The sequence below is a fragment of the Alnus glutinosa genome, chromosome 6 (genome assembly GCF_958979055.1).
Source record: "Alnus glutinosa chromosome 6, dhAlnGlut1.1, whole genome shotgun sequence".
Classification (NCBI taxonomy): domain Eukaryota; kingdom Viridiplantae; phylum Streptophyta; class Magnoliopsida; order Fagales; family Betulaceae; genus Alnus; species Alnus glutinosa.
Genome location: NC_084891.1, coordinates 19,748,740 through 19,870,635, shown reverse-complemented (window position 1 = coordinate 19,870,635; position 121,896 = coordinate 19,748,740). Strand labels below are relative to the sequence as shown.

At 35.3% G+C, this 121,896-nt stretch overlaps 3 protein-coding genes and 1 long non-coding RNA gene across 13 annotated transcripts; 2 read left to right on the top strand and 2 right to left on the bottom strand.

Annotated features, from left to right (window-relative positions):
- Positions 1-1,035: 1,035 nt before the first annotated feature.
- Positions 1,036-6,667, top strand: LOC133870957 (choline monooxygenase, chloroplastic). Of its 2 annotated transcripts, none has more exons than XM_062308266.1 (10): positions 1,036-1,383; positions 2,342-2,387; positions 2,640-2,775; positions 3,253-3,321; positions 3,428-3,640; positions 3,957-4,052; positions 4,253-4,362; positions 4,473-4,566; positions 5,936-5,986; positions 6,074-6,667. In XM_062308266.1, the coding sequence occupies exons 1-10, from the start codon at positions 1,071-1,073 to the stop codon at positions 6,224-6,226; spliced, it is 1,281 nt and encodes a 426-aa protein (XP_062164250.1). In that variant the 5' UTR covers positions 1,036-1,070; the 3' UTR covers positions 6,227-6,667. The 2 variants fall into 2 exon arrangements, with proteins under 2 accessions (XP_062164250.1, XP_062164249.1); XM_062308265.1 differs by having other exon boundaries at positions 3,253-3,327.
- Positions 6,569-61,240, bottom strand: LOC133870956 (calcium-transporting ATPase 10, plasma membrane-type-like). Of its 9 annotated transcripts, none has more exons than XM_062308261.1 (41): positions 61,090-61,240; positions 60,726-60,854; positions 59,124-59,340; positions 54,470-54,543; positions 51,151-51,227; positions 46,434-46,483; positions 40,938-41,054; positions 40,225-40,394; positions 37,067-37,183; positions 36,919-36,982; positions 31,249-31,358; positions 31,018-31,149; positions 30,786-30,875; positions 29,678-29,747; positions 28,341-28,411; positions 28,152-28,235; positions 27,986-28,063; positions 27,775-27,846; positions 24,989-25,072; positions 24,828-24,910; positions 24,633-24,741; positions 24,441-24,496; positions 22,281-22,323; positions 21,836-21,919; positions 19,106-19,243; positions 18,952-19,017; positions 18,764-18,862; positions 17,206-17,316; positions 12,447-12,617; positions 11,739-11,798; positions 10,476-10,640; positions 10,120-10,236; positions 9,482-9,580; positions 8,807-8,944; positions 8,611-8,711; positions 8,149-8,194; positions 7,915-8,049; positions 7,504-7,611; positions 7,328-7,419; positions 6,924-7,054; positions 6,569-6,824 (listed from the first exon to the last, which is right to left on the bottom strand). In XM_062308261.1, the coding sequence occupies exons 8-41, from the start codon at positions 40,390-40,392 to the stop codon at positions 6,820-6,822; spliced, it is 3,297 nt and encodes a 1,098-aa protein (XP_062164245.1). In that variant the 5' UTR covers positions 40,393-40,394; positions 40,938-41,054; positions 46,434-46,483; positions 51,151-51,227; positions 54,470-54,543; positions 59,124-59,340; positions 60,726-60,854; positions 61,090-61,240; the 3' UTR covers positions 6,569-6,819. The 9 variants fall into 9 exon arrangements, with proteins under 9 accessions (XP_062164245.1, XP_062164242.1, XP_062164243.1 ...); XM_062308258.1 differs by having other exon boundaries at positions 61,059-61,214; XM_062308259.1 differs by lacking the exon at positions 59,124-59,340.
- Positions 61,241-77,116: 15,876 nt separating this feature from the next.
- Positions 77,117-77,944, top strand: LOC133870174 (uncharacterized). Its single transcript, XM_062307235.1, has 2 exons — positions 77,117-77,569; positions 77,678-77,944. The coding sequence occupies exons 1-2, from the start codon at positions 77,125-77,127 to the stop codon at positions 77,848-77,850; spliced, it is 618 nt and encodes a 205-aa protein (XP_062163219.1). The 5' UTR covers positions 77,117-77,124; the 3' UTR covers positions 77,851-77,944.
- Positions 77,945-98,576: 20,632 nt separating this feature from the next.
- On the bottom strand, positions 98,577-100,543 carry LOC133870442 (uncharacterized). The gene is made up of 3 exons (XR_009900734.1): positions 100,166-100,543; positions 99,976-100,037; positions 98,577-98,629 (listed from the first exon to the last, which is right to left on the bottom strand). It is a non-coding gene; the product is annotated as an uncharacterized LOC133870442 (long non-coding RNA).
- Between the last annotated feature and the right edge of the window lie 21,353 nt (positions 100,544-121,896).

The window sequence follows — 121,896 nt, the reverse complement described above, 5'->3', positions numbered from 1 at the left end:
ACCTAAAAACACCAACTAAACACATCAAGTTCTGCAGAAATAGAACACATAAATTGTTACAAGTAGCAAAACAAAATGCCAAATACAGATGGAGAAAATCCACGACCACAATACAGTAGAGAATAATCTGAATATAGTTTGAAAAGGAGCCATTTTTGAGAGAGAGAGAGAGAGAGAGAGAGAGAGATTGAACTACCTAAACTAGCGGCCGGCGGTGGAAGTTGAAGAGTGAATGTGGAAGATGAGTGATGGCTGACAGTCAAAGCTATAAATAGTGAAGCACCCATTAGATTTCAAACCCTAAACCGTAAAAGAAATCAAATTATTGGCTAGAATTGGAAAGAATCAGTAAATCTTAGAGTTTTTTTGGGGGAAAATTTGGTTTGAGGATCAGAGGATGGATGGGGAGGCGCCGCGCGAGTCGCAGACTCTGGTTTGAGGGAAAATATGTTTCACGAGAATCACTGATTCACAGAATTAGGGCTTTGTTTTGGGAGAAATCTAAAATTTCATACCATGTATGAAATGTACGCGGTGCGGGGCGGGTCTGCGGATGGGGAAAAAAAGAATACCGCAACCCACCCCAAAACACACGGATCATCAATTCATGAATCCGTGTTTTCAAATATTTGCCTTATATCCATTCTTTACGGGTCAGCTCGGTGCGGGGCAGGTTGGTTTCACGGGTTCAAGTGAATTTTGCCCAGCCCTAGACGTGGCTGGACGTTAGTTTTGGACGAGAAATTGGACGGAGGTACCATTTCTGTCTTTTCATATACCACAGGTACCAAATTTGATAAAAACTAAAACTGATGGGGCAAAAAATAAAGGTAGTATAGCACAGGGGCAAATATGTATTTAACCCTTAGAAAAAATAAAAAACCATTTTTTTAGAAGAATAAAAAATGAAAAAGTAAGCCCTCCTTGGTTTTTTTTTTTTTTTTTTTTTTTTAAATTTTTTCGTTGTTTTTAAATTTTTTTTTTCCCGAATTTCTATAAATATTTATTAATATGTTTATTTTGATGAATAACGAAAGGAAGTCCACTCTTTGCCAGTGACAACGACGACGATGATACTCAGACCCATTGCTACCCATCTCCATCTCCAACGACCTCAATACCCAAACGAGAAAACCCAGTCCAATAGACACCAAGAGCACCATCGTCGACCTCTCGCTGCAGCCTTCTGCTCTCTCCGCAGACCAATCCCTCCCCCCTTCTACTCTACTTGCGACGATGTGTCACTCCAACAACTGGTCCATCAGTTCAACCCTAAAGTTCCCATAGAAGAGGCCGTCACTCCGCCCAGCTCATGGTACACCGACCCTTCCTTTTTCGACCTTGAACTTCACCGCGTCTTCTACCGGGGCTGGCAGGCCGTAGGTTCGCCTCTACTTTCACTTTTTGCTTTTATATTTCGTTTCTAAATTTCCCTTTTTTCTTTTGTTTCCTCTGACTTCTCTTTAACGCCCGTTTGGTTGCTGAGAAAACCCACGGAAGAGGAACAGAGGGTGTGGAGCTTGACTCTCTAGTTTAGTTTGTAATGGGTTTTGAGTGACTAGTTTGACTGTTGTTTCATAATGCAACAGCGGATTGTTATGTTGCCTTAGCCAAAGGATTATTTATTTATTTTTTTTTTAGGCTCATTTTTTCCCCTATATTTTCTGGTAAACCAAACGAGACATTGAGATTTTCTGGGAGATAAAAGATTGGATACAGTAAAAAGAAAGCAAGAAAAAACAACAACAAATTTGAAAGTATAATTTATTAGTTGTTTTTCTTGCCAATAAAAACTAATATAAAAAAAAATAGGCCAAAAAAAGTTTTGGGCTTGTGCTTCAGTTAATTTGATTGAGTAAAGATCCGTGCTTATGGTATTCAAAGGAAACTTGCATAAATTATAATAATCATACTTCTTTCCCATTCATTTTGTATGTTTTCTAGTGTGCAATGAGGGCCTTATGATCTTTTTGATTAATGAGAAAATGTAGGAGTAAGAAAACGTGTTCTTTTGGGTTTAGGTTTTCTACTGTTGGAACCCTACAGACCAGAGAATTTTAAGTTGTTGAGCTACAATCACATAACTTTCATTGAAAACAAACTAAAAGCACTGAGAACATACATACTTTTGAAATACTTTGTCTTCTCTCACTTAGCAAACAAAAAATTGTTTTGTTTCATTTTGCTTCCCAACAATTAAATTGAGGATAAGTAAATCTTGGGGTATGCAACTTGTCTCGCCAATATTATAAAAATTGGATTACCATTTCCAAGTTTAGTTATGTTTTCAGTATTGGTTGTCACCAAGATTTATCAGCTTTCCTTTGGATCTTGTTTTTAGGATATATTCAACAGATAAAAGATCCTCGTGACTTTTTCACTGGCAGGTATGGATAATTATATGTCAAAATTTCATCATGTATACTCTCATATATGGTTTGGATAAAGTTTTCCATTTTTCATCTCCCTGTTTCCTGAATATGTTGCTATTAGAATGGTGCTGATTACTCAGTCCACATTTGATTCTTGGGAGAGGAAAGGAACATGCTTAAGAGTAGCTTGTTTGTAAACATTTTAGTCATTTTTCTTTCCTTTTCTTCATCCTGCCTGAGAACCAAATGGGGCATTAATTGTATCAGATTGGGGAATGTAGAGTTTGTGGTTTGTCGAGATGATGATGGGAAGATTCATGCTTTTCATAATGTCTGTCGCCATCATGCCTCTCTGCTTGCATCAGGAAGCGGGCAGAAGTCTTGCTTTGTGTGCCCTTATCATGTGAGTTTGCGCATTTCTTCATGTATATTCAAGGGAAATATATATATATTGGTGGATTCTCTATTAGAGGAATGTTAGTGAATGTTGCTCATTGGTCAGCAAACTACCAACCATGGGGTGCCCACAGCTGATTGCTGAGTTGGTTCTGGTATAAATGATTGTCACTAGCTTTCTCTTAATATTCATGACTTTTTTCTTGAACCCAGAAACTCATTCTCTTGAGTTTATAACTTCAATATTTTTGCATTCTTTCGTTATTTCCTGTTACTTTATCAGGAACTCTTTTATCATGTCTATTGTTACATCTATCAGCCAGAAAGGCACACAGCAGACGTAATCTCTCTTTTTTTTCCCTCTCCTCTGTCAAGAATCTTTAGAGTTAAGGTTTATGTGCTCCTTCTGAAGAGATACATACTAAGAATAGATGAGAAGGTTTTTTCGGCTAATTATAACACGCAGGTCCAATATTTTCTACAGGCATGGACATATGGATTGGATGGACAGCTTGTTAAGGCAACTAGGATAACAGGAATACAGAATTTCAATGTAAATGTATGCTGTGAAATTCCTATTGTAGCAATCACATTCTAGTTGTAAATAATCTTTCAAATTGAGGGATAATTCAGTTCATTTCTCTGATCATGGAGGGTAGGAGTTTGGGCTTATACCAATAAAAGTAGCTACTTGGGGGCCATTCGTTCTTCTCAACTTGGACAACGAGATATTTCCTCCAGGGGAAGCTGATAGTCATATAGTGGCCAGTGAATGGCTTGGTAGCTGCTCAAATATACTGAGTACCAACGGAGTTGATTCTTCCCTAAGTTATGTTTGTAGACGTGAATACACTATTGAATGCAACTGGAAGGTATGGTCCTATACCTATTGTACTTTGAAATTATAGTCCTACTTCATAAGTTTCTTTTGAAAATTTGGCCTCTTATAATGTCTCCAATTTTAATGCCTCTTAGTGTTAAGAAACTGTTGTCCCTTTTAATCCTCTATTTCTCCTTTGATGTGATTGTAAGTTTATCTTCTTGACTTTTGACAAAGGTTTAGTCTCTCCTATATTAAGAGTTTGAAATTAAGCTGTTTAGAAAATTAGGAGGGATATATTTTACTCGGTTTAGTTTGATGAAGTTTCTTACAGACCTATGACTATTTCAATTTGTTCATTCTTGTAGGTGTTTTGTGACAACTATTTAGATGGTGGATATCATGTACCATATGCACATAAAGGCCTAGCATTTGGTCTTCAGCTTCAATCCTACTCCACCACAGTATGATTCAGTGCTTACTACCTTTCTGGAAATTGTATTTTAGTGTTACAAGTTGTGGTAGTATGACTCCCAGAGTCATGAAGACCTTCATGACGAGTTATCTGAATTACTTTCATTTGATACTTCTAGCATTGGTTGTTTAAGTAATCAGGTTTATTATGATTGACTTTGTATCTAATGGTTTGCTTTTGATGAGATAGATTTTTGAAAAGGTTAGCATCCAAAGTTGTGAAGGTGGCTCAATGAAGAGTGATAGACTTGGATCAAAGGCTCTATATGCTTTCATTTATCCAAACTTCATGATCAATAGGTACTTGCTTGATCATTAGAAATAATGGTTGATCTGTTTGTAACTTACATGAATTGGTTAAGCTAATCCACATTCTCTTATTAGTCAAAACTCTGTGAGTGATCTTCTAGGTATGGACCTTGGATGGACACCAATCTAGTTCTCCCACTTGGACCCAAGAAATGTCAAGTGGTATTCGATTACTTTATTGAAGCTTCTCTTAAGGTAACTCTATCTTATCAACTAATTCATTGTAGCTTTTCCAAAATTCTAGCTAAACTAAATACGATGGGAGAAAGCTATATCTAAAAGAGAGCCCCTTCTATTCGGACTATCCGTAAAACACCCTATTTATAGCCTCCAATAAAACTTTGACACATCAGTTACACACACCAAATAGAATAGGAATGAAAGTAGCCAATCCCACTACCACCAGTTCACCATCTCCATCCTCCCACTACCACAGTCCGGCGGCCCGTCAAATCTTGCTGACCAGGACTTCAGCCGGCAGATCTCGCTTCAACCGAGACGGATCAGGATCCCGTCAGATCTCGCTGACTAGGACTTTAGCCGGTGAGACTCGACCAACGGCGATGGATTGCGAGCCTCGAATCGTCCTCTCTCGGGACCCCTGCTACGACGTTGAAGGTGATTGCGACTGCGAGGTGGTCGGGGTTGGGTCGGCCACGTGGTGGCGCGGTTTCCGACCGAACCAACCAAACCCAGGCTCGTGTGCGTGGGTTTCCGACCGAATCTCTCACTCTCTCTCTCTCGCTAGACGGGTTGGTTGTCTCCAGTTGGTGTTCAACCGGAGATAGTGAAGGGCGAGGTGGTCGGGGTCTGGGTCGGGTCACCCACCCTATTAGCTCTTTATTTATTTATTGAGTAATGTTTATTGTACAACTTTTGCACAACTCTAACAACTTTTTTTTAAGATCAACCATTGAATATTTATGGCCCGCATGTAGGAAAACAAATCCAATGGTTGATCATAAAAAATAAATTTAAAAAGAAAAAAAAGAAAAAAAGAAAAGTAAAAGTTGTGCAAGAAACATTACTCTTATTTATTAGTACAGGCTAGCTCCATTGTACTCTGTGCTTCACAGGGGCTGCATACTGTGTTTCACGGGCTCCACATCAGGTCGGATTTATTGTGGTCAAGGTCCCCAACTAAAACACAATTTAGAAAAATTGTTCAGGCTGAGGCTGATCACCAAATATAGTGTCATTAGATTGCTTCTGCTATGTTTCTTGAAATTATGATGGTTACACATGTATGTCTATCTTCAGGTAATAATGTATTTGCATGATTTGCCTGTAAATCTTATTATTCTGCTCATTTTTCTATTTAATCTGTTATCTTGATGTTATCGAAAAGTTAAGATAGGTGAATCTGCAGTAATGTCAGGTTGACTTTGTAAAATCCAACTATTTGCTTTCTGTTTTTTTTTTCTTTTTCTTTTTTTGGGCATAGAGATTTTAGAAATTTTGACAAAAAAGCAAATGTTTTATAATGTTGGTCCATTAATATGTGAAAAATATTGCAACGTACCACTCTAATGAGCTTTACTTTTCTATTTTTCTCTCACCTCAGGATGATAAAGATTTTATAGAGAGCAGTTTAGAAGACAGTGAAAGAGTTCAGGTAGGAACTATTTGTTTTAGTCCAACATGGAAATGATTGGAAATGTTGCAGTATTTAAGCCTAATGCAGTGGTTGAAATAATTGCAGATGGAAGATATTGTGCTATGCGAAGGTGTTCAAAAGGGCCTTGAATCACCTGCCTATTCTATTGGCAGATATGCTCCTACTGTTGAGAAGGCCATGCACCATTTCCACATTCTGCTTCATCAAAACCTAACAAATGATTGTGTTGTTGATTAATGCTACGTACCACAAACATATCCCACAAAATTAACGGGGCAAGGTGAAGTAACCATTAGAATTTTTATTCAAAGGCTATTAGATCCTAACATTTTGTGAGATATTTGTAAAATGTAGCATTACTCGTAAGCTTCTAGTTACACGCAAGAGTCCGGACCTTTTGGGGCAAAATGTCCGGGTTTATATTCTAGTTCCTCCAAGAAACCGCCATTTTAAAATAAATGAAAAACTTTTTTTCTTTAATGGTACTACATGGACCTGAATTCTCTGTACACAAATAGAAAAGGAAATGGGAGGGGAGCAATAATGGTAAAGATTTTCGAGAGAGGGAGGGACATGTCATTTACAACCAAAACAATTCAACACCATCACCACATTCCAAAACAAGTCGTGAGAAGTATAACATCATTCTAAAACAAAACATTAGGGAAAAAAGAAGAAGAGTTGATTGCCTCATTTTCTTAACTATTGTTTTTACTTTGATTTGCTGGAGTATGCTTCATCTAATGTAAACTACAGTGATCCTCATTTTCTTAATTTGTAGGATAGGTTGATGCCCAGCTCCAACTCCCTCAAACCTTCTATCAACAACACTAGGCTGTAAAGACAAGAAATAGACAGTTAGCCAAGTTGAAAAAGCCCCAAGAGTTTGAATACACCGTGAAGAAGATAAAGAAAAATAATTGTGTTTTCTAACTTCGAGCAGTTCTTCCTCGATGACAACATGATGAAGTTCTTCCTCGATGACAACATGCTGATCCTTTGATAATTGAAAGGAGGGGAGTTTCTGGAACAGGTATCAGCTTCCCAATTGCAGCAAGGGGCCAACTGTATTGAAAGAGAGAGAGAGAGAGAGAGAGTTCCATTAGTTGAAGGGGAAAAATTAAGATAAGCTCTTTAACCTATAATATAGTACGTGCATATGGTCTGCCCAACTATTATTTCTTAATAAGTAAAAAATATTAGTTGGGCAGACCTTCCATGTTTGCTATCCACAGAAAAAAAAATAGGGTTCCCAAACAAAGAGGGATGGTTAAGATGCAAGATGCACATCTCGGAAGTATCACCCATTAAACCACTTCATATCATTTACAAACTAACCTTACGAAAGCAATAATGACGGAGATCAGCCACATTGACCAATTCAACTTTACTGTCGAGGTAAACTTCCCAAGAAACTCGATGATCATAACCTAAACAGCAGCAAGAAATGTTTGGTCGAAGTAAGATCATAAAGCCAAAAAAGCAAGCAAACTAGAAGGCTATACAAGTCTCACCTGAAGCACAACAGTTATTCCCACTATCCCGATGAAAAGAGTGTTTTTAGTAATTCCTTTGAATACATTGATTTCATCTGGCTTCCGAGCATTAAATTCATTGAAAACCTGCAGTTGGACCAATTGGATTGTTCACATGCTTATGCCAACATACAACAGGCATGATACAGCAATTTACTTATCCAATGGGAGGGAGGGAGATCAGCTTAGCCGGTCAAAATTGCCCATGTATATACTATACCTATCGGAGATTTCTAAAAACCTAGCTATAGGACCTTTGGGTAATGGTAATATAGCTTTAAAGGAATAAATATGCCTCAAAAAATATTTAAGCAAATATTCATATTCAAAGAAAGAGAAGCTTAAATAATAAAAATTATTTTCATTTTAATTTCGCAAGTTAAAATTTACCTGACAAAGGACAAAGGAATTGAATATCAAAGTATTCTTCACTTTGTTGGCATGTTCGCTCGTATCACCCTCCAAATGCAGTAAAGTCCTACCTTGGAAATTAAGTACAAGCAGAACGATAACTTGATATAGAGCCTGCAATTTCCCAACCAACATTAGTGCTGAAACACACTGCTTATGACATGAAGATTCCTCAACAGTAACATAAGTACTGGCCACAAAAGAAGCACATACCTGTATCAGCAAGTTCCTCCACATGATATTTGTTATAAGAGGTTCCCTGGGAAACATACAATAAATCATCATTATATTTCACAAAACCCTCAAGGAAGCAACTATACAGTAACCAAGTTGATCATTTTCATAAAAGAGCTCAAAACACAAGTGACATGTCAGCCAACAAAAATTAAAAAGCTTCAAATAACCTTATCAGAAAAGAGGAAATAAAAAAAGGAAAACAATTCCCGGTTGGTCCTGAAGAAGTAATTGTCCATACAGCCACAAAAAATATAAATTGATTTACCATTCGAAGGTAATTAGTGAACTTCCTATGAACATGAGACAAGAATATAAATTAAATAACAGCATTTCAAATTGACATAGCATGACACTAAATTGAATATAAAATAATAAGTAAATTTTATTTTCAAGACAACCAGGAAAAAATTAAAGCTCCCATGATTCAAAAATTGTTACCTTCGACCAACTGGTTTCCTGTGCATCAGGTGATCAGTTGGTGGTTCAGTAGCCAATGCTAGAGCTCCAAGAGTATCCATGATAAGATTAACCCAGAGAAGCTATACACAGAGCAAGGAACATCCAGCCATCAGTATAGTGTACACAGACCCATGCAGAGAGAGAGAGAGAGAGAGAGAGAGAGAGAGAGGCACACCTGCACTGCATTTAGTGGGACATCACCGGAGGAAATAGCTGACACAACATTTATAATCAGAGCTGCTACATTCACTGTAAGTTGGAACTGGATAAATTTTTGAATATTTGCATATACAGAGCGGCCCCATCTCACAACCTACATTCAGTAGACAAAACTAAAGCATTCTTAACCATTTGCCTTTTCAAATTAAACAAAATTGAAATTAGGCCTGGATAGTCTAAAAGACAATCTCATGAATTAGTGAGTCCCAATTCTACTCAATTGTGTCGTTTAACAGGGAATATCTGAGAATCTGAAAAGTTCACGAAAAGAACCTTCAAGCACAAGAAGTCAATGATCATGAACATAAACTAATGTGACATTAAAAGGCTGCAATGACCTAGGACAACTCTTTTTTGCAATGGTATCCATTTGCAAATTTTTAAATAAATCAAAACACTATATGTTCACCCCAGTTCATGTAGCAATGGTCCATAATGCCTAATTCTCCCTTGCTCATTTACCTTTCCCTATAATCAACTCTAAACATAACAAAAAGTCATAATTGCTTACAACAAAAAGAAAGTGTTAGACATTTGCTCTTGAAGTGGACAAACGGCATTAAAATTTTCTACACATCATTCATCCGAAAAGGAAAATAGAAAGAAAAGGCACTTATAAGACAAGACTGACCTTCACAACGGAAGAAAAATTGTCATCCAAGATAATGATATCGGAGCTCTCTTTAGCAACCTCTGTCCCTGCAATACCCATTGCAAGACCAATGTCCGCCTAAACTCCAAAATAATAGAATACCGATCAAGACCAAGAAATAGAAAACTATGTTTTAGAAATTAAAAAAAAAAAAAAGAAAGAAAGAAAAAAAAAAGAGACAATTCAATGTCCAATAAATTATCCAAAAAAATAAAGTTCAAACTTCACAGGCAAGACAACAAGTAGCCAGTACAAGTTCCACAGCCAAACCACCAATGGAAACAGTCACCCAGATCCACATTTACTTTGTTCTATCCCAAAGCCAAAATGGTCAAAGTTCCTGAGAACCCCTTTTATTGCTCATCGCAGAAAACACACGTTTAAACAGGGCATTTTGAGGATCAGGAACCAATTTATTAGATTGTATTAAATGGTCTATGCCAATACATCCAGATTGTATCAAACAGATTCATTTACAGACTTCACCATTCCTAATGTTAACTCTATAGACAGCACTACTAGGGGTAGGAACAACAACAATTATAGAAAAAGACATTGCCAAACTTAAAAATCCATAAAACAACAAGAAGAACAGGAAACAGAATATGTTGTCAAACCTCATGCAGAGCAGGAGCATCATTAGTGCCATCCCCAGTTACAGCAACAACATGTCCCCCCTTTCTCAATGCTTGCACAAGCAAAAGCTTGTCATTGGGAGAAGACCGCCCCATTACCTATACATTGGACAAGATGTTTAATCTTTCTAGAAAATTCACCACAATAATTTAATTAACCATTTGATCTGTATGATCCACATATAGGTCCTCCAGATTCAATGGTTGATTTAAAAAATAGATGTACAGGAGATGTATAAAAGATGAAAAAAGATCATTTCTTTAAATTAATTAGAGAACATATACACATTAAAAAAAAAAAAAAAAATCAACAATGACATGAATGTAGCAGATCATACAGATATCCGATCCGCAATTTTTTCTCTTTCCATGTCTGGTAAGGCACGAAATGTCTTTCCTTCAATGAGATTTGGCTCAGTAGCATCTTCATCAGAACCCAGTATTCCACATTCCAATGCTATTGCTTTTGCAGTTTGAAGATTGTCACCAGTGACCATGCGAACCTGTGGGTCAGAGAAAAAGGTATACTCCTTTCAATAAGTTGTATCACATTTACGAGAATATAATTACACGTGGCATACCACCATTATCAACATAGTCCTCTCAGGAAAATGACAACCCAAAACAGCACCAAACAAGGAAGAAACAGCTTTTGATGAACCTCTTTAAAAGTACACAACAAAATTAAGTATTCATTTAATTGATAAATCTAGCAGTAGTTTCACATATTTTCTCCTAACCAAAATCTCAACCTATGATTACAGAACATTACTGATATGAGATTAAAAAAAAAAAAAAAAAAACACTAGATGACACAACAGTGAAAAACCTCAAATATGATGCCATACATGTGCATTATGTTTTCATAAGTAATCAAATTTCATTAAATACCAGAGGGCGCACCTAAGTACACATAAGATATGCCTAACCAAAAAAGGATAAAAAGATAAAAAGAGTCCTAGAAATTAGAAGAAATACGAAAAACAATCACATGCAGCCGTCCATTGGAAAATGAAGTTGAAGAAGGATTTTAACTCCAACATCATCCCCTCTGTTTTCAAAGCTTCGGTCATTTCTTTTTCTCCAAATACACCACATCAAGCATAGCGGAACCATCTTCCAGACATCTTCACCTTGAAGGCTACCAAACTACCCTCTCCAACAAGCAAAGACATCTCTCACTTGATGAGGTTGACCCACGCTCAGCCAAACAAGTTGAAGACAGAGTTCCATAATGCACTAGCTAACTCGCAATGGAGTAAAAGATGGTCAACGGTTTTCCCAGTCTTCTTACACAATTAGCACCGATCAACCACAATGATATGCCCCGCTTTCTTATATTATCCAAAGTGAGGATCTTACCTAAAACGGCCGACCAAGCGAAGAAAGCCACCCTCGAAAGGGACTTACTCTGCCAAATACACCTCCAAGGGAAACGAGTGCTATGTCATTCTTATCCATTGAAGAATGCATACAAAACAAATCTTTACCTCACTAGAACTCATAAGATTAGCAATCATAGCAGAAACCATATGATCAACAACAAAAACAAGTTTTCCACATCACAAGCAAGTAAAAAATAAAATTCACACTAAAAATACCTTAACACCGGCATTTTGGCATAGTCGCACAGCATCTTTGACACCAGGTCGACAAGGATCCTGCATTGCAATATCTACATAAGCTATAGCACTAACACAGGAATTATCTTTCAAAAGATGATGCTGAAATAACACGCTTTGAGTAAAATCTTCTGGAGAAATTTTTCATGATGCCCAAAGATGAACCCTCTTAATGGAAAAACTCTAGAGTTAAAGAGTATCGTTGGACTTTCTGAAACATTAAGAGTGCTACAATAAAACAATGTAGCCAAATTATACAAGCATATTAAAGACATGGGAAAGAGGTGAAATAGATGTAGCTAAGCATTTTCTGAAGATATCTTAACACAACATCTCACAAGGCAGAGTGCAAAGGGGCATTACAGCCCAATGTCATTTCAGTATCTCATCAGATATTTACACACCCAGTGGGTCCCAAAACAACAAATTCACCGTCCATCCCATTTTCACAGAGGGAGGTCTGAGTTGAACAAGAACTCATTGGCTGACAAGGATGTAAAACAATAAACAGAAACATCAGGATGTGGTAAAATTTTGAAAAGGCTTTATCCAAGTCAATTACATGAATGATGCACACAAAGTAAAATGATGCGACGATCTCGAAACCACCAACACCACGAATACAGATGATGCAACTCTTGCACTATACGTGTATATCTTGATTAAGTTTCCGTGGAAAATGAATACCTTTATACCAACAATAGCCAGCAATACAAGGTCATCCGCAGGTAATGCCCACTGATCTAGTTCCTCTTCATTAGTTGGAACCCTTTCCGTTTCACATGATCTATATGCAATCGCAACACAACGCAAACTAGTAGCCGCCATGTTTTCAATAGCTTCCTTAAAAAATTTCATCTGCAAACCAATTTAAACTTCACCAGAGGAACAAAATTATAACAATAACAAGTAAAATACTTATACTAACAGCTCACATACAGGTTTTATACACTATTTATTATTTAGCAGTGTGTACTTCTAGAAATTTTAAGATCTAAAAATTTTAACACATACCTAAATGATATCCAAGCCGGAAAAAGAGATAATGACATCTCGGAAACAACCCATTTAACATTTTTTATAATAAGTAATCGAAATATCATTAAAAAGCGAAAAGGGGTACTTAGGTACACATTGAGTATATAGGAGAAACACCTAGCTAGGAGGGGGAAAAAAATCCTGAAAACCTTCCCAGGGTGCTACAAACGCAGCTGTCAAAGTATAAAGGGTAAAAAAGAAAAGGAAGAATGAGGCAAGGACCTCCACCTCCAAATCACGAGCCGCTCCCAAGTGAGCCACTATTAAAGGCTTACTTTAGGGCCTTGTCCCCAAATCACAGATCATGCTAGAATCTAACCTACCCTCCTGATGTTCTTCCATACACCCACACCATATGTCCCACGATGCTTATTAGTACAACACCCACCCCATGAGCTACCAAATTTAGAGTCCAACACAAATCTCCACCACGCCTCTCGTTCATGCACATAGCGCCAAAGCCACTTTCCCAAATTTCGAACACCCAAACCTCCCTCAGAGATCAGATAACAGATCTTGGACTAGCTTACCAAGTGATATTTGAACTCTTCACCTAGCTTGCCCCCATAAGAAATCACGATGAAACCTCTCTATGTGGTTTGCACCACAGGGAGAGGGAATAGGGACAAGAAATAAGTAGGCAAGTTAGAAAGTGTACTCTTTATATGGGTAACTCTACCACCCTTAGACAAGTGCATCATTTTCCACTAGTCAATCAACGTTCTATCTTGTCAATAACGTCGTACCAAATAGACTTGGCCTTAAAGGAAGCCCCCAAAAGAAGACCAACATACTTCAAAGGCAAGGAAGAAACCCCACAACCCAAAATCACACTTCCTCAATATCTAGTTTGCAAATCAACCCTAGCTCACCAAATCTGATTCTACCATCATAACAGAGAATAGAGTCAAGGATTTGCCTTCCTTGAACAAATTGATTTTGTGGCTTCGAAATAATCTTCTCCGCAACCCTTCTCAATCTGTTGGCAAGGACTTTGGAATGAGAGCAAGGAAGGTGGCATTGAGACTTTCTTCAAATTTATCATGAGTGTGAAAATCATGGAACACCCCCATAATGCCTTGTCATTGTTCATACCTTTCACCACCTCAAATCCTCAAACGAGCACTCTAGCCTAAAGGCTTCCACCAAATCTATAGAGTCGAAAGCAAGGCCATCCAGGTTAGGCTGCCAATTGAACTATTAAAAAATAGATTACCCAGCATTTCACAATGTGATCCTGGATAGCAAAAGGATCAAAGGAGACTGAGCCATTAATAGACAAAGCTTCAATGGAGTTGTTTCTCCTACTCGAGTAGACCACCCAACGGAAGAACTTTGCGCATTTATCACCCTCTTTAAGCTTTGAGGCTTTTTGCCTCCAACTGATCTCCTTCACTTTTTCCAAATCACTAATGACCAAGGATTTCCTCAACTTCTCTTTCACCACTAAACTCACTTCCTCCAATTCATTGGGAACACAACTCCTACACACGGATTTTTTGCTGGGACTACAGGTTGCCAAATACCTGCTCAAACCAGGTTTTTAAATCAGCTTTCAAGGCCTTAAGTTTACTAGCCAAAATGAAGCTTGGGGAGCCTTGAAACAGGTAAGAAGACTACCACGGCCTTACCTTGTCCACAAAGCCTTCCGACTTAAGCCACATGCTCTCAAACTTAAACGGCTTTTTGCCTCCTTGGAAACTACCACAATCAAGGAGAATGAGAAAGTGTTCTATGCACAATATTTGCATCCTCTTTTGTTAAAAAAAATAACTTGGGAAACTTAGCGGGCAACAGGTTGCTTCCCAACACACTCTTTAATCTTCTCTACCACCCTCCTATGCCACATAACCAAAATACCACTGGACGCCCCTTTCGAAGGAGAGTAACAACAATCCATATGTCGACACCCCCATGGACTTCGCAATACACTGCTTAAAATGAACTCTAATTTGGACTACTGCAAGCAAAGAAAGGAGCCCCTAAGTACACAGGAACTACCAAAGCAACCTACAACAGGAAAAGAAAACCCAACCACCCTCAAAAACCCAAGCCCTTAATCCCAAAACCTCCAAGAGACCCCAACCCTACACCACGTGCACCTTACCTTTCCTAAGCCGGTAGGACGCGCTAGAATCATTGTGGTTGATAGAGCTTACCAGATTCAATACTTCCCTCCTACCTTTGGTCTTAGGACACGATGCCTTAACTCCCCGATGGAAGTCCTCTTCAATGGCTTCCAAAATCGCCAAGGACGGATCCATATCTTCATCATTATCCAACTCCCAATCCAAGGCCAATCCGGGAGGTAAAACACCCAAAGGGTAAAGGGAGTCACCATCCTCCCCATCCCATACCTTGGCTCCCTGCTCCCACGCAACCACCTCCCTAGACGGACCAAAACCTACTGGCCACTTTTTAGATTGGTTCAAACCATTCACCCTGAAATCCTCTCCCTTAATGGCAGTAGAACCAGAGTCGATGCACCTTCCTTAACAACTGGAGTCAACGCAGACACGACCGACACTTTATGCGAGAGATTAACTTGCACAACCGGGCTTGGATAAAGAAACCCTGCCGAAGAATACCCCTCACCAGAGAAGGAGAATTAACCATATCCTTCACGGAAACCGCCACACCAGCGGAATCATGCACTAGAAGCACAACTACTACTTTTCGACTGGATCACTAATAGGCAGAAGCAAAGAAAGAAACCCTGGCACTTGAGCAACTAGCCTCAAAGCTTCCATAGAATCGGCACAAAAAAATCTCGTCCAAATGAACTTTTTTGGCTTCTCTAGCCTTCCAATAATACTTCTAGAAAGGCTTAGAGTCCGACAACACAAGATGAGGAACGCAACCTCTTTCCCAACTCACCCGCCCCTGAAAAAGACTGTGAGGAGCTGATGAAAGACTGAGAAGAAGGAGAAACTTGCAAAAGCAGCACGTCGGAGATGGATTGAAGAACCAAACAAGCAATACCCAAAGAAAATGGACCCAACAACATTACTTACCAATGCAAAAAGGTCCCCTCGAATGCCAAAGACAACACCTCTTGTGAGCATGCGAAGGGTGGGGGGGAGAGAGAGAGAGAGAGAGAGAGAGAGAGAACCTAGAATCAATAGGGCTCATTAACTTTTGAAAAGACCCCAACTGCCACTTGAACTTGGAAGCTGAAACTCGGTCCAAAGCAACTAAAAGACATTCTAGAAACTTCTTCCATGAACGAGAAAGCCCTAGCTGTTGCTTCTTCCTAGCCTCGCCACCACCATGAAAGCAGACTTGATTCCTCTTCTTACCCGTCGACCCGAGCGGTTGCTCCTCCAAAGCATAGCAATTCACCGCCATTCTCCCGTCTTCGACCACCCTACAACGCAACTCCAGAAGCAGATCCAACCCATGCAGCCTCCGAAACCCGCAGCCCATGATGCTTGACAGGAAAAACAGCTTCCCAACGAACTACTTCCACAAAAGATGGAGAAACCCCACCCAGACGACTGGACGAAACACCCTCATGTATCCCCCCTGATGTAGGCGCCTCAGAAACCAACAACCAAGCCTTTGATCGGAGAAAAGTAAGCATCTGCCCATGCCCTTCTCACATTCCAAGATAGACTTTGGCATCATAAAAAAACAATGGCAACCTTCCCTTTGACACTACTGCACCTAGCACTACCATTATTCGCATCATAGTTTATGGAGCAAACTAAACTTCTTAGTTCTCTATTTCCCAAACTGGAGCAAGATGCCAAGGCTTGCTCCGAGTGGCTTGCTTCAATGGTTGTAAAAAAGGCCAATAGCTCCTTCTTCAAAACCCTTGTACAAAAGCCCCACAACATGACAGAGTTCCTTCAGTGTTTGCAAAACTCAATCTAGAAACAAAACTCTCAGGGAAGTGTTACGTACCAACCCAAGATAACAATTCCACTTCCAGAAAAAACCTCTAGGTTACGCACCAACTCAATCTGAAGGCAGGACTATAAAAGCCTTGGATCCCTCTCTAAACAATTTGATAAACTCTATCGCCTCTGGGTTACGCACCACCACCTCCACTGTGGATTTCAACCAAGCAGCACACAACTTCCCCAAAAACACAACACAAGAAAATCCAAGACTCATTTCCACAAAATGGAGAACAAAAGCCCCTCCAGCCACCAAAACCTTGAAAGATTTAGCCTTAACATAAAACCAACTCACAAAACCCATCTTCACTAATCAACCTAGAGATCTGATGGTGATCTCTACTGAGCACTCTTTATTTATTTTTTTTACAAAACTATTCAGCAAAAGATTAGTTCTCAAGATACTTTGAGACCGGTCATGCGCAAAAGTAGGACTTAATCTTAACAACCCATTTAACTACCATAATAAAAGCACTAAATATTGAAAAGCAATTACACTCTCAAACCTTATCTTCATCCATTGCTACCAACTTATCAGTTGCGTCAATATACTGCGTGCATGATTCTAAAACTATTTCAGCAGCCCCTTTCCAATGAATATGAACGTTACCATCAGGCTGTAAATATAGCAAACAAATAATAATTCATTAGTAATGATGATTCATCATATGCAATAAAAATAGTATCTACAAAATTATTTTTGAACTTCCACATAACAATTCCCAAACTCACGAAAATTTCTTTTGGACCAAGAACACATTTTTACAAGTCGAGTTGTGGACATTCCATCACAAAGCATGACAAAGAGTTGTATGAGGACAGAGACTTTTATAATTTTCCAGGATACGTTTCTAAATCCAGCGTATGTAAAACTATGAAATCATCTCTATTGAAACTACTTGCATATCCCAATTGCTTACTGTAATCCTCTCAGTTTTGATAACGAAGCATGTATCAACAATATTGTGTTACTAAGTCGTGTATACACTACCTTTTCTATTGACACTAGTTTCATATCCCACAATCAACATTAAGTACAGTTAGGGTGTTTTATCTTTAATCTAGTCATTGTAATAGTTTATCTTTATATCAGTGTTTGGTGTTTATTTTATCTAGGTTTGTTGTGGTTATCTTTAGATATGGTTATCTACTGTTGACCTTGCTGTGGTTATCTAATTTTCTATAATTTTTAGATTTATGTTCTTCTCCCTAGTTGGGGTCTATCCTGTTTACTTCCTTTGTATACTTGAGTAGCGCCACTTTGCGCACTCTAATAAGATTGAACTACTTATTTAAAACAAAAACAAAAGATACGGTATCTAATGTTGATCTTGTATCCTATTTCTTCTATAAAAAGTAAGCAAATTATGGTTCTCAATGTAATATCAAAGCAAGGATCTATGGTTGAACAATTTCCTTTTCTTTTGCTCCTTACTGTCTAATTCCTGCAGTTTTTTTTTTTTTTTTTCCCTTTCTCCCCATGTGCTGGTGTTGTGGGCCTAGGAGCAATAGTTGTTTGTGGTTGGAGGTTGATGGTAGCATCATTAATATAACAGTCGAGATGTCATCGCCATCGACCTCATTGGTGTGGTTGTCGTCTTCGATTGTCATGGCTACTGTGGTCACTGTTATGGCGTCTTTCAGTTGTTTCTAATTGGTTTTTTGACCGGGTTCAGCTATTTTTGACCTGTTCAGATTCAGTTGCTCCAGAGTACGTATTTTTCAGCCTGTGCAGTTCAGTTCAGGAATATTTCAGCCAATTTACAGTTGATTTCAGCAAAGACCAGCATTGCTTCTTGTTGCCGGATTGTTGATTGTTCTTCAGTGCTGATTGGGTTTGGTGTTTCATATGAAGTCCAAGTCCATTTCAGTAAAGTGGATTATTGTTGGATTCGCAATAAGTTTATTAATTAAGAGATTGTGACTCCCTATGCAATATCAGAAAATCAATTGGCAGATTTGTACACCAAAGCTTTTGGTCAAGGATGAGTTGCATTTGCTCGCTTTGAGTACATGCAATACTGACATGATAACAGAACACAAAGGACTATGCTTTAGAATTACCAGTCGCACTGCAGCGCCACCTCGTTTTTTCTCTGAGTTGAAAGGGAAGACATTAAGAACTGAAGATTCGGATCTGATGGCATCAAATTTCATCCCCAGCTATGAAGAAAAATACCCATCACTTTCATTAGTCTTAAAAAATAAATTCACCTCAGAAGTGGCAAATGGAATATAGTTAATGAACTAACCTTAACTCCCCAAGAAAGAATGGCCTTTTCTGTTGGTGATCCAGAAACCTCCAGATTTCCACCACCCTGAAGGGGACCAGTTACAGCATTATCATACTGCGGATAGGTTAGCTAATTCAGTTTCTGCAGAATTATTTACTAAGAAAAAGCATACCTCAGACTCATACACACCACCATTTGTGTTTTGTGCAATGCCTTCAATAAGTAGAGAATATTGCATGGGAGACAACTCCGACTTATTCTCAGGATGATCAATTTTTTTCTCACCAACATAAGCCTCAACCACAGCCATCTATCAACAAAACATTATGTCACAATTAATAAACACAAATACATGGAACTATTAAAAAGACTTATAAAGGACCAAAAAAGTAAAAGTCTAAAACCTAACAGAATCTGGTCAGCTGTATTTTTCCCCAAAAAGGAAAGTTTTCTATTTAAAACAAACCCTAATCAGCGTCCATATTTTAACCAAGTTGAAACCTAATCAGCCTCAAGATCTTAACCTAATTAAAACCCTAATTTCATCCCAAACAGCTGCCTATTTTTAGTCTCCAAATAACCCTACATTATTTTCTTGCAACCGAAGCTCAAAAACATTGTTTAACCCATCAAGATTTTGGCAAGTATTTTCAATGATTCTTTCAAGTTTTTGAGAATTCCTATTCAAAAAATCTGATAAAAATTTCTCCTTTGTGTTTTTCCTAATTTCTTTCTCCTAAATCTCGCAAAAACAGTTGCTAATTCCAATGTTCTTGCACAAAGAACTGTTGCTGCCTAAAGAACAGCTTCCGTCTCTTGGTTTTATCCTAAATTCACGGCCGGATTTTGCTAGGTATGAGCTTCAATAAGCCTTATAATTGATATTTAGTTATGTTATTACGAAAACCATGAGAGAAGCCTACTAAAGTATGAGTAACGGCATTAAAGTTTGATACCTTAGTATCCCATACATGCTGCCAGCACAAAGGAAAAGCTGTTGGATCTGATTGCTTCTTTTAGACCGCATAGATATGGTTTAAACAGTATGATTACACAATTTCCTGAATGTTTGACATTAGAATAACATGTTTTATGACTAATTGAGTGGGTTGCATTGCACTGTAGGGCACAAACAACAAGCTTAGGTTTCTGCAGAAAATTATGCAGCAACGCAGTCACCAAGAATTGTGGTTTTAGGGTCTTTCTAACAGTCCAAACTAAGCAATCATTGAACATTGCTGGAATTACAGCGCGCGCACAAACACATTAGTTGAACCTTAAGGCCTTAAAGCCTATCTTTTTGGCCCTAACCAGATCTGTCTAAGGGACCTTAAGATGACTTTAAAACACTATGAAGACTTCGTGTAAGTGGTGTTGAGACCTACACTCTAAAGAGCATGAGAATAAGCTCATGTTGCATGATCCATGTGTAGTAAATTGAATATACATGCATTGTGTGATCATTCAAGAAAAGAATCAAACTTGAAATATGTTGTAAGTGTCTTAAAGATGAGAAATCAGATCTACCACTTAGCGTAGGAAGCAATGTTAGGAAGATCAAACAAAAGAAAAGAATACATGATCTACAAAAGCGTTAATAGACAATAATTGTTCGAAAATGTTTGCTTAAGTTTCTAAGTAAAGTGTGTTGAATTCTTGAAGTGAAGGAACAGGGTAAGTAGATATGATCACACCTTTACTTTCTTTAAAATGTCAATGCAATGATTTTCTTAAAATTGTTTCCAAGGTATATGATATAATGTTAGCCTTTATTTGGTAGCCCTTTTATGCATCCTAAACTATATGTTTGAAAAAGAGTTTAATGTAAATGATTTTATGTTCATAAATATATTATAAATACTTTATGACGTTTGATGAAAAAAAAAGGGGGGGGGGGGGGGAGTGATTGTATGAATGCATGAAATGTTTTCTTGGCCATATGAAATGATGAGCAATGGTACCGGAGCAAATGGGCAGGGGTAGCCGGGAATGGCTCACTCAAGTGCACCAATGTGCATTGAGTGATTATCCTAGACGCAGCTCCAACTGTGACCACGGGAGCGGAGCCGGGATCCTCATGATTGCCAACTCTCACACAAGTCGTAATTGTGTGTCGGTCATTCAAGAGATTAAGGGAAAAATTTATGTTTACGATATGCGAATGTCTTGTACTTTTTGGATGTTTTGAAATGAAAATTGTTTCGAACTTCATTTATTGTATGATGTATCTATTTATTGAGTTTTCCACTCAGCCTTTGTTTTTATGTTTAAAACAGTCAAGATGATGTTGTCGATGGTTCTACAGGCCACGAAAACTAGAGTTGGAAGGCTTCATCAAAGAAGGGCTTGAATAAGTTCACGTAGCACATTAGTTTGTTTTGTTCTGGCATGATTTCTATATTAAGGACTAAGGGTTTAAAGGGATGAGTTGTAATAATAGTAACACAATGATTTTCAGTTTATGGAATTCTAATATCCTTATGTTTCTAATTAGAGCAACGCGAAATCACGTCTTCCTATGGGTAGGGGGTGTTACAATCACTTATTTCTCGACATGTTTGTTTGATATTTCTACATGAAGTGGTCCACAGAACAAGGGATGGGCTTGCAAAATGATCTCTGTTGAATAGAGATGTAACATCTGAATTCCTTCCTCTGTCATGATGGATTCGCCAATCGAAATTCTATTTAGTCTTTGAGTCAAGGATGAATATAGAGCTTCAGCCAAGGACAAAAGTTTTTATAGAAGCCAAGGGCGCAAGGCATAGCCCGTTCGTAAATCCATACCAGCAGTTGAATGCACTCCGAAAATCTACAATTACTCATCAACCAAAAAACCCTACCACCAAAAGGCACTTCCAAACAACAAAAAATTAAATCAATCAACGGCTTCATAATTCACCTGATTCAAAGTTAATGTTCCAGTCTTATCACTGCATATGGTTGTGGCAGAGCCCATAGTCTCACATGCAGAAAGCCTTCGAACCTACAACGTAAAATTTGTTATAAAGATATACTTGCATGGCAGGTGTGTGTGTGTGTGTGTGTGTGTGTGTGTGTGTGTGAGATTAGTAAGAAAAGTTTTATTAGAAAAAGTGTAAGGCGTCCCTTCCCTAATTACACAGGGAGTATACATAGGAACAACCAAAGCCAACCCACCAAAAGCACCCAACAAAACTCTAGAGCCCAAAAGGATCACCCAAGAACAGCCCACAAAAGAACCCAACAAAACCCACAAGGAGGTAAGCCCTAAAACCCGAAAACCTCTAAACCCACGAGGGCACAAAAGTGTGTGTTATTTAAGATCTAAAGCAAGCACAGGGTTGGAAAATTTCATCATTACATACCAAGGCTTTATCTGCCATCATTTTTCTCATAGAGTAGGCAAGGCTGTATCATAGTTAAAAAAAAAAAAAATTAATAATAAGGAAATGAAAAAATATGAGACAAACAGAGAAATAAACCAACTAAATTTCATATAATTTTAGATATGCATATTCTTAATGTCTGAGTTAATAAGAAACAAAAAAAAAAAATTTAAAAAAAAAATAGCCAAGGCTATGCTATATACAAAGAAAACAACTATAAGAAACAATTGAGAAATGAGAGGAACATAAAAACATAATCATATATAAAAATTACAATTCCTCTTTCCCAAAATAGATTGGGTAACTTTATTTTTAGGCTGTCCCAAAGCATATAGAAGATTCAAAAAACGAAAGCATTTATTGCGACATCCAAGAAAATTAAGTAACATGATGGGTGAGTAGATTTTTTTTTTATAAGCAAGCAAAGAAGTTTATAACAAGCGTAAAAGCGTCCCTAAGCATACAGGAAGTACACAAAAAGGACACCAAAACAGGGAAAAAGAGGGAAGAGAGGAAAAACACTCGCAAAACCCACTCGCAAAACCCAAAAACATGAGGAAACCCAAACACTCCAACATAACCAGCCCACAAAACCCAGAGACTATTACATCTCATTAGTGGCCCTCTTGCCTTGCCTCGACTAGCACCCTAAGTTCTTCACTTCACAACTCCCTTTAAACTTAGAAGTGGAGACTGGAGCTTCTTGACATTGCTCCGCATCAATTTTAGCCATAAAGTGTAAAAATCCCTTCACATTCCCCTAGTGGGAGACCCCCAATGTTTGAAACAGAAGCTAATGTCAATTGCTGCCCCAGGAGGACCACCAATCTCTTCAAAACCACCTCCCCTCGAAGATTCAGCCACCTCTAAAAAAGACAGCAAAGGAGGACATCCAAGTACAGATTGGACCGAAGAGAGAGGAGACCCACCCATTTCTAACAGGGGAAGGGCCGCGCCACTTTGAAGAAAGATGCCCCCCCCCCCCCCCCCCCCCCCCCCAAAGAAGGGGCTGACAAACCTCGTCTCAAAAAGGCCCAGACATAGACACTACCCCATCCCTCGCTGGTGCTGACAACGGCTGGTTGCTGAAATAACGGCATAGAAGGAGCCAAGGGAGCACTAAAAGCCTCTAGAGCCTCTGCAAGCAGATGCTCATCCAATCTGCCAACCTTATGCTTCCGGGAGTATCTAAGCACCGACTTGGATTCTGACGGATAAATAGGCGCTCCAGACTCCAACATCACAGGGAGAGAATAACGCAACCTTTCACCTAACGCATCCGCACCTTAAGAGCAGTTGCCGGGAACTTCCAGGAACACTAGGCCCAACCCAACTAGAGCCGGAGGCGGACCCAGCTCCGGGAAGGCAAAGGAGTTGGCCTCAGATGAAGACAGCAAAGGAGGATCCCCAGCGGCAAGCTTCACCAAAGCAGAGGCTGTCGGGTGAAAAGATTTTGAAAGTGTTTCATGGGTGCTAAGCCCTACATTAATTCCTTACTAGGTGAGACTCAACGATACAAGTAATTCTACGGAGCCACAACTTTGTTTTAGGGTATAGCGCACATGCGGCTAGTACTCTTCTTGAATCGTCACATTCATCCATTTAATTTCCCACATTACCCTTATATTTAAACTTATCTTTTTTCAAAATTGAACTCACCTTTCATGACCCACCTAAGGATATATTAAGGAGATTGTTATATTTATTTTATTTCGTTAAAGTGTGTCATTTAAAAGCTCCCATCGATTATGGGGAGGAAGCATATCCTTCTAAATAGGCGCACTATTACTAGTTCCACTAACTAGAACTTAGAAGTGGCACCCATATGCAAGATGAGGGGAACATATGTTGAGACTATCTTGGCATCATGTGCCAAAATAAAAAATGGCACAATATCAGCACCACTAAGGTGTCATATATCTAGAACAAATACATCAAAAGGACAATGGAAAAAAAGAAAAATAAAATAAATAACACAAGTCAACATGGTGAAGTGATTAATTAAAAGTAAGTCCAATAATTATAGAAAAGATGTTGCCCTAAAAATATGGACACAACCTCTTTTTGACATCAAGTTACACACAAACGAAGAAAGCTATGAAACTTAAAGAAATCGCAAATAAAGCTAGGAAAACTTACGTCAAAGTAACGGCTAGAGGAAGCCCTTCAGGCACTGCAACTACAACGATTGTGACCTAAAATGATTGAAGATGGGTCATAAACCAAAATACTCAACAGACCAACAAACTTATTAGTGTAAGCTATGACTACATCTACACATACACAAGCATAAAAAATAAAAAATATAATAAATAAATAAACCATACATACCGCAACAGTAACGATTTTAATGGCATCATCTACAGCATCACTAACTTTAGTTTTGCCTGCTAGAAACTTCACACTTCCATCTGGGTTTGTAGTATGGCCCGTAAAATATCTACATACATCCAACTTAGCAGGTCATCCACAACACTTCATTACTAGAGAGAGAGAGAGAGAGATCAATCCCAATATTTGAGTTACCTTGTTAAAAGGACAACCAAGACAACGATAGCTACTGAAAGTCCAACCATTCCAATGAAAGTCGCAACCCCATTTAGGCGAACCTATAACAATACATTTACAAGTAAACACAGCATACAAAGCATGTAAATCCATGAAAGAATGAAGATAAAATGGCTGACCTGCAACGGCGTCTCTTCACCAGTGTCTTCTGAAATACTAGCCATGAGCAATCCCCACTCAGTATTGGTCCCAACACTAGTTACCTAGAAAAAAAAAATAATAATACTAAACAAAACGGAAGATAAGTGTGTAAGGAAGCAAAGCAAGTTATGAAATAAAAACAATGATAGGCAAGACATGGAGAAATTGAAAGAGATTGATCTACGTGTCAGCATGATATATGTATGCCGTCAGAAAAGAGAAATGCATACGTAAATAAAAAATTTCAAATTTCAAATTTAATATAAAAATAAATAAAAAGTCTTTTTTAAAGGCAGTTCAATCTACTTATCCAAAAAAAAAAAAGGTAGTTCAATCTGGGAAAGTGCATCAATATTAGATATTAAACTATGTTTTTGATGGTACTCATAGAAATTCAAATATACAACATAATCTAGCCAACAAGCTCACAGTGACTTCATATATTGTTTATGAAGATTAACACCACACACAGAGTTAAGAAAATTGTTAAGAGAATAATATGCTATGTACATGTTCAAGAAGGTGTGTGATGTGTCCCTATTTTAGAAACATGGTGAGGTGTACTTAGTGAGCTGTCTATTATCCAGAACATTTTATAAAGCTCCTATATATGTGGAATGAAAGTAGAGAATAAGATTCACCCCATATCTCTTACATTTGCCTATTCTCATCATAGCTAGCAAGGTATCAGAGCAAGGACATAGGGTTTAATTCTTGGTTAGGCTCTATTGTTTATAGTTTTTTGTCTTGGTTGGTCTCCATGGTCCGACCCAACCCCAATTCGTTTAAAAAACCGAGCCAACCTTGTTTATAACAAGGTTGAGCCATATCCAGTTGACCTAGTGGTTTCTGGCACCACTCCAGAGGTTACTGGCGTCGATATGTCGTTTCCGGCTCCGATGAAACTATTCTGGTCATCAAAAAACATTTCCGGTGACTTCCAGCGCTTTGTACAGCCTATTCTCGGTGTTCACCCCCCATATTTCGTCGGATTAGTGTTTCTCCAACCCATTCTCGGTGTTTCTCTGGCCCATTCCCAATGTTTACTGGCAATATTTTGCCGTATCTGAGTTATTTCAGCCAATTCTCGGAGTTTTCCAGTGAGATCCGACCTGCCTAGATGTTTTGCGGCAAGATCCGACCAGCACATGGTGTTTTTCGATGAGTTCCGACCAGCCTTGGTGTTTTCCCGCGAGATCCAACAACCAATTTAAGTTTTCAATCGAGGTTTCAACTACAGTTAAAGTTTTCAGCAAATGTTTTATTGAATTTCAACATATTTATGCTCGGTTTAGTGCATTTTCTTGTTAATGTCTTTTTATAAAGTCTGTCGTCGTGTTTATATGTTCCAAGTTGTTCCAGCTTGCGGGGAAGTATTAGAGTTTGTTTGTATTCTTCGTTTGTTTGTTTTATTTGTATCTTCCAAGCTGAGCATATATTATATTTGCTTCAGCTTGAGGGGAAGTTTTAGAGAATAATAAGCGATGTGATGACTCCTTATTCTAGACACGTGGTGAGGTGTCCCTAGTGAGCTGTCCTAGTATGAGCTATGTCTGTGAGTTGTCCATTATCCAGAACATTGTATAAAGCTCATATCTATGTGGAATGAATGCAGAGAATAAGCTTCACCCCATTATACCAAGTTGATCCATAAAAGATCAAAAAACACTCTCTCTCCCCAAAAACTCTCTCCTCTCCCTCTCATAAAAAAATAAAAAATACTCTAGATCTCCTTTGTGAGGAGTGAGGAGGGAGGAGGGAGGAGGTCCCCTCCCTCCCCTCCCCTCCTCTTCCGGTTCCTTTCTAGGTTCTTCTTCATTTTGGTCTTTTTTCTTGGGTTCCTCTTCTTGGGTTTCTCTTTTTCTTTGGTGGATGGTCTTCTCCGGCGTACACGCGCTCCGCCTGAGGCATTGCCGGCTTCTTCCGGTCTTGTCCATCGTCGACGATTCTGTGGACGGTCGCCACACCGTTGTGCATGGATGAAGGTGTTTTTCTTAAGCTTGGGTGTTAGATCTACAGAGTATGGGGCCTCTTCTCCACGCACACGCCTCTCCGGTAGTTTCTCCGTCAATTTCCGCGCTGGCCTGATGGTTTTTCAAGCTGGATCTGTGCCGCGCCGCCGTCTGCCTTTTTTTTTTCTTGTATTTCTGGCATTTCCTATGTATTTTGGGTTGTTTTGGTTCGGGTTCTGGGTGTTTCTTTTGGGTTTCATGTTAGTTCGGGTGTTTTTTTGGGAGGGTTTGGGTGTTTGATTGGGGTATTTACTGTATTTTGGGGGTTATTTACTGTTTTTTTGAGTGTGATGGGGTTAACTGTATTTTGGGTTTCAAGTTAGTTGGGGTGTTTTTTTGAGAGGGGTTGGGTGCTTGATTGGGGGTATTTTCTGTTTTTTTTTTTGGTGTGATGGGGTTGTACTATATTTTGGGATTCAAGTTAGTTGGGGTGTTTTTTTGGGGGGGTTTGGGTGTTTGATTGGGGGTATTTACTGTATTTTGAGGGTTAGTTTCTGTTTTTTGGGGTGTGTGATGGGGTTCTACTGTATTTTGGGTTATTTGTAGCTTTTGGGAGTTGGGTTTTGATGGGGGTTCGGTTGTATTTTGGGTTTCTTGTGAGTTTTCTTGGGTTATCTTTGGTGGGCTAGCTTGGTTGTTCTTTATATACTTCCTATGTACTTATGGACGCCTTACGCTTTTTTAATAAAATTTTCTTATCAACAAAAAAAGTAGGCAAAGAATAGAGAAGATCTAAGAATATCTTATTTTACCATCATGGTGCCACTACCATCAGCGATTTTGCAGCCAGACATTAGAAATGGATCTTTCGAACCCTTGTGACACTGAAAAGGAAAAAAAAATTAAAAACAGAAAACCTAATGTTTCATAAATTAATTCGCTTGCTTATAAAAAATAAAAAAATAAAAAAATAAAAAAATAAAAAAAACAAATTAAGGCCACAAGATAGGTAGAAATGCTCACAATCTTACTCTCTCCCGTCATACTCGATTCATCAACGGCAAGAGAGTGAGCAGATATTATTACACCATCGGTAGGGACCTACGGAAAGATATAGAATGTTGAGTCAATAAAAAATTTGTAGCACAACTGTAATACACAACAATAAGAACAAGAGAGAAACATTTACCTGATCTCCAATGTTGAGAGGCACAACATCACCAACTACAACGTCATATATAGATATCTCAATTCTTCTGCCACCTCTAATGACCTATTAATGTGTATCTTTATATATAAATCCAAACAAGAAAAGAGCCGGGGGGAAGGGGGGTAATGAAAACATAATCATAGAGCACATAAATCCATAAAAACAAACCTCCATATGGATATTTTGCTTCTCCTCATTTAAATTCTGGAACTGAAGAGATTGTCTATAATCACTTACAGCTGTGTAGGAATGAATTAAAAAGAAAATGGGCCAAAGAAAAAAAAACTATTAAGTGGAAATATCTTTTCATATAGAGGCAACCAATTTGACATAATTCTTAACCCCCTCCAGCTTGTAACAACCAAAGTAATGACATAACAAATGGGTTGACAATTTCAAATGTTCATAGAGATTCAAAACATAAGAGTAAAACAGATTAAGATCTAAAAACTAAATTACAACAGATACCAGCCGTCCACATTAAACTTGTACCTGAGCAATTAAAAATGGAGCAAGAGTAATACTAACCGGGGTATTTATAAATTACCATAGAAAACAAAGCTCTTAAATACATTCATCTACAAGGAAGTAGATGAGGATATGAAAATATCAACAAGTATTACTTAAGTATTTACCAGTTCTTTTTATAAAATTTTATAAATATTCATAGAAAATTTCTCTCTCCAACACGTGTAGACGCTTCCCGTCATTTCCTTTCTCGCTGGTTGATTTCACGGCTTTGGTGTTAGGATTCTTCTTTGCTTTTCTGGCCTCATTGGTTCTAGGTTGGTCAAGATGGTTCTTTGTCGAATCCAAGTCCTTCGAATTAGTCTGTGAGGAGGGGGTCTCGGTTTTACGAGTATATGAAAGAAGTAGACGTTTTGTTCGTTTAGTCTCTCTGGGTAAGGTCAATGTGTCGTGGTTGCCAGACACCATGACAACTTTGCTATGAGTAGATAGTGCATACGAAGGGATTTGTGAAGTCTTTAAGGGTGGGGATTAAAGCCTTCATTGCCCAACATAGTTTGAATCGTTTTGGTCATTTCTTGGCAATAGTGGAATGCGAGGGTGATGGTAGGAGAGGCTTTGTGATCATCTTGGAAGGTCAAGGAGGAAGCGGCTAGTCGGGCTTCACTCTCAAGTTGTGCATAGATTCCTTGATGCTTTCCAGTTGCCCCACGATGGTGGTCAAAGGAAACAATGATCAAAGGTTGTATTATATGGGATGGGAGCGTCTAGCTCCGCAGAGCATCCTTCGGCGCGAGTAACGCATGAACAGACTATGGTCATTGACAGGCCGTCATATATGGAGGTCTTGATCGAGTCATGCCAAAGTAGAGGCAACTCTGCCTATCTTAACAGTGTCTATCAGTCCTAGAATTTTTTCCTTACAACAATGACTGATCTAATAATTGATGGACACTACCATATCAACCAAATTATATGGGAGTGGAATAGGGGAGTAGTATGTAGCATTACTCTTAATGAGATATTCAATTCAATACCTGTAACAACAATGACAAGAATAACAGCAAAAGCAATGCTCCCTCCATCATACCATCCTTCCTTAATACCCTATAACAGAAAAATGACGAATAAGACATAACATCTTGAGATAAATAAAGGAATAAATTTCAGGTATTTGATAAGAGAAAACCAGTGAAAGAACACAAGGCTAAAACAAAAAGGAAGAGCAAACCTGAAAGAAAAACCAAAACCAGAAAGTGGATCTCACAAACAAACAATGATCAAAAGCACAACAGAGATAGCTGTCTAGGAGCTCTTAAAATGAATCTTGAACTATTTATACTTTCAACTAAACAATCTATTCAAAATAGAGAAATGGTGTACACCATGTGTACAGGAGGAAATATAGAACAACATCAGGCAAGCAAGGCCACTTTCCGGCCTCCAAAGCTCTCAAGGGTCACAAGATTCTTTCAGATAGAAGAATGAAACAAAAACTCAACCCAAGGAGATGTGGAGCAGTCTTAACGAGTTCTTTTTCTTCTTTCTCAGAACCTGATAAATAAAACTCTTGGCTCTTGGTAAGCCTTCACCCACTTTATCATTGCCAGTTTTCATAGCAAGACTACAACCTAATTATAAATCATCAAGCATAAAATGCAAACTGACCTCAACATAAAGAAGTATCTCTATGCCATGTTATAACTCATTAGGTTGGACTAGTGCCTCCAATTTATACATAGTTACGATCTAATACTTTGAAAAGCACCAACTTTATAATATTGCAAAAACACAAGGGTAACATATCTACATAGTCATGATGAAAGACAACATTCACTTCTATTTTAATATGTCAGCCCAAAATGTATTTACGGAGCACAAACATGTCTTTTGTTTACCAAGTCAACCAAGCATAGCCAACTCTTCGCTTTTATCAAAAGCACTTGATTTCTTTAAAAAGAAAAAAGAATGTGGCTCACATAATTCTTAGATACAACATAAAAAAGACTATTGCCTTGCAGGGAAAGAAGAGCACCAACAAGTTACAGAAATTAATGCCCAAGACCCTTCCTGAGACTACTCATCACATTCTACTGCAATACAAAAACCAAATAGCAGTCTACTATGCCCCCCACCAAAGCTTACCTCAGTCTTTATACCTAGTGCCAAAGAGGCCACTGCAGCTATCATCAATATGATTAATGTGAGGTCTTGCCAAGCTTCCCAAAGAAACATCTAAGAGAAACAACAAAACAAATTAGTAAATAAATAAAAGAATAAATGTAATAGCGCATTCTCTTCTTTAACAAAGCAAAAGGTAATAGTAATAATAAAAACAAAGTGAGTGTTAAAAGATCAAATTTGTAATGAAATTTACCCAAAAAGTCCTCCCTTTTTTCCGAGGATATATATTCGATCCAAATGCATTCCTCCTCTTCACTAAATCAGTATCATCTCCTTCAATCCCCTTCTCTAAATTTGTTTTTAACAAATTCGATAGCCCATTAACCTGATGTAACGGTAGAGAAGCCAACATGTGAAATTACAGTAAGAAATACAAATAATACAGAAATAAGATCAAGAAAAGATAATTGAGTGGAAAACTTGCCCCTCCGTATAACTCTAGAGCTGAAACATTGTGTTCCCTTGACATTGAAGTAAGTTGTTCTTGTCCAATTCCAAAATCACCACCGGGAGGTGGACGTAGTTCCAACGTTCCTAAAAGTTGAATGCAGCAAGTAAATAATCATGTCTACAAACAGTATATGTTTACAGGATATTTGGCAACACTGTTTTTCAAAAACAAATTCTATTAATACACTTTTTTTTCGAAAACAAATTAGATTTTATCTAATTTTTTCTAATTTTGTCTCAGGAAGTCAAACCTCGGAATTCACGCAGTAAATTATAGTTAAATTAGTTTTTGAAAAAAATCGAACACCCAAACATCCCATAATTACAATTTACATTTTTTTTTTAAACATTGATCCATACCACAACAATGCAATTAAAAAGCCGTGTTGCACCACGAATAACAGTACACAAACAGGTAATTTAGATCAAGATAAAACAGCACGATGGCTAAAAACACATGCATCAAAGTTCATAGAACAAGTCCAACACAAATGATAGTTACACATAAACTTGAACCCTACTACAGCATACCATCTGGCAGCCAAAAAAAAATATCAAACCAGTATAGAAATGAGGAAGATTTGGGCTAGAGTGCCATACAACTAGACCAACAAAATCGTATTGTTCATAGTAGAACACATGTAACTTGGCCAATATCATAAAAGGGCCAAAAACAAGGTTTTTTGTTTATAAGTAATCAATTTTATTTTTTATTTTGATAAGTGTAGTATCACTAAATGCGGAAAGCGCAACCAAGTACACAGGGAGTATGCAAAAGAAGCGCCTAAAAAAGAGAAGAAAAAATAACAAGAAAATCATTAAAGCTAATCACTAAGGGAGCTAAGAGCACAACATTCCAAGAAAAAAGAGAATAAAAGAAGAAGGTTTAGAGCTCCTCTATCATCTTTTCTTAGTCCTCGAAATTTATATCATTTTGTTCCCTCCACAAGCACCACAAAAGGCAAGAATGAACCATCTTCCACACAACAGCACTCCAAGAGCGACCACCCATCCACAACAACCGAATAAATCAACCCGAAGAGGCATAACCCAAGACAACCCAAAGCGACTGAAAATAGCACTCCATAAGGCGCAGGAAACCTCACAATTGAGAAGATAGTCCACATACTCCCCATTCCTTTTGCACATACAACACCTATCAATCACGATGACTTGCCACTTTCTAAGATTATCCATGAAAAGAATCTACCCTAAAGCCGCCGACCAAGCGAAATTAAAAAAAAAAAAAATTTAAAATAAAAAAGCCACTTTCAAAGGAACCTTGGGCTGCCAAATACTCTTCCAAGGGAAATGAGCTTCATCTTTACAACCAAGTACCTTATATAAGGATCTAACATAAAAATTCTCTATGTGAGAAGGGGTCCACCAAAGCTTGTCTTTCCCTTCCCTTCTCACTCTAATGGAATAAAACAAAGTAAAGAAGGAAGTCAAAACATTAACCTCCCAGTCGCGAGCCGCTCGAAAAAAGCTAACATCCCACTGAAGGGAGAACCACTATCAAAGTCCATGTGAGTTGCAACAAGCGCATCCTTATCTCAATTCACGAGCAATGCCATATAAAACTAGGAAGGCTTCCTCAAGGTTAATCTCTCCGCACCACACATCATCCCAGAATCTGATCTTGGACCCGTCTACCAACTCAAATCCGGTATGGCTACAATACAACCACCACCCCCTCCTTATATTCTTCCATAGCCCCACTCCATGAGACCCAAAGGGATCAATAGAGCACTACCCACCCCACGCACTACCAAATTTAGCATCCACAATAATTTTCGCCTCCCTCTCGTGCACATAACACCATAACCGCTTCCCTAAAAGGGCCCTATTGAAGATCCTCAAATTCAAAAATAAGGGAGCAAACCTTGGACCAACTAACCAGGTGATATTTGAAATCTTCACCTAACCTTCCCCATAAAATCTAGATAGAGCTTCTCTATACGATTTGCCACACTAGCAAGAATGGAGAAAAGAGACAAGAAGTACGTAGGAAGATTGGAAAGAGTACTCTTTAAAAGAGTAACCCTACCACCCTTAGATATACATCCACTTCCAACTAGCCAGCCACAGCTAAATCTTTTCAATAACACCATCCTAAATACACTTGGCCTTATAACAACCCCCAGCGGAAGACCAAGGTACTTTAAGGGCAAAGAGAAAACCTCACAACCGAAGACGCCAGTCAGTCTATCCACATTATCCACACAATCCACTCGATCCAAAACAGACTTAGCCAAATTACCTTTAAACTTGAGACAGCTGCAGAGCACAAGAATAACACACGCAGATGGCAGAGATGGTCAGGATTAGCCCCATAAAACACCAAAATATCATCCGCAAACAACAGGTGCCAAGCTTGATAGAAAACCCCTGTCAACAATAGCAGTTAGCATATTACTTAGAGCTCCCATAACAATAACATACAAAAGAGGAGACAGACGATCCCCTTGCCTCGGCCTGCGAGAGCTACTAAAGAAACTAGACGGAGTGCCAGCATTTCTCCCCAAAACCATACCTTCTCAACATATACAATAAGAAGGATTCAGATTGTATGTCTAAAACAGCACCATTTTAGACAGAAGAGAAACTGCGCCTCATCACCTTTTTCTTGGGATACAGAATTATTCATTCAATGCACAACTCCCTTCACTTTCCCACCCTTTCAAGCTTCTTTTTCTTTATTTTTCTTTCTATCTGATGGGTTTTATAATGCCCAAATTTGTTTTTTCGCTTTATTTTCTCTCTTTCTTATGGTTGCTCTACTTCTAATCCAAAGATGCAGTTTTTTCATTTCGTTTTCCTTCTTTTATTTCTCATGGGTGGCTGCTGCTCCAGCCTCCAAGCATATATATGTCATTGTTTTAATCTTTCCATGTTTCTGATTTCCTTTCTCCACTTAGCCTCCGTTTGACTGCTGAGAAAATTTAGAGATAAGATTATACGTAGGAAAACAAAACTCTTGATCTGCTCAAGGCCGATAGCAATGTCACCTACCATCTTTGAGAAACGAAAGCACCCAGCGAAGAAGAAGAAAGAAAAGTGTACATTGGTGTATCGAGGAGCACTAGAAATGGATCATGAAGTTGTGCATTGTATGAAGAATTCTGTATCCTAAGAAAAAAGTGATGAGGCGCAGCTTCTCTCGTCTAAAACGGTGTTGTTTTAGACAACAGCATGTATACGGTAGTGTACACTACCGCATACAAGCCGAATCCCAATAAGAAGTCCCGGTTGACATGATCATATGCCTTCTCAATATCCAACTTGCAAAGGACCCCTGGTTCACCATATTTGATTCGACTAGCCAAACACTCCTTTGCTATAAGAACTGAATCAAGGATTTGCCTACCTTTCAAAAAAAAGTATTGTGAGGTTTCGAGATAACCTTCTCCACAACCCTTCTCAATCTATTCTCAAGAACTTTAACAATGATCTTGTAAACTCCCCTTGCAAGACTAATAGGCCGAAAACCTTCAAGATCCATCGTCCCAGACTTCTTCGGGATTAGAGCAATGAAAGTGGCATTAAAGCTTTTAACAAACTTACTATGAGCATGAGTCTTGGAAAACCCCCATGATATCAATCTTGATCACATCCCAGCAGTATTGGAAGAAAGCCATGGAGAAACCATCAGGACTTCTTATCTCTGTTCATGCCTTTAACCACCTCTAAAACCACCCTCTCCTCAAAAGGAAGTTCTAACGAAGAGGCCTCCACCGCATCCAGAGAGTCAAACACAAGGTCATCTAGTCTAAGCCGCCAACTATACGGTTTCGCAAATAAGGTCTCATAGAATTGAGCAGCATAATCCCTAATAACCGATTGATCGGAAGAAATTGAGCCGTTTTACAGAGAGCGACTCTATGGAATTGAACCTCCTATTCGAGTTGGCAACCCGAAGAAAATATTTAGTGCATTTGTCACCCTCTTTAAGCCAAAGGACCCTTGACTTTTGTCTCCAACTAATCTCCTCTCGAAGAATAGTTCTTTCCAGGTCACTAATGACCAAACATTTCATCACCTTCTCTTCAAGAGCTAACCCATGCTCTTCCTCCAATCTATCAAAAGCACTCAATTCTTCCAAGCGAGCTTTTTTAAAGAAGTCCACATTACCAAACACCTGCTCATTCCACCTCTTTAGATCAACCTTTAAAGCCCTAAGCTTTTGAGCGTAAATGAAGCTAGGAGAGCCTTATAAGCGATAAGACAACCACCAAAGCCCCACCCTATCCACAAACCCATCAGCCTTTAATTATCATCAAAAGCGTAAAGGCACCCCTAAATATACATGAAGTATACAATAAGATGCACCTAGCTAAAAGGAGCAAAAAGAACAAGGAAATCACTATAATCAAGTGACAAAGGAGAAACAAAACAACTATTTTTTTTTATAAGTAATTGTAATTCAGTTCATTAAAAGAGCAGCGAAGCGCAACCCTTGTACACGGAAAGTATACAAGAGAGCCTCTAAATGGGACGAGAAGATAATAAATTTAAAAAGTCAACAAAAGTAAAATCATTCAAGCAATAATGGGGCGCTATCCAAATATATAAGATATTAAGCAAACACTTCCGTAGCTCCACCATCGATGTCTCTAATTCTTCAAAGAGCCGCGCATTCTGTTCCCACCACATACACCATAGTAAACACAATGGAGCTAACCGCCAAGCTTCTTTAGCACGACCATACACAATCGACGCGCCCCAACTAGTCAACAACTCCAACACCGTTCGTGGCATCACCCACTCTACCCCAAATAACTATTCAAAGATACAAAGTTTAAACGAAAAAGGACTTGATCAAAAACAAGGTCGAAGCCCTCAAGAAATAAATGCTGATCAGCAATACTACTAAAAAGGCCCTCAATATTACAAATGACCCGGGGGGGGCAAAAAACAAGAAAAGGGAAGAAAAATGGGGAAAAGTATCATAAAGGAGTAGTGAAGCCAAATCCAAGCAATTGACAAAAGGCTTTGTCAACTTGAATCCATTTTTAATTTTAATAATTGCATAATACCGACTGCCTAACATCATATGAACCAGACTATACTTGTTACTCGTCATGGCATTGTTGGCAGTCTATTTTCATAACTTTGTCAAGAAGCAATTATGTGCTATAGAAGAAAAATATGCTTATATATTAAGAATAATACGAAACAAACAAGAGAGAGAGAGAGAGAGAGAGAGAGAGAGAGAGAGAGAGAGAGAGAGAGAGAGAGAGAGAGAGAGATTTAATAATAGATTATGAGTCTGTGAATATTTGGGTATACATATATATAAACTGCTGACAGAATCCAAAAAAGGGCATCATACAATAAGAAATAAAAATATAAAATTTTGCCTGAAAGCAGAGCTCAAAACAAAACAATATAACAAAGATTCAAGTATTTAGGAGAATAAATCTGGTAAACATGATTGTTCTTAAATTTCTGGAGCAAAAAAAGTCATGAAAATGATCTTCAAAATAACAGAGCACTATTCACAAAGGACTCATAACAAATTAAAAACAACCCACAGCTTAAGAAGGGCAGGGGTGGACTGTGTAAAACAATATCTTCTTGTTCTTAGATATCAATATAAAGTACAAAAATATAGCACATGAAAGTACAGAAATAGAAGCACCATTTTCTCGATTCCCAGAATCCTTCCCAGCACCCTTCCCAGCATCCGTGAAAAGATATGCAGCCTAGTATAGCCAATTGAATTAATTCAAAGATATATTCCATCTATAAACAGTGTACAAGAAAATAGGTTTGCGGAATTATATTACTCGTATGGCTTGGACATGTGCTCTAATAGTCCCTATCCTTCGCTTCCTCTCTTCTTCCCTTTTCAAGTCCAAGGTGTAACGAAATCGACGTGAAGCGTTTAGCACAAGCGCCGCTTGCTACAGATGACAAACTTGAGTTAGCTCAAACACTATAAGCAACATTGCTTTCAAATGACAACCGAATGAAGTGAGTAAACCATGACAAAAAATTTCACTTGGCAACTATTGAACATTAGGAAATATGAGAAACACATAGTTAGACTCGCCATTACTGCCAAATACAGTAAGATTACAGAAATCTATAGATATAGCTTCTAGTGCATGATGATCAGCTGCAATTAGGAAATGACAATGCCCAAAACTTTTACAGTACAAAGTAAAAATAAAAATAAAAATAAATGCTTTTCCTCTGCAGGAAACAAAAGCCCCTCTCATCTGTAGGACATAACCACAAACACGAAGTGGAAAAAGTTCAATAGAGAACTAGTGCTTTAGGAGGAGAAAGCCAAAGAAGATGAAAGGCAGACATGTGTTTCATTGAAGGGCGAGGTAACAATTAGATGTTCCTCCGCTGTTATGTAACTTTCTTATATTTCACAATTCATAGTAAATTTCTGGCCCTTCTTCATCAACATCAAGTCCTACTAACCTCCATCATTTGGCGAAAGTAGAAAAGTTTTATAGCACTTAAAATAATCTCTTTTTTCTTTTTTTTTGCATAACACTTCGTGTTTTTCTGTTATCACAAACCTTAATTATATTTCTTTATCTTCTCTTTTTTTTTTGATAAGTATATTTCTTTATCTTCTCAACTCAAGGATCCTTATGAAATGAACATAAAAATTAGAGTACTAGCCTAACACTGAGACTTGATTTTAAATGGAGTGCAACAGCCCGCAACAACAGATTGCAAAAGTAAAGAAATAACTGCAGCATCTAAAAAGTACAAATCACACAACAGAAATCGTTCCAAGATAGATGGTGGCAAGGTAGTGTCAAGAGGCAGATTAGTACATATGATTTTGAACATGATGCTCCACAAATGCATTGATCTATAATTCTTTAAACATGCAGAAGTAATGATCAAGCAAATACTAAACTGTCGCACACCCTCGGCAAGGTAAAACATATTCCTCAGAATGGTCAAAAATACAGCAGGGATTCTAATCCCAATGCATTTCACTGTCAAACTGTAGCCATAATTTCTAATCTTGTACACCAAAATGACCGCAAAAGGTTACACAACCAATTATAATTTAGCCAAAATAAGACCCATATTATGTTGCAGCAAAAATACAAGCATCTATCACCTATATCCTACACGTCCAACTAACATCAATGAAATGACAATCTTTCCTTACATTTTAAAAAAAAAATCTAGTTAATATCCAGTTTTCTACTTTTGTTTTCTGACCAAATAGTACTATCTTCCATTTTTGCCTGAAGAAGCGCCATAAAAAACTATGTTAATGACATTATAAACACGGTGCGTGTGAATCAGAAAAAATACCCTCATAACAATCTCATGTTTAAGCCTGATGGTGTGAGAGTCAAGTGGGTTGACAATACGTCATGATGGTCCTCAAGTAGCTACAGTGTGTCCAATCTTGTTGGGTATTGGGGAAGCTCTTCAAGATGATGTTTTTGGAGGTAGCGAGAGGTAATTGTAGAACGGGTTGGCATGTTTACTTGGTCTAATGGAGTATTGTGGCAGTGTCCTTCGCCGGCGCCAGCCAGAGCACCTCAGCGGATATTTCATTGGGCATCTTGGTCTGTTCCCCTAGGATTTCTGCCATATCTTGACCTTGGGGGTGAGCTATGCATTGGGGCAGAGGTTACTCTGTTCCCCCTTTCCCTGTGTCTCCGGTTTGGTTATTGCACCATTCCCTCAGTGTTTTTGGTATTTTATTTAGTCGTCGTGGTTTTCACACTCTACATTGCTCAGTCAGTTGCCCTAGATTTTTGTGGTCCAGTTGGTATTTCAAATAATGCTTAGAGTCTCATTATCTAGAATATTTTAACGTTTGAACCATTTCAGATCTGATGAGCACTGATGGTTAAGATAGATTGTTAAGTGAAGGTTGTTTTTATTGGCAATTACGTGGGAAAAGTATTCAAACTGTCATCTAAATTATGGTCTTGCTGCTCTTTACAAAAAACATTATAGAAAAAAAAAAAAAAAAGGAACATAGTAAATCAGCCTTGCATGCTAAGAGCATTCACAGCAACTTCCTTAAAGGGTGTCTACTCCCTAAGTTTTAGGAAAAATTTCAAGAAAGTTACAAAAACCTCTCCACAGCAGCTTCCCTAAAATTTTCGTTTTCCTGGGAAATACTATTCACTTCCCATTTAATTGTTTATTCACAAAATATATTATCTCTCTCTTATTTTATCTTCTTTTTCCTAATTTTAGTTAAAGTAAAAGTAAAAAAATAGTATTTTAATGATATAGGAAAAAATAAAGGAAAGCTGCTATAGAGTGTTTTTTTTTAAGGGCAAAAAAAGTAGTTATATTCCCTACATATAGGAAAAATGGTTGGGAAGCTGTTGTGAATGCTCTGCTGGTAGTAAAACTTTTATCCCAATCATTCCAGTTTAATGGTAGTAATTAAAAAAAACTAACCTTATTCCAAAAAAAAAAAAAAAAAAAGACAAAACATTATAAACACACAGACGATTGAAAACACATTTTTTCAATATTTCCATCATTCCCTCACCAAGTAAACACTGCTTCACTGCAATAAATTCCTAACCACTTCATACCTTCAATTTATGGGAGCACCAAGACCCCCTCCATTTTGGATAAACCTAAAGTTCCTTACCAGAAGTTACATATGTATAAGTTGGAACTGGAAAAACCGTTCCCATTCCTCTATTGCTAGTACCACAGAAACAGAAGCGCAATCTCTAATTCAAAAACAACTATCTCTTCAAAAAAATCAACGAGAAAACATCAAAGTCTACCTTTCCCAATTACAAAACACAATATATCACTTACAGTTCATCAGGCATCCCAGTTCCAAAAAAAAATAGAAACCCAAAACAAAAGAATCAAGAACCCATCAAAGCACAAAAACCTTAGGGACAAACACAGCAACAAGCACTCAAATCTTAGAGAGAGAGAGAGAGAGAGAGAGAGAGAGAGAGAGAAGACGTACCCTCCACCTACGGAGACGCTCGATAGAGGCATTCTTAGTCCTGGTAATATCGAAAGGGCCCGATGACCCCTCGTCGTCGTCGGCGGCCGAAGCTCCGTTGGAGTTGCTTCCCCCGGCCTCCAAATCGTTGTTGCACCGGCGGTGCGGCGAGCTCTTCGAGAAGCTCATTACTGTCGCAGGAGAGATGGCACCGTCAGACTCTAATTCCGTCTCTTCTCAATACGCATCAGATCCACAAAACAAAATCCCTCACAATCTCAAATTCTCGATTCAGATTTTCGCTCTCAAAACCAGTTTTTCTTTAGCGTTACGTTAGCTTTCGTCTCTCACACTTTTATTGTTTTCGTCTCAGATTTACTTGACTAGCCCTAGAACTTCCAATAAGATCCAAATCCAATGGTCAGATTTTAAAGTTTCAGCTCTTTTAAAAAAAAAAAAAAAAAAAAAATTGTATGTAAAATTACTAAACCTGAGCCTGAAATACACCAATTTTAAATCTCTACATTAAACAAAATATTATTCATATTTTAAGACTGTACGTCAGTAGTCAGTTCCCTATAAACGAGGCCCAATTCTCGTAATAGACCCAAACAAGCCTCGGGCTGGGCTAATAATATCCAGGTAGTGTTTGGAATGATTTAAACTGAACAATAAAATAAAATAAAATATAGAGAGAGAGAGAGAGAGAGAGTTTCAGGGTTGTGTAGTTTTACCGGAGCTTCAGAAAAACGGGGTAACCAAACCCGCTTTATCAGTTACTCTTCCCTAGGTTCGTCTTCTTCCTTGACTACTTCTTTTGTCTTTTTCCTTTTTTCTCTCCGCGAAACTTCCTGGAAATTTCCAATTAAAATAAAATATCCGAGCACTGGAAAGTTATAAAAAAAAAAAAGGTGGACAAAGAATATATTTCAAAAAGGAATAAGATCTTAATTATACGGTTTATTGATATAATTTTGGAATGTTTTGGCAAAACAGAAGATAGAAATTAAATTGAAACGCATTTTCTTTTGGTGCTTCGCACGTCTAAAAGATAAGGCCGGTTGGATTCGAATCGTGTGCCGTGATCTCTTCGGAAGGTGGATGGGTGGCTGGATGCCTTTAGCTTGGTCGGCCGGCAACCTTGTCAGTCGTGAAGTCTCGATGTTTTTGCTTTATCTTGTTAGTAAGCATATATCCTTATAGAAAGAGGAAGAGATCATGCAGTCTCTTGAGTTCAGATCTTTTCACAAAAAATAGTAAGTAAAGATAAAGAGTACTGTAAAGACGCGTTGCCATTTTCTGCTAGTCTATGAGTGCACTTTAGAAGGCCAAAGAAAAGAATAGTCTTTAATTAATTACGTCAATCAACTTTGTCGTGAGGTTACTGTAAGGAAAGAGGTAGAAGATCCACCGAGGAAGCTAGAAGCTAGTTAATTTGGGAACACGAGAAAATGAGTATCTTCTTTTTATCTTTAGTTGTAGTCTAGCTGCCTAAGTCAATAGTAATTGAGCATTAATCCGGCCGCCTTACTTTACGTACATCATCTTCGATTCTAAAATGCCATGCCCTTTAGCTTTCCCATCCAAATTCCGTAGAAGACAAGATCACAATAAAAATATATATGTATAAGATAACAAACTTACAAAAATACCCTTTCATTGAATTATTTATCTTAAATCTAAAATAGAGTTTTGGTAGATTTGTGAATAGTTCAACTCTACACGCCAATCTATCCATTATTTAATTGTTTTCTACATACAAAAAAGTGAAAAAAATAAAATAACAAAAAGTAAAAAAAAGATAAAAAGAATAAAATAAGAGTAAAAAAAGAATATAGAGTTAAGAATAGATAATCGGATGTATAATGTCTTTTAAAATTCATTAACTAAACTAGCAAAAATAAATTTTCGTTAGCTATTATAAATGAAATTTTACACGATTCAATGTGAACGCTCTTACACGTGTTTTTGGTAAAGAGAATGGGCAACAAGCAGTACGGTAAAGGAGAATTTGTTCGAAAGGTGGTAGAGAAAACGGTCAAAGCTAGAATTGATATATATATATCCTAAGAGCACATGCTAGATGAATGGTTTTGTATTATCTACATACTAGCTAGATGAATGGTTTTGTATGAGTAGTTAATGCTTATTTGAATAAAAAATAAAATTACGTGTCCCAATTCCCAAAGGGGTTGTTGTTGTACTTTTTGTGGTACTTCGAATCGAATTTTATATTCAATTTTGTGACATATAATAAAATAATATCAGCTTACTTAAAGGTTTGAAACTTTAATGGAGGAAAAGATGAGTCTAGAATGAGCAAGTGATCCCACAAGCAACACGTACATTTTCTGAAATAATTTATCGAGGATTCGAGGGAGGGCACGTGGAGTACAAGGCCGTGATCAACAACATGAACAGTGTATTATTTTAACATCGTGGGACGGTGGGAGGCTGGGAGCTGTTTGAACGACGGTCAAAGATCATTTCATTGTGTTGACTATTTTAATACACTTAAAAAGAACGTTCGCAGTAGTCTCACTAAATTTTATTCACTAAAGTAATTAAAATTTATTTTTTCTATTATGATTAGCCATCTTTTTAAAAAAAATTTTAAAATAACTACAAAATTTATGTCAGGGACAAATAAATCTTCATGTCCATGAAATAAGGACATTATCATGTGAGAGAGATAGGAGATGAGAGAAGAAAATGGAAAAAAAAAAAAAAAGTAGGTTGATCATGTGAGAGAGAAAGGAGAAACGAAATAGTGAGAGCGATGGTAAGTGAATATTACTCATCAAAATAGTGAGTATTTTCACTCACCAAAAATTTTTGGTTAAAGTGGTAAGGCTGTACGTTGTAAGTAATTTTTTAGTATTTTCATCGAATTGGCTCACCAAAATAACTAAAAGGCTATTTTAGTGAGGCTACTAAAAATGCTCTAAGAGACCGTTCTAATTGTATTGTCGAGGACTAATACATGCAAGGTGAGTAAACTAACGTGAAACCGTAAGGTGTTGATTTTTTAGCATGTCAATTTTAATATGAAATGTGCATCTTTGTATTGCCATTCAATGTCACGAGCCCTGATTTTCTAAACAAGTTAAATGATTTGCGAAATAAATGACTTTGGGACTCTCACATCGGCTATTTTAACTTTTACTTGCATGAAAAATAGAAATAATAATGTGCTTGAATGGCATGGCCACATTTGTTAAATAATATGAAACTTATTGTGAAAAAAATCTATGGCATGTACATACTAAATCATATAGACTTCGCCCTAACTATGGCCAAGTACTTGAGAGTTATGACTTATAATATAATTATATATCATGTATATTTGTGCTTGAGCATTTTTTTTGTTTTTTCATATTGAGAAATAGTGTGTCATGCGTGATTTACTTACTAAGTCGAAAATTTACCGTTTCAATATTTTCCACCTATAAAACAAATCGGTTTTATAAAGAATGTTAGCCCTAGGACTTGCACAGGAGGACCCAAATCCGGACACATCTACTAAGAAAATGTTGTATGCTCTATTACCATTCTAGGACTCACCAACGAATTTGGTGGTATAGAATTGGTACCTAATATCCTTTTAAAGAGTAGCAAGTTTATTTAATATGTGATAACCATATACATTCAAGGGTATAGTTTAGACTTGACTGTATCAAGGGCCAATAAGGTGTAAAAATTTGAATGTATGTCATGATGACGTTATTATATGTTTTGGTTGTAACGGCGTTGGATGACAATAGTTAAAAAAAAAAAATACAATATACCCAAATTATGCTACTTTAATTGATTAAGGTTTAGTGGTAACAGTACTCTAAGTTACTTATTAGTTAATCAAGTTCGATCGGGAGCGATACAAGTAGTATCAGAGCAATCGACTTTGCAGACCTTAGAAAGCTAATTTACAAAAAGTGTGAAGTATTAATCAAACAGTGCGTAGGTTAGAATAAGTATAAAGAAGTAATAGTCATGTTAGGAATGAATTTTCTAAAGTATTAGATGGACTTGAGAGTTTTATAATGGGATATGGTATTATAAGTCAGAACTATTATGACATTGGAGGAAATGCCACCAAAGGGATTATAAATAATTTGAATTAGAATAGTTACATATTGGTCTTAGGTATGGATTTATTAGGGGAGAGACAATGAATTACTTAGACACTATCCAAGCATTAGAAGTAGTGGCAAATAAGCTAGTGGAGGCATTGGCCAACACCCGATAAGAGGAAGTTAGAATGTAAAGAAGGGTTGCTCCTTTAAGGAATTTAACGAGTATCAATTCCTTAAGTTTGAGGGGAATGTACTTGAACCCTAGGAGAGTAGAGAGTTGGCTTACGGACGTAAAAAGTTGCTAAGAGCTATGGGCCGTATAGAAGAGCAAAAAGTCAAGTACACATGCAGTCTACAAATTTTGAGAGAAGCAAAGCAGTGGTAGTGCGTCAAGAGAAACTCACTAATTAAGGAGTTGAGAAGGGGCGAGGCTATAACTTGTGCCAAATTAGAGGAGGAATTATGTAAAAAATAACATCTTAGCCCAAGGAAGAGGGCGTTACCCCAAGAGTCGCAGATGGGCAAGGGCTAAGGGCTTGGAAAGGAGGGGAGGCCTTAATGCCCTAAGTATGGCAACCTGCATTCGGCCGATCGAGAGAAATGCAGATTGAGTATGAATATGTAGGTGCTATCAATGTGACAAGGTGTGTCATTTCATGCAAAATTGCAACCAATCGACCAATTAATAGCAGTACTATTGGTCTACCAGAACGGAAGCAACAAAAGACTAACTGCTAAAGTGAGCGGGCGCACACTTTTCCTAGGAGCGTAGGATAGGCGTGACTATCAAAGTCACTCGAGTCGTACGTTTCTTGTGAGTTGTAGGATGATAGGACTATTGAGTACGATCAATTGCTCGGCATCCAATGTCGTTTTGTTAGATACTCGCATCGACTTGGTATTATGGACCCGTATGTGTAATGAGTTATGAGGAGACCCAAATCATCACTAGGAATGCTAAAATTTCTTATTAGTGTTTTTTTAGATTCTAAAGAAGATTTTGTCCTAAATTAAGACACATGAATTGCAAGTTTGGTCCAATATCCATAGCTTGGGGATGCTCTTCTCAATTCTGCAATGCTTCTGGTACTTTTCCATTTGAAATGAGTTACTCTTCGAAATATCATAACATCATAAAAAGATTCAAGCCTCTTCTTAGAATGTGTTTGAGAGTGCAAAGTTTGAGAGTACAATTTTGCAGGTTACAAGTGTTATTTATTTAAAATTGCACAAACATAAAGTGTATTGTTTATGAGTTTGTTTTTAAAAAATTGTAACTTGAATTTTGTTTTCAACTCCCAAAAAAATTGGTGTTTTTTCAAAAATGCTAAGCTTCGATTTTAAAGGTCAAATTATAATTTTTGTTTTATATGTTTAACTTCATGTTTTTAAATTGGTATCTTTAAATCGCAAACACAAACAAAGTTAACTTTTATGATCAAAATCGATTAACAATTTCTTTACTGTGCTTTAACATTATCAAAGCCTTAATAATTTGATTAAAAAAAAAAAAGGAAAGGGTAGAAAACATCTTACTTTTTAAAAAATAACGTGTGTCCATTTGGTGTAGCAATTTTCAAATATATATATATACTAAGCTTCAGAAAATGAAGATTTCTAGAAGCCAGGAAGCAAAAAAATTAAAGCCTTTATTGGTCAATAATGTTGTTTTTTTCTTCAAAATTAGTAGGTGTACCTAATAAAAAGACATTTTTGCAAAGGTGGACAATACCATAAAAATCTTTTCAAATAATAGAATCACCTTTACGTCACATTATAACATTTTTTTCAAAACCCCAAAACATTCCCAAATGTATTATTAGAGAAAAACAAACTGAAAACTTAATTATCAAGTCGATCTTTCTTCTAAAAGACCCGATAATTAAAAAAAAAAAAAAATGAAAGAAAAAAGAGTCATTAGAGAAGAACATGCATGCAAACAGACAGACAGCAGAAAAGCAAATATATATATATATAGGAGGAAAATGCAGCAATATTTCCAACTTTTCCTCCATGGTCGTGTTTTAATTTTCTTAGGAAAAAAAAAAAATAAAATAAATTGGACTTGTAATTCCCCAAACTCGATATCCATAGCTACCCTAATATGCTTTGGAAATAAAAAATAGAGATAAAGAAGAAGTCCATAAAGAGACGTACCAAGATATATGCTAGCTCCAACTATGCGGTAAACAGAGAATCAGAACAACCTGCATACAGATATGCATCCCCAACAATATTTCAGATCTCATAAGACATTATATATTTAAGGTTCTTCCTCTACGCCAATCGGCGGCCAGCTAGCTTGCATTCATATTCTTAATTCTTTACAAGTGACAAAAGCATGTGAAAAGGTTCGTGCTAACTATGATAATTTCAAACAGATCGATCTGTACGCGGATGACAACGTAGTAATCATTTTCAACATTTGAAGAAGACAGCCCTTTGCCGACAGGAACAAAAAGATATTTTTTTCGTTTTAATCATTTAAAGATGTTCTGGCCGGCAAGGTTTTCTTTATACTGACAAATTGTGGCCCAGGAAATTAAACAAAAAACATAACTTAATGTGAAAAGATCGAAGACTAACAGTCGTAACTTGCGGAAGAGGTTGAAGAGTCAGACAGCCTTAAGCGCACAGGGTTCAAACCTCAACTTACTATATATATATATATATATATATATATATATATATATATATATATATATATATATATATATATATATATATATATATTCGCTACGTACGCATCAACAGACATTCGAATATCGGAAAAATGAAAGTTATCAAAGGAGGTTGATTCCTGGACTCTCGTGCACGACAATGGCACTTCAACAACAGACATTGAATTAATTTACAAAAAAAAAAAGAAAAAAAAAACATAAGTTGAGGTGGGGCTCACACTCCCACAAGATATCAATGTTATGTACGGAGACTTTTTCTATCATTTTCCGTTTCGAAATTAAAAAAAAAAAAAAAAAAAAAAAAAAAAAAAAAAAACCTTACTGCACAAATACTCAAATGGGTGGGACCCATGTGAGTTCCACCCATGTGATGAGGTTGTGCACCTGTCCGCCTCCTTCCAAATATAGAATATATGAGATGTCTGTATAGGTTTCTTGTTTCCAAAGCTTTCTATATTTTGACTGCTTCTTAACTTTATAGGTAATCCGGCCATGCTTTTTTTTTTTAATAATCTGTGATTCTCTTTTGTAACCTTCAAGGAAGGAATAGTCGCCAAAGCAGGGCCGGCTCCATTTAACGATGTTAAAAAAAAATAAAAAATAAAAAAATTTACTTCTTACTCCAGATTTTTTTTATTATTTTTATAATTATATTCTTAAATTTTCAAAAGTTATCAATCATTTAATTTTTTTTTTTAAATTTCTTTAAATTCTGTTAAAATTTTCATAATACTCAAGTAGTTTCTTTTTTTAAAAAAATAAAAATGTATTTTTTTTTTAAAGATTTAGGCATGAGTATTTTTGTAAATTTTGTTAAATCCTAACCAATGCTTAAATCCTTGAATTTTTTTTTCTTTTTTTTTTTCCTAAAAAATAAAAAGAGTATTTTATGAATTTTGACACCCCTTCGTTAAAATTTAGTGAAAAATTATAAAGGATGGTTAAAATTGAAAAAAAAAAAAAAAACTCGAAAGATTGACACACTAAATTGACACGTTTTAAAGTTGAAGGATATAATTACAAAAGTGATAAACGATCGGGCGTGATAAGTGAAGTTTTTCTAAAAATAGAATAAAAAAGCAAGAAGAACTAGTCTTAAAGAAAGAAAAAATATAAAATATAAATTAAGAATAATATTTATATATAAAAAAAGCCCCATCTAAATTTATGAGCTTAAGCATCAAAATCTATCTAGGCAGAGGGGACTTGTTAAAAGGTTAATTGCTCTAATCTCATTTGTCATTTTTGATGAGTGCCCTTTACTTGCCGTAAGGGATTTGTTGCCGTTGCTTCAAAAGTAGTACTACGTGACAATGATCGACGTGTATATGAAGCTACCGTTTCCTTTCTTTCCCGTGCCCACCTGAACCTAATTAATACTTTCCATGTCCTCCCTCTTGACCAGCGGTAAAGGTTGTTCTCCTTTTTCTTTTTCTTTTTTCTTCTTTTTTGGTTCTCCAATTCTTTTCCTACTTTGTAAGTAAAGGATATATATATATATATATATATTATTCGATTTACAAATGAAAATTGCTGAGTTTTAACGTCAATATTTCAGATAAAATAATGAGCGACGTGCTCACATGCCCATTCATCTCTAAACAAAGACACACCACGCAAACTTGCCACCAATTAAGGCAATCAGATGCTGTTCATCTCTCATAAAAGACGAGTCACAAGTATAAGTAATTCTATATGTGTACGTGTCTATAAAAAATTGAGATGATTTTTAAAATTATTATTGAGTGTGTGATTGTTTAAATGATGATTTAGATTAAATGTTGATTTTAAAAGTTACCTCATTTTTTTATGGACATTTAATGAACATTTAATGTACATGTAGAATTACTCCACAAGCATATATGAATACTTAATTTCACCAAAGGGTTATCGAAATCTCTTATCGCAATCATGTTTGAATTTGATGGCCATTAAGTTAGATTTGAGACCCTCGATCGCAACGATGTTTGAACTCGGTTCAAACACTGCATGCAATAAATTGTGAAACCCTAGTTGTCCTTCGAACACGGCCTACTTAAGTTTTCTCAATGCATATATAAGCCTCATAAGCCGCAATTTTCAAAAGATCTTTAGACTATTGTTCTTCGTTTTTTGAAATGAACTTTACCTTTGATGGGAATAATTACACTCAGTCCGACCATAGAAGGAAACAACAACACTCCCGGGAAGTCTTATCTCGAAAGATAGACATTAAGCAGCTATTCCCAAAAACATGTGACATGAGGTAAATCCAGATTAGGTTCCGGGAATGCAGACAACCCTAGACCAAGAGTCAGCAGCTAGCCAAGGCCCGAGATAAGCTTGTCCCGGGAAATGAGGTATCACTATCCAGGAAATCCAAATTAAGACTCTACTCCAAGTTGAATTAAAGTAGGAGTCATAATCCGATCAGTAATCCTATCCCCGACAGAATCGGGATAGGACTCTTAGTTCAGGTCTAGTTTGGATAGTGGTCCTATTCTCGGTAGAATTGGGATAGGACTCCTAGTCCAAATCTGATCCCGAATCTTATGGGGTCAGATCAAATTATATGTCTACTAAAGGATCAAAGTTCAAGTAAAACTCTAACAGGATTACTAAAGGATCAAAGTTCAAATAGAACTCTAACAGTACTTCATCAAGAAAGAGCAAAAATTTTAATTCAGGTTTAACTCCACCTCTTTGCATATAAATATGTCTATACTAATTTAGGCATTGGAATAGGACCCGGAAGGGTCTCTAGTTATCACTATACCGGAAACTTCACATGTCTTAATTCTCTAATCTCTCATTGATTTCGTTAATCACAGAAATCAAAGAGTTGTGATTGATGCACAATATAAGACACATGTGATGAGACTCATGTGGTGGGTCACACTCACATAGGTCTCACCCGATATGTCTTGTGTTGTGCAATTGTGTTGTACAAAAATATTTTTCCGAAATCATGGGAGTTGTTTGGCAAATCACTCTAACTCTCCCTCTATTTCTTTTCACTTATTCCAAAAAAAAAATTCTAATTTTTTTTACACTTTTTATATCACATCAATTATTTTTTATTGCTATTCAAATAAAAAAATCCATTACAAAACAAAACCTTTTCACTTTTTTAAAAAACATTTTCAAATTTTATATCGCATCAGTCACTTTTTACTACATAACAAAACTACTTACCAAACAAGCCCAACCTTCGGCCACATGAGTGTAAAGAGGTTGTTTGTTTGGTACAAGTTAAATTTTTTATAGAAAAGTTTTGTAAGTACTAATTGTCATTTTCCTTCTATAATAACCAGAGGCAGAACAAAGAATTCATATCAGATGGGACCAAAGCATGGTCGTTGGAGATATCCATTTAATTATAGTCATGATCTTGTTGTTTGCGGTTCTTTTTCCAGAGGTTGGAAAATTAAAAGTGAATTAATGAAAATTACTAGGAGTAATATCAGGGCTTTCACCCACCTTTTACGGGAATTATAAAATTATAAACTCAGCTTGGAATGCTCATATGCAAAAATAATAATAATAATAATAAATACTTATAAACTCAGCCTCCATAAGATACTACTGTTCTTGTTCCTTATTTTCAGTATTCTTAGATGAATATTATTCTTCCTTTTCGCTTTTCACTGCTTTATTACTATTAAGCAGGCCAAGTTTTTAACTTTAGGCCTATTTAATTATTTTATTTAACTAAACTACGTACATTAATGAAATTTTTTTCCAGAAAAGACGGGGCGGCCGCCGGCCATTGCCCCACGGGTCCTGCCGTAGGTCTGTCCCTGTAACCCTGTTTATAGTGGATACGTTTTCTGAGGTTGGCAGCCCTAAAATAGTTTTCCTCTATGAGATTATATATTATGTCATCAATATATATTACTTATCATTAATCTATGAACTTAAAATCACTATCCCTAATACCAATCAATGGATCAAAAACTTGTAACATTTATCATATATGTTACTAAAATTAACAATTCTCGCATATATCACTAGGCATAGTGTTAATTAATCACTAAATTAACAATCAACCCTGCTGGAAAATGTTTAAAAAGCTCTCTGTTTTATTAACATGCACTAGAAATAAAAAAGCTTAATTATGAGGTTTCTGAGACTATAAAGAGAACGATCAATGGTGAAAAGACCAAAATATAACACAAAAAAAACTGCACTTATATATATTAATTCAGACTGACCTTCTTCGGAGTCAAAATGAAGCCGTGCATGCGTCGGTACAATTTCTTCTTTCTTTGTCCAAAGACTCGAAACCCTTCTGGGAGAGTTTGAAGTGAAAATATCTCAGAATGTACACCGTTTCATAAATAAATATTAAAAATTAAAGCGTTAGATAGTCAATCACTTTTACACTTTTAACGTCTTTCTTGACCGTTAACGTTCAAATTTCAAAGCTTTCGTCGAATACGCGTTCGCATACGCGTTCTTCCCGCTGATTCATTGCACACATTCAGCCGACAATAATGGCCTTGTTTGCCAAGGACAGTAACGGCACAGTGCACATTATTTTCTTCACTTTTTTTATATTTTTTAAAATTAATCAAGGTCAAAATATTTTTACTTTTTTCACTTTTTTATATCACATTAATAATTTTTTTTATTCCTATTCAAATAAAAAAATTCACTACAATACAAAACTTTTTTCATTTTTTCATACAAATTCTTTTCACTTTATAAGAGCACTCCCAATGGATTATCTATTTGCAACTTTAAGCTAGAATATATCAAAAGTGCTAAAAAGAGACTCCATTAGCTTATGTATTCTAACTCTAGAATACATTTTTCTTAATTCCATAAATAGTGCAACTCTACAAGTAGAGTTATATTTCTATTTTTTTTTTTTATTCTTTATTTCCACCTTTTTAGCATTGTTTTTTTTCCTTTTTCCCTCTACCACTCCACGTTCTTCCTTTTTCTTTTTTTTCTTTTTTTTTTTCTTTTTTTTCTTCATTTTTAATGAAGATCTAAGGGAAAGTGTGTAAAGTAGTGGAGTTATCAAGCGGGACCCATGTGAAAAAAAAAAGTACTATAATGAAAAAAATTAATGAAAAATAATATAGAGTTAAAAATGGATAATCGGATGTTATATAAACCATTAGGAGTGCTTACATCATCACTTTTTACTAATTTCAAAATTAACAACGTACTACTTTGTTCTATACATGTCTTTGCCAAACAACTCTAATATCTTATTACGGAATAAGTTTCTATTTTAAAGAAAGATTTAATGTTGATGTATTTAACGATTTATATGATTTTATATTATTTAAATTTTTTTTTTTAAAACGTGTTAATATTAACTTTAGATGCATTAATTTTAATTTTTTGATTATGCAATAAATATATCAATTTCATTTAAAATAGAAAGTATCACAAACTATAGAACGCACCGAAAAAAATACAAAAATAAAGAAATAAAGCATATAATACCACAAAAAAAAAAAAAAAAAGAAGTTCAAAAAATTAACGCCTGTTCGACTAATCTCCCTCTTTATTTTTATCCTCAAAAAAATTAAAAAAATAAAATCAACATCTTTTCAAAATTATTAACCAAACAATTTTCTTTACTTTTCTCTCTAAAAATTTCGGCCTCATTTTTACTCTCTATTATATCAATCACCTCTTATTATTATTCAAAAAAAAAAAAAAAAAAAATCCATAAACAAAATACTTTACCAAATTAACCCAATAGGATTGGACAAATCTTTATCGAACAAATTAAACTTGACTCACTTCAAAGCTAAGCAAAAACTCTGATAATTGGTATGATGGCCCATAAAGCACTCGATCACCACTCGAATGCCAGCATGACATGTTTAGCCAACCGACATGAAGTGTTAAGATCATATCAGAAACTTTCTTTTTGTGTTTTCAAAGCTTTCGGTTGGTAGGTGTAAGATGTTGATCGACTAACGCTTTCGGTGTTGGGTCTTACTATTTTGTGCCACGAGGAAAGCTGTCCACACTTTTATTTTTATATTTTTCTTTTCACACTTTTTAATGTGTGTTTTAAAATTTTATTAGATCTAAAATTTAATAATGATTAAATGATAATTTTGAAACTTACTACAGAGGATATATATATATAGAAACAAAGTCACCAAAACGGCGTCGTTTGGACCTTTTGTAATTGCTATAGGGTTTAGTTTAGGTTTTTAAACTAAAATGTAGACTTAAGATATGAATTTCATCTTAAACATTAGGCCTTCAAAAAAACACACTAAAATAAGCCAAAACACTAAAAACATTTCAAAATCGTTTAATGCTCTGTTTGTTTCGACGTAAAATGTTTTCTGTCATAAAATACTTTCAACGAAATAATTTTTCAGAAAAAAAAATGATTTTCTTGAAAATATTTTCCAGCATTTGGCTCGTACAAAAAAATACCAACGACGTAAAATAGAATCCAGGAACCGTCGTCGGAATCCGGCAACGTTCGACAGCCGTCACCGGATTCTGGCGACATTCTGGTAATTGGATACTAAAACTAGCTCAAAGATTTTTGGCGGTAGAGTCGGGTTACCAATAAACTCTAGTGCCCGACGATAACGGATTCCCACAAATATACGTGCAAAAATGAAGAGTTTAAATCCAAAAAATGATTTATGGGTTTCCAAAAATTAAAGAGGCTTTTACGGTTAAACTGAAAATGATTTCCGTTGACCATTAATTTCACCCCCACTAAACACCGAAAAATGCCAAAAATATTTTATAGAAAACATTTTACGCCGAAACAAATGAAGCATAAAATAAGCCATAATAAAAGCTAAAAAATTAAATGCTTAAAAGACTAAAATGTATAATATTCTCTATACATGTGGTGGCTTTTTATTATATATATACATATATCAACAATCTTAAGACTTTTAACAAAATTTCTCAACCATTAAAGTCTGTGTAGTTAATTCATAACATGCAATAAATTATGCTTCAATGGTAGATGTAGCAATTATAGCCTGCTAATATATCATGAAATTGATTTTTTACTACCTACACATACAACAAAATTTGAATATGAATCTAAATAAACCAACTATCTTCAAATGGTCAGTGTGTTTGTAGGTCAAGCTGTAGTTCTTTGTTCCTTGTAACAAGAAACCAAAAAAAAAAAAAAAGAAAAAAAAAAGAATTTATTTGCAACTATCCAATGTTCCAAACTTAGGTTGCTTTGGTATTGACACAGTAGTCCTACTACCAATACAATGTCAAGTCTAATGCAGACCTGTACAACATAATAGACAAACGGTTTATATGAGTCATTTTTCGTCTCCAGCAAAATAGATAGAATATAATTTTTTCTTCTACTGTGAATAGTAAATAGTCAGAAGAGCATATTTACTATTTACACTAAAAACAGTTTTTTATTGTTTTCTCTCCCCCCCCCCCCCCCTCTTTCTTCCACACTCTCTTCCACACAAAATAATGTTTAAAGAAAATAAATGATAGAATAAAGAATCTGTTGGAGTATAGAAAAACAGCAACAAAAGTATAAAATTGTACCTTTTCAATAGCTACTTTAGTTATATTGCTGGAGATGCTCTAACTAGGCAGAAGAGCCTATTTTGTTGGTCACACTAGAAGGGAAAAAAAAAAAAAAAAAATGTTATAGTAGCTACTCTGTTGGACACAAAAAAATAGCTCATGATAGTCAAATTTGGCTATTATAAGTCATTTGCTAATTCTGCTTAAGATGTTAAAAGAAAGAGTTTAAAAAATATTAAAAATATTAGAGAATATGGCTAACAAAATAAATAAACAATTCAACGAAATTTAACTATTGTTTAAAACACGTAAATGTAACTTGTAATTTATTTATTTACGCCTAACGTTCATTTATTAAACTATCCTTGACGACTTTTCATATTTTAAAATCGTTACATGATTTTTTCATTGATGCTGGTCTTGAATATAGTATTCTCGATATACATAAACAAACAATCATCCATCTATTGATCTTCCATTCGATTGATCAATCGACTTTTAACAATATTAATTTCAAAAATGCTCTTTCAATTGTATTTGTCGCAACTAGCTGTAATATATATCCAAGAAAAATAAAAGCTAGAGGATAATAGAAAACTGAAAAAAATAAATAAATAAAGAACAATATAATAAGTTATGTATAGAAGTAGAGATGTACTAATTAAAAACATATGATAAAAAATTTAAGAGAGAACCTTAGTTATCCCCAAATAAATAAGTATTTCCAAGAAATGGAAGAGAATAACGATATATTTTGAAGCCAAAAATACGCTCACCAACCATAGCTTGGTGACCACGGCGTTTGTGCTGAAAAAGATCTTTTTGAGTTGGCGTAATATGCACGATTCTAACATTTGTAGCAAAAGTTATAACTGATTAAATGTCACATGCGCAAACTATAGTAGTTCGTTTGAATGAAATTTAAATGGTTTTCACGTGTTAGAGCGCCGAAATTTCATTTCTTATAGACTAAGAAAGATTCGTTTGAACGAAAAAATTCAATGCTGAAATTTGATTTTTTTTTTAAAAAAATAGTATTTTTTTTTTTAAAATAGTATTTTTTTTGTTCAAATGAACAAACGGTTTGTTTGAACGAAACCAAAACTTTTTCCTATCGCTAGTGAGCTTTGGATTGAAATATTAATCATAAAAGAAAATTTTGATTTTGAAATGTTTATAAAAGGACTTTGAGAGTTATTGATAGTGAGTTGGGGATCATGCATATAAGAGTATACTAAGTGTAAAGTGAACCCATGAAAACTTTGGCTTCAAGATAAACACGACTAGATTAAAAATAAATACACAAGTTTGTGGTATTTACAATCGTATTCGGTCTCTCCTAGACATTTAGGGCTAAATAACTCTGACTGAAATTATTATTGCATCTTGAATGATGAACAATCATTCTTAATGTTCTTGATTCAACATTCAGATCTTCTCTTTGATGACTGAATATGACTGGGAGTATAGACCCACAAAACTATTCTCAATTCTGGAGAATAGCTAGAAGCATAAACTTTAAAACACTTTTTGTATTATTGAAATGGTGGAAATCAATTTTAAAATTATTTACACATATGAAGTTGTCATGTTCAAGTGGGAATCTATAATCAATACCTAAAAATATTAGACCCAAGGACAACGAGATGATTTTTTTTTATTAGCTATGCAGTCAATTCAAAGGAATTCAAGTTTTTAGATGTTAAATCTCATTAAAGGACGGAAAAACCCTTAAAAATGAACATAAAAAACTTAGAAACAAATGATAAAAAAAAAAAAAAAAAACTTAAACTTAAACTAAAATAAAATAAAATAAAAAAACTAGATCCTAGAAGTGGTTGAACTACCCTCAGGTGTTGCGAGAGGTGACTGGACTAACCCTAGGTGTTTAGGGGTGTCCAAACCGGGCCTTAGGGAGTCACAAAAAAAAAATTTGGAGGTGGTTGAACCTCCCCTCATGGGATGGATTGGCCACCTTGCAACAAACACTTAAGGGTGCATCAGCCACCCCCCATAAGTTTCTGAGGTGGTCGATCCATCCCCTTGATAGTGTTTCGGCCACCTTGAACCTAAGGGTGATCCGACCACCACCCCCAACACTTAGGGTGGTTCAGCCACTTCTAGGATTTTTTTTTTTTTTTTAATTATTTTTTGGTATTTTGATACTTTTTATTTTGTTTAATTTTAAGTGTATTTTATGTAAATTTTGTTTATAAACTTAAGGTATTTGTGTCATTTCAAGTTTTTTTAACGATGTTGACTAACAAAATGGTGGTTTTGGTAAGTAAATGATATTTCAATGCGGCTGAGTGTCAATTTATGAGGCCATGTTGTAAATGTGTGGTAATTCACGGTGGAAAAAGAAAAAAAAAAGTAATTATCTCAAAAAATTTTACAAAATTATTACCTCATATGGTTTTATGAAAATCTTGGTAATCAATGTATAAACCTTCAGGTTAGTGGGAGTAAATTTATTTTCTTTTAATCCTATATGTAGACAATATTTCGCTTGCTAGCAATGATTTAAGTTTGCTATTTGAGAGTAAACAGTTCATTTCATAAAACTTTAAAGTGAAGTCTCTTATGTCATTAGCATAAAGATTTATAGAGACAAAAATAAAAGAATATTAGTATTGCCTATGAAGACTTACATTGAAAAGGTTTTGAGAAGATTTAGAATAAAGGACTGTGCACCTTCAATTGCACCTATTATTAAATGGGTTAATTTTAGTAAAGATTAATGTCTGCAAAATGCATTGGAATAAGAGCAAGTGAAAAGTATTCCATATCCATCTACAGTATGCACTAGACTTGACATTGTATTAGTAGCAGGACTATTGGGTTAATACCAAAGCAACCTAAGTTTGGAACATTAGATAGTTGAGCACAAATAGATTCTTGCAGTATATGCAAGGAACCAAAAACTACTGCTTGACCTACAAACACACTGACCATTTGAAGGTGGTTGGTTATTTAGATTCATATTCAAATTTTGTTGTATGTGTAGGTAGTAAAAAATTAATTTCAAGATATATTAGCAGACGATAATTGCTACATCTACCATTGAAGCATAATTTATTGCATGCTATGAATTCACTACACAGACTTTAATGGTTGAAAAATTGTATTAAAAGTCTTAAGATTGTTGATATATATAACGAGACTTATCAAGATCTTCTGGAATAACTCTAGTACAGTTTTCTTCTATAAGAATAATAAGAATAAAAAAAGAAGTAAGCGTATCAATATAAAATATTTCAGTGAGAGAGAGAACATTAAGAAACATGAAATGTCTATAGTGCATATAAGTACTGAATTAATGATTGTAGATTCTATGACTAAAATTTTATTGGTAAGGCAATATAAAAGTCATGTGGAGCATATGAGACTTATTAATTAATTTTAAACTTAATTTCTTTCCAATTGGTCTATCGACAAAATTTTTGTACACATGTATTGTTTTTATCCGTTGGGATAAATAAGGTTGGAATCGAATGGTTTATAGGTAGAAGTCTATTCATATAGTTTGATTGCTCATAAAGTACTTATTTAGGGAGTATTGTATATTGTAATAAATGGAATGGATGAAGCATTATGTAATGATTTTACCGCTATGATTCATGTGTAGTATTTGTTATATGAGTAGGAGCATTTCATGAATAAATAAAGTTAATGCCATTATTAAAGTCGCTAACACTGTAAAGAAATTCATGTCATGCATGAGAGCCAAATAAGAAAATGTTAAAAATCTCAAATAAAAAACATGAAGTTTGATTGGCTTAGAGCATTCTTAGTAGTCTCACTAAATTTTACTAGCCAAAATAACTAAAAACTATTTTTCTCATGCACCCACAACAGCCTCACAATTTTCACTATTCACTATCATTATTTCATTTAAATAATTTTTTTTTTCATATTTCTTTATTCTTTCTCTATTTAATCTTTTTTTGAATGTTTGGCTTTTCCTAATAGTCATATTTTTTAATATTTGTCTTATTCTAATGGTCATATTTTTAAAAATATGTATTACATTATATTATTATTTATTATATTTAAAATTGCGAATGCCAATTAAAATTTATTTTTTAAAATTATGTTTGGATGGTTTAGAGAATCCGAGACAAAATTGAAAAAAGTTTGATAAAACTTGAGTAGAATTTGAACTTAAAAAACCCACTCAAACACGTTTTTAAAAAATAATAAAAAATAAAATGCTACCTAAACATGTCCTTTCAATTCTACAAAACCCGTTGGAATATGTGAACAAAAATTTTGTACGGCACTGGTTGTCTAAAGTATGGAAATATTGTAGTTTAAGAGAGGAAAAGAAAACTTAATTTTAGCCTAAAATATTTCAGAACAAAACAAAGCTGTGCGTGAAAAAAAAAAAAAAAAAAAAAAAATAATGTAGAGAGAAAAATGACTATATTTTATAATTTTTTTAATGATTTGGCATGGTGAGTGAACAGTATTCACTATTATTAGTGAGTACTATTTACTCACCAAATTTTTTTATCATAAAAGTGAGATTGTTGGGAACAATTTTATATGTTTTTATCAAATTGATTATTTTGATGGAAACTGCTGGGAATGATCGATCTTATGGAGGCGGGTGGAAGTTTCTGTTGGAAGTGTAAAAAGAAAAAAAGAAAAAAAGAAAAAAGTTTCTAACCCTTTGCAGACGCGTGGGACCCTGGTCCCTGTTCTTGTACCCTTCTTGGTCCCCTTCCTGTCAGCGTTACTCAACTTGGTCGGTCCACACGGTTATGACGATAGCAACTCACGATTTGTCAAGATTCGATAATCACAAAACTGGAAATCCCCTCTCTTTCTTTTGTTTTGGGTCACTTTTGAATGAAGCCATATCGTACGTGGTGATCCAAATCCCACTTCAATTAACGAGATAAAAGAAAAAGGGAAAAGAGAAAGAGAGATAGTAGGGTTAGAGGGTGAGAAATACCATTACTTTTTTAATAAATTTCAACTTCAAAAACCCTTGATTTGCCCGAATTCGAAGATTTAGAAGTTGAAATGTACTATCATTATGTCATGACATAGATGTGCTTATATATATATAACTTTTATCTTGATTAAAGGGCCATCGAAGATTTATAGTCATCTACCTTCTAACTATGAGATATGCTCCAAGTACCAATTAACGTTGAGTAGACGTGACTAAGACAATTTGTTTAAAAAAAGAAAAATAACTAACGCGTACGTACCAAAGCTTGTAGCTGCCGTGTTGGTGTGGATTCATCACAAAACATTATAACTGACATGAAAGAATGGTGTACAATATCTCACCAGGTGCCTAAATAGCTTCATTCTCATTAGAACAGATTGCATCGGCTCCATTTTCAGACGCCCAAAGAGCTCCGTTTTGAAAAATAAAAAATAAACCATCTAAGAGAAGAGAAAATTTGAGATCCATGTACACATCCGTCTCAAGAGACTCCATTTTCATATAAGGTTTGGTGCTCGTCTCTTAGTGAAAGACCAATTGGTACCCGTATAGCATTTCTCTACAACTATTAGCTAGCTAGGTGCATGTTAGTTTAGAAAATCTAGTAAATATAAATTAATGAGTAGCCTCTATTTGATAGGTTATCCATACTCCAGAAGTCGTGAGGTTGGAATTAGGATCCGGTCCCTCAAATTTTTTAAACATTTAAATTATTAAATCTTAGCCATACTTTACATCTAACGGTTCACATGTACCAATTGTCCACATGAAATAAATGCTATCGACAATAGTTTGAGGTTGTTAGGAAAATATTGTCGCAAACCCTCCCCTAATAGTTTGAGTCTTCTTAATTTCCATATATATATATATGATCGAGGAAAGATTTTACTGAGCTTGTAGTGCATGTTTAGATCTTGCATTACTGTACATATATAACACAAACTTTTTTTCTTCTATTTCATTTTATAATTTATTTTGGGGGGGGGGGGGGGGGGGGGGGGTACTATTAACTGTGTCAAGAATCAATACACCAAGAATCAAATTCACTATATATTCTTTTTGGGAAATAATAAACAAAAATGAAAAAGTCAACAACTAAAGTTTACGAAAAAAGGAAATTGCTGAGAATCATCTTTTGTTTTGTCCTCTCTCTTAAAGGTGGATAGGGATGCTCAGAATCAAAGAGGATGAACTTGTTGCCAGAATATGTATCTATCTATATTAATGATTTTATTCTTTCTCGACTTGAAAAAGATGGAATATATATGATGCCAGAGATTGAAAATACTGTAAAAAGATATTTATACTTACGTTATATATATATATATTGAGGCCGGAGAGGAAAGCCCCCAGGAAGCTCCGTTCTGGTTATCCGATTGACAAAAGAAACCCGAATCTGCTGCCCGCGGGAAAAGGGACAAGGTGATCAACTTGGATAATCTAGAGGTGTGAACAGCTTAATTTGTCAAAAGGAGAGGAATACAAGAACAAAGATATAATATATATATATATATATATATATATATATATATATATATATATATATATCTTTAGAAATGGAAAAAAAGCTTAATAATTAATTAAATAAAGTAGGAAATTATGCTGGGAAAAAAAATTAAAAAAAAATTAAAAAAACTCGATCACCAGTGTAAAAGGCTTTCATTGCAGTATGTACGTTATCGTTTAACTGCTGGCGAAGATAATGTAAAACGGCAATCATAATACGTGTTGAGGAGGTGAAAGTAGTATTCATTTGAGTCGTCGTCCTCATTAAGCTTGTTGAAGGTGTGCAGTTTGTATATATACTTTCATTAGAATTTATGGTTTGAGGAAGTCCAGTACGCTCGTTGACTCATGAAATTTCCAGGAAAGAGCTAGAGCCTCTGGACAGAAGGACAGAGTCACGCTTTCCAAAACCCTACCAATTACTTTGTAATTGTATCACGGGATTCTTGTGGTCCAAATTAATGAAGCTTAAAAAGAGCAAAAAAAGAAAGAAAAAACAAGGGAGATTTGAGAATTGTATAATGCATTCATGCATCAACTATGAAAGTTCAAATGGTTTTTTTTTTTTTTTTTAATTGATATAATAAATTTTTTTTAATAAATATCAAGAAAATTAATTTAAAAGTTATTCTTCTTTCTCTATGCGCTGTAAAATTACTAACAAAATTTTCAAGTTCAAGATTTTGTTAATATATATATATTTTATTCTCAAGATGACTAATTTATTTTTATCTTTTTTGTAAGATGAATAATTGTAAGTAGGAATATTAATTGGTTTTGTACTTCGGAACAACCGCGTGGGATAGTACTAAGTATACCATATAAAATATTAAAGAAATAAAGAATGGTAAAACCAAAAAAATAAAAAATGATTCGAGGCCTTTTATAAATTAAGAGCTTTAGACGGTAGCTTAATCAGCCTAATAATAGAGCAGCCTCTTAGAGCCCAAATTTTTATTTATTTATTTATTTTTATCTTCGGGGTTTGGACACCAAATAAAGAGCAAACACAACTAAATTGCTACGATAATATATTATACAAACCCCTAGTATGAAACTGATGAAAATTGTTTCTGGCTTGTACGTATGGAGGCATTAACTTGATCCATACCATAGTATCCAACCAACCATCCCATTTGTCAGCAATATACACTACTAATTTCAAGCCAGTAATGTCATGGGAAATAAATGAGGACGTTGTTTTTTCTAGTTTCGATAGTTACGAGGAAAACCAAGAATAATGACGTATTCATTAAAAAAAAAAAAAAAAAAAAAAAAAAAAAAAAAAAAAAGAAGAAGAAGAAGAAGAAGAAGAATAAAAGAAAAAGTATGACGAAGAAATGCCATAGGAGTTAGGTCATCGAATGATATTCAATTAATATATATGCTAATTAATTAATGGGAATAAACATCACTCTTTTTCACAGAAGTTTCTCGGTAGCTAGCGAGGTGATAGACTTCCACCTCTTTTTTTTTTTGAATAGACTTCCACCTCTTTGTTTCTTTTTCTTATACAGAGACGTACAGACTGGCACAGTTGTTGAGTGAGACTTTTAAGAGCTTTTATTTATTTAATTTTTTAACAATTAGAAAATGGAATGAAATTTAAAAAGTTTGTTGCTAGTACTGCTTTAAGATCTAACATGAAATAAAACCCTAAAAAAGTAACATTAAAAGCTCCTATATCAAAAAAAATTCTTACAAATAATATTAGAAGGCCCACTTAAGAAATAACGACCCATGAAAAAATATTTTATAATTAATAATGGCAAAAAAATAATAGTAATTACACTATAAAGTGTAACATACGAACTTTTCAAGAGGCCCTACATATTGTCAACGCGGTTAAAGCATCAGGAGAGAATTTGAGTAAGATTTTATATATCATAGATGGAATCAAATTAAAGTTGGTTTGAGTGAGTTGAGATCTTGGAGCATGGTTCATGTCAAGCGAATTGCAAACACAACCGCTCATACCATAGCCGAAGAGGCTGTTTCTTGTGTCATAGATAGGGTTCTGGTAGCAACGAAGCCCATACCATTAGTTACCATCAATTGGCCCAAAGCCCGTTACGTCACAAGAGGCTAATGGGATCCAACACATAACCAGCCACGTCCAAGAGCGAATAGCTCTAATTTTTAGGAGTTCTTAGATAGAAATAGTTGTTTAACTTTATAGAAATGTCTGTTTGGAGGCTCTGTGTTTATAATTGATGATACATGTTTCTATTATGGGATTTATTGCTAAAAACTCATATAAATTAATTCCTCTTTTCACCATAGTATACTATGATATTTAGTGTAGCATTGTGAATTCAACTAATTACCAGTTAATTGGTTTGATGACATTATTAGTAATACTCTAAGTTAAGTAAATATAATTATTTAATTTTGTGGGCGTTACAACTAGACTCTAAGTGGTTACAAAGCATATGGATAGAGATAAAGATAGAGATATGTGTAGTAAGATCTTCGAGATCCTTTATTTGATTTATCTTGTCAAGACTATACCTTGATCTTTGGTGTTTATTTCGGATATTTGCTATGTTTGAGATATTTTTATTATTTGTTTTGTTTCAAGAATTTTCTTCTGGGCATTGCAATACCTTAGCACTTAAGTTATTTCTTTTGGTGACTTATCATCTGCTCTGGATAATTACTAAATTATGGAGTTATTTAGAAATCTATCTTGCGTAAGTTTCAATTGCTTTCGCTTCTTATTAATACAGATTTAAACTAGTTAGTTAGATATCTTTGGGCTTATTTACGTGATAAATAGGTATAGAGAGGCACGCCAAATTAACTACATGTTAGCTAATTATTGGGAGTGTTACAACATATCACAAGAATAAAAATGAAATTCTAACAAAACAACCAAAAATAGTGTGTGCAAAATGAGTACTGCCCGAGGTGGGGCGGAACGGCACCATTGGTGGACGGGGGGAGACAGAGAGTAAGTGAGAATGATAGTGAGTGTGTTTGGTCCACCGAGAATGATTTTTTGTTTTTACCTTAGTATTCTTGGTGTTCTTTTTATTTTTTATTTTTTTTTTAAAAAAAATGCCATGAATTCTTTGTTTTATAACTAAACAAGGAGGAAATTCAACATTGAATGCTTGTGTTTTTTACTAGGTTTTATTTTTATTTTTAAATAAACAATGAGAAAGTTTTTTTTTTTTTTTAATGGCGTATTTATAAAAAAGGCCTAGAATTTAGCCACGCCCGAAACAAACGACAAAAATAATAAAATTAATGGCGTTTAAAACAAACAGCGGCAAACACTAGTTTTTTGGTAATGCGTGAATCATAAAGAAAGGCGTTATTGAGAAAGGGACGGGAGAGATAAGCATTTTTTATGATTAAAATAATGATATGGTGAGCTACAGTGCTACTCGAAATACGGTGTGGCACTGTAGATCAATGTTAGTTCATGGAGGTTTAAAGGAATCTACCACGTACAAGTCATTTTTGGGAGACTTCTGTAAATTTTTTAAAACGTTGAGGGTTTACTGTAGTACTCCTTAATAGTTTGCTGGTGCCTTCTTTTCACCCTACCTAACGTATTGACTTGGAGGTGATCATGGATGTGAGCCGATCACATGTAGAGCTACCTGTTTTGCTTACCAGTTAAAAATTCAGCAGTATGTAGAATAACATTACTCGCCGACATAAATTTTTCATCATTGTCTCCTATAATTTAGAGGTTAAATCTTTTTGTTTAATGGGTTGGTTGCTCGCTGTCCAAAACACGAATCATTAATTTGAGAGAATTTGTTAGGGGAATTTAGTGGGGAGCAACTGCTTCTTAGAAATGTTGGTTCTTAAACATAGTGGGATTCTTGTGGGTAAAACAAAGCTTACGTATGAACATGAAAACAAGACAATGCGTGCCAAGCAAGCATCAAATGCATAATTAGTTCTAGAAATTATTCCCTGAATTTTTTATAAAATATATAGATCAAAACACTCAAAAGAGTAGGTGGTACCCCAAAAAAATATTGGTTTCTTCTTTCGGTGCAAAGTCAAGTTTAGAAGTGTTAATATGACACAAGGTCAGTGTTTTAATTAATATTTTAGCGGTGTTTTCTTTCAATAAGTGAGCTCAACATATAAATATTTAATTGAAATATAAGGTAAATTACTAAGATAAAGTTCGGACTCGATCTAGACTATTGCTTTGATATTACGTTAAATCAATACTTATTCTAAAAGATTAAACGAATAAGAAAGAGTAGATAATAATTTAATTGTCCTACTAACACGGATCATTGGCCTAACACAATTAAAACAATGGTTTCAACTAAGAGGGAGAGTGGATTAAATTGGATCCGACCAGGGAAAAAATAAGAAGGATATAAATACCAGATATTTTACTTCTTTTATCTTCTTCATTTATTGAAATTTGGTGAATTTGGTGATTTTGGTTTGATTTAGGGAGAGATCAAAAGAAGCGTGTGCAAGCAGTAGTTGAGCCAGGATTTTTGGTCAGGGAGGTAAAGAATTTTTTTAAAAAAATAAAGTTAAACAAAAATTAATTAAAAATATTAAAAATAAATTATGTATACAAATTTTGTTTAGGAGTTTTTTTCCTCCTTTATTAATAGTGGTCCAAAGAAAACCCACTCTAACCTAATCTCTTAATTTTATTTTGAAAGACCCTACTCTCATAAATTAAATGCTTACTTTTGTCCTTGTATATATATAGAGGTCATTGCCCCCTCCCTATCCTTATACTCAAAAAGAATTGTTAAAAAAAAAAAAATTAACTCTTAAATTTGTTAAAAAAATATTCTAAGGGGGCATTTGGGTGTGTAATTTTTTTTGTTTTGTTTTGTATTTTTTTTTTTTTTAAACTTTTCTCAAAATTTGGGATACCAAGCAAAAAGAGCAGAGACATTATGTTTGAAATGATGTTTGTGTGATAAATATTTTTGAAAAAAAATAGAAAAGAAAAGAGGAGATGAGTTCGGAACGGTTCTTAATTTATTTATTTATTTTTTTTTTTTGTAACTTTGGCCCTTTGTAATTTATTTTTAATGTAATTCGATTTCTTTAAAGTGAATTTTTTAATTCCACCCTTGTATATATCAAATTAATGATGGGTAGATTCACTGATAAATATTTGTTATTGTTAAGCTTAATTTGATTAGAAATTAATCCGTAAAGAATTAAAATTCAATTTATTTGTCAAATAAACCACCATAAATAAAACCTCTCAAGTGAACCAACCCACTCTATAACTAGAGCCTTGACTCGTTTGCTTTGTCCAATGAATATCACAGAGTCATAGTTCACTAAAAGACAAGTCTCCTCTTCTTTTTAAACGTGTTCTCCCCAACTTCTCTTCATTTTTTATTTTTTTTTTATTTTTTTTTGTCCTTTTGAGTGAAGCACTGAAGCCGGTCTTGCTTTAAACGTAGTAACAAACAGTTTTGTTTTTAAAACAAAACAGTGTTTTTTTTTTTTTATCAAAAGAAACAAACTTATCTTCAAGCTCATCTTCTTCGACCTTGACCGGTGAGTGACTGGTTTTAGGTTAAGAAACAGTAAAAAAGTGGTAGAACGTGATCTGACTCATGAAGCTTAATTGATTCTCTTGAAAAATATTTACACCTTGATGAGTTTTTGAGATGGGGGCAACTAGGACTTTAGAAAAAAAAAAAAAAAAAAAAATTCAAAAGTATGAAATTTTTTTTTGAGAGGTGAGAGAGGGCATTTGACCTTCTCGACCCCTCCTCCCTTCACCCCTACGTGCAAGCATAATCATAGATTTGAAATCTTGTGCATGCACTTGAGAAAGTTTTTCTACTTTAGGGCTTTTGACATATGAGTACATTAAAAAGGTGTATAACTTATAATAATTTTTCTTTTATGGTCGGTATAAATAAATTATTTAAGAGATATTTGACTGTCTTTGTCTTAGATCTAGTTTGCTCGGAGCAGATATGCTCTTTAACTATTTTTGTACATGAGTTAGCGGAAGATGAAAGTCATAGATAACGCTTTATTGTAAGAATTTTGTTTGTATTTATGATTATGTAACCTCATAACATGCGACTATGATTTTGCAGAACTTCATACTTTATGATGTAAGAGCTTTATACTCATGATCTTTTATCAATGAAATACCTAGATTTTTCGTTAAATAAAATACTAAGGGCTTGTTTGGTATGCGGAATGACTATTCCGTTTAGAAAATGAATAACTATTACTGGTAATGAAAGCACGTGGAACTGAATAGTTATTACACTGAACTATCAAGGCCGTAAGAGATAACCTCTCACACCTGACTAACCTTCATCCCATAGATCGCCCATAAGAGCATGTCTAAAGAGAAAAAAACTTTTATTTAAAGCAAAAACACAACTAACAAACAACAGTAGTGGTCAGGAAAGAGATGAACGACACAACGTAGAGGTAGATGAGCGGATGTATAGAGGAAATGCCAAAAATGCTGATCTGGTCAGAGAACACCTACAAATAAAAGAAAAAAAACCAGAATGTGAGGGGGAAGGTAAGAACGGTGAATAGAAAGGAAAATGGAGAGGAGGAGGAAGCAGTTCTGCTCCCTTTTCGGCCTCTTTTCAAATCTATTTTTTGATAAGTAAAGTCTTGGGCCAAGGCTATCATAGATTTGAAATCTTGTACATGCACCTGAGAAAGTTTTTCTTCTTTAGGGCTTTTGACATATTAGTACATTAAAAAGGTATATAACTCTTGGAGTAACTTTTTGTTTGATAATAATTTTTCCTTTTTCTGTTTGTGTTATTTTTCTTAAAACAAAATACTAAATTATTTTTACTTTTTAGTTTTTATGCCAAGTCAAAATACTTTTTCAAAAAGTAAAAAAAATAAAAATAAAAAGAATTAAGAAAAACAAAATCTGGACACGTTTGATAACTTTTTTTACTGGAGAGTTTTTTGCTTTTTTGGTAAATAGCAAAAGCAAAGTTATTTGGTAGAACGCCGATACACAGGAAAACGAAAAACCATTTCTCAGCGGTATTTTTTTAGGGATAATTGTACGGTTGGTTCCTGTAGTATGTTATAATTATTTTTTACTCCCTATGGTTTAAAAAGTGCATGGAAGGTCCTTGTGGTATGCAATAATTACAAATCGATCTCTGGCGTCAATTTCTGTTAAAATTTTTAACAGATTTCGTCAAATACCATATCAGCAACACGTGTCGCCAATAAGATAGCGACACGCGTCCACCCCTAGGCCACAGGGGGTGGCCTGAAGATCTTCCAATGGTGGCCCGAAGGCCACCCCAGTGGCTGGGGGCAGCCAGGCCACCCTTTCAGCTTTTTTTTTTTTTTTTTTTAAAAAAAAAAGTATTTTTATTTATTTTTTAATAAATTTATATTTTTTTTATTAAGATGGACACGTATTGGCGACACGTGTCACTTACGTGGCATTTGACGGAATCTGTTAAAAATTTTAACAGAATTTGACGCCAGGGATCTATTTTGTAATTATTGCATACCACAATGACCTCCCATGCACTTTTTAAACCATATGAAGTGAAAAATAATTATAGCATACCATATGGACCAACGATGCAATTATCCCCTCGTTTTATTAGAACTCAATTTTTTAATGAAAAGATGATGCCGATGGACTTCTCGTAATGTTTGTCATTATTTACTTTCACATGCAGAAGGCAGTGGAGCCTCAGCTTTCCACCGCTGACGGAGATTCACGTGGAACGGTGGAAAAGATTAGCCATTGATGTCTCGGTACGGTCAACCTATAGAAATTAGCTGCTAATTTCTAAGCAAAACGCGTGGAAAACACTATAAAGCTACTATTTAAAAAAAAATAAAAAAATTCAACCCAATTAAAAAGCACCTCAAAATGCATTATCATTTTCTTTTATTAAATTATTCACCGTAAACAATTTTTTTTAAGAGATAATTACATCATTGGTCCCTGTGGTATGTCATAATTATTTTTCACTCCCTATGGTTTAAAAAGTTTATGGGAGGTCATCGTGGCAAGTAATAATTACAAATTGATTCCTGACGTCAAATTCCATTAATATTTTTGACAGATTCTGTTAAATGCTACGTCAACACTAGTCAGACCAATAAGAATGCGACACGTGTCCGTCTTAATAAAAAAAATTATTAAAAAATAAACAAATATACTTAATTTTTTTTAAAAAAATTCAAATTCAAATTCAAATTCAAATTCAAATTCAAATTCAAAAAAAAAAAAAAAAAACCAAGGGGGTGCCAGCCTATGGTGGCATTAAACAGAATATGTCAAAATTTTTAACGAAATTTGACGTTAGGAATCGATTTGCAATTAGTGTTTACCACAAGGACCTCTCTTGAACTTTTTAAATCATAGGTAGTGAAAAATAATTATGGCATATCACAGGAATCAATAGTGCAATTATCATTTTTTTAAAGGAAAAGTAGGGGCGGCAAACATCATTCTCACCCGTCACCACCATTAAAATAAATAAATAAAAAGAAAGAAAAAGAAGAAGCTAGATTAGGAAAAACGTGACGGGCCCATTGGTTTCTCGGCTGTTAATGGGGTTGGAAAGGAGCACATTGTGTGGTAAATGCTCTGCATGTGAGACCCGCAGTATCGTCGGTGCTTGTTTGCTTCGTGGAAAAAAAATGCAGACAATTGTCATTGATGGGGGACCGATCGACCATCTTTCACGGCATGGCAGATTCACTTGCCTTAAAAAGGCATGTGAGATTGACCCCAAGTCAATGAGTTTGGTTTTTTTTTTTCTTTTTTTTAATCACCGAAATTTTTTTAATGCAGGGCTACTTTGTGTATTAATCACTAAAAAGCACACCTGGCATATATTTTGCTTTGTCGGGAGCGTGGCGCTAAAATATTATTTCCACTAAAAAAAGTTCAAATCTTAAACATGACGGGAATGTCACCCCCTTTGAAGTTATGGTAATGTGATTATTTTCATTTCATGATTAAAAATTACATACAATTATAAAATGATTTATTTAATGAGATCTCATTTCTTAGTGCTAGGAACTATTTTTTTTGTCCTCCTTTTATCGTCTTACAATTGATGTGATTTTTAACATTAACATTGATTTTGAGATCGATGGATCACTATTAGATTTTGATTCAATGAAATTTAAAGCTACATCAACTTTTCAAAATCATCATTAGATCTTTGGAGCCATATGTGAGATCGATATACATGGACCCCATATATCTAATTTTGATTTTAAAAAATGAAAGGATGAGAAAATGATCATAGAAGGGAAATAAGACCCTCTCCATTTCATTTGGAATTGGAATGGAAACTATTTATTTCAAATGAAGAGCCAGAATTTAAAGTTGGTGCATTTAATGGTGTATATGAAGTCAATGTTAACATGTCCTTTAAAAATTTAAATCATGTGAAATCATGTAAATAGTTAGATATATCAACTTTAAATTATGATCATAAAATGAATAGTATAAATCGGCCTATTCCAATGAAAAGATGTATAGCATAGATCATAAATTATTACCCAAAAGATACTTGTTGAATATCACTTTATTGAATTCTTGAATTTATCACACATAAATTATGATTTTTATACTTACAAAAAAAAAAAAAAAAATTATGATTTTTATGGATGGAATAACATTGTACGTAGAAAACCCTCATTCTTTTACACCATCTTATATATAAAGAGTAATGATATATTACACAATTTTTTTTTTCTATTTAATTATTTTTTGGTGTAAATTCAAGCTGCAGGCTCAGCTAGTTAATCAAAATGGAAATGATTCTCGTGTAATTGAGCTAGCATTGAGGAGAAAAATGTTGGTTAGAGACATTTCTGATAATTTGATCCTCGTTGGAAAGAAATGTATATAAATTGCCAAAAGGGCATCCATTATGTATATCTGAAACGCCTGGGGCCGGGAAAAAGTAATAAAAAAGGAAGCATTTCTCAATTTTGTCTTCCAAATTAATTAAAGGCTGATCGAACGCCTGAACGTACACCTGGAGAGAAAGAAAGAAAAAAGTTTCAACCAATTAAGCTATTAATTCCGGTCGCCGGTCGGCCAAAGGGGGGCAACAAAAATTTGAGAAATGATAGGAGTACCAAATTTTTTTACCAAAAGATGGGTACCAAATGATGTGGAGCTTATTCATTGGTACTTGTAGCATTTCTTTTTATTAATTATTTTGATCATCTCCAATGAATAAGCTCCACATCATTTGGTACCCATCTTTTGGTAAAAAAATTTGGTACACCTAGCATTTCTCCAAAAATTTCAGCAAAATATGGAGAGGAAATTTCGAAAAGGCAGCTGCAACGTTTATTCTTAGAGGGCCCAAAGAAATGAAGAACATTTAATATTCTTAATTAGTTGGTGGCTCAAACGTGAAAAAGGGAATGAGAAATTATTGTTCTTTTTATGGTCATGATTTAATCTTGTTGTATCTAACTGTACGAGTAAATGATGTCATGTTATAAATACATAGATATATTATTCAAAAAATTTAAATGATGTGATATTATTTATACTATTAGATATAACAACAATTATTTTGACTATGAAATAACTTCTCTCCATTTAACTTGAAATGGAGGGAATCCTTATCCCGTGAAAAAAGAGCGTGAGGTTTTGGTAGAGTTTTACCAGAAGAGTCACACCTAAAAGAGATAAATCTCATCTCAGTAAGTTTAGTAAAAACTAAAATAATTTGCATTAATTCATTCCGTCAAATCATAATGTTACATCACCTTATATAACCCGCCAAATTATTAGATTCACGTGCTAGATAACAAAAACGTTGATAAATTCAAGAGAAATGATGTTTCTTCAACTCTATCCAACATTTTTTCAAACCAATCATTAAATTAATTTATTATTTTACATGTGAATCCTACATATCCAATAGTTGATTTTAAGACAGAGAAAATCGTAAACAACACAAATACTACAAGGCAACCAGGTTGGACACCGTAAGAATCCCACACTACAAAAAACATTGTAAATCGCCGCGTGTCTATAGTAACCGGTACTGTAGACACGCGGCCAGATGGCAGCGTGTGTCTCTGGCCACGTGGCCAGATGGCAGCGTGTGTCTCTCTCTCTTTCTCTCTGTCTCTCTCTCTCTCTATCTCTCTGTCTCTCTCTAGCTCTCTCTCTCTCTCTTTCTCTCTCTCTCTCACTCTCTCTCTAACCGAACCACAGTAGGAACCCTAACCCTAGGTCCGGACCTCTCTCTCTCTACACCCATCTCTCTGACTCTATCTCTCTCTACATCTCTCTCTCTCTCTGAAACCTCTCCCGGTCTCTCTCTCTCTCTCTCTCTCTCTCTCTCTCTCTCTCTCTCTCTCTCTCTCTCTCTCTCTCTCTCTCTCTCTCTGCCTTGTACGTGATTGCTATTTTGGGACTTGTTTTGGGATATTATTTTGGGACTAATATGTTTTAATGCAGGTACATTTTGGCTAAGGAGCATACAAATCACTCAAAAAAAAATATTTGTGAGTAATTTTAGCATTAATTTTTTTTCTTTATTTTTGGCTATAATAAACTTGGTGCATTTAAATTAATTTGTTTAAAATCTGTTTCTAATTTTTTTTAATAGTTTCATATAATAATTGTGGATTTAGCAATTAATAATGGTCTATGCAATGCTGTTAATTTTGTTGGGTTTGAATATCTATTGTTGTGTAATTTTATGTGTTTTGATGTGGTTGGTCGTTATGCATGAAAAATATTCGTACAGTTGTGGTATTTTTTTTTTTTTGTAATATGTTTTACTGTACTACGAATTGGTGTGTGGATTATTATTTGTGGCAATTATTTTATTAACTTCATCATAAAATCAATGATCCAAACCAATAAAATATAAATAAGTATGCGGTACTATTTCAACCATTTTTGGGTTTTTTAAGAACAAAGAAAAAAAGTTTAATTGTTCATTTTCAGGTAATTTTTTTACAAAAAAAAAAAAAAACATTTCAAAGTAAACTCGCCATCATTTTATAATGAAATGATCGTATCCAACGATTATTGGATAGATACAGAAAATTAAATTTGGCCACCGTCTACCATTTATAATAATTTTTTTTATTATTCAATTTATAACAAAGGTGTAAACAATAAACCCTAAACCCTAAATCAAAACCAATATAAAAATCCCTATGATCAAATCTCAAAACCAAACCCCTAAGCTTTATACTCTAAAAAACAAGCAAAAACCATAAACCCTAAACCCTAGCCCAAAATACCGTTCGCCCTAAAAACCCTAAACCCTACAAAAGAGTGAAATTTTTTTATTACTTTTTTATTTTAGTTAAACCCTAAACCCTAACCTTAAAACCCTAACCCTAAAAACTAAACCCTAAAAACCTAAATCCTAACCTTAAAACCCTAAAACCTAAACCCTAAACTCTAACCTTAAAACCCTAACCCTAAAAACTAAACCGTAAAAACTAAACCCTAAAAACCTAAACCCTAACCTTAAAACCCTAAAACCTAAACCCTAAACCCTAAACCCTAACCTTAAAACCCTAACCCTAAAAACCTAAACCCTAACCTTTTTAACCCTAACCCTAAAAACTAAACCTTCAAAACCTAAACCCTAACCCTAAAAACTAAACCCTAAAACCTAAACCCTAACCTTAAAACCCTAACCCTTAAAACTAAACCTTCAAAACCTAAACCCTAACCTTTTTAACCCTAACCCAAAAAACTAAACCCTAAAAACCTAAACCATAACCTTAAAACCCTAACAACCTAAAACCCTAACCCTAAAAACTAAACCCTAACCTTTTTAACCCTAACCCTAAAAAAAGAAACCTTAAAACTCTAAACCATAAATAAAGAAAGAAGAATATTAAAAAAGAAAAAATAAAAAAAGGGAGAGATCTCTTTTTTTTTAATTACTTTTTATGGTGAGGTAAACCCAAACCCTAACCCTACAAACTAAATCCTAAACACCTAAAGCCTTAAACCCTACAAATATTAAAACCTAAACCCTAAACCCTAACCCTAAAAACTAAACCCTAAAAACCTAAACCCTAACCTTAAAAACTAAACCCTAAACCCTAAACCCTAAACCCTAAAAACTAAACCCTAAAAACCTAAACCCTAACCTTAAAAACTAAACCCTAAACCCTAAACCCTAACCTTAAAACCCTAACCCTAAAAACTTAAACCCTAACCTTTTTAACCCTAACCCTAAAAACTAAACCTTCAAAACCTAAAACCTAACCCTAAAAACTAAACCCTAACAACCTAAACCCTAAACCCTAAACCCTAAAACCTAAACCCTAACCTTAAAACCCTAACCCTAAAAACCTAAACCCTAACCTTTTTAACCCTAACCCTAAAAACTAAACCTTCAAAACCTAAACCCTAACCCTAAAAACTAAACCCTAACAACCTAAACCCTAAACCCTAAACCCTAAAACCTAAACCCTAACCTTAAAACCCTAACCCTAAAAACAAAACCTTCAAAATCTAAACCCTAACCTTTTTAACCCTAACCCTAAAAACTAAACCCTAAAAACCTAAACCATAACCTTAAAACCCTAACAACCTAAAACCCTAACCCTAAAAACTAAGCCCTAACCTTTTTAACCCTAACCCTAAAAAAAGAAACCTTAAAACTCTAAACCATAAATAAAGAAAGAAGAATATTAAAAAAAAAAAAAAATTAAAAATGGGAGAGATCTCTTTTTTTTTTAATTACTTTTTTATGGTGAGGTAAACCCAAACCCTAACCCTACAAACTAAACCCTAAAAACCTAAAACCCTAAACCCTAAAAAAAAAAAAACAAAACCCTAAACCCTAAAAAAAGAAAGAAGAATATTAAAAAATAGAAAAGAAAAAGGTTCGAGATCTTTTTTTTTCTTTTCTTTTTTTTCTTTTTTTTTTATTACTATTTTATTTTAGTTAAACCCTAAACCCTAAAACCCTACACCCTAAAAAACCCTAAACCCTACAAATATTATAACCTAAACCCTAAACCCTAAACCCTACAAATATTACTATATTATGCATATTCTTTTTTAATATTAAAATTAAAACGAATTTCAAATAATTTGTCTCACATTTGTTCGCAGGTTTCGATGGACCAGAGACCCCCTACTTGCGCACATCGTGCACCACGCCTACCCGTGCCTTGCACGACTACATCCACACCGGCGATGTCAGCGGCACTACATACCACACCGTGGCCACACCACCCGGACGCCGTTTACAGACCATTGCCCCCGGGTACGGCGGGGATGAGCAGGTCAGATCCCGGGTAGACGAGCACAGCTGGATATTCTCCTTCTCTATACCCGCCTACGTCCACACCGGCGATGTCAGCGGCACTACATACTACACCGTGGCCACACCACCCGGACGCCATTTATAGACCATTTCCCCCGGGTACGGCGGGGATGAGCAGGTCAGATCCCAGCCAGACGAGCTCAGCTGGATATTCTCCTTCTCCATACACGACGTTCTCGCAGTTGGGGCTGACCTCACCGGGTCATATTGATCGATGGTGGGCGCAAGAGTGTCATGATCTGAGTAGATTTCCGTTGTACTATCCACACCCTCTTACACGACCTATGCCAGTCAACCCTGATAGTGAGACTCAGGATGACAGATTCCCGTTGCCACAGCGGGGGGGGATGCCTATGCCGGGTATGCGGTTGGGACAGCTGTCGGCACCGGCGGGGGGCCAGGGCCCGGCACTTGGGGAGAGCCAGATGCCTGTTTATGGACAGAGCCAGTTGCCGCTTCCTGGGGAGAGTCAGGACCCAGATGTGGGGGAGAGCCAGCTGCCCCGCGAGGGGGACGATGTGATGTTGGGTCTTGATCAGTTAGCCCATGATGTCCCCCAGGATATGCCTTCGGATGACGATCATGATGATGAGCATCACCCAGAAGATGAGGTAGGCGAGGAGCATGCTGGTGACCCAGCGACCGAGCACATAGCGTTCGACCATATTCGGCTGATGGGTAAGTACATTTTTATACATCATTATATCTTAATTTAGTAAGTTCGTATAATATTTAAATTGAATTCTTAATTTATTAATATAATTAAGTTATTTAGTGTTAATATATTAACGTTTTATATTTATTGACTAGGGTATAACCCAGACGGGAGCATCTATTTTGAGGTAATTAAGGACCCAGAGAGAAATTGGGTGCTCCCGAGGGGTAAGAAAGTTGTGTTGCAGTACAATGCTGCAACACAACTCGTGGGACGAGCATGCAATCGTTATAGACGGGCTGCGGGCAAGATGTTACGGAGTGGGTCCCACATTCACTTGCGGGACAAATGGGCAAAGGTAGATAAACAGATTAAGCAGGCGATGTGGGATGCCATAATGGTATGTGTATGAAACTAATATATGTATTTTGTGAAATTAAAGTTAAGATGATGTTTTTATTGAACTGCTAAAATTAATCATTAGATTGAATGTGCAGCAAGAATTTTATGTACCCGTATCCGTCGACCAGCGCCTGGCACAGAATGAATTCTGGGGTGATATGGGCCGTAAGCACCGTTCGTGGAAGTCGAAGTTGAGGACCCAGCTAAATATTCGAGACGGTGACACGCCATTGACAATACGTGCGAGAATGCCAGATACGTTTTTTGATAAGTATGACCGAACGGATGTGGAGGACGTACTGCATGAGTGGTGCACAAAAATAAATGTGGTATGTAGGTCTTTCAATGTATTACTAAAATGTTGTGTTTTTTTAATAAACAGTTCATTCAATCATAGCACATAAGTAATTAAGTGTATCAATTCTTACATTTTTTTGGGAATGTTCAATGTAAAGGCGAGGTCTGAACGAATGAAGCGGCTGCGGGAGCAGAATGACATCCCCCATAGTCTGGGGTCCAAAAGTTATGCCAGATTTAATCACGATGAGCTATGGAACAATATGTAAAAACCCTAATTCTTATTTGTACATAATTGTTCTTTCTTAACATTAAATGAATATCCAATGTTTGTTATATATTTATACTGTATGGCGACAGGCATCTATATCTGGCACGCCCCCCACTCGCGCCGAGTCGTTTGTGAAGACGCACACAAGGAAAGACGGCACTTACCTTAACGAGCGGACACGGGACCTATGCGTATGCTACTGTTATAGGTTATCGATTATTATTAGGTATGCGTGTGATAAAGTATTTATTAATTACCAGTGTTTTGTATGTTGACGACGTACATGAGCGGATGACACAGAGTTTGTCCACTGATCCTGCTGCCTCGGACCCCGTCTCATCAGATACGGTGCGTTGGGCACCTGGCGACGCGTACGAGCAAGCGGTTGGGCGACCCGAGTATGCGGGTAGGGTTCGGCAGGTTGGGCCGAACGTTACTCCTGTTCGCGGGACTTGTTTCTCGTATAGGGCTCGCACACGGGGGGGACCGGCCGAGGGCACGTCTCAGGATTGGGCTGCTCAGAAAATTGCGGAGTTGGAGGGCATAGTGCGGGCCGAGAGAGAGCGGGCTGACAGCATGGAGCAGCGCATACGACAGTTTGATGCTATGGAGCAGCGCATGCGACATTTTGAGGCCTTCATGTCCTCTACAGGATTATCGTTCGTATGCCCTGGTGCTCAGCAGTCTTCACCTGCACACGTAGGTAGTACTTCATCTGTTAGTAGTGCGCCTGCAGGTATGGTTCATATTATGTATACATTTAGGTTTATTTTTAATTTGTTCTCATTATTTGTTTAAATTTGCATATAATATTATGTAGGTTAATTATTTTTATTACTTGCAGGTAATGCGACAACGGTTGGTCCGTTGTCGCCTTCTGGACAATTGCTGAGCCAACAATCCCCTCTCGGGACTCCATCGCCCGTTACACCATCTCTTGCGGGACAATCGACAGTTGGCGAGGTCACGCCTGGGACTGCACCTCGTGATCCGCAGCGACGTCCTCCAGATTTGTAGATATTTTGTATTTTTTTTTTTTTGTTAGTAACGAATAACTTTATTAAATCAAGATTTTCAAATTTGTTGATATTGTTGTGTAAGTAGTTATTGTTAGTAATGAATATATTTATTAGTACATGGTATTCGAATTTTTAAATATTGTTGTTTTGATTAATTTGTGCAATTTGATTTTGTGATATTTTTGGATAAAATAAATTTGGAGAATTTTAGTAAATATATATATATATATATATTTTATACTGCGGCCAGTTGGCCGCGTGTATTAATGTACACGCGGCAAATTGGCCGCGTGTATTAAAATGCACGCGGCCAATTGTGCATTTAGTGTTCCCCAAGTCCACCGCGTGTATGTACGCGGCTACTTACACGCGGCCAACAGTTCGCCACGTGTACAGTGACCGTACACGCGGCGAACTGCAAGTGGCGAAATTCATGTTTTTTTGTAGTGCCATCACCAATGGAATTTGTATTGCTCCACAAGCACCTCTAGAAGCACACTTATGATTGCTTAATTCACAATTAATCCCAATAGTTGATTACAATTAACTATCGTAGATTTGATTATAATCCCAATAAACATGGACTTTTGTATTGTAGAGTTGATTACAATCACAATAGTTGATTACAATTAACTCATAAATAGAGAATATTTAAATATAAACCAAATATGGAATATACAGAAAATATAATATATTTTTCATATATTTTGACAAATGTAAATAATGTTTAGCAAATGTTTGATTATGGGTTTTGTTCTCATAGTTATGAGTAGCTACTTTTATAAGTAGGGCTATGGGTAAAGCCTAAATTTTTTATTTTAGGTTCTTAAGATTATTTCAATGCTCTTCATAGATGAATGTTGAATGTTGGAAATGATTTTAGTTTGAGAAAAAAATTCATATTGACAAGTTTTTCTGATTCATTATGATTTTCTGATATATCAAATATTGTTTATCTTGTTTGGTTTGTTATGATTTGAGAATATAATGAATATTGCTTAATATCTCTTGTAACATGTCATTGAAATTAAATTCCAACCAACCCATGTTTAATTTATATGCTCTTTAGGTGAAAAATGAATGCACTTCATAGATTTTGATTGCTTTGGGATGGTAAGAATCAAATTTTATAGGGACCATCTCCATGAGGCTACACCATATATTTGGATCGACAGAGATATTAAAGACAATTGTTTTTTCTTTTTTGTGAGAAATGTTAATTTCACATTTTTACCTTTTAACTATTCTACAATGTTTCTCGTTGTCCCAACTAACCGTTATATATATTTTTTTAACAAGAATTAATCTAATAATTAATTAAGACTGTCACCTTGATTTTATGGGATAATTGGAGCATTAATATTCTACTTTCTTTTTTTAAAAAGGAAAGTAGACCATACACCCCTTAACCTCCACGTCCTCGTGAGTCGTGATTAGTCATTTTAAAGACTCCGGCCCCCTCAGTTTTTGAAAAGAGTGAGTTGCTGACCTAATTCTACGTGGAAATTAAGCCCTCTTTCATCACACTTTTGTACATTTTTCAAACGCAGGATTTCTAACGTATCTCATGGGATTTTTCCTGCCTGACTTGCACATGCATGCATCGTCAGATCCACGTTAAAGAGACCCCAATATTGCAAAAAGTGTGGGTTTCCGCACTCCACTCCACGATCAGGGCTTCGTCAGAGGCGCGTTCACTAAGGCTCCGTTTTTTTTTTTTTTTTTTTTTTTTCAACCGAAAATAATAGTACAGAAATTGATTTTTAGTTTCGGAAATTGATTTTTATTTTTAGATTTTGTAAATCATTTTTCGAGTTTGATTCTTTCCTTCTCAAACAACCGAAGCACTACCAAGCTAACACCGGATTACCGCCGATCTACTACCGAACCACCTCTGAACTAGGGATGTATGTATGGATGTAATCGAGTCGAGCCGAGTCGAGTTTGAAGATTTCAAGACTGGCTAATTTATGAGTCGAGCTTAAATAGTCGAGCTTGAATTCGAGCCGAGCTATAAATTGCATGTTCAAGCTCGGCTCGTTTAAAACTCGAGCGAGCTCGAGTTCGTTGAAAATGACATTCGAGCCGAGCCGGGTTACTGGACAAGCTCGGCTCAATTAGAGCTCGATGTAGACTATTAAATTTTTCAATGAGTAATCAAAGCAGAATTCAAGCCCAAGTTTATGAACAATCTCTATGCATTTATTAATAACAAAAATATATAATATGTAACTATATAAGACATATTATAAAATATAGTACATAACTATAGTTTATAAGTAACAAATTAACAATATGTTATTATATATAAGTAGAGAGTATAAACTATGGTATATGTATAACGTGAACAAATAGTAAGTCTAATATATTCTATATAATTAAGTAACTAAAATATAAGTATAATATATAATTATTGTTAACCATGTGTGATGTGATATATGTGTTTATATATATATATAGTTGTTATAAGTGTGGTAAGCCAGATCACTTTGCAAAGGATTGCAAAGCTAAGGAAACTATTAAGTCTCTAAAAGTCTCTAACGAAGAAAAGGAAAATTTAATAAGAATGTTAGAGATAAAAGACACTGAGCCCAGTGACTATGAGTCTGAACTAAGTATTAGTTCAAGTGAAAGCTATCGCTCCTGCAGTAGCAATGAGTCCAAGTCCAGTCCAGACATAAGTTTCGGTTGTAACGACACTTGTTGCAAAACAATTGGTGTTATGACCAAAGAAGAAGAGCAAGAAGAATAACGATGTCATGGACCACTTCTTCCAGTAAATTTCTTTACTAGGGACTTTGGGTATGTTCCAATCATTGACATTAATGAAGGAATCCTCATTATGGTACTCAACGTGTTCTTCGTTGACTACCTCTGGAATCTCAGGGATCCTAGTGGATCTAGAGCTTACTGATGAGTTAGATCTGAACAATCTATTTATCTTATATATATGTATATATATGCTAACTATTTAATATTGTTATATTGTTATATAATAACTATTAATAACTTAATATGTTAATTTAACATACTAAATATTGTTATCAAAATATTATAATTAATATGTAATACTATATATATTATACTATATTTACTATTTACTAATATATATGTAAGATATGAACGAGCTAACGAGTTGAACTAACGAGTCGGGCGAGCGATCCGGTCGAGCTTTAAATGAGCTGAGCTCGCGAGTCTCTATCGAGTTTTGTCGAGCGAGTCGGGTATGTATCACTTACTAATCGAGCGGGTTTCTACAGTAACGATCTAGTTTCTACAATATCGAGCTCGAGTTCGGATCGGGCTAAACCGAGCGGGTATCGAGCGGGCTGTCGAACGGACTGGTTTATTTACATCCCTAGATGTATGTTAAAATATATTCAAAATTGCGTGCCAAGAAATCTTGGGGTGCAATCTGGGCGGTTGGATGACGCTTGGCTGAACGGGCAGGGAGCCTTGTCGGTACGTGGTGGCGTGACTAAGACAGACGGTGAGCTGGATCTAGGTTTGGTGCGGCTGGAGGCGGCAACAGTTAGGACGGAACCGGTGTTGAGCAACTGGTCGTGAGTAGTGGCAATGTAGAAGCCAGAGAATGGTGATGGGGTTGAAGGCATGCTAACCGTGGATTGATCCGCCTGGATTGGACGGCTTGGGCTGAATTAGGTGGCCTTGTGTATGGGTTGTCGGCGACGCAAATCACAGGAGGACTGGTTGGTTGCGCAGCAAGCTGAGCGATTGAGCAGCGTTGTCTGGGCTAGATGGAAGCATGAATGGATGCGTGTCTGCAATGTGGAGCTTTGGTGGTGGTGGCTCGTAGCTCGGGTGCCAGTTGCACGGTGGTGCAAGGCTGGATCTGGTGGCTTCTGGTCAGGGCTCCTTGCAACCGGTGGTTGATGGGTGCTTTTCTCTGTTTGTTTTTTGTTTTTTGTTTTATGTTTTATGTTTTTTTTTTTTTTTTTTACACAAAAGAATCAACCCAAAAATAAATAATAGAAAAACACTGGAATACGCATGAAAGATTGAAAAACTGTGAAAAAAAATGCATGCACACGAGAGAAAAAAAAAAAAATTGAAAAACAAAAAGAAAACACTGGAGTCCACAAGAAAGTGGCTCTGATACCATAATGAGATTTGTTATAAATCTAAAATACATGAATAATAGCAAAAGCAAGAGAGAGAAAAGAGAGATAAGGAATTACGGGTGATTCGATGTTAGACATCTACGTCTACCACTCATAATTTGCTCTAAGGGCTACATTGTACTCATTAACTTGATTATTTATAATACATAAGTCTCTATTTATAGTTGAATAAGTCGACATATACAAATAAACTTATATCGGCACTGTATATATTCTAATAGTGTAAATATGGATATCCGAACTGTTATTTGCAATATCTGAACCCACATCTGGAAAATGTGGATATCACTTATAGATATTCACATCCGCACCATTTTTTACTATCCGCATTCATGCGATTATTGCGGTTATTATCCGCAAATAGGTAATGCACATTTTTTTTTTTTTTTTGAGTTCTACATATTTTTGGTGTTGCATTATATTTTCAAAACAATGCCATTACCTATTTGCGGATAATAGGTAATCACTACTCACAAGGAACACACTTATTTATTTTTTTTCTTTTATTTATGATTCAATGAGCATAACAATCAAGTCAGCAAACATTAAAAAATATATTTAGCTATTTTTATAACTACTTCAAAACGATTATTACTTATTTTATGATGATGATAAATGAACAATATTTGCATTGTATGACGTGGTTCACTGGTACGTGCGGTAGGAAGACCATGGGCTTATTGTAGGGGATTGACCCTATAGTCACAAATATTTATGATTATGTTATGATGGGCCTTGCATACGATGATTGTTTTGTAACTGGCGTACCATATTTGAATAGGGATCACAGTTACGAGTTTGCTAGTAGCGTGGGCCACCCAAGGTTAGACTTGGTCGGGCTTCTAGTATATGACGGTATGCATGTGTACAATATACGAGGCACCGATATTGTATTACAAGTCCCTCGGGACAGTGTCAACTCTGCTAGGAAGGATTTAATATACTGGATAGACCATATGAGGAATAGCTATGACTTTATTTGTATATATGTATAACATGTTTTCTATGCATTAAAATATTAATATTTGTTACTGAAATTATGCCTCATTATTTCCTTAAAATATGCTACCTTTTATTAGGCTAATAATGGAGGCAACACACATAGTTTTTCTTAAAAATCCATGTTTATAATTCTAGAAATTATGAAATGCTACCTAAGGCTCATTGTATAACAAGTATTGTAATAATTTACTTACTAAGTGAGTTACTTTTCTTCTCCGTCCAACACATCGGTATTTACGGCTTAGCAAGTTGGTAGGCGGTAAAGTTAGAAATTCGCCAGGGTGAAGATATCAAGCGAATGGCTCGTATTGTGAGGTTGGGTAATTGATAGTTAATTGCTATAGTAATGTCTATTTGGAGGCTCGGAGTCTATGATTGATGATACATGGTTATGTCTTAAAGGTTTATTGTTAAAAGTCTCGAATCATGATTTCCGCTTTCCGCATGTTTTTTTCTCTGATAAGTTTATGGGTAATTTCACCAGTTACTTACCAGTTAATTGAGCTGAAGGGATCGCCAGTAACTCTCCAAGTTAATTAATACAATTATTTAATTTTGAGGACGTTATAAAAAAATTCTTGGCAAGTGGGTTTCACAAGGGCCTTCTCACAATTGCCTGTTTATTGGTGTGAGATAGCGGCAAAAAATGTTTTACATAGATGAAAAACAAAAACCATTTTACATCTCATAAATGTTATTTTCTTTGGTCAACTAAAATATTTTTAAATTTGATCAATATTTTATGCCTCGTCAAACACTTAAAAAAAAAATTTTAACAAAAAACTACTTAAAAAATATATATATTTTACACCAAAATAGATAGGACCTTTGATGAAATTTAGAACAGTGTTAATAAATAGGAATCCCGGAAAGAAGTTTATTTGGGTGTGTGAGGCATGTGGTAAAGGCCCCGTTTGAAATCCCCTTTCCCTTTCCCTTTTCTTTGGAATTTTTTTTTAATAATTAAAAAATATGATTGATGTGATATAAAGTTGAAATAATTTATATGAAAAAGTGAGAAAAATTTATATTGTAGTGAGTTTTTTATTTAAAAAGTAATAAAAAAAGTGTTGATGTGATATAAAAAGTGAAAAAAGTAAGAATATTTTGAAATTGATATTTTTTGGGAGAAGTGAAGGGAAAGGGAGGGAAGGGGAACGGGGATTTCAAACAAGGCCAAAATCTGTGAGTGAGGCATCCTTAAACTAGGCCCGCAATTGTGGTACGGACGCAAGCATTACGATTTACGAAAGGGGTCCATGTGGAATCGGGTCTGTCATACGGAGACCGTCAAATCATAAACCACTAAGCTCCTTTTGAGATATTTGGCCCTATCATGACCCAAATACCCCTCCACATTCAACAAATGCCATTAAAGCTAAATCGTTAAGACAGTTCGGTTTTAAAAAGTACGATTTAAAAATATTAATTTTAAAATGTGTGATTTAAAAAAATAATTTTAAAAACATAGTTAAACATTTAATAAAATTACAGTTTGGCTTTAAAAATCACAAGTCCGCATTTAAAATTTCACGTTTTCAAAAAAACACCTCATTGCTTGTGATTTGAAAAAACAGTTTTCTATATTTTCAAATCACAATTTTTTAAAAACATAATTTTCAAATAATTTATTTTTGCGATTTGGTTTAAAATCGCATTTTTTGTCTACGAAATCGCAATCTTAAACGCATTCTTAATAGACTAACTAAATTTGACTAGTCAAAATAACTAAAAATTATTTTTTACTATTTTAGCTATCTATTTTTTTCAAGTACCCATAACAGCCTCACTATTTTAGTTATTCATTTTCACTATTCCATTTAAATATTTGTTTTTGCCCTAGCATTTATATTTTTGAATGTTTGTCTTTTCCTAAGAGTCATAGTTTTGAATATCTATCTTATTCTAAGAATCATATTTTTAAAATTTTGTTTTTTTTTTTCCTAACAATTATATATTTTTTTTAATATTTATCTTATCCTAATGGTCATATTTTTAAATATTTGTCTTATCCGAGTAATGTTATACATTACCTCTACATCCCCTTTCATCCTCCTAAAGCCTATGTGGCCTAGTCCCCTATAATATTTGATGCATGGAGATTGGTTTTTTGGTTTAAGGGACCAAGTCACATAGGCTTTAGCGGGATAGGAGGGGGATGAGGGGGTGGTGTAAAGCATTACTAGTCTTATCCTAATGGGCATATTTTTCAAAAAAAATACCATATGATTTATGTTAGGACAATCTTCGGTATGGTGTGAATATTCGAGAGCTCCGATGCTTAAATTAGCTTATGAGGAAAAAGTATGCTCAATGTATAAAACAATATGTCATTTTATACGTGAGTATGAACCTATTTATAGGTAAAGATGTGGACTCAAACGTGAATTAGATTTACTACTCCTACTTAAATTAGGAGGCAAGAAGTTTGATTTTGTCTAAGAGTCTTATTCCCATTCAACTGGGAGTTGGACTATTGACCAGATTCTTTAAATAGTCATTATTGGACCCGAATTGGAGCTATTATCCCAATTCGACTTGGAGTAGGATTATTCCCAACAATTTAAATATAAATAAAGGTTAGGATAAAAAATAATAATAAAAAACAAAAAGAAAACAAAAAAAAAAAAAAAAGAAAAAAAAGGGGAAGAAAATAGAAGAAGAAGAAAGAAAAAAAGAGAGAGAGAGAAATGAATGTTTGCTTTTAGTGTGAAAAAAAAAAAATGTGAGGCATAAATTTTATTCTTTTTTATTCTTTTGGTGAGTGAACAAGTTGGTAAGCACTGTTTACTCACCAAACAAAAATCACCATTTTGGTGAGGTTATTGGGGGACAGATTTTTTTATTTGAGTTTTAGCGATCAGGGCTCACCAAAATAGTTTTTTACTATTTTGGCAAGTCCACTAAAAATTCTCTAATGCTATTAATTGTTGCTGCCGTGCAAGTCTTTAGGAGGATGTCATAGATTTAAGTGTGAGAGTTTGTAATAATTATTTAAAATATTGCTTAAAACCCTCTTCACATACTACCTTGCACTAATTTTGTAACAGTTATTTTTTTTCCCCCTCGAGTGGTAAGGGACTTCTTAGTCTTGGTGGCACTTCCATCATGTCTAAGATTCAAAATTTTTTTTGTGTGCGAACAATTTTTTGGGCTCATGTCGGTTGATGAAGTAGGAATCTTACTTGATCTGTGTGGAGAGATACTTTGTGTGAATTTGAAGTTTTTCCGACAAGAATAGATATACGAAATAGTCATGCCTTAAAAGCCATGTAAAAAAAAAAAATCTTTAGGTTTTGTCTTCACTTAATTTAAGAAAAATATATGATACAAAAGTAGAGCTCTATAGTCCAATCCAACTCAAATTGACCCAATGTAGCCTGTTTTGATTGACGCAACTTCATTTCATTTCAAGGTCTTCTTTTTAACAAGAGAAAAATATATAAAAAAAAAGAGACTCTTAACTAACAATCGATTTTAGAATAGTCATTTGAATTTTTAAGTGTACTAATGTGACTCATCAAATTATCAAAGTGTGCCAAAAATGCCACTTTTATCCAAATATTCCTATAATACACCTATCTCTTTAAAACTTTTTTTTTAAAAAAACTAAACTATTTTAAAAAAAGAAAAAAAAAATGATAAATACAAAATGAATTTATGTGGTTGGCCTAAATTACAAATCTCTCACTAGAAAAAAAAATGGAAAAAATAAAAAAAAAATCCCCTGAACTAACAACCAATTTTAGAATAGCTCACTGAATTTCCAAGTGTACTAATATCACCCATCAAACTACCAAAAATGCCACTTTTGTCAAAATATTTTTATAATACCTATATTCTCTTAATTTTTTTTTTTTTTTTTAAAATAAACTAAACTAAACTATTTTCTTTTTCAAAAAATGAAAAAGAAGAAATGCAAAATCAATTCATGTAGTTGGCCTAAATTACAAATCGTTCACTGCAAAATAAAAAATGATTAAAAGGTTTTTAAGGTAGGCAAAAAATAATAATTTAGTCATTATAGTTAAATTCCGTCAAAATACTTGGCGGATTCTTGACGGATTCTGTTAGTGTCAACGTCAACACTAATAAAATGATGACATGTGTCACTCTTACAAAAAAAAATCAATATATTAAAAATATACATTTATAAAACTAAATCACTCACTACAGTCAAATTCCGTCAAAACGCTTGACGGATTCTATTAGTGTGCCACGTTAGCATCAATAAAATGATGAGCCGTGTCACTGTTAATCAATATATATATATATAAACTAAAAAGTTAAAAAAATTAATGCAGGCTACCCCCAGCCAAGAGGTGGCTATCGAGCCACTTCTTTTCATCTTGTTTTTTCTTTTCTTTTTTTTTTTCTTTTTTTTTTTTTTTTTTTTTAATTTTTTTAAGTTTTTAATTTCTTTAACTTTTTAGTTTTATATTAATAGTTTTTTTAATTTCTTTTTTTATTTTTTTAAAAAATAGTTTTTTTATTCATTATTTATTTTAGTTTTTAAGAGAATAAGTGTATTATAGGAATATTTCGATAAAAGTAACATTTTTGGCACACTTTAGTTGTTTGACGGGTCACATTAGTGCACTTGAAAATTTAATGGGCTATTGTAAAATCGGTTGTTAGATCAAAGGGGCTTTCTTTTTTTTTTTTTTTTTTTTTTTTTTTTTAATTTTTTTTTTAACAATTTTCATGCTTGGAAATGGTTTAGTTTATGTAGAAATTAGAATACTAAAAACAAGACAAGTCACTCAATTAATAGAAAAATAGTTCTTGATTTAAAAAAAAATAAAAATAGAAAGATAGTTCTTCAACTTATTATTATTATTTTTTTTTTAATTTTTTTTTTGTTTATTACCTTTTTTTTCCCATGAACTATCAGTCGTTGTCAATATGTCCCATGAACTGACACTTTCACCACCCGACCACATCGAACTACCATTTACTTACCAAAACCTCACTCCCTTCAGTCAACCTCGTTAAAAAAATTGAAATGACACAAATACCTTAACTTTATAAACAAAATTTACATATAATACCCTTAAAATTAAATAAATTTAAAATACTAATAATAATAATAATAATAAAAAAAAACAAAAAGGAAAAAGAATGGAGGTGGCTCACAGCCTCCCCCAAGGAGACCCTTTTTTTTTTTTTTTTTTTTTTTTTTTTTTTTTTTTTAAGATTACGAAGGGAAAAATATAAAAAAAGCCCCCTAAACTAACAGTCGATTTTAAAATAGCCTCCTGAATTTTCAAGTGTACTAATGTAATCCATCAAACTACTAAAATGAGTCAGAAATGCCATTTTTCTTAAAATATTCCTATAATACTCATATTCTCTTAAAACTTTTTTTTTTAAAAAAACTAATTAATTTTTTTTTTTTTAAAAAAAAAATGCAAAATCAATCCATTTGGTTGGCCTCAATTACAAATTGCTCACTGAGGAATAAAAAATAATTGAAAGGTCTTTAAGGTAGGAAAAAAAATAACATTTTAGTCATTGTAGTCAAATTCTATCAAAATACTTGACGGATTCTGTTAGTGTCAACGACAACACTAATAAAATGATGACATGTATCACTCTTGCTAAAAAACATATCTATATATTAAAAATATACATTTATAAAACTAAATTATTTCCAGCAGTCAAATCCGTCAAAACATTTGACAGATTCCGTTAGTGTGCCATGTTAGCATCAATGAAATGTCGACACATGTCACTGTTAACATATATATTAAACTAAAACTAAAAATTAAAAAAAAAAATTAAATTTCTTTAATTGGGGTGGTTGAGCCACCCCTTTTCTTCTTGTTTTTACTTTTCTTTTTTAAATTAATTTTTTAATTTCTTTAACTTTTTAGTTTTATATTAATAGTTTTTTTTAAATTTTTTTTTTTTATAAAAAAATGGTTTTTTTATTAATTTTTTATTTTAAGTTTTAAGAGAATAAGGGTATTATAGGAATATTTCGACAAAAGTGGCCATTTTGGCACACTTTGGTAGTTTGATGGGTTACATTAGCGCATTTGAAAATTTAAAGGGCTATTCTAAAATTGACTAGTACTTCAGGGAGTTTTTTTATTTATTTTTTATTTTTTTATTTTTATATATATTTTTGCCTTTTACAAATTTTGGCCAATTGTTGAATTGGATGAAATCAATTTGAATGGGCATCATTCTATATAACAGTAACATCTTTTTATTTATTTATTTATTTATTTTAATAGAACGCTCTTATAATACTATAAGTAATACCATAAAAATTCTTATTCAGATTATAATTACTTATAGCTAAAATATTGAATATTCGAAATAAATCAACAAAACAATATACGGAGAATATTCATTTTGGGGGGGGGGGGGGGGGGGGGGGGGGGGAAAATGGACCGAACAATCTTGGGGTGAACGGTCTCTTATTCTTTTGTTTATTTATGTTCAACTTTTTAATTTTTTTTAGTATTTATATATTTAAAATTTTAATATATTAATTTTTTTTTATTAAGAGTGACACGTCTCATTATAATATTGGTGTTGACGTGACACACTAATGAAATTCGTCAAGTGTTTTGACAAAATTTGACTATAGGGACTAAATTGTTATTTTGGCTTACCCCAAAGATCTTTGAATTTTTTATTTTTTTATACTACAGTAAGCGATTTATAATTTAAGTCAAACACATGGAAAAATTTTGCATTTATCCTTTTTTTTTTTTTTAGTTTAAGTTTTCTTAAAATTTTTTTTTTGGTTTTTATTTAATTTTTAATTAGTTTTTTTTTTTTTTTTTTTTTTTTTTTTTTTTTTAAGTTTTTAATATTGATATTTTTTATTAAATTATTTTTTGAAAGTATTTGTCTTTAAAAGAAATTTAATATCTAAATGGTAGTTTGATGCAGTCGGTGGTGATAGTATCAGCTCATGGAAGTATATTGACAATGGTTAGTAGTTCATGGGGAAAAAAAGAGGTAATTAACCCTTCTTTTTTAATCTCTATTAATCCATGTGATCACTTATAAGAGCTGAATGATGCACATTCAAGCCTCTTAACTCTCATATTAGTGCGGGGTGATCGCTGGATTCCGAAACTTACATCTTTTTTAGTGCAATCGTCCTCTAACTTAATTGATGGAAATTCTTTGGTTTCTCAACTTATTGATAGGGATCTCAAGAGCTGGGATGTGGGTCTTATTAATTCAATTTTTTTTGCAGAGGAAGCCCAACTCATTACTAGCATCCCTTTGTGCTCCACCTTCCCTCCGGATAGATTGGTTTGGCAAGGTACTTCTAATGGTGTATTCTCAGTTCGGAGTGCCTACTGCCTTGCAAAGGAGCTCCAACAACACACCATTGGAGAATGCTCTAATCCGGTTGATCGGGGGTGGGGGGAGGTTTTGGAAGATCCTATAGTCCTTGCAAGTCCCCAATGTAGTCAAGGTCTTCCTTTGGAGGGCCTGTGACAACTTGTTACCGACTAAGGCGAATCTGTTAACTAGAAAGGTGGTGGATAAGAACTTTTGCCCTGTGTGCCATCTAGCGGAGGAAACTGTTTTCCATGCAATATGGGGCTGCCCGGGAGCTTAAGATGTTTGGGGACATGGTCCCATGTGTTTTCAAAAATGTGCCTGTGCCATGCTAGGGGACAATTTTACTTTGCTGTTTGTCTTTCTTTCCAATAGGTTGAACATAGAACAGATGGCTCTGGTGGCGCGGAAGATCTGGTTTCGAAGGAATGCCTTTATTTTTGAAGGAGAATTTGCTCACCCAAATACCATTGTGGAAGAGGCAACTAAGGCTTGTGAGGAATTCAAACGGTGCAACTCTCCTCCACTCAATCTGGTAGGTCCAGCAAGGAGTGATCATGTCGCCAATTATCCTTGGCAATCTCCTCAAGATGTGGTCAAGGTAAATTGGGATGCCTCTATTAATAAGGGTTCGGGATGTATTGGGATGCCTCTACCAAAGTTTCTTATCAACAGTCCTTGGTGGATCCAAAGATGGCGGAGGCCATGTCGGCGCACCAAGCAGTCCTCTTTGCAAAAGAGGTTGGTTTCTCTGCTGTGCTTTTTGAGGGGGATGCTCTTCAGGTTATCCAAGCATTATCAGCCGCCCCTCCTCATTTACACAGTATTTGACATTTTGTTGAGAGCATACACCAAGAGTTGGAGGCCTTCCAGTCCGTTTCTTTTGCTCACTAAAAAAAAAAAAACTCTCATATTTTAGCTTGTTAGTTTCTTTGTAATATAATGTTTTATGTTGCTTTTGTGTTTTAAGCATTCTCAGGTGTTTAAGAAAAAATACAAGCAAATCTATCACTTTTAAGCTTCAAAAACAATTCCAGCATTCTGCAAGTAGGGGTGTGCACGGGGATGGACGGGACGGATTTCTGCCCTTTTTGCCCCCACCCCGCACCCCTGTAGGTTGCGAAAATTGCACCTGCGAACCGCACAAAAAATGAAGAATCCATGCGGTATGGGGTGATGCGGGGCGGGGGGTGCGGGTTGTGTGGGGCGAGGCGGGTTCAATACCTATTTAACAACCCAGAGAAAAGCGCTAGCCACATCTGTTCTATCACCCCAAAAGGACTAGTCAATTTGGAGCTTTATTTAGAATCACTTTTAAAACCCAATTTCACATAGTAACTAGGCAATGTGAGACTTAGCATCTATGCGTATCTTTATAAACCACTCACTTTATGTGAGCTATTCATCTTTTCTCAATATGGGATCGGGGTGTTACAAACTCCCCCTTTTAAACTCCTGACTTCCTCGTCAGGGCCACGTTATGCAGTACTCCAGTACCACATGACCTGGCGTTATTAGGTGGCTCTGATACAATTTGTAACGACTCAGAGAAAAGCGCTAGCCACATCTGTGTTATGACCCCAAAATGACTAGTTAATTTGGAGCTTTCTCTAGAATCACTTATAAAATCTAGTTTCACCTAGTAACTAGGCAATGTGAGACTTAGCACTCATGAGTATCTTTATAAACCACTCACTCTATGTGAGCTATTCATCTCTTCTCAAATCATAGAGAAATTACAAACAAATCAATGATTATTATTCGCAAAATTGAAGCAACACAATAAATCATCCAAATTTATAAACCTTCTCTCAACAACCAAACACAAAACTAAACCAAACCAAATAAAAACGAACAAATTTTTTTAAAAACACTCACCTTAATCACCATCGTGGACTCCATAGCTAAAGAAACAGCTTCTCAACTCACCGGAATGCCCAAGTCTATGGGGAGGATATGATCTGAAGATTGAAGAGTTACGGGGTGTGAGTATAGGAGGGATAGATCTAAAGAATGAGAGTCGAGATGAGGGGAAAATGAAGAAGATGAAGCGTGGTGGCGGGGTGAAGCCATCAGAGGAAAGGAAGAAGACGAAGGGGGTGAGGGGGTGAAGGAGAAACGGAAGAAGACGAAGGGGCGGCTGGGAAGAGTCTAGAAAGAAACAATGAAAAAAATGAAAAGGCGCTAGGGTTTGCTAGGTTAGGGGGTTTTTTTTAATTATTATTATTATTATTATTTTTTCTTTTAGTGGGGAGAGACGGGTCCCCGGGGTTTTTAAAAATCCTAACCCACAACCCACCCCGCACAGATATATCATTTTTGGACCCTGACTCCCAAAAAATAACTAAAAACCAGGATATTTGGGGCGGGGCGGTTGGGCAAGTTTTTGCTCACCCCTATGTGCAAGGCAGGGGCTCGAGCGCAACACTGAAGAGCTCAAGTACAAAAGGGTTCCAACACAACATAGAAGAGCTCAATCGTAAAAGAGCTTGAGTGCACAAGATTGGGATAGAGCGCATTTGGTGTCACCGAAATGCAGAGTAGCAGCAACAATGCAGAGAAAAGAAGAGAAAATGTTGAACAAATATCTATTTCTTCATGAGGAGGAAATGTCAAGAATTTGCATATATTTAGTCTACACACACGCTGCAAGAGAGGAAGTTTTGGGAGGAGAGAATTGGCAGCCAACCTGAGAAGTTTTGCAAAATCCGATTCCAGCACTCCTATGAGTAGCTAACTCTTCCAGAAGGTGTTGTTGTTGCCCTATCCAAGTAGCAATATCCAAAGTAGCAATAGCTTAGTTGTGTTTTCTTTTTGGAATTTTCTGCATATGTATGACGTTTGTATAACCTAGAGAATTGCAACTGTGTTAATTGGTTTTAATGTTTATATTCAATTTTGATGAAATCTTTATCTTGTCTTAGAAAGCTTTCCATCTTGATTGAACTCAAATCGTTCTTATTTTTTTGTGATTATGCAACAGTTTTTTTTTTTGACATGCAATTAAGAGAGTTTGATAGGCCATGTCTAGGAAAGATGAAGCATACTATAACCTAGTTTAGTGCAATGTAGGTAGATGATTCGTGCTAACCGAAGATGAGTTATGCTTATTCCTTGATTGTTTGTAACTAAATTGAGAGATTTGATAGTTCATGACTAGAGAAGACGGATCGTGTTGCAAATTAGTGGTAGGTGGACGATCTGTGCCAACCAAAGTTGGGTTATACTTATTTCTTGGTGATGGTGTTTTCTTAACGACATCGTATGTGTGCTTGACAAATATACACGAGTCGTATCATGCAAAGAATGAGTTTCCATTGTTAAATACAATAGCCATTGTTATGAGGTTAGTGGTGAAATCAATTCTCTATCCTCTACTCCCATTTATTTACACTATCATTTATGTTTCAGCATTTAATTTCAAAACAAAAACAAACAAATCATTTTTCTGTTGAGTTAAGTTAGAGTAGATCTTGTGATAATAAAACCAATGCAGTCTTTGAGGTTCGACACCCCTTCTATAGTCCTATTAGACAATGATTCGTTTTATTACGAGTGATAATTTTATTATTGATATACATTCACTAAGACCACATCAATCACATAATAAAAAATAAAAGGTCCATATACTCTCTTTGAACTATCATGCAATTTACAATTGAATTAATGTTCTCCCTCCCCCCTTCCAAACTACATAATCAAAATTACAATGTACCCCTTTTGTCCCAAAATAGACAAAAATATTCTTAAAAAATCTCAAAAAGACAACTACCCTTATAAATTCAAAAAAAAAAAAAAAAAAAACCACGGTGGCCGTAGGTGGGTCATCAGTTTTTTTTTTTTTTAAAAAATATTTTTCTGATTTTTCTGATTTTTCTGATTTTTTTTTTTTTTTTTTTTTTTTTTTTTTTTTTTTTTTTTTTTTTTTTAGGACCAGGAATTCAGCCAAGAGAGAGAGAGAAATTAATGCTTCGTTTGTTTCAGCGTAAAATGATTTCTGGAAAATGGTTTCGGCATTTTTCAGTGTTTGGTTGGGGCGAAAATAATAGTCTATCGGAAAATGATTTCTGTTTGACAAAAAATGCTTAGTAAATTTCGAAAAATGATTTACGCTTTTTAAAAGCGTAAATCATTTTCCGAAGATGCATTCAACCATTTTTAAACGACACAGTCGACCTTCACGTTTAAGCAATTGACCATCACCAAAATCTTGCTGGTACCCAAATTCGCCAACATCCAGTCAATGTCGCTGGAATTCGGCGACGGAATCTGGCCATCTTTGCCTGAATCTGGTCAGCCCAGATTCCGACGACCAAACTGGTCGTATTCCGGCAATCCGGCTGAAATTTGGCCAGAACAGCCGGATTCCGGCTGGCTGGCTGGATCTGGCCAGAAAGGCCGAATCCCAGCCAGCTGGCCGGATTTGGCCAGAACATCCCAGTTTAAAGGGAAATCTACAAAATTTGAGAGGAAAAAGGTAATGCAATATCTCCGATTTTCCAAATATTTCTTGGGTTTTAGGGCTTGATTGAGAAGATTAGGGTTTGGGACTATTATGCAAGTTTCATTTGTTTCGGTGTAAAATATTTTTTATTGAATTGAAAATGTTTTTCAGTTGAAATTATTTTCTTAAAAACGATTTTAGTTATGGAAAACATTTTTCGGGGTTTGGCTCATATGAAAAATCAGCATATATTTCTTTTATTTTCATTCAATCATATTAACATATCACTTTTTATTCACAAAAAAATGTGTTTCTAGTATTACTCTTTCCTACAATTTAAGGAGCTACGAGGGAGAGAGTGAGAGAGAGAGATTTCGAAGAAAAGGAATACAGAGAAATTTCAGAAAAAAAAGAAAAAAATTCCAAAAACAACAGATCTTGTACAATCACACTCCAGCCTAACCAGTAAAAAAGTGATGACAGAGAGACCACGGAAATCAAAGATGAGCATGATTGATGGTTTTGCAGTAGAAGCGTAATTAGCAGAGGAGAGAGATCGATGGGATTATAACTTCTCTTGACTTGCATTACAATTATGATCAGTAGCCTATGACCATGACCATCATAATATCAGCTATATTCTACATCTTCAAGTCGCTTTTTATATTTTATTGAACTGATTTGGTAGTGTTCTATCAGTTCATAATTTTTTTTTTTTTTTTTAAAAATAAAATAAAATGGAAAGAGTTAATCCAAGAGCCAACGAACAAGCTTGATCATCGATCGTCCCAACAAAATAAAAGCGAGCGGAATTGAGATAAGATATAGTATATAGCATTACACAAATAATAATATCAATAATTTCAATTGTTTGGGCAGGAAGCTCCAGGGAACGAGCTAGGCATTCTTAGTGCTGGTAATGTCGAGAGGTGGCCTTCTGACACGTGTCTTCCCATTTTGTAAAGCTGCGGTGGCAGGAATATGTTCCTGCGTGAAATCATTGTCGCTCTTCCACCGTCGGGAGATGGGGAATTCATTTCTACATTGTTACAGGAGAGATGGCACTTGCAGAGATCGTTGATTTCCCAGCCGTCACCGGAAATACGACCCGTCTGCACCTCCAGCATATCTGATCTTTGCTTCAACAACAATAGCAATAATAATAATAATAATAATAATAATAATAATAATAATAATAATAAAGGGAAAAATTGTAGAAAGCAAAGGGGTGGAGGAGAAAGTTAATTAAGGCATCATCCATAGAGCCATATATGGAGTGGCCTGAACTTCCATCTCAATTCTTTTCATTGATAATATAGACGACGGAGACGGAGACAGTGGTGGTGGTGGGCCTGCTTTTTTTCCTGCTTTCGGTGGCCTTTCTCGGATTTTCAAGCTTGATGTAGATAATTGAGCCAATCAATGCTTTTCATCGTCATCTCCAGAAGGAAAGGAGCGGGGGCTGAATGTGAATCCAACCAGGCTAGATTGTACACACAATAAAATATTAAGCCTAGGCGGGGGCTACAAGAAGAAACAACCAAAATTGACGGTTGTTCCTTGTATAATCAACTCTTGATTACATATCATATCCTATCCTTTTTTTTTTTTTTCTTTTTTTTTTTTTTTTTTTTTTAAAATTAAATATTTGATTTGTAGGACACATTAGAATTTTCATGTGGATCCTTACCGATCTGATAATTGATTTATAAAAAATATATATAAGAAATGTACATATAACATGTCTCATTTTATAAAGGGTACACAAAGTGAAGACTATAAAAGGTTCATTGTCATCAGTTTTTAGGTCGAAATCACCAAGTTTTGCAATAGGAAAAAAAAGCAAAATTAGTCCATGTAGTTTACATAATTTACAATTAAATCCCTACAGTATTAAATGAACTCAGAAGTCTTTGGAGTATGCTAAAAATACAAATCATTCCATGAGTCTATTTTTTTTTTTTTGACATATTTCAGAAACTTCTGAGTTTATTTTAATTCCACAAAAAACTAATTATAAATCAAGTAAATCATATGGACTGATTTTACATTTTTCTTTCCTATGCAATATGCCAAACGCATTACCTACTTTAACTTGATGAGACTTTCTACATCTTTTGTTATTATAGTGGTCCAAATCCGGTTGATAAGGCATTTTTATTTTTTTCTTATTATTATTATTATTATTATTATTATTATTATTATTATTATTATTATTATTATTATTATTTTAATTTTTTAATTTTATTTTTTATGATGATGTAATGTAGCTTTACCAAATTGTGCATAATTATAAAAAGAGAAATGATATAAATACATAATTTTTACATATCATTGGATTTATGCACAATAGTTGATTTGAAACTTTGTTGTATGGAGATGTGTAAAAAATGTATGTGTCACTTCTCTTATAAAAATAATGTTATTTAGTATATTATTATACATTGGTCATACAATTAGGATGGAAAAATAATGTTATTTAGTATATTGTTATACATTGGTCATACAATTAGGATGATGTGACAGTAAAAATCAACATTTAAATTGACAAGAAACTATAAAAAAGAAAAATTAAAACTGTCTTCACTGTCACATCATCATATCATCTCAAGTATATGACACTAGTGTAGCAAATTACTAAATATCATTTCACTAATTTTCCATGATTACCGGAGAAGATCGAATATAGACTTGAATTTGTTGATAAAGTAATGGCCACCCCACTAAGCTCCATTCGTCAATTGCAGGGACAAAAGGGTTAAAGTTGGGACAAGAATGAAATGACACCATTTACCAGCAATTAGGATGATGTGGCAGTAAAAATCAACTTTTAAATTAACAAGAACCTATAAAAAGGAAAAATTAAAAGCTGTTTACACTGTTACATCATATCATCTCAAGTATATGACAATGATGTAGCAAATTACTAAATATCATTTCACTAATTTTCCATGATTACCGGAGAAGAACGAATCTAGACTTGAATTTGTTGATAAAGTAATGGCCGCCCCACTAAGCTCCATTCGTCAATTGCAAGGACAAAAGGGTCAAAGTTGGGACAACAATGAAATGACATCATTTACCAGCAGTTAGGATGGTGTAGCAGTAAAAATCAACCTTTAAATTAACAAGAAACTATAGTAAAAAAAATTAAAAACTGTTTTCACTGTCTCATTATATCATCTCAAGTATATGACAATGGTGTCGCAAATTATTAAATATCATTTCACTAATTTTCCATGATTACCTAAGAACCGAATTTAGACTGGAATTTGTTGATAAAGTTATGGCCGCCCCACTAAGCTCTATTCGTCAATTGCAAGGACAAAAGGGTTAAAGTTGGGACAACAATGAAATGACACCATTTACCAGCAACTATGATGATGTAGCAGTAAAAATCAATTTTTAAATTAACAAGAACCTATAAAAGAGAAAAATTAAAAGCTGTTTGCACTGTCACATCATATCATCTCAAGTATATGACAATGATGTAGCAAATTACTAAATATCATTTCACTAATTTTCCATGATTACCAGAGAAGACCGAATCTAGATTTGAATTTGTTGATAAAGTAATGGCCGCCCCACTAAGCTCTATTCGTCAATTGCAAGGACAAAAGGGTCAAAGTTGGGACAACAATGAAATGACATCATTTACCAGCAATTAGGATGGTGTAGCAGTAAAAATCAATCTTTAAATTAACAAGAAACTGTAGTAAAAAACATTAAAAACTGTTTTCACTGTCTCATTGTATCATCTCAAGTATATGACAATGGTGTAGCAAATTATTAAATATCATTTCACTAATTTTCCATGATTACCTGAGAAGACCAAATATAGACTGGAATTTGTTGATAAAGTTATGGCCGCCCCACTAAGCTCCATTCGTCAATTGCAAGGACAAAAGGGTTAAAGTTGGGACAACAATGAAATGACACCATTTACTAGCAACTATGATGATGTAGCAGTAAAAATCAATTTTTAAATTAACAAGAACCTATAAAAGAGAAAAATTAAAAGCTGTTTGCACTGTCACATCATATCATCTCAAGTATATGACAATGATGTAGCAAATTACTAAATATCATTTCACTAATTTTCCATGATTATCGGAGAAGACTGAATCTAGACTAGAATTTGTTGATAAAGTTATGGCCGCCCCACAAAAAGCTCCACTCGTCAATTGGAGTGACAAAAGGGTCAAAGTTGGGACAACAATGAAATGAAACCATCACCAGCAATCCAACTACCTTTTCCTAAGAGCTCCACCTAAACAAATATAAATCTTAAGAGTGTGTTTGGTTTGCTATCTAAACACTATTTTTAACTGAACACTGAAAAACACTCTTCATTGTTATGTTACCAAACGGATTTTTAGAATACAAATTACTTTGCAAACCTATACCCTACCACTCACACACTTTACAAATATTTCTTCAAGTAGGCTTTTTTCTTCCACAACGCATTCATATAAAGTTATCGCATATGCAAAGGTGGGGGAAGACAACTTGAATGGGCCTTTACTAAGTTGAGTTTCAGTTGCAAACTTGTTTAGTATACACTAGCATATTTTAGTTGTATTTATGTATATGTTAATATAGTAGTGTTAATTTATTATCGTATACATATTTGAATACATACATATACCCATTCATATAAAGTTAATATTTTAATGGGTATGTATATATATATATATATACACACACGAACTTATCGAGCAAAGTCGAGTTATACGGGCATTGCTAACGATCTTAAACTAAGTCAAGCCGAATTTATTCGAATTTGAATCGTTTAATATTAGAGTAAAAATTATTGTTCTAGCTCGACTTGTTTATTAAACGAACCAAGCTCTAAGTCAAACTGTTATTGAACAGTTTGGTTCTTTTACAGCCTTAGCCTCATAGGTTTTTTGAGGTACAACTCATAATTTGAAATCATAAGCAGCCGTTGTACCTCTCTCTCTCTCTCTCTCTCTCTCACTCTCTCTCATCTTTCCCTTGTTTTTGGCAACAAAAGTTTATTCTAGTGTTGTTCATCTTAGGTAGTTTTTCTTTGACGTTGCTTCCTCTGAGATATGGGTTATTTTCTTAATAGTAGGAAGCAATACCAATCCCTAAGGAGGAAAAGCATAACAGAATTAAGGCAGCTTTTACCTCAACAGAATGAATAATGTTATCTTCAACAAAGATACATATATAGATGCCATACAGCAAAACATACCGTCCTCTAACTTGCCCAAGAATTTCTTGTGCTTTTGCACCATAGCCACGTTCTGCCCCATCCTGAAGAGAATTGACCAGAGGTCAAAATCTAATATACGCGCGCGCGCACACAAAATAAATTACAAAACAATCATAGCAAGGTGGAATAAAATGGATGAAAACACATATAAAGTAACAGTATATCATACCTTTGCCCAGTAAGAATTGTCTTCAAGCCTCTCATCAGTGAATATTACCTCCTCAGCTTTTATCCGCCGAAATTAATGCATTAACTGTTTTTGGCTGCAACAAAAGCGATCAGCATGAATATTACCAGGAATCTACCATTGTCTAAGAAATATTGCAAACTTGTATAGAGCATTAACCGTCACCCTTAAAATTTGGACAGAAAAATCATTGCCTCTTGAGCAACATCCTCATCAACACACAAACCCCCTAGGTGTGGTCGGCAAGGTATTCTTCCATAGCCGCACTCCATGAGACCCAGGAGGATCAATAGAGCACTACCCACCCCACGCACTACCAAATTTAGCATCCACAATAATTTTCCACCATGCTTCCCTCTTGTGCACATAACGCCATAACTGTTTCCTAAAAGGGCCCTATTGAAGATCCTGAAATTCAGAAATAGGGGAGCAAGCTTGAACCAACTAACCAGGTAATATTTGAAATCTTCACCTAACCTTCCCCATAAAAAATCTAGATAGAACTTCTCTATACGATTTGCCACACTAGCAAGAATGGAGAAAAGAGACAAGAAGTACGTAGGAAGATTGGAAAGAGTACTCTTTAAAAGGGTAACCCTACAACCCTTAGGCCATCTCCAGCAGTTAAAGTTAAAGTAGCTACTCAAAAACTACAAATATTTATTTTAGCTACTCCAATAGTTAAAAACACTCCAACAATACTCTTTATTCTACTCTTCATTTCATTAAAATATTGTTTTTTAATCATTTTCTTTTATTAAATGATGGAGAGGGAGAGGGAGAGAAAGAAAATATTAATAAAAAATTCATAAACAGATGAACAGTGAATAGCCAGTGTTGGCTATTCACTGTTCAATGTTGAAGAGAAAAAGTTATAGTAGCTAATCTGTTGGAAGGGAAAAAATGTTCAAAATAGTCAAATTTGATACTTTTGGTTAAAGTAACAAGTCTGTTGGAGATGGCCTTAGATATACATCCGCTTTCAATTAGCCAACCACCGCTCAATCTTTTCGATAACACCATTCTAAATACACTTTGCCTTATAACAGCCCCCAGCGGAAGACCAAGGTACTTTAAGGGCAACCAAGATGCCAGTTAGTCTATCCACATTATCCACACAACCCACTCGAACCAAAACAAACTTAGCCAAATTACCTTTAAACCTGAGACAGCTTCAGAGCACAAGAATAACACGCGCAGATAGCAGAGATGGTCAGGATTAGCCCCACAAAACACCAAAATGTCATCCGTGAACAATAGGTGTCAAGCTTGATAGAAAACCTTTGTCAACAGTAGTAGTTAGCATGTTACTTAGAGCTCCCATAACAATAACATACAGAAGAGGAGACAGACGATCCCCTTGCCACAGCCTACAAGAGCTACTAAAGAAACTAGACGGAGTGCCACCATTTCTCCCCAAAACCATACCTTTTATTTCTCATGGGTGGCTGCTGCTCCAGCCTCCAAGCATATATATGTCATATTTTTAATCTTTCCATGTTTCTGACTTCCTTTCTCCTCTTAGCTTCCGTTTGACTGCTGAGAAAATTTAGAGAACAGATTATATGTAGGAAAACAAAATTCTTGATCTGCTTAAGGCCGATAGCAATGTCACCTGCCATCTTTGAGCAACGAAAACACCCAACGAAGAACAAGAAAGAAAAGTGTACATTGGTGTATCGAGGAGCACTAGAAATGGATCATGGAGTTGTGCATTGAATGAAGAATTCTGTATCCCAAGAAAAAAGTGATGAGGCACAATTTCTCTTTTGTCTAAAGAGGTGTTGTTTTAGACAACAACATGTATGCGGTAGTTTACACTACCGCATACAAGCCGAATCCCAATAAGAAGTCCCAGTTGACATGATCATATGCCTTCTCAATATCCAATTTGCAAAGCACCCCTGGTTCACCAGATTTGATTCGACTAGCCAAAAACTCCTTTGCTATAAGAGCTGAATTAAGGATTTGCCTATCTTTAAAAAAAAAGCATTGTGAGGTTTCGAGATAACCTTCTCCACAACCCTTCTTAATCTATTCTCAAGAACTTTAGCAATGATCTTGTAAACTTCCCTTGCAAGACTAATAGGCCGAAAACCTTTAAGATCCATCGCCCTAGACTTCTTCGAGATTAGAGCAATGAAAGTGGCATTAAGGCTTTTAACAAACTTACTATGAGCATGAAAGTCTTGGAAAACCCCCATGATATCAATCTTGATCACATCCTAGCAGTATTGGAGAAAGCCATGGAGAAACCATCAGGACCTCTTATCTCTGTTCATACCTTTAACCACCTCTAAAACCTCCCTCTCCTCAAAAGGAAATTCTAACGAAGAGGCCTCCACCGCATCCAAAGAGTTGAAAGCAAGGTCATCTAGCCTAGGCCGCCAACTATACGGTTATGCAAATAAGGTCTCATAGAACTAAACAGCATAATCCCTAATAACCAGTTGAACGGAAGAAACTGAGCCGTTTACAGAGAGTGACTCAATGGAATTGAACCTCCTATTCGAGTTGGCAACACAAAGAAAATATTTAGTGCATTTGTCACATTCTTTAAGCCAAAGGACCCTTGACTTTTGTCTCCAACTAATCTCCTCCTGAAGAATAGTTTTTTCCAGGTCACTAATGACCAAACATTTCATGACCTTCTCTTTAGGAGCTAGCCCACGCTCTTCCTCCAATCTATCAAAAGCACTCAATTCTTCCAAGCTCCGGAGCAGACGTGAGTCGTGCACTCGGGTCCCACAAGTCAAGTCTGCTTCAGCCGTGTCAGTCGAAATTTCGCAAGCCACATGATGTTCATTCTTTTGAGATGACGCTGCTACGGGCAAAAGAAAAGATCCTGATTTTGCCCTCAAACTTACGTCTTCTCTTATCAAGCTTTACCCCTAAGCTAAGAACAAAAGCTTTCCTCTTCCATTATCAAGTCTTCCTCTTATAGACTCAAAATCCCACGCGCTTCCGCAACTCGGGGTCCGGACCGCATTTGAAAGTCTCAAACACTTCCACTTCCATAGAAGAAACAAGCGAGGGCGTCCATAAAAAGGCATGTCATTTATTTTGTTCAATGTAAAATCGTGTATTTTACAATAATTTTTAGGGCTACATTTTAGGTATGTTCCAATATGCTATATCGAAGCATAGTTGATCTGTTTCATTCCCTTATCTCTATTGTATGATTTTTTTTTTTTTTTTTTTTAAATTTATTCTGATTAGTTGTGTTTGATGCTTTGATTAGCTTGTACTTTCTAGGTTTTTTTGTGTTGGGGTGGAACGTAGGGTCTGAAGGTGTAATTTTAAACTTCTGAATGAGCTTTCTTGTGGGATTTATCATCAGGTAAATTTTTTACTTTCAAGCATTTATTTTTTTTATTTTTAATTAATTAATTAATTTATTTTTTGTCATGGAATGAATTCTCATTTTTTATTTTTTGTTCATTTGATATCGTTGTATTCGAGAATGGTCATAACTTGCATGCAGTTGATTTCATGATTAAAATGCACGTTGGTTTAGTTGGGGCCTTTGTGTATTCCTATTGGTGATTCATTTTAAAGTTGAGTCTTGTACACCTTCTACTTGGGTTGCTTGGTTATACACGTGAATGACATTAATGGAGAGCTCAAAATTGTTAAACTATAAATTCCAAATGGGTTAAGAAACATTGCCAAGTGCAAACCAAGTAGTTTGTAGTATTCATTTTCTTAGTTTAATGGAAAAGGTCTAAAACTCGTTTTTGATGAGTACAAGAGGCTCTAAAACTTATTACACTATGCTTTCATAACTTGCATATGGTGAACTACTTTTTTAGACTGAATGCATGTCTATATACTTGCCAAATAAAAAATAAGAATGCATGTTTCATTTTCCTAATCCTTACATCTATTAATACCATAATTGGAAAGAGGAGGAAAATTCATTTGGGATAAAATGACATTGGACTTTGCTATTTGCAAAACCAAATTGCACGATGCAATTTAAAGTTTGTTTGGGAGAGTCATTTTGTTGGGGGATAAAGCGTGATTTTAAACTAAAATGTAAAAAGTGTATTGTGTGCAGTAGTAAATTACAACATTAGAGATTGATATTCCTTTTGTTAGTCTACCCAAATATATAAATGTTACATATTTGTATTCCTAAATTGTTCGTGTCATATACTATATCCATAGTAAATGTCTACGGCTAGTGACGTGTCAAGTGGTCCGTCGCTGTGTCACTGTGGAGTTCCAGCATAGCTGAGGAACTCCAGGACGTTGAAAAACCTCGATAGAAAGTGGTACGAATGTATACATTACAAGGTAATTTCTTATGACAGTGTAGTATATAATTCGTTGTTAGTGTTGTAGGACCACTTTACCTATTATGCTTGCATGCAGAAATCCGGTGATTGTGATTATTTTGCATGGGATGATAATATGTCCGCTATCGAAAAGATCTTGATGGAACATCTCGAGGAACTGAAGAAGAGAATAAATGCTTTTAATGACTGAGTTGAGGAACTAGTTGAAAGAAAATGTAAGGACCATTGTGACGTCATATGACGGGAGTTAGGGTTGGGCCAAAAAAACATTACTCCTTTCCGGGCTACGGCACTACTACTCATTTTGTTGTTAGTCTTCTATTGTATTGGTTATAGTGGGTCTAGAGGTCCCTCATCCTTGATGTTAGAATGAGCTTATGGGAATAGATTACTTGTACTGTATACTTTTGACTTTTTTTGGCATGTCATGGTTTTTTTTATGTGCCTGTCTACTTTAGATGTAAATATTGGACTTTATTTCACCTTGATGTCTATATATTAAAACAAAACTCTTGAATTTATCTCAATTAAACCTAACGATCAAAATAGTAAAATTTCAAACATCTCTATTCTCTTTTAAAAAGGCTCAAACACATATAAGAGGAGCTATTTCAAGATTCAAATTTTGTTTTATTACATAAATAACAGCTAGATTCAGATTCAAATTGAACTTAGTCGCTGATCAATCACCTGCATCATCAACGATGTTGAGTCAGTTACTAAACACATTAATCTTTTTTCAGGAAAATAAGTCTCCCACTTTTCGAAGAGCAAAACAACTGAGTAGTAATTTTTTTTTCTAAGCAAATTACAGGAGGGAGAGGAAAAACAACTTTAATAGAAAGATACAGAGAAAATTAAAACCATATCCTCCAACATAGCTTTTTGAAAGCTCAAAATATCCATTATTTTCCACGATCTCAATATATCATACTTTACAAATAATTTACTTGAAATAAACAAGGGTTTCACTTGAAATCAAATGACAAATACATTTTATATAATTTTATGTATAGAACAAAAGAAACATACCTATTAAAAAATAAAGCAAGGTTTCTAAACTATACACTCTGTTTGTCTTTCTCTTAAAGATTCTCTCTTTAGAAAAAGTAGGATGGAAGAAATTTTTTGGTTGAGAAGAAGATCGAAGAAGAGAAGGGGGCAGTGCAGTACGCGCAGTGAAGAGAAGAAAATCTTCAGGTATCTTTAAGAACAGATAGCGTATCAGTACAGCTCCTTTATTTATAATTTTACACAGCAGGCTTTTGATTATTGCTTTCTGACTTGGGATTTTAGTTTCCCATTACTCCCCCAACGCATATCTATTACCCATCTCAATCTCTTTATTAAGTGCGTCCACTTCACTCTCCAATTTAGCTGATCAGGGCAAGTGCAAACAAATCCATCTAGGTTTATTTATTGCATCAGATGTGCTTTTAAGTAAAGTGAATTGTTCTCTCTCTCATTTTTTTTTTTTTTTTTTTTGGGGGGGGGGATTAATAAGTGAATTGTTCTCTATGCACCAAGGAAAACACATATCCAAACATTCTAGAAATAGAAGCTGCCTTCCAATGTGTGGACGCCATGCATTCATGACGTTTATTGGCCCTTATAAAGGAAAATACTAGGTTTCATTCCTCATTGGGTGTACAAAATTATGAGATAAAGAGTTCTTTCAATTATTTGGTTAAAAGGCAGGAAAAAAAAAAAGCATAAAAAAACCATTGATCAGCTTCTCTTTATGTGCTTTTCCTATTTTATCTCCACTTACATCATCTTTTTCTTTTCTTTTCTTCTATAACTTCTAATAATTAGATTTTAAGCTTATGAAACGAGATAATACTTATTTTCTTAAATTTTTATAAATAACTCCTTTTTTTTTTTTTTTTTTTCCTAATCTTTGCAACGTGACTTGACCAAAGGGGAAAATTAAATAGGTTAACCAAATATGTCAACATAACGATTACTTAAAAGCATGTCGAGAATGTAGCATTCTCAAATGTTTTAAATTGAAGGTACTAAAAAGCATTAAATGAAGATAGTTTCACATAGGAAAAAGAAAAATTATAGTAGGCATTTTCAATCCTTGTGCATCGGATTCCATATGCTCTCACACATGGCATCCCGGTAAAGCTCCATATGCCGTTTGCTCTTAGCAGATCAATTCGGCCGATGTCCCGATATCACGGTCTGCACGGATGGTAGATGATCGCAACGTGATAGATGGACCCATTCTTCCCCGTACATTTGTTGAAAAGCTTCTCTAAATAACTCATTCGACTCTCCGCAATCCTTGCGTATAAAATTATGAATTGTACAGCATGCAACTATAATAAGTCGCTGGGAGTTAGTTGAGTATGGGTTCATTCTGTCCAAAATATGGAACCGTCTCTTGATAATTCCGAATGCTCTCTCCATGATTGATCGTTGCGAGGAATGTTTATAGTTAAATGTCTTTAGCTTACCCCTGGGACCGCCACGTCTGCCACGGAAACTGGCTAAATGATATCTCTCGTTGCGATATGGTGGCATGAACCCCAACTAGTAGCCGTATCCTAAATCCACCAAGTAAAAGTAGCCTACCAAATTAACGGTCACCCAGTCAATATTCATGCCATGTCGGAATAAATAATTTTTAATGCCATCAATCCACATTATTTGACATAATATACAAATCATAGGAAAATACCGTCGGCCGGCGCTGGGAAGCGAACAGCAGGATCATTTATGCACTCCGAAAAAATACGCGAGTCATGTGTGCTTCCTTCCCACCCAGCATACACATACGTAAAGCAGAGGTCCATGTCGACCACGCACATGACATTTTGCATGGCTTTTTTCTTCCTACCCCGGTATGGCATGTTGCTCATACCCTTGACAATAGCGTTAATTTGCATGCCGTTAATTGCATCAATGCAATTCTGCAAAAAAATAATTGATGAATTCGCAATACAACCGAACATTAAAGGAATTAACATATTTTTTTAAAATATCTAGTGAACAAGAACAACATTGTGGCTTACCCCAAACCATGGGTAGAATTTGCCATTGCGGGTGACATATGGGTGAGGCGTATCTTTTGCCGTGGGCTATATGATTGTCTTCCCAAGTCTGCAAATTGCTTTGCATGTCTAATGACAATATTTATGAATTGTTTGAAGTGATCTTTACAACCTATCAGCCACCGCCCTCATCGTGTGACCCTGACAGATGATAAGTGAAAATGTAGCCACTTGTTCGGTAATCTTGACGAACCGACTAGATTTTAGAAGATGATTGTTTTTCAGAGTGTTACAAAGACGACAGAACGTCGTAGGCGACATTCAGAATTGCTCCTTGCACGTTCTCGGATTTGGATTCGTTAACACCCAGGGTATCCACATTGGGCCCCTCAGAATTGAGGTCCGTTGAGGAATGCGCATCACTGGTGGTAATCGGTCTGTAACAAGCTCGCAATGTTGCACCAGCTCGAACAGTTGCTCTAGAACATAATCTAAATAGTTACGAACGTAATCGGTCCTTACATTATTTTCTCCGTACGTTGAGTTTGTCTCATTAGAGTCTGAATCAGGCAGGCCATCTACGAGATCCTCCTTGTGTACCCATTGATCCTCTTCGTGTACCCATTGATCCTCTTCACCTGATGGTCCGCCTAATTCCATTGTTGTCAAAGAGCTGTAGCAAACATTTTTGGTGAGAGAAAATAGTTCATTCAATGGTATACACACAATAGGCCGTAGCAAGATTATAGACATAATTCTAGACATACAAGGTTTTCACTATGAGGACAAGCAAGTATTTTATCATGCATATAATAAATATAATAGGAAGCTCAGTTAATAGTGATACGATGTCCATGAAAGAGATCCACAACTAAATAATGGGAGGAAAATATAACAACATTACGTAATAACTGCATAATAAATCATGGTAGTGGATCTCATGCATCCCCTCAGTCCCTAAATTCGAGTAGCCATTGCCATTGTCCATCTTCCTCCATGTGAATGAACATGGTAGCCATTGCTGGTTGGGCTACAATGAATTTGAACGCTCTTACATATGAGACCGCGTCCAATCCAAGTTGATCCCTCATTCTGTTAAGAATTGGCATGGCCACAACTATAGGGTCCTGTGCAACTGGAGGGGGGTGGGTTGGTTTTGCTAAGGCGACTGGATCCAGTGTTGCTCGGGTTTGAACCGCCTTTTGAATTGACATAGAAGGACTCGAAATGCTCACGCATGCAGTCTAATCTGCTGGTGATCTTCTCCATAACAGCGGCATCTTCTGTAGAACGTTTGCTTGCTGGCTGACTTTGTATTGGAGTACCAGCCCTCTTTGACTTACCAATCTTCCTCCGTGGTGGATTGCGTTCCTGCTCCATTAAATCAATGATACCCAATGGGAGTTGAGGTCGACTCCACGCTGCTCCTCAACACTGTCTGGTGGGGACTGTGTATAGCGTACCGTAGTTGCTCCGTAGTGTGTTTCCCCTTGAATATGTAGACCAAGTCGTCGTAATGTGCGGGTGGCCCACCATGGAATCTATAGTACTTGTTGGGGCCATGAACCTATAAAAGAACAGTACATTTCGTAAGCATGTGAAATTGTAACATAGCATGTGTGTCAAAAAATGGGGATAAAATTCTTACATCTCTCAACTGTATCCATTGCTCGGCGGTCAGTGCGATTGTATTTATCTCAGTGATCCATTAGTTACTGCCCCGCTGATAAGGTCAGTGTACTCTTTTTACATTGTCTAGAGGTAACCGATCTTTCTTTGGACTTGGTTTTTTAGATAAACTGTGTCGTCGTCAATACGACTACTGAGAGTCAGGGTAATTTCATGGAGGTGTTGCCCAAATGAGTCTTGTACACCTTCCTTGACCAGGTCCATGAGAATATCTATTAACACTCTCCCATGTGCAGCCTTCCAGTGCGTTTGAGCATTTTGGGTTGCTGGTTGCTCTGCCAATGGTGGTTCTTGGGGATTCTTACGTGGAGACCTTCTTGGAAGATTAGATGTTGACATCTATGGGAATAATTATAAGTTTATGCCACATATGCATACACATTGTTATTATTATTATTATTTTTTTTTAAGGTAAACTAAGGTTATAAAACAACATAGAAGGTAAGTTGTACTATGAAAGAGTAACATGAATAACTACATATTTAAATACGTAATTATATATATATAGTAATAGGTATGTATTGTAAGAAAATTTTATATATATGAATATATATATATATAAATTCGGCGTCAATTGAGATAGCGACATACCTCTCGCTTCGCAGATTGGGATTGAAGGTTGTATGGGTGACGACGCATATTCAAAGTGACATCCAATTAGTTTTTATTGTTAGAATATGTTGTTGGTATGTGGAAAAAGAAGATTAAGAAGAAGCGGAAGAAGAAGAAGCGGGTAAGAAGAAGCATATGTTGTTGGTATGTTGTTAGCATATGTTGTTGCATTTGAGGATGAGAATGTGGGTAAGAAGAAGCGGAAGACCGGTGCAGCAAGTTTTGATGATGTTGTGTGGAAGAAGAAAAGTATTTTCTTGAGACTGCTGTACTGGAAAGACAATTTGCTTCGGCATAATCTTGATGTCATGCAAATAGAAAAAAATGTCATGGACAATATACTTGGTACTATTTTGGACATCAAAGGGAAAACGAAGGACAACCTGGCAGCTCGGCTGGACTTGCAGGAAATGGGGTTGAGACCTAAATTGCATCCGTTCACATCCGCAAACAGTAAAACATATATGCCCGCAGCTTGTCACACGATGTCCAAGGAGGACAAAGAAAACTTTCTGAAGGTTCTTCGAAATATGAGAGTCCCGGACGGATATGCCTTGAACATTTCACGGTGTGTTCGACTCAAGGAACGTACGATCTAGGGGTTGAAGAGCCATGATAGCCACGTACTGATGCAGCAACTTCTCCCAATTGCCCCAGTCACTTCCAGATAAGGCGGTTAGACCTTTTGTGGAGTTGTTTGCATTTTTTAGAGGCATATGCTCAACCAAATTAACCCAAGATGAGATGGACCGATTGTAGGGTGATGTCTGTATCACTTTGTGCAAACTGAAACAGGTATTTCCTCCAGGATTTTTTACCAGCATGGTCCACTTGGTAGTGCATCTTGTGCGCGAGTGTAGACTCGGCGAACCCATGTAGTATAAGTGGATGTACACGGCAGAGGGGTAAAATGTGAATATATATATATATATATATATATATATATATATATTAATTATGTATGCATTTGGAATTCGTCTGAAAATGTCTTGATGTGCATGTGTGTACACCAGGAGCCTTGGGTGGTTCAAGTCTAGTGTGCGCAATAAAGCGGCCCTTGAGGGGTGCATTACGAAGGGTTACATAGTGATCGAATTGGTGACGTTCTCTTCGAGGTATCTAGATAACTCACCAACCTTCCACAACAGACCTCAGAGAAATCCTGATGGTTCAAAGGGGGCGGGAACACGAGTTAGCCTGAACCGTTTGACAATGAACCAGATTCACCGTTATATTGTGTTCAAATCTGACGAGTTCCTTCATTTGCGGATGTAAGTAGTGTTTACATATTTAATAGGATTCAAATACAATTATTAATAATAATTAGTACATAATTATATCCATTGAATGTAGGATGTACAAGGACGCACTTAGGCGATCATGCGCTTAGGTGATCATGCACTAGGTGTTGCATTATGGACGCTCTTATTGAAGCCCAACATCATGAGCAGTTCTGCGAATGGTACCATGCATATGTAAGGAAATAGTGGTATTTCATTATATAGTATATATACTGCATGTTCAGTGTAATTTAAGATAGGATTTACATGCCGTAATTAACCAATGTGGTGTTTAATATTTGTAATACACACATAGGTTGATGGACTAGATGATCAACATAGGGAGGAATTGGGTCAAAAATTGGTTATGTATTGTAAAGGGCGAAAGGAGACAACAATCAAGTATAATAGGTACGTGGTCAGTGGCAAACTGTTCTGCACGCTTGCCCATGATGTGGGAAGGAGGATTCTAAACAGCGGCGTATGTGTGCCAAACGTTGAAGGCGAAACGTACTACGGGCAATTAACCAATATAGTTGAGGTCGAGTACTATGACAGGACTACGTATGTATTATTCAAGTGCAATTGGGTGGACCTCACGTTAGACAGTGGATTCAGAATAAACGATTATGGCCTAGTGTTTATCAACTTCAATCACCTCGTCTACAGGGGAGAACTGATTAGTGATGAGCCTTACGTGCTGACATCTCAGGTAGATCAAGTATTTTACGTCGAAGATGGAAGGAACCCAGATTGGGTTTGTGTCGTGAGGACTAAACCGCGAAACGTGTACGACGAGTGTGTGCTGCTCGTATTAGCCACTGCTGACCTACACGATATGAATGATGAATTCGAGCACTATAAGCTCGACATAGATCCAATTGAAGCTCCCATTGGATGAGTGCTATATTAATTGCAGGTACAATTCGCCTAAATTCAATACACATTTTTAATTTGTGACATATAGTAATTAATAAATGCGATCATTGTCTAATTTGCATAAATCACATTGTATAATTTTCATGTTTCTTACTAATATATAATTGGGTAGTTATACTTTTAACGTGTTTAATAATTTGTTTACATTTGTTTGCAGGTTTCGATGGACTAGAGACCCCCTCTTTGTGAGACAGATGCCGGCACCGGGACGGAGCCAGATGTCGGCTCTGGGGGACAGCCAGGGCTCGGCGCCTAGGGAGAGCCAGGTGTAGATTTTGGGGGAGAACCAGGTGCCGCTTTTTGGGGAAAGTCAGGGGCCAGATCTGGGGGAGAGCCAGGTGCCCCATGAGAGGGACTTCATGACGTTGGGTCTCGATCAGTCGTCCCCCGATAGCCCACATGATATGCTTTCAGACAACGACTAGAAGCCTCCCTCGAGGGAAGATGTTGACGAGGAACATGCAGATGACCCAGCGCATACAGACTGACCAAATTCGGTTGATGGGTAAGTACATATTTATACATCATTGAAAATCATATTATGTTACCAATTAATATTAAGTTTGAAATAACATAAATTATATCATTGTTTACTATAATTTATTTTTTTAGTATATTAAATTAAATGTTTTATCTTCTTTGGTTAGGGTACAAGCTTGACGGGAGCATCTACTATGAGGTGATTAGGGGTCCGGAGAGGAATTGGATGCTCCCGAGAGGAAAAAAGATTGTGTTGCAGTACAATGCTGCAACACAACTCGTAGGACGAGCCTGTAATCGTTTTAGGCATGCTACATTAATGCTTGTGACGAGCGGGTCTCACATACATATGCGGGACGAATGTGCGAGGGTAAATAAGCAGATTAAGAAGGCTATGTGGGATGCGTTGATGGTGTGTTTATGAAAGATGTTTCAATACACTTTAATTGGCATTTTACTTTTATTTATTTTTAAATTTTAACTTAGGGTTATATTTTTTGTTGAACTTATAAAATTAATGTTTAAATTGCATGTGCAGGAGGAGTTTTATCTGCCCGTATTTGTAGATTTGCGTAAGGCGCAACACGAAGCGTGGGCTGATATTGGACGCAAGCACCGTTCGTGGAAGGCCAAATTTAAAAAAGAGCTATATATTTGAGAGGGTGACACACCCGAAAGTATACGCGCAAGAGTGTCGGACAAAGTTTTTGACAAGTATGACCCAGCAGATGTGGAGCACTTGCTGAGGGATTGGTGCACTGAGCAGAAAATGGTATTTAGGTCTTTGATTGTGTTACTATAATGATGAATTTTAAATAACTGTTCAATTAGGTTTATTACTATTTTAAGTGTGTCAATGCTTAAATATTATGAAATGTTCACTGCATAGGCGACTTGTGAATAGATAAAGTGGATGCAGGAGTAGAATGACCTCCCCCATTGCTTGGGATCGAAAAGATATGGCAGATTTAATCATGATGAGGTTTGAACTTATATATGTAGATTTTATAATATTAGTATATAATTATTTTTTAAAAAATTAATATTACTATTTGTTATTTATTTCAATTGGATGGCGACAGACAACTACTTCTAGCACGGCTGCCACTTGAGCGGAGTCGTTCATGAAGATGCACACTAGGAAGGACAGCACTCACCCAAACGAACGTACACAGGTCTTATGCGTATGCTACTAATCTATTTTTCTAATATTTCTAAGTTATGCATGTGATAAAGTATATATTGACTACATGTGTATTTTATGTTGACGACGTACAAGAGAAGATGACACAGAATTTATCCAGTGATCCTACCGCTACTCAGAGCGTGTCAGAAGACACGGTGCGTTGGGCATCGAACGACGCGTACGAACAGGCGTTGGGGAAGCCTGAGTACGCTGGGAGGGTTCGGCAGGTTGGCCCGAACATTACTCCCATACGTGGGACATGTTTCTCATACCGGGCTCGCTCACAAGGATGATCATCCTAGTGCACATCTTGGGGCTGCTCCATACATGAAAGCAGGATGGCGACAATGGAGACATTGCTACAGTCTCAGACCCAGAAGTCTCTACCTGCAAACGGAGGTAGTACGTCGTCTGTTAGTAGTGCATCTATAGGTATGATTAATATTGTGTAAACTGCTTATCTTTAATCAATGTTATGGGCTTGATATGCATATAACCAAATTTTTAATTGTTTTCATTACTTGCAGTTAATGAGATAACAATTGGTCCGTTGTTGCCTATTGGATGACAGCTTAGCCAGCACTCCCCTGTCGGGACACCATCCCTTGCGCAGCAATCGCTCGTTGGCGAGTACATGCCTGGTACGGGAACTCGTGATCTGCAAGGACGGCCTTCAGATTTGTAGATATTTTGTGTAATTTTGTAAGGTTCGTAACAATAACGTTTATTAGTACATAATCTATTGTTGTGTTGGACTTATAATTATTGATTTGCGTAATTTGATTTTATGTTTATGGTAAATTTCAAATGTTGACCCCTAATATTTTTATGATATTTTTTGGTAAAAAAATGGATCGATATATTGTGGGTTTTTTTTTTTTGGCAAAAAAAAAAGAAGAAGCATTTTGCCACATGGCAGATGCCACCAGCTGACTGTAGGCTACGTGGATTATGGTCCATGCGGCCGACTGTTGACCACGTGAACTTAGATCCACGTTGCCGACTGGATCAATACGTGGATCATAATCCACGTGGCCAATGTGCCACGTGTATTAAATCCACGTGGTTGAAACGTCAGCCACGTGTGTATTACACGTGGTTGACATGTCGTGGCGTGTTCAGCGTGACACGTGACACAGTGGCGACATGGGCAGCGTGGACACGTGGCAAATTGTACATTTCGCAACAACCGGATCTACCACGCCGTGCACACGTAGCTAACAATTTGCCACGTGTATGGGCCCCATACACGTGGCAACTTGCAAGCTTTTTTGTAGTGTTTTTTGACAATGAATATTGTTAAAAGTCGATTAATCAATCGAATGAGAGATCAATAGATGGATGATTGTTTGTTTATGTATATCGAGAATACTATATTCAAGATTAACATCAATAAAAAAAACATGCAATGATTAAGATTTTTAATAAATGAACATTAGGCATAAAAAAATAAATTACAAGTTACATTTATGTGTTTTAAACAATAACAAGATTTCGTTGAATTGTTTATTTGCCATCTTCTCTAATACTTTTAATATTTGTTAAAATCTTTCTTTTACCATCTTCAGCAGAATAAGCAAATGACTCATAATAGCCAAATTTGACTATTATAATTTTTTTAATTTTTAATTTTTAATTTTTTTTTTGTGTCCAACAGAGTAGCAACTTTAACATTTTTTTTTTCCTTATAGTGCTCTTATGCTTATTCAGAGCATCTCCAACAATAATAGTTAAAGTAGTTATTGAAAAAAATACAATTTTCTACTTTAGCTACTATTTTTTCTATACTTTCTCCAAAAGAGTCTTTATTCTACTCTTTATTTTCTTTAACTATTATTTTGTATGTAAAAGAGTGTGAAAGAAAGAGGGTGAAAGAGAAGACAATAAAAAACTGTTTGTAGTGTGAATAGTGAATAGGCTCTTCTGACTATTTACTATTTACACTAGAAGGAAAAATTATATTCTGTCTATTCTGCTGGAAACGAAAAATGGCTCATAATAGTCAAATTTGACTATTATGAACCATTTGTCTATTCTGTTGCACAAGTCTGCACTAGATTTGACATTGTATTGGTAGTAGGACTACTGGGTCAATACCAAAACAACCTAAGTTTGGAACATTGGATAGTTGCAAATAGATTCTTGTAGTATATGAAAGGAACCAAGAACTACAGCTTGACTTACAAACACTGACAATTTTAAGGTGGTTGGTTATTTAGATTCATATTCAAATTTTGTTGTATATGTAGGTAGTAAAAAATCAATTTCAAGATATCTTAGCATACTATAGTTGCTACATCTACCATTGAAGCATAATTTATTGCATGTTGTGAATTCATTACACATACTTTAATGGTTGAGAAATTTTGTTAAAAGTCTTAAGATTGTTGATATATATATATAACGAAAAACCACTACATGTATAGAGGATATTATACGTTTTAGTCTTTTAAGAATTCTTTGAGCTTCTATTATGGCTTATTTTATGCTTCGTTTGTTTCGGCATAAAATATTTTCTAAAAATATTTTCGACATTTTTCAGTGTTTGGTGAGGGCGAGAACAATGGTCAACGGAAATCATTTTCAGTTTGACCGTAAAAGCCTCTTTAATTTTTGAAAAAAAAAAAATTACGATTTTGAAAACCTAAGTCATTTTCTGGATTTAAACTCTTCATTCTTGCACGGATGTTTGTGAAAATCTGCCACCACCAAGCACTGGAGTTTGTTAGCAATATATAGTAGAGTAATGATTCACTACCACATAAATATACAACTTTCCACCACCTTGCCTATGTGGCAAGGTGGTTCCTCACCTTAATTTATTTTTAAAAAATAAAAAAACTTAAAAAGTAGTGGGGGACCACCTTGCCACATAGGCAAGGTGGTAAAAAAGTAGTGGGGGCCAGTTATTTGAGACTAGTGGTAGGGATATATATGCTAAATATAATAAAATAATCTTTTTCAAAAACTCGAAACTTATCTCAACTTAGCCGTCAAAAGAACATAAAGCTTTGGAAAGCTTTGGACCATGCATTACATAAACAACCACATATGTCTTTACTTGAGCTTTTTTTTTTTTTGAACGAGAAGAAACTGCTCTCATTAAAATCTGGAAAAATACATCAAATAATTCACTACTTTTTTTAATTTCTTCTAGTGGTTTTACCGGTCACCGAGGGTGACAGCCCGCACAATAAGGTCTTCTTGCTCCTTCTGCAACACTTGTAGCCTCTTCTGCATTTCTCTTATGTTCACTCTGGCAGTGACAATGCTTTCTTCAGCCTCTGCTGGAGTTTTTGCTCTAATATTTGTCAAAAAGAGGTTTAGCACTCTACGACGTTCTTGAATTTCATTTTTCAGCCGCCTCATTTCCACATCAATTGTAGCCAGCCTGATTGTAACAATCATAGCCAACTTTTTTATTGATTCGCCAACTTGTGTAGAATGGACAAGTTCTTTTTTACTCTTTGCGCTTTTCTTGATTGGCCAACATTTATAGAATGGGTCTTGCTTTTGGTTTTTAGGCTTAGCTTTGGGTTTTGGAAAGTTCCATTCCTGATAAAAAAAGAAAAAAAAGAAAGAAAAAAAAAAAATAGAGAGCCTTTATTGAAGTTAAGAAATTTTTAGAGAGTTTGACATAAAATTTTTTGTAAAAGTAATAAATAAAATAAAATAAATAGTTTTTTGAATTAAAATTTAGAGAAAATTTAAAGAGCTTGTTATAAAGCTCTTAATGACAGCTTGGGGGCCAGTTAGTTTGGACTAGTGGCAGGTATATATATATATATGCTAAATATAATAAAATAATCTTTCTCAAAAACTTGATTCCTCTCTATTTCCTTTTTTGCTGTCTGTTTGCATGTTCTTCTCTAATGACTTTTTTTTTTTTTTTTTTTTTTTTTTTTTTTTTTTTTTTTTTTTTTTTTTTTTTTTTTTCTATGGTAGACCTACTTATTTTGAAGAAAAAAAATCCAACCCGATGCAAATCCTTACTTGTAAATTTTTTTTTTTTTAAAAAAAAGGAAAAAAAGGTAGAGGTGGTCGTACCCTATGTTGGTTAGGGCAACCTCATTACACATATAGGTCCACAATACCAAGTCAACGCGAGTATTTAACAAAATGACATTGGATGCCGACCAATTGATCGTACTCATAGTCCTATCATCCTACAACTCGCAACAAAACGAAGCTCGCATGTATGACTCGAGTGACTTTGATAGTCACGCCTATCCTACGCTCCTAGGAAAAGAGCGTGCACGCCGCTCACTTTAGCAGTTAGTCTTTTATGGCTTCCGTTCGGGTAGACCAATAGTGCTGCTATTGGTCGATTGGTTGCAATTTTGCATGAAATGACACACCTTGTCACATTGATAGCACATATTCATACTCAATCTGCATTTCTCTCGTTCGGCCGAATGCAGGTTGCCACACTCAGGGCATTGAGGCCTCCACTCCTTTCCAAGTCCTTAGGCTTAGAGAGTATTTTTTACATAATTCCTCCTTTAATTTGGCGCAAGGGATAGCCTCATCCCTTCCCAACTCCTTAATTAGTGAGTCTCTCTTGACACATTACCACCGCCTTGATTCCTTCAAAATTTGTAGACTCACTACTAAAAAAACAACAATTGGCCACGTGTCATTGTGACAACGTGACTAGTAGTATACACGTCCCAATTGGCCGCGTGTAATTAATCCACGCGGCCAATTGGACACGTGTATTAAATACACGCGTCCATATAGACGCGTGTATTTAATAAACGCGTCCATATGGACACGCGCATTTATTACACGTGTCCATATAGACGCGTGTATTAATCCACGCGTCCAATTGGACGCATGTAAAAATACACGCGTCTAATTGGGCACGTGTATTTTATACACGCAGCAGGATGGACACGTGTACTTTACACGTGTCCAATTGGACGCGTGTATTTCACACGTATCCAGATAGACGTGTGTATGAAATACACGTGTCCATATTTTGCCACGTGTTCTTCATACATGTGGCCAAATGTTATTTTTTTCCCCAAATATTTATTAAATAAAAAAAAATTGTTTTGTGTTCATTCTTTTTTATTTTTATTTTTAAAAATAAACTCCTTATTTTATTAAGTATGTAAATCCTACCCTAATTTACATATTGTACTATATATATGCATAATTAAACCAAATAGTTCAAATTAGGGTTTAGTTTTGTACACCATCAACGTTTAGAAACAAAAAAAAAAAAAAAAAACACATAACAAAGTTAAAAAACCTATAATTAATACTATATATATAGATATGCATGCATTTAAACGGTTTAGAAACTATATACATTTATAATGCCTTGTATATATATACCCTAACCTTGCTATCTATAGCTATATATAGTAAATGCAATTATTTTGAGGGTTACGTGCTACATAATAAATTAAATACTTATAGTTTAGTCTCTTATATAGTACATACACTTAGGGTTATGGTTTATAGCTATATATAGTATATATACTTAGGGTTAGGGTTTATAGCTATATATAGTATATATACTTAGGGTTAGTGTTTATCGATATATATATAGTATATACGCTTAGGATTAGGGTTTATAGCTATATATAATATTTACACTTATGGTTTATAGCTATATACACTTATGGGTTAGTATATACACTTATGTCAATGGCTATATATAGTACATACACTTAGGGTTAGGGTTTATGGCTATATATAGTATATATACTTAGGGTTAGAGTTTTTTGATATATATAGTATATACACTTAGGGTTAGGGTTTATAACTATATATAGTATATATACTTAAGGTTAGGGTTTATCGCTATATATAGTATATACACTTAGGGTTATGGGTTATAATTTAATTGATTTTACATTTTATGAATAATAATGTCAATATTTTTTCACGTATCATTATTGTACACTTTTAAATATAACATTAAATCCTAGATTGATTATAATTAGATTGTTCCGATATTATAGAAATTCGAATGAATTTGGCTTATGTGCTGTTACAAAAAACTACAGTATATTTACTCTAATTTTTTATGAGAAAGATTGTGATATTAAATCTAAATAGTTGGAAAATTGAAAAAAACTATAGCGTATATCTTTTAGTTTTTTTACGGCATTTCAGTCGAATTTTATTCAATCAAGTTAAAGAGAGAATCTCCTCAAACAATTAAAAAATTAAAAATTAAAAAGCTAAATGTTGATTTTTCTCATTCTTTAAAGAGAAATGTTTATGGCTATATATATATATATATATATATATATATATATATATATATATATATATATATATAAGTATAAGTATAAATAGTTGGAAAATTGAAAAAACTTATAGCGTATATCTTATAGTTTTTTTATGGCATTTCAGTCGAATTTTATTCAATCAAGTTAAAGAGAGAATCTCCTCAAACAATTAAAAAATTAAAAATTAAAAAACTAAATGTTGATTTTTCTCATTCTTTAAAGAGAAATGTTTATGGCTATATATATATATAGCTATATATAGTATATACACTTAGGTTTATGGTTTATAGCTATATATAGTACATACACTTAGAGTTAGGATTTATGGCTGTATATAGTGTATAGGGTTAGGGTTTATGGCTATATATAGTGTATAGGGTTAGAGTTTATAGATATATATAGTATATACATTTAGGGTTAGGGTTTATAACTATATATAATATATAGGGTTAGAGTTTATAGATATATATAGTATATACATTTAGGGGTGTCGTTTATAGGTATATACAGTACATACAGTCAAGATTATGGTTAAGGTTATGGTTTATGGCTATATGTAGTATATACATGAAGAGTTTAATTTTATGGTTAGAGTTTAGTTTTAATTTAGGGTTTAGTATAGTATATATATATATACTTAGTGTTAGGGTTTAAATTTATGGTTAGGATTTAGTTTTAATTTATAGTTTACGGTTTAGTTTTAGGGCTTAGGGTTTAGCAATGTGTGCATTACATACACTTAGGGTTGCATGTTTTTTTTTTTTTTTTGATGAATAGGGTTGCATGGGTTTGTATTTGTAGCACGTGAATAATTATATATACATTTATATATAATTATAATATATTTTTCTTATTAAAAATATAATACAATTGGAGACGTGCATTGATACCACGTCTTCGATTGGACACGTGTACTACGTACATGTGTTCAATTGTTTGGCCAGACACACTGCGCAGGCACTACAAAAATTAATGATTTTAGTAACCTGGTTTCACTAACGTGCAAAAGCCTTTTACACGTTAGTAAACTATAGTAACCTGAAGTCAGTGGCGTTATATTCACGTTCCTAATCCCATAGTTAGTAAAATAATTTTAGTAACGTCCAAATAGACATCACGTTAGTAAACACTTACGCATAAAAAATTCATGTTAGTAAATATATAGTAATGTGCGAATAAGACGCCAGTAAACGTAGTAATAATTTATGTAAAGGTTGCGAGTATAGTAACGTGGCATTTATCACGTTACTGAGTATAGTAACGTGACATTTATCACGTTACTGAGTACAGTAACGTGACATTTATCCCGTTACTGAGTACAGTAACGTGGTAAATATCACGTTACTGAGTACAGTAACGTGATAAATGTCACGTTACTGAGTACAGTAACGTGATAAATGTCACGTTACTGAGTACAGTAACGTGGTAAATATCACGTTACTATACTCTAGATATGACGTCTTACTATATTAGTAACGCGCAATTTGAACGTTACTATATTTTAGTGACGTGAAAACCTTAATCAGGCTACTAATATTAGTAACCTGTACCCTTACAATATTAGTAACGTGCTTTTATTTAGCACGCCACAAAATAAGAATGGGATAAAGAAAAAAAATTTATTTTATTTTTTAATCTCCCAAATAATTTTCTAGCGAACCTGATAAACGAATTACAATAAACATTAAAATATTCGCTACTATTCCAACTACAATCATAATAATATACAGTCCCATCGATTATCAACGTCAATGACAAAAATTTATACGTTCCCATCAATTCATCAACAATTACAACATTTTACATTTAATTATAGCAATAATATACTTCCTCATTGATCATCAACGTCAATCACAACAAATAAAATCATACAACCAATAGTTGTGTTTTGATATATATGATCAAAGTTCTGCATGAAGCTGTTTTTTTCCTCGCCACAGATAAGTAAACAGCAACCAACGATTACTCAACAGCAT

Coding starts and splice junctions, on each gene's coding strand:
- LOC133870956 (XM_062308261.1), bottom strand. CDS start 40,392: ATGAGCTTCTCGAAGAGCTCGCCGCACCGCCGGTGCAACAACGATTTG. Junction 17,317..18,763: donor GTGGCGCTGCAGTGCGACTG/GTAATTCTAAAG, acceptor CTATATTTACAG/CCTGATGGTAACGTTCATAT. Junction 11,799..12,446: donor TGGCTATTGTTGGTATAAAG/GTATTCATTTTC, acceptor ATTGCAATGCAG/GATCCTTGTCGACCTGGTGT.
- LOC133870957 (XM_062308265.1), top strand. CDS start 1,071: ATGATACTCAGACCCATTGCTACCCATCTCCATCTCCAACGACCTCAA. Junction 2,388..2,639: donor CGTGACTTTTTCACTGGCAG/GTATGGATAATT, acceptor TAATTGTATCAG/ATTGGGGAATGTAGAGTTTG. Junction 5,987..6,073: donor AAGACAGTGAAAGAGTTCAG/GTAGGAACTATT, acceptor AAATAATTGCAG/ATGGAAGATATTGTGCTATG.
- LOC133870174 (XM_062307235.1), top strand. CDS start 77,125: ATGACACAGAGTTTGTCCACTGATCCTGCTGCCTCGGACCCCGTCTCA. Junction 77,570..77,677: donor TGTTAGTAGTGCGCCTGCAG/GTATGGTTCATA, acceptor TATTACTTGCAG/GTAATGCGACAACGGTTGGT.